Below are 141114 nucleotides of genomic sequence, written 5' to 3'. Positions count from 1 at the left end.
CGCCATCACAGGAATAGTTGGAGAATGTCATGGGATGCTCGTTCACACACTCATTTCTAACAGGCTACATGCACAGGTTGCACTCACAGAGATAAGTGTGAAGCCACAGAGCTGATGCTGATCTGCTACGTGTCTTAATGTGAGAGGATGTGCAGAGCAATGTCACTTTACTAATGCCTCTTTGCTCACTTATAATTTGCATGGCTGCGAGAGGGTCTTGTTGGGGAAATATAAACTTAGAACCTGTGAAAATAATCGCCGATCTTATCATTTCTCTGGGTAGGATAGTTTTGCCATGCTGTAGAAACACAACAAATGGTCACACCACGCTGCCTATGTGATGCTACGGTTACACTTCCATTACTGTCAGTGCCGGTCCGTTCTCTGCCCCTCTCAGCGCATACGCTCTCTGACCTGTGAGATTGCAGGTCAGGTTAAGCCCTTTCCACCGCCACTTACTTGGCTTGTATTAGTGTCTCACTGTTGAAACACCTCCACCTTGAATGAGCCTGTTAATACCATGGTAACCTTTCTGATCACATGCTGGCTGCCTGCTCATACCTCGATTGGTTTTACTGGTTGTTCTAAACAACAACAACTTTCCTGCTGCTAGAACACATCTGTCCAGCTTATCTAACTTATCACCCGACTAGAAAACTAGAGTGCATCAGTTGGAGTCATCGCAACGTCTAGAATCTGTGTTTAATGACCATAAATCAAAAATAACACAGTAGCCTGTTGGCCTGCAGGGACACGAGTACTGCTACACAACAGTTATTATCATAATAATAATAACGATATGTTGTGTATTTAATCTATCTCCATCTGCTGAGGAAGGTCATGAGAGGCAGCTGAAGCACAAATCTCTGTAAAATCACACATTTAAATCACCTCTGGAAAGCTCACATAGAAGCAACTAGCATGTGAATCAGCTTTTCTTTGGACTTCTCATGATGCTGTTGGAATAGACGAGCATTGTCTTAACGAACAACAGCCATGTCCCACTTCAGACTTGTCACCCTGTCACCCTCTGGGCTTCAGTCCATCCAGTCTAAGGCTGCTTCAAAGCTTTCATATTAATCATCAGTCCACAGTTCAGAGACCTGAAGGTCAGAAAAAAGAACAACAGAAGCCAGAGACAGGAAAAGTAAGAAGATGGAACACATGGGTTAAAAACTAATTATGAAATCATATTTTGTCAAATAAAACTTTGAATGGGTACATTGAAAAGGAAGGATCAGGGATTTTCTTCCTATAAAGCCAAGCTTTAATTGAACACAGGAGATTACAATATAGTGCAGACAAGAACACAACATCATATTTCAGGAAGGAAAAGAGTCAGAGACAGATATTATCGCTTAACAACTTATATATTCATCAGCTTAGTTAATATTTCATTGGGCTCAAAAAAAAAACCCTTCTCTTTAAATTGTCCTCCCTTCTTGGCAATAATAATTTAAATGCATGGAGCCCCTGAGTGTTTCACCACTGTGTCAGAGCCCACATGTAAATTATATGTGTGCGCACACATATGTATGCATGCAAGCATTCACACATGCCATAAAGGTTCATAAAAAAAGCGCATCCAAGGATGCACAGATGACACTTAGGCACACTGAAGTGAATACAAGCAGACTGTATACTGAAAAAGCACAGATTCACAAACACTGGAAATCTTCTAGTCGCTATAGTTTGATTTTCCAATTCTGAGAAGAAGGAAAAAAAAAAAAAAACTAACGTAGAGACCACACCATTTCCCACTCTCTGACATGCAGTAGTTATTTTCTATCTCCAAATGCAAATGTAACTAGAGGCTTGGCATCTGCCTCAGGGCTTAGTCGGCTGACAGTATGCATCCTGGGGAGTGATCTATTGATCCATATTCAATATCTGCTACACTCTCCTGCCCAGTAAAGTTGGGAGATGAATAAATAAGAAGCAGAACTGACAGTACATACAAGTACACTTGTGCCTTAGAGGACTGGCTGCTGCCCAAACGGTTCACTCACCTGTTTCTTGTGTAAATGCCCCCAAACCAACATTTCCAGATAGAATGTGAGAAACATCAGAGAATGAAGCCAGGATTCATTTCAGATGTTTTTTACAGATGTATTTTACCGACTTTGTGTGGAGCGTATTTCAAATGCAGACAAAAGAAACATCTGAGAAGGATCTGTTATTTTGAGTAACCTTGGCCCTAAAACACACACACACACACACACACACATAAGGAAATAAAACAAGAGAAAAACAATGTCCAATTTAGGAATCCATTAATTTAGGAGCTTTATAAATAAATTCAGGGTGAGGGAAAGTAAGAGAAAGAGACCAGTAGTTGGAGGAGGAGGTGTGGAGTTGTCAGCAGCTATACATCCTTCATCTCTAACGAGGTCTGAAAGCTACAGAAATACAGACATTGACAACGAATCCTGAGAACACCACTCTCCTCTTCTCACCTCATACTTTTCACTTCGCTATTCAGCATGATGTGTGTCAGTCTCACATCCATTGCCCGCGTTTCGTGCTCACACCTCAGCGTCTTCACACCTGTTGTTCTCCAAAACACAGCTCCACAGGTAGCGCTGTTTCACTACAGTACTTGAAAACCTTGAAAAAGAAGCCATTGGATCTGCTCACAAACAAATGAGCTGCCATCATTGCAGATGGCCGAGGGAACCCCAAACCCCAAACCTCAAACGATACTTCGTTCACATTAGTTCAAAGGTAGAATGCAATTTCAAATATGGACACTGTACATCCACCAAACTGTCGCATAGCTGTCATGTTGTAAATGTTCCTTGGGTACATTTTTGGCTGTTTGGTCTGTGGCTGTGCTGCAAATAATTCTAAATATTTGAAAGCAAAGCGACATCCTTTGATTAAACTATTATACAGATGTAGTCATTTGATTTGTGAAAAGGTCACATGCAGGATTGGCTGGTGTATCTGCATGTGTGGGGGCGGGGGAGCAGTAGTAGGCAGACACCGAGGAGAGAGAAGCAGGCTGGAAAACACAACAAGTGAGTGAACTGTTGCTCTGCAAATAAAGTCTGTGCGGCGGGATGTCGGCACGTCGCAGCTCCGCGAAACTAATTCGTCAAAATATGTAATTTCACTTGCAGGAGCGTTACGAGACTTTGAATTGTGTTGTTGTTGTTGTTGCTGCTGCTGCTGCTGCTCTTTTTGTTTCTTTCTTTCTTTCTTTTTATTTATTTTTTGTCCAATCGTCCGATCTTCCGGGGCTGCTGTCAGCTCTGTGGACGGACCGTCCGGACAACACGCAGGACTTCATGAATGAACTCTGAGTTTTTTCCCACCGAGGCGGAACTTCTCTTGGCGGTGCGCCGGTCTGTGCAGGATTTCCATTCCGGTCCTGGAGCAGCTTTCCTGCGGCGTCTGCATCTGAACCGTCCGCTGAAAAAACACCCCGAAGAAGAGAGAGAGAAAGAAGGACAGCAGAGTAAAATATTCCAAAGTAAGTTGATGTGTTTTTCTCAGACATTTGTTATTTGGGTCATTATTTTCTCTTGCTCTTAATTATCAAATTTAAGTGAGCATTTAATTAAAGTGAAGTCACTTGAATTTATGTGTATATGTGTTTTTAAAAACTGACTTCCTCGACCAGAATGAGTTCAGGCCTGTAAAAATACCACCATGTAGCATTAACTTACTTCATTTGACACATAAATTGGTTTCCAATTTACTTACGTTTAAATACAACAAGCATTTTGACAATTACGATATAATGGTGATGCCTTCCACAGCTTTAGCTTTATTTGAACTCGCTAAAAATACATTTCTTTTTCTTTTTTTTTTTTTTTTTTAAAGTGACTTCTTTCTTAAATTCTTTCAACATTTAGTTGAAATTGATGAAGATATTTGTTTTTGGTTTATCCATGCCGGCTCATTTTATTTTATGTGTGTGTGTGTGTGTTGTGTTTTCTGTTCCTTCTAGATTACAGGAGATTCAGTGATTTTTCTCTGATCCTGTGATGAAATGTTTTTTGCTTTAACTGACCTGGCTTTAAATGAAGAGTTTCCAAATTCTACGCAGTTTGGTAATTTCTTCAGATTCGCCTTTTTATGACCTGCATCAGAACTGTACTCTGAATAGAGGAGTGGACTGCTGAGCTAAATCTGGTGTGATCCCTGATCCAAAAACACAAGCAGGGAGGACATAAAAAAAAAAGAAAAAAGGAGCTGAGGGTCGGCAGTTTCCTAATTTTTTCCCTTCTCATTGCCGGACAGACAAGCAAAGCGCCCTTCCCCGCATGTGGTGGGTGAGATGAACTCCAGTGGGAGTACTGTAGACCCCACCTGACAGCTCTCTGCCTCAGCAACTGAGAGCTTTTCACTGGAGCTTCACCAACCTCAGAGCTGGATTTAAGAAAACAGCGGTTGCCTAAAATCCACTTTTCAAACATTTCAGTGGTGATGCTCATTTTTGACAAAGACGTTTAAAATATTAGTCATTTTTGGCTCGCAGGGTGGCGTGTTGTCCTCAGATCAGTAAAACGCCCGCAGACACAGTGAGGCCGAAGGAACTAAATAAAAGGATACAAAACAAATGTTGTGAACATCAAGAAATGGGAAAATCAGATTCTTCCCCAGACTGCTGACTTCTTTTCCTTCTCCTGTCTGAGACCTGTCTGTCCTGCCCTGTGAATAGCCGTCATTTCTCTGCCCCACACAGTCCCACATTATTGCCCTCCACCTTCTCAACCCAGTAGTTCCTCTCTGCCCAGAGTTCAGCCTGGCTGGCACAACCATTCCAGCTAAGGGGGAGGAGGACTTCCTCACACTGGCCACCTCCCGACTCAGCCGGAAGAAACGTGTCATTGGGGCTGGAGTCGGTGTGGCCATGGTCCTGGTCCTGCTAGTGGCCATTCCTCTATTGGTCCACACCACCAAAGGGGGAGGGTCCGGAGGAGGGGGCACACATTACGAGATGCTTGGGAGCTGCAAAATGGTGTGTGACACTTTCACCCCCCCACAGCGAGAGCTGACAGCTGTCTCCCCTCAGCCCCCAGACTTCTCAAATCGAAGGGGAAAACAAGGGTTTAGGGGGACACCTGGACTTCCTGGTCCTCCAGGTCCTAAAGGGCCTCCTGGAGAGCCTGGCAAGCCTGGCCCACCTGGTCCACCAGGGCCTGGACCGGGTGGCTATGGCCCTTCTTTCTACAGCCCCAAAATTGCCTTCTACGCTGGCCTCCGGAAACAACATGAAGGAAGTGAAATACTAAAGTTTGATGATGTGGTGACCAACGTAGGGAACTACTACGAGCCTGGTACCGGCAAGTTCACCTGCCCGCTGCCAGGTATCTACTACTTCACCTACCATGTCCTGATGAGAGGCGGTGACGGGACGAGCATGTGGGCCGACCTGAAGAAGAACGGACAGGTGAGTGTGTGTCTGATTGTGTGACTTGTAATCCAAGTGTTTCACCTTTTGACTCAAAACACACTTTATTTCATAACAATTCTTATTAACTATTCAAACTCAAGACACATTGATCATTTCCCTTGGTAAGATTCATCAAAACATCTATGTAAACTAAACGTTTCCAAAGTTTCTAGATCTGTATTACTAAAAAAGATGGTGTATTGCCAACAACGTAAAGCTGAAATTATTTTAGACTGTTGTAATACATATGATGTGCAATGATACAGCCGATAATGTTGAAAATCTCCTAATGCAACAGCTGAAAATGATGGTTTGAAATTACTTTTAGTCTGAACCTAATGAGCTCAGTCTGACATCTCTCCAGCATGAGCAGATGATGATGATGATGGAGCTGCAGCACATTCACCCTCAGTGGCTCGTCCTCAAACTGAGGACAGAGTTCTGCTTCATTCATCAACAAGCTGCCTAATATAATATCAAACTAGTCTGACACACATGATAATTCTCCGACACTATTTTGTAGCGAACATTTACTTCTTTATTGACACAATCGCTTACCAGTTTTTCATTAGTATCAGCACATTAACAGCATTTAGAGACTAATAACAATTGTCCTGAGGTGGATTAAACGATTAGCACCTATTAGGAGGGAAGTAGTGCTGAGATAAAGGCTGAACATCAAGCAATGAACCGGTCTTGAGTTTTCATGTCGATGATGATGAATGATAGTCTGTCCACCATCTTTACAGTTCAAATGTGAAATTCTTAACTAATATGGGTAACATTTGTTTAAAATTCAAAATTCATCAAAATTTGATCTATAGCAATATCAATGTTTATTAATTTACTTTTTCTTTACTATTTATATTTTTTCATATGCTGACTGAGAGACATGACTTCTAGTTCCTACAGCCACTTGATCTTTTATTTATTTTAATGTAAACAAATGTAATTTCGGGGGTTAAAACAGTCAAATTGATACTGCTATTTTTTATTTTTATCTCTGTAAAAAAAAAAAAAAAAATCAGCACTGCCTCTCTTTCACTGGATGAGCAAAAACTGATTATTGAAAGCATCATAAATACATTGCAGGGCTTTTTGCCTGGATTTGTCAAAGTGTTGCTGGCGTGAAGCAGTTTGATTTTGACGAGCCCGATGGAAAAAGTAGGTTCCTAACAGTAGACCACCGAGAGCAACATGTTGTTTTTGTCCAAAGTAAAGGTTTTGTAAAATATAGCATAGAATTAAAATAGAAAAGTAACATGGCTCATGTTGAATCTTAACTCTTGTAGAGAGAAAAAACTGTTTAATCACAAAATTAAAGGCTATGGAAGAAGAAACAAACGCAGGATGGAATTTAAAAATATGTAATTAATAGTACAACTTGTAAACAAAGGGAGAGGAAGCAGATTGACAGCCAAGTGATCAAGAGGATAACAATCCTCCATGTCTCTGTGGAACAAAACCAAAATGCAACAGCTGGCTACTGTCCTCTGAGGAACTCTGGCTTCAACACTAATAAATAAACAAGTGTAAATGCCTGGAAGAAGCCTAGAACGCTTCCATCTGGAAATCCGTGACAAGCTTGAAGTACTACGCCCTCACTCTGTTGAGGAACTAGCTTCTGACGGGTGTGCTGCGGAACAGAAATGTGACATTCAGGGGATTACCAGAGAAGCAGAAAAATATGCTTTGCATTGTTACAAGCTAAGTCAAATTGAACTGAATGTTTGATGGTGGTTTCTCTACATATAGTTTGCACGGCACATGAACTGACAGCAATCTCCCACTGAGCCGACCATCATCATGCTGGGCTGCTGTTCACAGATGTACTTTGCTGAATCTCCATCTTAAAAGACTTTGAATGCAGATCCTGGAGCAGTAACAACATGGCACTGTAGCCTAGCACTTAGCATGGCAACCTTTTTTATCAATTCTATGAACAAAAAAAAAAAAAAAAAGGAAAAAAGATTTTTCCTTGTATGTGTTAGCCACCATGCTGCTCTTATCTCCTTTTTTAAAATTTTGTTTTTATTTCACGTGATTACTGATCACAATGTGTATTTTGTGCAAATTTCAAATTAGGGTTGCAACTAATGACCTTTCTTATGATTGATTAATCTACCAATTATTTTCCTGACGAATTGATTAACCTTTTGGTCTGTAAATATATGTATAAAAAAACGCTCCTTAGGGTTCACAACATCCGCAACATGTCCTAATTACTTGTTTCGTTTGACCCGTCAACACCCAACAATAATATAGTGTAGACAAAAATGCCATAAATCATAAATCCCAACTCTTCACGTTTAATATGTAAAACATGTTATGTTTAAAAAAAGTATATGATTGAAATAGTTAAATAGAACCATATAAAAAATAAAACAACTCACATCTCTATGAAAGCTGTGCAAACCATCAAATTAACGCTTAAATCTACATCCACGTACACCTAATTTAACTTTGGAAAATGTATCAAATGTAATGTATCATTTTGATTCATCATTAAATACCTATCTGCACCAGATCGGTAGGAGTCTCTTTTTCACTGATATCAGCAGTAAGTCCTCACAACTATGCTCCACATACATACATCATTATAGATCTTTTAAGTGACTGATCAAGTCCATAAAAATAGTTGTTCGTCCCTTCATTGATTTGACAGGAGGTGCATAAAGTAAAGCAGAGTAAAGAGGACAGACAGTTAAATGCCAGATTTAATTGGGGGACTTAGTTTGTTGCGTGTCTTCACAGACATTGTCATTCCTGTCTTCTCCTGCTGTTAAATCTTTCATAGCCCTGAGATGAGATCTTCTCCCCCCCACCTGTGTCCTTCCTTCTCTCCCGCACACACACACACACACACACACCTTTACTGTCCACAGTGGCTATTGACTTCTTCCTCATTAATTATCTTTTCCATCAACTAAATTATTTAACCCAATTCAGTGCTGAGCTTGCCCCCACAATTTCATTGCCCTCACTTTTTTTTTCTGTGCATAGACAAGTGCTCTGGGAGCAAAGTGAACCAGCTAGGTCAATGAGAAAAACCTTGAGAATATATTGCAAAACTTTGCCAATTGCAGAACTGAAGGAGAATCAACAGTAAATCACTCATTTTATTATTAATATTATTATTAGCATCAGTGTAAAAATCTTTCCAAAAAGTTTATTGACTCTTCAGCTTTGGGGAGATGATATTCACGCACTGTGAGAGTTGAATAATGAATTTATTATTTACAATATGTACTAAGTCATTAGTACAGGTCAGGCTATCAGGCTGCTGCTTTATATTTATGTTAAGATACAAAATAATGAAAGTTTTTTTTTTTTCTTCTTCTGTTTCCACAATGCCATTGTGGTCCTTCGAAGTCTGATATAGTGTATTTCACAGCGTGGTTAGATGTGTGTGTGTGTGTGTGTGTGTGTGTGTGTGTGTGTGTGTGTGTGTGTGTGTATTGTCAGACTTATATGCATGTTGCAGATCAACGTCTTGTCAAAGGGAGCTGAGAAAAAGACACATCCTGTGGAGAGATCACTTCAGAGACAGACAGGCTGCAGACAAGAGTGCCGAGAGAAAGAGAGAGACAGACAGAACGAGAAAAAGATGGATGGATATTCACGGAGCGAGGACAGAGGAGGTTGTCAAAAGAGGCAACATATAGCGTCCTGTGTCCTTGGAGGGAGGAGCTGAGGAGAGGGGATCAACCTAAGCAATCAGACATCTCAGGCTCCCTTATTCCCAATTCATTGTCTCAACATGTTGTGGATGTTCAAATGTAAACTAAGTTTGCAGACCTGAATCACACAAGACAAAGAATCCTCTTTACTTCTAGTGTCCAATAAATCATCAAAAGATTGGTGTTGAGGTAGGTGACCTTTTCAATAGATATATAATTCACCACCAATATGTACTTTGCCCTTTACAGTGATGAGCATGGAGTGGGAGTATGAATATTTAAAGCTGGCCCAATATAGGTGAATATGGTTTGGTCAGTTATTTGGTCTGAAGTACGCACACACCAGTGTCGCACTAACATTACCATCTTATCTACTGACACATGGGTAACCTCATTATGTGGCAGTGGCATTAGGGAGGACTGACCTATAGTGGAGGGTGAGACTGGTGGACAAAACGGTGCCTTATTAAGGCCCAACAAAATGCAGTGGCTCAGGTTGAACAACGGGAGTTGTGAAGGGTAGAAGGAAAGATGAATTAAAAAAAGGACAAAATGAATCTTTGAATAAAAGGTACACAGATTAGAGAATGAAAATATTATATTTTGTTGGTTCAACTATTAAAGACAAGCAGATAAGAAATACGGCAAAGGCAATACACTGATTAGTGTAAACAAATCAGTTTGACGATGATTATCATGAGAGCTCAACAAGTGATTGTTCTTCATGTCATTTCAACTGAAACCCACGATTTATAATAAGTAATAAGATCTTATAATTAGATAATTAAATATACCACTTAAAAGTTAAGGTGATGACAAGCGGGGACTGAGCTAGAAGGAAGAGATGGCTCGCTGTTGTCATGTGGCCACTGTGTGAGGCGGAAGCTGCTAATTACAGCATATCAGCCAAGGTGTCAGTGAGAGCTTAATGTGGCACTTCATTAGACGCTTTCAAGTTTATTTTATTTAGGCACTTTCAAATCATAAAAAAAAAAAAAAACAAATAATCTTAACAGTTGTGTGTGATGGTAGAATAATTCATGCTCAAGACAATTTTTTTGTGTGTGTGTTGCATTAGTTTAGTTTCAGACACAACAACCTAACATTATAATGTGGAACAATTTGTGATCAAGGATAAAAGTCCGTCCTTTCAAGTAGCATTTCATGTAGCGCAAATAGAAAGAATCCCCTTCCACACCCTGCAGCTTGTCCTTGTTTTGTATGCGTTTCTTTTTTCAAGAACACGCACATTTATTTGTATGGTCATGCACAAAGCCATTATTTTACTATATGTTTCTGTTATAATGGCCCCAGCCATTATTTTCTGCAGGCTAAAGGGTATTGGCTGGTTCTCTGTTTTGTTCATGCCTTTGTTGTGCTTTTCTTTGCCTCCCCATTATTATTTCTCCTTATCAAGAAAGCAGGGTTTTGTCTCTTTTATAAACAACAGCGTTTCACAGTGTTAATGGTTGGGCAAACATGAATTATTCTAAAATTTATTCTGGATTATCAAATATCATAAAATACCAGAAGTAGATATTAACATCCACCCCGTGACTAATTTTCTGTGATGAATGATCAATGTTAGGTAGTTAGTTAATACTGAGTATTGTTACATACTGTGTATCCACAGCAGGTAGACACACGCACCAATTTATTCGGAGACGAGACAGTCAACAATGTGTCATATAAAGGAAAAGCATAACATAACTACCGAGTTGAAGCTTAGCTCCAGCTGATGCTCTGCAGGTAGACTTATATCCAATTAAGGCCTCTCCTTTATTCTCAAAGGTTTCAGGGTAAAGCTAATTAGAGACTTTCTAATCAACATCCTGACACTTTGGGTCTGAGTGTCATGGCAAAATATTAGAATTTAATATGCCAATTAGAGTGGACGTCTGCAGTGCAGGAGGAGGGTTGCACGTCTACCAGGATATAGGATCGGGATGGGGTAGGGAAAACACGGCAGCTTTCATAAGAAGGGCCATTTCAATTGCCCTTCCGCTCTCTCTCAGTTCACCCTTAAAGGTCCCTCAGGTAAGTTTAAGACGCCCTGTCTCAATCGTCTCGCTTCGCTCTGAGAGCTCTGTACATCACAGAGAATGAATCCTGTCAGTTTTATTACCAGAGGATCAAGGCGCCACTGTGAAACAAAACAAAACAGAAAAAACAACACACTGCATGGACAGCCCACATCCCAAACCTCATTCATACTCCTCCCCTCTCCTCTGAAACAGGCATGCTTGATCAGTTTGTTATCCAACACGCTCCGTCCCCATTACTCAAAGCTCCTCTAAACTTTGGCTTCCTTTACTCACATCCTGTGCTTGGACTGTTAAAGTGAATGCAGTTGCTCACCCTTCTGGAGCCTTATCGCAATTTCTGCCTTATTTTCACTAATTATCCTTCCATCCTTTCTACACCGAGCCCTGCTTCCTTCAGTTTTCTCTGAAATGGAAATTGATATTGTATCCATATACATAAAAATGATCATGAAACATCTTTGGCAAGATAATTTTGATATGCATCATATCAGCCCTTAAATATGTCACACAAATCAGTGACACACAACTGATAATGTAGTTTTTATTGCCGATTTAACACTCTCAGTGAATTATTTCTTTCAGCTCCCCCCCACTCTCCATCTTCCCTCCCACCTTTCTCAGTCTCTCTCTCCCCATTTAATGTTTCCCCCCTAATGAAAAGTGGAGGCAGTGTAATCTTCTCTATTGTCCCGTGGGTCTCTCTTCTCCCCAGCAGCAGCAGATCAAGTCAGAACAGCATCAGGCCAACAGACAGAAATTCACTCCCTTGTCGCTATCAATCTCCGCTACAGTTGACAATAATCCTGATTTGCCTTTCCCGCTTGTTTTCACTCCCAAAGCCCCAGTGCCTCCTGCCCACTTTAAGAAAACAAGGTTTCCCAGTGATTGTTACTGACAGCAGCTGAAAATGCAGATTCCTCTATGCTGGTTTCAGTGTCACAGCGCTATGCAACAGCTCAGGCCAGTTCAAGAAATTACAATGTTTTCCATAGACCTGGAGGAAGTATTCGGGTCCTGATATTCAGTAAAAGCAACAATAAACACGAATAAAGCAAAAGCCTTATTCGTGTGATAGCGTCAATGTGTTCGCAGCACACAGAACCACACCCCCCACAAAAAAAAAAAAAAAGTTCATTTGCCATTTTTCTGTACTACTTACTTTGAAAATTAAGTTAATTTGCTCACCTCATAATTTGTTTTAGCATGGATTACTTCAAGAATCACAATAAAACAAAAGAATTGGGTTAAAATTATACATTTTTAACCGGAGAAGTTACTTGGAGTAAAACTTCAGAATCAGGAAATCCCCCTAAAATCCGAAGATTTAATAAATTATCAAGAAAAAGAATTAAATAACTAATTGAGGTGGAACTATTCATTTTATCAAATATGGCTGATATCATGAAAAATTTTATTATTGTGAACTAATACTTTGAGATTTATATTCACCCTTAATTGTGTTCGGGCTATGTGTTGTTGTTCATAGCTGCAGATGACTTGGATGACATTTAATCAATTATTCTTCATAATATTGTTGATGAGTGATAATATTTAAAATGTCACACTCACAAAATTATGTGATTAAGATGTAAACAAGAGCAAACCTGTCTTCTGGGTTTTTGTATCTGTAGGATGAGAATGTAACTAAGAATAAATCATAAATATAAGACATTAAATGTCAGCATCTGACTGTCAGAGTCCAGGCAAAGTAAACCTAAGTGTCTTATAAAGAAGTCAGCCATAAAAAGCCATAAATAACATCATGTCCTTTTGGCTGGCTCAGATAAAAATGCTGCTGTTTAAAAGGCCATTTGAGTGACATGGTGTGAATATTACTGATGCAACTCTTTTTATGACCCTTCCATGTTGACGATTCAGGTGGGAAGAACCCAGCAGCATCTTGAGCTCGACTTGTGATTATGCTGTCCGTGTACATCTAGAGATGTAAACCAGTTTTAATTATAATCCTCTATTGCACTAGCAGCAAGTTATGGAAGTCTGTCAGCTCCTATCTCAGCTGAAAATATTGTCAGGGGAATCATGCCATTCAACCATGTAGACAGTTGTTGGATGTACAAGATGTCAGAATCTCTTTGCTGTTATATTTCTCAGAAAACCTATTAGGTCTCCTCTGGGGAGCTGTTCAGTCCCTTCAGTGCAAAGCAGTCGAACAGTATCAAATAAATTCTCAGGTGTTCACTAGACATATGTAAAAAAAAAAAAAAACAACGAGGAAAGACGGCTGCTTTTATCGAAGTGTGGAGAGTGTCTGTGTGTGTGTGTGTGTGTGTGTGTGTGTGTGTGTGTGTGTAAGATCTTGTCCTGACCTCCTGCCAGTAATTCATGGGCCTATTTGACCACTGTAGCCTATCTTGTGCCCCTATTTATTGTGATTTTACGGAGTTATTGAGGAGTTGGGCCTATTAGGTAGGGAGCTGCCATGGCTGTCCGACTACCAATTATCGTAGCCTGCAGCCATGTATGGCCTGTATAGCTTGTCCTGACGCATTTGGAGGCAGGGAGGGGCGAGGGATGCTGAGAGGAGGGGATGGGGAAAAAGGCAAGAGGGGTTGAGTTGTCGGGGGGTGTGGAGGGTGGGGGAGAGTGGAGGTTGAGGGGGTCCTCAGGAGACCTGCCACAGCAGCACGCCGTTAATCAATCCGATTTAGGCCGGACAGGGACACACTTAGTTGCTGCTCCCGCCAACACTGCCATGGTGGGGGAAGAGAAAATGTGTGCGTGACCTGCATCTCATTGGTGTGCAAGGACACAAAAAGATGGATAGATGGGTGCAGAATGAAGAGATAGAGATGGTGTGGCAAATGGGGGGAGGGATGATAGAGGGGGCCTGAGGTGTGGAGGGAGAGACAACAATTAATGGAGTGATGTGAGTGGAATTAAAACAAAGGAAATCTATCGATTAATTTCTGTCTCAAAGAGGGGAATAAAAATGTTCACTTTTTCTAGATGGAAGAAATGCTTGTGTAGAAAAATGTAGAGAGTAAAATTGATAATTAAAACATCCAAAGATGAGAAAAAGAGGGGGGAAAAAAACTCATTACTGGATTGAGGAAGAGGAGAAATGGGTAGTGTAGTCTTATTTTATTCGTGTTAGTGATCACAAGGCAGCCGGGAGACTTGATGGCTGCTGGAGATGATGGACCATATCCTTAGTCAGACCCAGACTAAGCACAGACAAGGATGGAGTGAGGATATCATATTTGCATTCATTAATATGTATGTTCTTGTGTACTTTATTTTCCACTATTAAATGGATCGTCTACTTGAATAGTCGGTTACTTACCCAATGATGGTGCAATTCATTATGAGGAGATTTGCTTACTGGCTGCAAAAACAACTTAGGTCTTATATCTTAGGATGACAATGGGCAGCATAACAGAAGTATGTATCAATATAATGAATACTGATGCCCTAGTCACCATCCAATCAGCTGTTTTCTCACCTTGAAATGTGTTCAGTTAAATCCGGGGATGCTTGACTGTTGATCTTACAACGGCATTCCAATTAAAAGAGGAGGGAGGCAACATGACAGTAATTGTGGTACTTGTGTAGATGTCCTAATTTCAAGTAATCATGGGATGGAAGGAGTTGGCTGGTCACACCAACCGTCTTGTGTAATCAGAGTATGTTTCTCCCAACATAAAGCTGTCTGTGTGCAGATAAAAGTGTGACAAATTACTCCTCAGATCACATCACTGTTAAAAATTGTGCAAAGCTCCAGCAGATAATGCATCCTGCTGCGTCGGCCGTGAATACCAGCAGTCGCTATTAATACCAATTTTATGAAGCTGATAATGTCAAAGCCTTGCTCTAACAGTGTTGCAGTGGTGTTGATTACATTGTTTGGTAATTCTGAGGTAACAGTTTATTGTATTTCATCTTTAGCCATGTTTAACATGGAATATATATTTGAACTCTTCCATTTTAAAAAGACGATTGCTTTCTCTGTTTCTTTTGCCATGTTTATTCAAATCATATATAAAGATGATATTTATGAGATTTGTGCAAAGTGCTGAGCTTGACAGGAGCCACTGACTCATAACCTGTGAATACCATTGATTTTTCTGCAAATTAATAACCTCTATCATACATTTCTTCTACTTCTTTGTCTTCTAATTATTATTATTATTATTATTGTTGTTGTTGTTGTTGTTGTCATTGTTGTAATTTTTGTTTCTGTTATCACTGGCATTATCAGCTGACTCTTTTGGTCAGCTTTATTTAATCTAGTGATCAGTTGTTGAATATATTGGAGGTTACAATTACCAAACTGTAGTATGGACCAAAGGCACAACCAACAGAATAGAAAATATTAGAGGTGTATTCATTTGGGTTACAAAAAAATATCTTGTGAATTAATTAGGTGTAGCTACATGGAAACTGGATCATACCAATTGTCATGTCAACCTAAAAGATGATGAGCTTAGCTTCATGTTTATCGATTGCTGACTGACCTGATGGCTGTCGTCTATTGTACACAAATGTATAATTGTAACATGACCCACTAATGCTGCTTTGCAAACCTGAAAATTGGTAAAACTATAAGCTCAGGAGCTTTATCAGCAGCTGTGAGTAAGATGTGGACAAACAAACGAATATCCGTACATCAGTAATAATGTGTTCATGTGTGCATTCACTGTAATTGTTAAAATGAATTCATATCCTCCCTGTACCATTACAACCCCAACCAGACTCTTTTCTGCAACAGGTGGATCAGTTGTGAGAGTTGCAATCCTGTGGAAAAATTGATAGCGACTAATAAGGGTTGTGCCTGGAGATGGAGGTTTAAGGCCAAAGATCACTGCACATCCCATCTATCTACCCGGTGGCCTGGATGACATTGGGCCGAGATCACAGAGTGAAGCAGGAAAGAAAATGGCACAGGTCACATCGAGATAAAGTGAAAAAATGAAAACGATAATGCTATTAAAATCATTTGCCTTTACATATAAGCCCTGTTGGATTGCCAATAATTAATAGGATTATGTTGGTGAATTCTACTTGTAAAATTTGGGATTATAATATTTCTGTTCATTAAATGTCCCTGGATTGTTTTATTTTACCGTGGTCAAACATGCCTCAGATGGACAGATGAACAATTTTTCCTCGAATAAAATATAAGAAACTGGTGAAAATAGTTCATGTCCAGTATAGAGTAACGGATGCATTTCTCTACGAAAAGCAGCTTTTTAAAGTCAGATTCATTTAAATGTAATTATTCTTAATGCTAAATTGAAAACAACATGAAAAAAATGAACATTTACTTTAGTTCTAATAATTTTAAGGCTAGGCATAAATGTAGCATCGCATTGTCCAGCTACAGCAATTTTTGTGACATATTATTTTGTAAAGTCCATTCACCGCAAGAAATTGAAACAGGTTTGATCCCCCTCTCTCCAATTGCCAAGGTTGTGCTACCCCTTTTGATCTCAGTATTTCTATGAATCATTTTCTCATCAAATTCTGCTCTGCTATACTCAGTATAGATTAAATCAGTAGAATATATGAGATGCAGCTGTGGCTTTTAAAACCAGAAGCCACAGGACTCCAGCAGCTTTAAAACAAACCTCAGAAACTGAAAACTTGTACCATCATTTGTCTGCTTCTCCTGGGGCTTCTATTTAAATGCTTCTATCCATTATACCCATATAAACGCGTTTTGTGTTTTTCTCAGGTGAGGGCCAGTGCAATCGCTCAAGATGCCGATCAGAACTACGACTATGCCTCCAACAGCGTGATACTGCACCTGGATGTGGGGGACGAAGTGTGTGTGCAGCTGGACGGTGGCAAAGTTCACGGGGGAAACACCAACAAATACAGCACCTTTTCTGGCTTCCTTATCTACCCTGATTAACAGCACACTCATGTTTTTATTCTCTCTCTCTCTCTCTCTCTCTGTCTGTAATTTAAAAAAAAAAAAAGTCTCCCCTCCATTCAGCACCTAACACACCATGCTTCGGTTTTGTAATTTATCATTTCAGTACTGTTTAGCACATGAAACATAAAATAACATGATCACAGTCGACTAATAAAGTTTGAACAGAATTTGTTTGAAAATAAAAATAGTATTGTATATACTCCCAGTTAGCATTTACTTCTGATACATACACCTATAATCTGTGCCACGTACAGTATGTGTAAGCATGGCTAAAACACAAAATCGACATCTGTTCCGCATGCACACATTTACTTGTGCGTGTGCACAAACAGGCGAGCACAGATTAACTGAACTTCTCCTGTCAGTTGTTACACTGAGACAAGCTGACCATCTCAGCCACAGGTCTGAGATTGATCTCTGAATGTCGACTAAATCGAAGTGTGTGTATTTGGCTGCAGCCTCTCGCCTTCACTGTGAGATGGATTTTCAATATGGCCGCAGACACCAAACGAGAAAAGTCATGAATATATTGATCTCAGCTGATGATACAGCCTACACCACAATCATAATCCAGTATGATCCTCCTGTATGTCTGTGTTCATGCCTGTGTGCAAGCATATTTGTATGTGTGTGTGGGTTTATTCTTAACTTTGTGTTGAGGCTTTAAAAGACATCGTGTCACTGCTACTTTGACTTGCACAATCTCTGATTTCTGCTAAGGGGAGGGAGGGGTGCATCAAGCTGTTGGTAAGTTCTAAACACACACAGTGTATTAATATTGAGGTCTAGCATTGAGATTTTCCCTGAGCCAGAACTTATGACAGTCTCATCATGTCCTGCTAATGAGCTGAGGCCTCCTCTGCAGCCTCACCTGCTCAGGGACACACAAAGCTGACATCTGTAGTGGACAGTGTGGTGAGTATAACTTTAGAAAACAGTTAGACATTTTGGGAAATCATTTCGCGTTTTGGTGTCATGTTTCGTTGTTCTCCTGCATTCCCTCTGTTTCCAGTCTTTATGCTGAACTAAGCTAACTGACTGCTGGTTCCAGCTCCATATTTACTGTGCAGGCAAAAGTGGTCTCATCTGCTTACATAGTTCACTGCAAGAAAACGACTACGGCGCTTTCCCAAAATGCCAAACTATTTCTTTGATTTCACTGTGAATGTAACCATGTGAAGAGGTTTTTTGAAAAGCAAGTGACTGTTGTTGATGTTTTACTGCCATATGCCATATGTATCGATTTTTCTGTGCCTTACACTTTCTATTTTATTTTTTATTTGTTATGCATGAGACAGTACCCGTTGTTGAACCCTGTATGAACAAGCTGATCATTTTAATGCAAGCAGCAATCTGATGAAGATTTCTGGTCAAAATGCTGGAAGACCATGCAAATGTTCCTTAACCTGATGAAACTGCAGATGCTTATTGAGGACGCTGACTGTGAATCTCTGTATGTAGCTGAAGGTACCTCACTGCTGTAAATAAAAGACTGAGGTTCATTCTGTATAGTGGGAAACACAAGTGGAAAAGAACAACAGAAGCATGCTACTGTGTAATTCCAAAATTTACATTTCATTAAAATTATATGAACATTGATGTAACCAAATTATTATATTTTTTTCATGATATTATGCTTAGACGGGTAAAATGTAAAATCTCCTTTAAACACATCTATTGTAGTTTTAGAAGAGAGCTTCATGTTGGTCACATTGTACACTTGTTAAAATGTGTGGCAGCGATTTTGCTGTCCTGAGTGGCAGAGATTGGAGCCTAACACCTGATAGCATGACTGTACCCTGATGAGATTTGGATGTGAAGTTTATGTTTGACTTGTCATTCTTGTGCTCTGAAAAAAAAAAAAAAAACATCACGAAGTTGTGTAGCAAACACAGACATTCCTGCTGAGTGGCTTTACATAACTTCTGCCATGCTGCATCCTACTGTGTGCGCTCTTACCTTTGTTCACAAGCAGTGAGGATTCATTGTTGTCACTGTACTTTGCAAGTTGAGTTGTGTGTATTTGTTATGTATGAAATCAGCATAGCTTTTTCTCTTCCCTTAAAGACCATGAAACACAATAAAAGAAGATAATTCAGGATTATTCTGCTGTCACTGAGTCAGAGTAAAACCAGTGCTTTCTTTATCCTCTTTTCCTGTTGTTCTTTATTCTCTCTTCATACATTCAAGTGTTGAAATCTGTTGTGTTAAGTTTTCACTGCTGCTGCTGGTGTTTTTTGGCTCTAGTCATCTCAATATTTTAGTATCATTTATTTTAGCAGAATGCAAAAATCCCAAAATTTTGCACAGAAGTGTGTTGAAATACAAGTGGAAAAATGTGTGATCCACATGTTACAAACGAGCCGACAAAACCCACATTGATGCTACACTGATAAAGAAAAATATTCTCACTGTCCACACCGTTACATTCCTTTAGCTTCTAATGCATCCATCCATCCATCTTCTACCGCTCTTCCGTTTCCAGGTCGTGGGGGTTGCTGGAGCCAATCTCAGCTCACTGTGGGTGAGGAATATTAAGTAAGGTTTTTGACAGTTATAAAGCTGTGAATTCAATGACATGTTTCCTCACTGAAGTTAGTGTTGGTGTTACATTGAACTGCATTATGTCCAAAGGTATTTATTTATAGTAACCCCGAGTGCATACCTTTAAACAAAACCTTAGTTAGAAAACAATGTAGCTAAAATCTTTTTTTCCTGTCAATCTATATTCAACATTTGAATGAATTCACCCCATTTCACCTCACAGGAAAAAACTGAACCATCACACTGACAAAAAGTATTCCAACCCTCTGCTCAGTACTTTTTTGCCGCTGATCTTTGAGTCTTCTTGGAGATTATGCATTAAGCTTTGCACATCTGCATTTGAAGATTTTCTACCATTCTTCTATGCAGATCCTCTCAAGATCTGTCAGGAAGTTGGGAGGAGACCATCCTTAGAAAGCTATTTTCAGGGCTCTTCTGCTCTGACATGCAATGTCAGCTGTGAAGCCTTATATGGCCAGTTGTGTGTCTTTCCAAATCATTTCTGTGCCATTGAATTTAGCACAGGATGTATATAATGAATACGCAACACTTGATATTTTAGTATGTCCTTTGTAATAAATTTGCAAACATTTGTAAAGTTGTGTTTTCTTGTTGTCATTATGGACTATAGAGTGTAGCGGTTGTAACTTGAGCTGTCAAAATTAATGCGTTAATCCAGATTAATTCATTAGCATGACAAGTTTGATTTAAAATTTTCACGCAATTAACGCGTCTCAAACCACCCCCCCCAAAAAACCCATCTCTGGAGATGCATATCAGGCAGCGTGCTAATGAAGTTTGTCCACGCTGAGTTGCAGGAAATCATTGTCCAAGATGGTGGCCGGCAGTACAGAGCAAAGCCGAGCCAAGCCGAGTATGCAGAACTGTTTCTTTGAGAGGGCACAAAACTCTGAGGTGAGTTACAATAAAAGATTGGGAAGTGACACACATGCTTTTATTTCACATGTATTAATTAGTATCAATACTTTACTAGAATAATCGATACTGAAATGAGTTGCGTGTGAGTATCGATATATCGATACCTCTATCACTAGTGGTCAGCTCATTCAGGATGAAACAGAAAAGCTGACAGTGCTGGCTCGCAAATATCTCACACTCCAGTTAACATTGTACGTAAGAAGCGGTCAGCTCTCCTCTCTGAACAAGTAAACTAGGGAGTCTGTCTCATCAGCTCGCTAAAAGATGAATAAGATGTTTACAAAATAAAGAGAAAGAAAAAGAGTGGTTTCTAAATATGATGATGTTGGTATGTTTTTTTATTCATATACTGCAATCTTGGCACCACGTCTGCTCTTTAGTTTAAATTAACACGTGAAGTACTCATCCATTGCCTTCTTTCATGAGCTTATTGCCCCCACAAAATGAAATTCAGTTAATAATGAGTGAATATTAATCATGATTAATCTAAATGAATCCACAGCAGCCATGAGATTAATCTGATCAAATATTTTTATAGTTTGACAGCACTATTTGTAATAAAAAATTTGGAAAAATGTGGGGTAAAAATCATATTACGGTAAGTAAGTAAGTATTGGGTAGTACCATGTTCTTACCTTAGTTTATGAGATACTATGATAACATGGATCAGGACTAAACACAAACACATCCTTTAGTTGTTTTGTTGGTATTTAACCAACACTGCAAATTAAATTTCAGGATTGATTGCAACACATTCCCTAGTAGTCAGAATATTCAAATCTGTACCACAGCAGTCAAAGATCAGCGGATCAATATTGCCACTGACAGCCGCACTGTTAGTGTGGATAACAATTAGCAAAGATCTGCTGGGGTTGTTACTCTATAAAATTCCTGAAATACAAAAATTATTTTAATTTCATGTAGCTGATCTTCAGAAATGTAATGTCATGTAATGACATGTCACATGACATGTTTTGGCATGTCAAAATAAATGTTATGTTAATTTCCAATCAACCTTCATTTTGTGGACAGCATCTCTATGCTGCAGCATTGTTATCAGTTTGGGCTAAGTTGAACAACCAAGTCTGACTCGAAAATACATATTGAAACATTTGTGATCAAGGAGAACAGCAGCGACAACAACCTTTTTGAAAGTAGGGTCGCCATGATAAGATAAGTTTCTGCACCTGACACTGTTTCTACTCTCCGCAGAATCAGACTGTGAAAATGACACACTGGTTGAAGGAAGTTCGCACCTCACCAGAATAAAACCACAGAGATGGATCTTTAATTAACGGCGAGCGATAATGATATTCTGGATGAGGATGTTCTTTTTGAATGCGGTACAAAAGGGAGATTTTGAGACTGAACAGTCAGTGGCGTTGTAGCTAAGCAATGCCCCCAACCCCCCCCACCCAGGTCCCAGTGCACCCTCCTCACAGATTCCAGCATAAAGTTAATTGGACAGGGAGAGAGGGCTGAGGAGGGAAGCGTTCAGCCCCATTAGCAATCCCCATGTGGAAGACTGAGCTGAGAGGATCACAGACTCACAAATAGGAGGATTAAAATAATCAATAGGCTTCTCTCCTTCAGCACAGACGGGTGCACGACACACACAGTTACTCAGATATGCACACACATGCTCATGAGCAAACACAAACACACAGACAGTCTGAGGAATACTAGCTGGAGGACCACTGGACTATTCAGTGCTCACACTGGACTTTCTCAAATTAGCCTAAGTCATGTTAGCTTCACACACACACACACCTAAACCAACACCCATTATCTCTTAATGAAGGTTAATTTGAGCCAGTAACTAAATGAGGGCCAGTAAAAAGGTCACACACATGAAAACTATCAGACGTGTTTGTATTTTGCGTCTTTGTTATTTCCATGCTTTCATGTCTGCTGAATATTACATTTTTATATAAATATCTTTGCTCACTATTAAGGGGCATGGATAACAAAACATGCTGTGGCCTTGGCATGTTTTAATTTAAGGAACATATGCCCACAGACAGGAACAGGGAGTTTGTAAGTAGTTCAGTTGTATGCGTAACTTTGTTTTGAGTAATTTTGTCACATTTATTTATTCCATGGTTGCTCAGATTTTACTGTGATATTTATATTATAGTATAGGAGACATTACATTAACCTTTCTTTTGGCATATTAATAAACTAAACCTGTCATGGAGCATGTTCTAATCACTTAGAGCTGTTACTTTCTTTATCTGTTGAAGAAACAAGAAATTGAGCGTAATATCCATATGTTATTATATGATATATGTCATGTTTTTATGTTAAATATCATGATATATTTTATATTTTTACTGCCTAACAAGAACGACTCAAATTCTGTCTGCAGGATAACATTCATCATAAATGAAACTCTTTCCTTTTTTCTATGGAGCCCTTTTACTGTAAATAAGACACCTCATACTTACATCTTTAAGATGTGTTTCAGAAAACAGTAAACTATCAATGTCAAAAATGTTTTTTCTGTAAAGTTCTTCAAGAAGGTTCTGTTAATTTTCCTTATCAGGAGTCGTTGAAGATGGATCATTCTGTTGTACTTCTGGTCGACCAAAATAAGACATTGCAATATCCCTGCTTCAACAGCTATTATTATTACCACTGTTTAAAAATCCATAGACTTAAACAATGATTTCATTCATCAGTTCATTGCATTACTGAAAATGTTTTGGGTGACTTGTGGCCTGATACTTCACCAAAACAAACAAACAAACAAAAAATTAATAAAAATCAATGAATAAATGAATGGATAAATAAATAAATTACATTAAAATAACTAACAATTATTTTCTTGGGCTGTCTTTTGTTTCTTTTCCTACTGATTATTCAATGACACCTAATATTTTCTATTACCAAGATTGCTAACAACCCCATTAAACAGTGACAAGAACATGACACTCTCATCCCTCACCCCTTCTGATAAATCTATGCTTTTAAAACACCTTTTTCCTCCCTCTCTCTTGCTGTTGCACGTAGACTCTCTTGAGTGAACAGCACACGATTCTGAACAAAACATTTCAGCGTGAAATTAACTTTACATGTTTTAACAAGAAGCATCTTCATAGGCCAGGTCTTTAGCAATTTTTGCAATTTGGCCCAGTAGGCTCTAGATACCTGATTTAAATGAATGGACACAGACTGCAGAATTCAAATTTTAATAAAATACAGTATGGGCACTCACTGAAACTGAAAGTCTTTTGAATTCCTTTGCGATTGTATAAGTCTTATTAAATTTTTCATGTCCAAAAATCCATCCTGCATTCCTTTCCTTTTGTTGGAGGGGGTCATACTCCCAGTTCCCTCAGCGATAACTTTTGCCGGTAAAAAAATGTCACTTCTTTTTTTCTCTCTCTTACTTTCCCATTGACATTTAAAGGCAAATACTTTATTTGAGTTTTTGAGTAACATGCCCTTGCATGTCACCTGTGAGAGACTTTATCAATTAAATAAATCAGTCTTCATCATTTGTTAACGCTATGCCATTCATAATTTTCAAGCTGACACACTTCCAACAACAACCAGCTGTCTCGAGATGCTCGACTAATGATGTACATTAAACTGTGTGTGTGTGTGTGTGTGTGTGTGTGTGTGTCTTTCTATGTTGTACACATTAAATTACAACATTAAGGCAAATCGTTATCTTCATTGCTCATTAGATTTACATGGCTAATTTCCTATTAAAACACAGTTCATATAATATGACGCATTGTTACTGACTGAACCAGCTCAAGTTAATGGAAACATTAAAAAAACTGCATGCCTCCATATTAACAACAATAATGTGCCATAACATGACACTGACAGCTGCAGTTATTGGATGTTTACAAATTGAAATATGAATTGAGTTATTTTCTACTTTCTGATAAGATTACATTTCAATTGCTAAATAATCTGGCAGTGTAGTAACAATAGTAGCCTGAAATGCAGGGTGCATTTGATAATGCGGCACATATGTATTATGTATTAGGATTCATGATACCTTAGTGTTTTTACCTCCAGAAAATTCTAAATGCGAGACTCTTCCTTCTAGATGAGTATACTTACGCTGTGGTATTACTTAGGAAAAACACATGAGTACAGATCACATGACTGGACAGAGCCATTCTGCATTATGATTTGTATTTATTTATATGTATTTTTTTTTTTTACTTGTGATTAAAAGTGTGCTTAAAAAGTAGCACTTTGAATGTGTGGACTTTCAGGCTCACGTTGTATTATTAATTGTTACCTTTTTGTTACATTATTGTTATTATTATTATTTGACCAAACAGCTTCCTCCGACCTTGACCTGTAATAACATGTTACCCTGTTGTATTACTGCTTTTACTGACGTGAAGATCCCAGGACAGGAGCCATCTGCATTATTATCATTATTATTAGTGTCTATAACTGAAGTTATAGCTACATTATTACACAAGACAGTTGTCCAGACATAATCCTCGGTCCCTGGCCTGTAGTGGAGCATGTTTTAGATAATCTGTATGTATCCGTAGACCTTCAGTCAGTCAGCGGTCTGCAGGATGCCCTCTCCCCGCCTGCCCCCTGCTGCGGGCCGGGCCTCACTGCAGCAGCGCCGGCTCCAGATGTGTCAGTGGCGGGCTGCGGCCGCTGGGGGGCGGGAGACTCCGACTGGTTGTCTGCAAGCAAAGATGGCGGTGCGGAAGAAAGACGGCGGGCCGAATGTAAAATATTTCGAAGCGTCTGATACCGTCTCTCAGTTTGATAATGTCCGAGTGTGGCTGGGAAAGAATTACAAAAAGGTATTGAGCGCATGTTTTGTAGCCTTACACCCGGAGCGTAGTGTTTTCTCCCCCGGCTGAATGTGGACTGTTATCCGGCGGGCAGCGGCAGTGACAAAGAGAGGAGGGAGGGAGTCCAGCTGTTTGACTCACACAGCCAGCCGGATACAAAAGGATGCTGAGCCGACAGCTGGGCCAGATGCAGCCGCCGACGGCCGCATCCGCTTATCTTATTGTAGCTAAACGGAGGCTGGAGCAGCGCTCAGACCTCTGTGGGCGGGGGGCTGGGGGCTGGGGGCTGCGGGGTGGAGGTGGTGGGGGTGGTGGGGTGACTTTAGCCGGACAGCCAGCTAGCGGGGAGCTAACGGGCTAACTGACGGGATCCGGATCCAGGTCTTTGGCTGAGCGGCCTGTCTGGAGGATCTCTGAGCCCCGGACACTTCCATGTGTTAGAGTACAGCATTTCCTTCAGAGAGAAAAAAAAACACGACCCATCATCATCATCATCATCATTATCATTATTAACAATAATAATGTTGGTCAAATGTACCACCCCCCTCACCACATATTGCATTAGGACACTGTGTCACATTCAGAAGTCAAACTGAGTTGCTCCCACAGACCCATTGTTTATTTGTGTGTGTTGACCCCAGTGTGGACAAGCTCTGACCCCCCCTATGCTGATTGTTGTCCTCAGTACATCCAGGCCGAGCCCCCCACCAACAAGTCCCTGTCCAGCCTGGTTGTCCAGCTGCTCCAGTTCCAGGAGGAGGTGTTTGGCAGACATGTCAGCAACCCCCCCCTCACCAAACTGCCGGTACATGTCCTTTATCGCCTCCTTTGTGTCTCATTTGTACATCACATTCTCGGTAAAACACCCTGTGACTGCTGTGTGTTTTTCTGCGCACAGATGAAGTGTTTCCTGGATTTCAAGTCAGGGGGGGCTCTCTGCCACATCCTGGCTGCTGCCTACAAGTTCAAGAGTGATCAAGGATGGTAAGACTTTTCTTTCCAGCCGGTTTAAATAGTAGAGAGGGAACAATGTTAGTGTAGTTTGGCAGAAGTGCAGTGATCCGTTGGATTTTGGCTATGTTCCCGTTTCGAGTGTAACTCCAGTCTAATTTCCTGGTAGGCGCAGGTTTGACTTCCAGAATCCATCGAGGATGGACCGAAATGTGGAGATGTTCATGACCATCGAGAAGTCGTTAGTTCAGGTGAGTTTGCCTGTCCTTTTATTTATTTAAAAATGAATCATGTAGCCACAGAGGATGTCTTCAGTTCTGAATTTTGAAATGAAATGGAAATTATAGCTTTTTATATTGACTCACGTATATCCATGTCCCATTTCAGCCTGCAAACGATAACAATATTTCCAACAATATATTTTCCAACCAACATGGTTTATGAGACTAATATTGAACTCTAGCAGGAGTTGGTTTTGTCCTTTTCTAAACGTCAGAGTCATGACATGCTTCTTGCAGAGGTCATGTTTCCTCTTGTTACATCATACTTGTGAAGGGTCTGACAATCAGGCTGCTTAAGCTCTGAAGATAAAAATAATGAAAGGGAGCTTATCATGTGACATGACCAGTAATCCTACTTAATCAGTCTTGCAGTTAAGCTTAAAGATTCTCAAGCTCTCCTGATCTGATGAGTTCAACCTCACTGACACAGCTCTTATTTTAATAGAGATGATATTAAACATGCATTTTTATATCATGTCGTGTATGTGATAGTTTAGTTTAGTAGTTTAATTGACTCATTAACATCTGCTTCATTTCTTGTTTTCAGAACAACTGCCTATCTAGACCTGTCATCTACCTGAGCTCAGACATAGAACCAAAACTACTTGGGAAACTGAAAGACATCATCAAAAGACATCAGGTATGTTTTTTTTTTTTTTTTTTTTGGTCTGCTTGGTTATGTTTCCTCTTATTTTGTGATGACATGTCAGAGTTACAGAAAAAAGTTTTGCATTCCAGTCTCTTATTTAAAAGTTTAAATCTATGCAGGCATGTATAATGTGTCTCAAATGAAACAAAACTGGGGAGTTTTCTTTTTCAGATCATATATTGATTGTCCAAACCTCTCTTGCAGGGCTCAGTGACTGAAGACAAGGCTTCCAGTTCCCATGTTGTTGTGCCAATTCCTACTAGTCTGGAAGAAGGTGAGGCTTGAAATGCTAAAGCACAGCTTGTTGTGTTTGTGATGTTGTGCTAATGTTGCTTTCTCTTTCACGTCTAGAGGAGTGGGTGCGCCCTGTAATGAAGAGAGAGAAACAAGTGCTGCTTCACTGGGGATATTTTCCTGACAGGTTTGTTTTGAGTTGTTCGTAGATACACAGCAATGGTAGAGCATGATGAACATTGTTTGACACATTTAACCGAGAGCTGCTCTTACTGTTGAAGCCTAATAAATTCCACACACAGTAGAGTGTGTCTATTTTTCTTTGAGCTTTCTCCTGCCTTGAATGCTCATATTGCTCTACTTCAACGGTTTTTTCAGGTCCAAACTTGAAATGTTTACCACGGCTTAACCTTTGACCTTTCCTCTCTCACTGCATAGTTACGACACCTGGATCCCAGCGAGTGAGATTGAGGCTGCTGTGGAGGATCCTCCCAGCCCAGAGAAGCCCAGGAAGGTACTCACCGTGTCTTTAGCCTTTGTTCTTGCTGAACTTTCACAAGGCAAACATTTTTTTTATACACTACTGACATATCTCTGCGGTGCCTGATGCATTGTTGCATCAGAAGGAAAATTGCAGATGACTTGTGCATCATATACCTGAAACATTCAACATAGACACTATTGGGTTTGCTTGTTTTTTCTTTTAAAATGTACAGTAGTTATTTCACTTTGTCTCTGAAAAAATGCAACTCTGGTGGATAAATTGAATGAACTGGTGATATTTCACTCAAGTGGTTGTCCCAGCTGAAAAATGTTTCTATATGTGGCGTACAGTATGTGTTTTTTATTCTCAGGTCCATGCCAAGTGGATTTTAGACCTGGACCAGTATAATGAGTGGATGAATGAGGAGGACTATGAAGTAGGGGAGGGCTGCCCTAAGAGGAAGAGGATCTCCGCCAAAACCCTGACAGATGAGGTTACCACACCTGATGAGCGGAGGGACAAGAAGCCTGGCAGTGCAAAGAAGCGGAAGCGCTCACCCTCGCCCTCTCCTACCCCTCCACCTCAGGAGAGCAAGAAGAAGAACACCAAGAAAGGGTTTGTGATGAACCATGTCTTGATGCACAGAAATTTTACAACACTGCAATGTTTGCGGTGGTTGTTGTAGAATCTGTGGTCTCAGAAACATTATTCAACTTTGTAAAATCTTTTGTCTTGTGATTGTGTGTTTGTATACTCACAGGCCAACCACCCCATATACAAAGTCTAAACGGGGCCAGAGGGAGGAGGAACAAGAGGATCTTAGTAAGGACTTAGATGAATCATCACCGGTTCCAGCATCTGAAGAGGGAAACCCAGCAAAGACAAGTAAACAAATTCACGTGTTCAAAATAGAAAGTAAAATGATCACATAGCCATCTCCCATTTGGAGTTCTTATCCTTTAGGATTTTAAAATATCATCATCATATTTTATTGTTCCTTATTTTGTAGATAATACTAAAAAGGACTCTGATTCAACTCCAGTCAAGGGAGGAATGGATATGGGTGAGCTGACTGTTTTGTTTCACCACTAATATGGTGACCAGTAACTGCTTTTAATAAAAAATACTCCCATTCTGTAAAAAAAAAAAGAAAAGTGGCGACAGGTTTTTAATTACACATTATACGACACCATTTTATTGCATTTTTCATATAAGAGCAGAATATTTTTCACTGTTATCCCTCTTAACATTGAGGGAAGAAAAAAATACTAGGACTCTGATGAACAGTTAATCAGCCTTGGCTTTCTTTTGTGATTTGTGATTTTAACAGATGAACAAGAAGACGAGTCAATGGAAACAACAGGCAAGGTAAGGCAACACTGTAAAACTGAAAGATAACGTTATGTGAAGATAAAGCATCCATATATCATCTTGACTGTGTGTACGTGTGTGGACAGGAAGAGGAGGAAGGCTCTCCAAGCGTGAAGGGTGAACCAGTGAAAGGCTCAGACCTTCATGAAGACAATGTGACCGAGCAAACCCACCACATCATCATCCCGAGCTATGCTGCCTGGTTCGACTACAACAGGTATGATGTTTAATTGTTATTTCAGTGATGTCAGAGTTGACAGAAGTGCCTTTGTAAAATTCAAACATTTCAAAATGAAGTGACTGAAGTCACTCCAAAAGTCCAAATCAGCCATCCAGATGTAGATCAAGTCTAATATTGTTATAAATAATTTTCCCTTCAGTGTTCATGCCATCGAGCGTAGAGCCTTGCCAGAGTTTTTCAATGGAAAGAACAAATCCAAAACCCCTGAGATGTAAGTATAGGATCAGCACACAACCTGATATTTAAAATGTTTATAACAGGTTTTTATCTAAAAAATGTATCATACATTTTAAAAGCAACAAAATTATAATCACTGATTGTTCTGTCTACGTCTTTTGGCAGTTACCTGGCGTACAGAAACTTTATGATCGACACCTATAGGCTGAACCCTCAGGAGTACCTGACCTCCACTGCCTGCCGCAGGAACCTGGCAGGAGATGTGTGTGCGATCATGAGGTTGGTGGAGGCTGAATGTGAAGAACTTCCTAAGTTTAAATCAGTGTATATGTTTTAGTCAAAAAAGGTTTCTTCGGGACATGATGCTCCTTCTGCAGAGTACATGCCTTCCTGGAGCAATGGGGACTGATCAACTACCAGGTGGACTCTGAGAGCCGACCCACACCCATGGGCCCCCCACCCACCTCTCACTTCCATGTCCTGGCAGACACTCCATCCAGCCTGGTTCCCCTGCAGCCCAAGACACCCCAGGTCTGTAAGCGCTCATATGCACAGACTGGAATAGACACATGCACTCAGATTACAGGATTTTACATTTGTCATTCTATCACTGTGTACCTGTAGACCCCTGCCACCCAGCAGATGATGTCATTCCCTGATAAAGTGAAGGATAAACCTGCAGATCTGCAAAACTTTGGGCTGCGGACTGACATGTACAGCAAGAAGACTGGCTCTACAAAGGTAAGGTCAAATGAATGGATGCCATCAAGAGTCTTTATCCGTAGTCTACGAGGTGCCTTATTTTCTCAGATTTTTGATACTGATTAAGTGCTGATTGCATTTTTTGTCTGTAGAGCAAGAGCACAGCAAGCTCCATGAGGGAATGGACAGAGCAAGAAACACTACTACTACTCGAGGTATAAACAATGACATAAAAAAAACAAAACACTGTGAACATAAACACAAGATATTTAAAACTAGTGTAGTAATGCCTCATAAAAAAAACAACAGCTTGAAAACATGTAGCCAAATGTAGACATCTCTTTCTTCAGGGGTTGGAGATGTATAAAGATGACTGGAACAAAGTGTCAGAACACGTGGGCAGCCGTACTCAGGATGAGTGTATCTTGCATTTCCTGCGGCTTCCTATTGAAGACCCCTACTTGGAGGACAGCTCTTCATCCCTAGGCCCACTGGCCTACCAGCCAATACCTTTCAGCCAAGCAGGAAACCCTGTTATGAGCACCGTGGCCTTCCTCGCCTCTGTAGTTGACCCGCGTGTGGCCTCAGCTGCAGCCAAATCTGCTCTGGGTGAGAAGTGTCTTATTTTGAAATTTTGCTGCTGTACAAACAGTGCAATTCTAACAATTTACAGCTCACAACCTCGTTCTGAAGACACAGCATGATAATGAACTCATAGCCTGTGTCTTCTTGTAGATAAATGTGAAGTTGCCTCAATATTTTTATAACTTTTACTTCTGGGCATGTTAATTGAGAAAGCTGGTACAAAATGCATTTTTTTTAATTACTTGAGACAAGTATTTTTGTTATCTGCTGAATGTTGCTGCTGAGCAGATAAATTCCTAAAGTTGATTAATAAATCATCAATTTACCACTAAAACTTTTAACTGACAAGTTTACAATCTGTCTTTGCTTCTCAGAGGAGTTTTCTCGTATGAAAGAAGAGGTTCCTGCCGCTCTGGTCGAGGCTCATGTGCGGAGAGTGGAAGAGGCAGCAAGGGTCAGCGGCCGCCAGGACCCCCTGTACGGCCTTGAGGGCAGTGGTATCGCAGGCACTGGGCTAGAGGAGGGTGAAAGGCCTGGTAGGATGGACACACACGTACAATATACATACATCATGCAAAATGTCAAGGGACAGCTATTGATGTGTCTTCTTCACTGGTTTCTAGACGAAAGCACGGATGAAAGCAAGAATGACAGCCAATCCAGTGAAGAGAAGAGAGAGGCCAAGGTATGTTGCCTGTTTGTTGTAATACATGATGTTTATTATGTGATAAGTGTGCTCATTACTCTGGTTACTGCCCCACACAGGACAGCAAAGATGGAGCAATTGAGGAAGAGGAGAATAAGACAGAAAATGGGAAGAAGGAAGAGGAGAGAGGAAGAGAACCTGAAGGAGAGAGGGAGGCAGACAAAACTGAGTCTGACACAGGTGGGAAGTTAAATGTGTCTCAGACGCAGAAAATACAATTTTCTTGTCAAAACGGAAAAAACATATTTAACTTATAACTGAAACAATTTTTTTCCTAGGCGATGGGGAGAAAGAAAAGGATGGAAAGGAGGGAACAGAGGAAGGACAGCGAGAAGCAGACAGTGAGGGAGAAAGGAAGGCCAAGGTGGAGCGTGATGTTGGTGAGGGGAACCTGGCCACTGCTGCCGCTTCTGCTCTCGCTGCTGCCGCTGTCAAAGCCAAGGTATACTATTTGTAATAAGTGCTCCATCGACTGACTGTTGCTTAGCATTTACTCCATTGCTGGTTTCACCTTTCTTTGACAGCACCTGGCTGCAGTGGAAGAGAGGAAGATCAAGTCCCTTGTGGCTCTGCTGGTGGAAACGCAAATGAAGAAACTTGAGATTAAACTGCGACACTTTGAAGAGCTGGAAACCATCATGGACAGAGAGAGAGAGGCTGTGAGTTAAATTTTCTGTATACATAGCATCAATTGACCATAGTCTATTTACAGTATAAAATCCTTAAACAGATCTCTGTGTGCATGTCCAGTTGGAGTACCAGCGCCAGCAGCTGCTGGCTGACCGTCAGTCTTTTCACATGGAGCAGTTGAAATACGCTGAGATGAGGGCTCGCCAGCAGCACTTCCAGCAGATCCAGCACCAGCAGCACAGCCAGGCTGGAGGTCCTCATTCCAACCAGGCGGCCTCAGGCCCACCGGCCCAGGGCCTGGCAGCAGGTCAGCAAGCCCCCAGCACACCAGCACCACAGCCAGCTGCCAGCCCTGCACCTCCAGCCTCATCTGCTCCAGCTCCAGAGTCCCAACCACCTCAGGCTGCTCACACCTCGCCGCCCTGCCCTCCGACCCAGGCCCCAGCTACCCACTCCAGTTCCAGCACTACACCTGTCCTCCATGGTGAGTGCAGCCTCCCTGTGTTAACTGTCAGTGCAAACTTTAATGTGTGTTGTTGCAATGATTAAGACAGCATTGGGCTTTTACTTCACTTTGCCACAGTCATGTTATAATGTAGCATGTCACGTCAAACTTTTTTTCTTCTGCTAGTAGAAGCAAATACACAGAGCACAAGCCTGCTCGACTGCACAGTGAATTTTGCGACAGAAAATTGTCTAATTAGATCACAAACTGAGACTGGAATATGTCATATAGTGCATTCAAAGAATTCAGTAACAGATGGTGAACACAAAAAGTATCACAATTTAACTATTAGCTGTGACATATTATAGTTAAATATGTGCACAATATAAATGAAATGTGAGAAATAATGTACTGTGAAGGCAGAACATTGGGCTCAGTTTAAAAAACTAAACAGTAAATTTAATTAGCTGGTTTCTTTATTCGGTATCTATACAGGCCCTTTTAATTTACTTTTCGACAACACAGACTATAAGCTTATTGGGATTCCTCATCTTGTTAACTAAATTTAATCAGAGATTTACCAACGGAAACTCAGGCTTGTATTGTAAAGTAAGCCCAACTAGTTAACATTTTTCTCCTTCTCCTCCTTCACCTCTTCATAGAGTCCAATGCTGCCCTCCCTGGGGAACCGCTCCACCCTGCAGCTCCAGTCCCACCATCACAGTGAGACATCATTAAAATACCCAAGAATTCAAAAGACTCTGACCACTTTGAATCCTGCCTGTATCATCTGAAATGAAGGAAGTCATTAACTGAAGGAATAGAACACATTTGACATTTTCAGCATTGTTTTTTCAAACAAGACAATTGAAACCAGTAACATCTTAATCAAACCACCTCCATTTTGACGGATCAGGTGAAAAAAAAATCCTTTTCAAATTGAATAGACTAGTGAAGAAAATTGGTTTTCATACAGAAGCTGTTCATCCCATGTGGTTGATTGGACAGCCATATTTTTGTTGTTCGTTATTTTAAGCTTAACACCGGAGATCTGGTGAACTAAGGGTCTCACCAACATGCTGGCACTCAAGGAGAAGAAGAGAAAAGACTCATCTTGTGTTTTCAGTGTTTTGGAAATTGTTGCATTTATTTTTCTGCAACAGTTTATCGCAGCCTGTGAAGTCTCCTGCTTCATAAGCACTCCAGAGTTTCAACCCAAGTACTGTAGGTACTGATTAAAATACACAGTATGGAAGAATAAAATGCACTTTTAATATGTTTCCCGAGGTCTCAGTGTAAGACTTAAGTATCTATGAAATTGAACTTTAGCACTTATATCATTTTTTTGTTGTCTTAAATACCTTTTCATACTGAAGGTTTTAGAAACTTGATTGGGAATATTACTTTTTCCTCTATTTTTTATTCACATTACTTGGACAATGGTCACGGAACTAGGTCTGGCCTGGTCGCAAGGTCGCATGTCTAAAATCCAATGTTTCTCTTGAGATAAATGCAATGAATGATTAGGGTTCAAATCAGAAGCCAGTGTGAAATTAATTTGTTTAGATGCAGTTTAAGAATACGCATTGTAAACTGGATTTTTGTGTTACAACTCACCTTTTGTTGCCCTGTAATGACAAATACAGCAACTATTTTGAAAGTACTGACAGTGTGAGGTCCTGTTAAGACCTTGTTTAACTATTATAACTAAATTATGTCGTTTTACCACAGCACTTACCAAAGTGTCGGTCAGGCACTTTTTGCAAATCAAGATGACATCCATGTTGTAGTTTTGTGGGGAATGTAATTTTGTTTGGGAGAAATGATTGAAGAAGGCAGTCCATGAATGATAATTCTTTCAGTGACCACAAATGTTTGTTCTTTATTTGACTTTTGTGTTATTTGCTAAACCAAAATGTTTTTATATTCATCTTTATCTTTATTATTCAGTGAGTTTTATTGTGGTTGCTTGGGAAATGAAGAGGTTTTTTTTTTTGTGTTTGTTTTTTTTTTACGATGGTGCATTTCAAGTTACAGATGGAAGAAATGCTAATGCTGTCAAATAATACAAGGGAGCGCCTCACATTTTAAATAGCTGACAATGGATAATTGTGTCCTTAATATCTGCAACAATATCCTCACTTTTTATCCTCTCAATTTTTATATTTTTTACTGTCCATTTTTTCATCTTCTTTCTTTGATATGTCAACATTGTAACTGTATATTATTACCTTTGTAGCCTATATTTACCCTCTCCACTGTTGTGTATGATTCAGACAGGCCTGTTGTATCTGTCTGAGATGTGACTGTGAGCATGTGTGTATGTGAACGCATGCCATGACGATCTGTAAACCATATTACCGTTCAGTTTTACTTTCAGTGCCATTTGTTGTGTATCACCAGGTTTGAAGGATTTAAAAAAAAAAAAAAAAGAAAAAGGATTCATTCTGCACACGGCACATCACATAGGTGTCATGAATTATAATCCAGTCAGATGGTGAAACTTTACAGTTATTGTCCGTCAAGCCAGTATTGCAGTCCTCACCACAGCCGTGAGCATAAATGGACTTATTTTATCTGTGCTATTACTACATTGTGTGGATTTTGTGATATGAAATACGTGTCTGTTCAGATTCTGTATGTTTTTCACTATGCTGAAGGTAGCAGCAATTGCATTGATTATTATACAGTAGAAATCAAGTTTTCCTCAGTAAATCGTCACATCATGTCATGCTGACAGTTACTCTGGCAGTTTGTATTTAAAAAAAAAAAAGGCAAAATAAAAGCGGTTCAGGTTTTAAGTACAAAACGTTGGGGAAAAAAATAAAGACGTGAAGAGGAGTCTTTGTGAAGAGTGGTTTGTTGATCTCTGTCAGCTGCTTCATGTTGCATGGCTTCAGATATTTTTCCATTTTTTTTTATTTATATCATTAATATAGTTCTAATAGAATATTTTCTTTGTGAATAAATTGGTGTTACTTCTATGAGGAGAGAATGCAGCCTGACACGCTTACAGACCATGATTTTATTTAATACTGTGACATCTATCCAAAAGACAAAGAAACAAAACAAAAAATAATAATAATAATTTAACAAGACTAACAAAGATTGACTGACAAAATTACAAAGGTGAAATCTTTAGGGGATTACTACTGTTGATGTATGGAAAATAAGATGAAACGGTTTTCACATTAGACAGAAAAGGCACTTTTGAAATTAAATACAGAAGTCTAAATAAACAAAACGCAGACTTGATGGAGGTAGGATGACGTGGATGGAAGGGCAAGGTCAGATAAACAATAAAAAATAATGATGGATGTGCTTCTGGAATCCTCAACCACTCATCACCATCCGGACAAGTTCTGTCAGGAAACAAAACAATATCAGAGCCTGAAGCATGTCAGAAAACTGGACGGAAACAATATCTTGCTGTTGTTTACCTTCATAGTTAATGCAGCCATTGGCATCTTCGTGTCCTGCTAAAAGAGTCTCCACCTCCTCCTCTGTCATTTTTTCACCTGGCACACATGCAAGAATTAACTATTTGATGCACAATAAAAAGTGCCAGAAAAGAAAAGAGTCAGCTGTGATCACTTAAGGAGGAATCACAGTCTTAAAGATATCAGGTCTTACCTAGTGTGGTGAGAACATGGCGTAGCTCTGCTCCCATCACTGTACCGTTTCCCTCCTTGTCAAAGACTCGCAGGCCCTCAACAATGTCCTCAAAGGAGCCCTGGTCCTTGTTCTTAGCTATGGCCTGAAGCATGGGCAGGAACTGCTCAAAGTCCAGCATCTTTTGGTTCATCTCTGCAGGTAAATTAATAACAAACTGATTTGATTTGAACTGATAACAAACAATTTTGTTAGTGTTTTTATTTTGCTGCAAGACATTAGATTTGTATGGATGTCAGGAAGCTTGTCTCTTCACTGGCTTTATAAGAAATAAATTCAGTTTTCAAAATTCGCAAAATGTTTAAGTTCGGCTGTGAACCAGAGCAATGCCAGAGTAATTGCTCAAATTGGTTAAATTATGCAAACAGTAGGTGAAAGACCTTTACCTTCTAATTTGGGGTTTCCCAGGACTTTAAGTACTTCAGCGTTGACAGGATTCTGCCCAAGGGCCCGCATAACATCACCACACTGGCTGTAGGTTATCTTCCCCTCACCCGTCCGGTCAAACAAAAGAAAGGCCTCTTTGAACTCTGTTGAACGGACACAAAACAGGAGCTCAGTACATGCACTGGCTTAGTCAACATTACAGGCAACACAAACAAAAGCATACAGATTATGCATTTAGTGAGGTAAAGTAGCTTGCACAGAACAACCACTTTTGACTGCAAACACTGATTGGAGAGTGCACACACGCAGTTACATATCTGCATTTCCAAAGTCGGGCCTATCAGCTCACATTATAGAGGATGCTTTAACAAAACTAAATCTGTGCAATGCTTGGGTGAACTTTCTCTGAGAGCTATTTGGAGCCCTAATTGCATCTGCAATGTTAAATCCAAAGTGAAAGAATATATAGATGAAGGTGTTACTTCAGTTATCACTGGAACAAGGAACAAGGAAACACTGGAGTTTTGTTTTAACACATGATCAACCCCATCGCCTCAGACCACTCCTGTCAGATGGGGACTGCTGGAGCAAATGCTTTCCTCAAAAACACAAATTGCTCCCACTCCTCCAATAAAACTTTTTTTTTTTTTTTGTTGAGCAGTGACATAAAAAGCAGATGTTTGGCATCAGTGTTTGTTGTCTGTTCCAACTATCTGCTACTGGTTTAGGGAGGGCTGCAAAAGAAAAGTTAATTTAATTCAATTTCATTTTTAACTGCTTATCCCTCAGGGCTGGGAGAGGGATTCGGACTGCTGTCACAACCTATGTGCTCTTCCATTGACAGTGCGCCCGTAATGTTTTCACACTGGCTTTGTAAAGTGGAAATAAGAGTCAGGCCCTGACCGCATTCACAATTAAACTGCATACAGTTGATCCACAAAATGTGTAGTGAACTCTTTTTTGATCGAGATACATGCAGTCCACAACAGTCGAGCTACAGGGTCAGAAGTCATGACGACATTTCAAATGAAATGATTATCATTAGATTTCTATGTCATCAAAAATTACTACTTGAACCTTCTTGTGGATGAGATGTGGACTCACCCATGATCTGGTCCTCGGTGAAGTCAGACTGGTTGAGGCAGAGAGGGAAAGAAGAGGTTGACATGAGTTTGATGAGAAAAGCTCTGAGTTAATCCTTCATGAGCTCCAATGTAGATTTAAAGAGGCTCAGCGCTGCAGCAGGCCAGGACAGACAGCAGCTAGCTCAACGTTATCTGAGCGCTGGCCTTTAAGCTGAACGAATAAAGCATGATTTTCGATTAAAAAAAACACCTATGGAAAAACAGACTGTAGGATATATCAGCCTTTACTCACCATGTTGGTGTTTCTGTGGCGGAGGATCCGGACGGTCCGTGATGAGACACCAGCACTTAGAGCCGCATCCCTGATGACGTCACCGCACAGCATGAGGCGACAGCCAATCACGGGCCGTCGCTCAGCCCGTTCAGGTGGGCGGGGCTGTCGATCAATGGTTTAAAAAATTACGATTATGTAAAAAGCTATTTATTTTATTTAAATTATTTTATAAATGAAGATATTTCATAGAATATACTGTATATATAATATACTGTCTATAATGGACTATAATGGAAATGCATCGTGAACCAGAACCTAAACATCTAAAATTTGAAGTGTCCAACACTATAGACTCTGGCAGACCATCTTGTTGATCAAATTGTGTCCAAAATATACAGTAACAGGGCGGCACAGTGATGGTCATTTACTGACTGTTCAGGGAATCAAACAAGCTGAACGCAGTAACTTGGTGTCACCTGTCACCTAAATTCCAACAGGCAGTATTTCTCCTGCATTATGGAGTTTTGGTTTTTTGACAGAAAATGCATAATAGGTTTGACAAAAGTCATACCCCAAGTAAAATTTGGATTTTCTTTTTAGCCCCATACATGAATACATTGGAGGGTTCCAGGAACCCCACAATAAATGAAAGAAATCTGGAAGTTATGACACGACACTGGGTTAGCAAATTATATGGGTCTCTCATTTAGAAGATGGTTATGCAGATGAGAAACTATTTAAAAATAATTGCAGCATATGTTGATTTAGCACCAATTTCATCTCTCCAAATTAGAACATTCTTGAAATTATAAATATTGTGAATAGTAAAACATTTACTTGGACTGAGATATCTGGCTGCCAGTTTGTGCAGTGGTTCGCACTGTTAGCGTCATCTCACTGTGCCCAAGGGGGCTCCATGCAGATTCATAGATTCACAGTAGGTTAACTGCTGAACAGTCTCTATATGCCGGCCCTGTGATAGACTGGTGACTGGCCCGAACAAGCAGTGTACGTGATGGATAGATGGAAAAGCTTTCCAGGGAAAAAAAAAAAAAAAAAACACTTTTTATTTCAACAGATACCAGTGTTGATAGTTTTACATATTCTGCTTTTAAATTCATAGTGTCAATGTGTGACTGATCAATATTACATCATATAAAATTAATACACACAAACAACTCCAACTGGTAAAATTATTTTCTTCCTCTCATTCTGCTTCTTCTCTGGACAGCTCTCCACATTGAAATCGGACAAAATCCAGCACACGAGCCTGTTGACCCCTGAGGAACTGTGCTACAGTCCTGCTAGGGTCGCCCAAGAAGGTCTGAGGCAGGAGACGTGTCTCGCTTTCACCGCAGGGTAGGTCATCCATGTTGCCCAGGGACACAGGGGCCTCTCCCACTATGTGCTGTCCCAGCTTACGTCCCAAAGTTTCCCGTTCTGCCTCCTTTCCGCCCTGGAAAACAACCAGCGCACCGTACCGCCCCATTGCCACCTCACTCTGACAGCTCAGGCCACCGTGCACATATGAGCCAATGTGCCAGTCACCGGGGACACTGACTGTCACCGCCCGTTTCACTGACATGTTCTCACCAAGGCGACCTAAGAGGAAAGAGGGAAGTGTGTTTTAACAGCAAATGATGCAATGAGCTGATCGTAGCAAAACATGCTTATAAACTACATTTAAATATTATGGTCTGACTGATTAGTTTTAACCCTCGAACTACATTAAGGCAACAAAGTTTTTGCTAGGTTCAGATGAGTTGTGTGTCTACATTTCCCAGTAAGTTTTAAATACAACAACAATGCCTTGCTGACCTATTGTGAGAGCCACCAGGTCAGCCAATGAGGCTCCTTCCCCAACACTGAGTTTGCTTAGCTCTTCACCTGTCAGGACACTCTGAAAACAAATACAAATTGTTCACAATCAGTTAGTTAATACTGCATACTGCAGTTGCAGCAATATGAAATGAATCTAAGTGGGGAAAATATTTTATTTTGACAACCACCAATTAAATTTGCATTGATCTGGTTTACAATACACACTTAACATTTCAAACAGTATGCAATCATTTAAATGTATTTGTCATACGTTTTACACCCATTTTTACGATTTGACAGTAGCCAAAAAGGCATGCACATACACAAGAAAGATATGATGCAAAGTGAAATGTTAAAAAGGATAAGTTTAAAGGTTATTGACCTTGCATGCTTTCAAAACTAAGGGAAACAATCAGTCTGAAATGTAAAGAAGGCTTATTAACTGGACAGAAATATTGTCACAGATGTTAAAATTGTGTAATTTTGTTGAATTGCTGGAATATTCAAAAGAAATGAACATTCCTCATGCTTGTTTTGGTTGCCACTTTGTGTACATGCATTTTTGTTTGGGGAAAAATAATCATTAAAGTGAGGAATGTTGTGTGGCTTTACCTTGACATAGCTTGTCTGGCTCTGGGCTTTGTTATGATACTGAGCCATGGTGGCAAATGCTACATCCATTACCAGCTGTTGGAACTTCTCATTGCGGGCAACAAAGTCTGTCTCACAGTTCACCTGCACCAAACAAACATGAAGTTAAACAGAAGATACACACGGCGGCAAAATGGAGGCTGAGCAACCGCAACAACTGAGTCAGTTATGGCTACAGCTGATCTTACCTCCACCATAACTGCAGCACTGTCCCCTACAAAGAGTCCAATCAAACCCTCTTTGGCTTTGCGGCCCTCCAGTTTGTTAGCTTTACTCCAGCCCTCCTTCTGGGCCTGCTGATGTAGCCAGGTCTCTGCCTGACAGAGGAAACAATCACACAGATATTAGTTTCAGCGTGTGCTGTTTATTTATTTATTTATTTTAATCACATTTGATCTGTGAGTGAAGAGGAAGACCAGAAGAGACAAAGAGACGATACCTGTGCAATGTCATTATCAAACTTCTCCAGTGCTTTCTTGCAGTTCAGGAAAGTGTAGCCGGTGGCCTTCCTCAGTTTCATCAGCTGGGCTTTGTCTGCTGCCAGGAGCTGACAGCCTGTGTGTACTGACTGCACATGCTGGCAGAGGCCGACCTGAGGAAGGCAAGGAGACAAGGGGACAAGGTTTACTGTGGCTTTCCACAGGAGACAGATACCAAACCTCTACATGAACTTATAAATATATTTACAACCCCAAACCTCTACGACAAGACAAGCCATTTACATAAAAAAGACATAACCTGTCACAAATATATATATTTAACCACAGCTATGAATGAATGTGGATCTGTTTGGGAGGATGGCTGGTGCCGGACATCAGAGACAAACCGGATCCTGACGACTCAAACTTCAGGTCAGATAGAAAGAAAACGTGAGTGAAGCTCCATCTGCTCACCTTCCCAATGTCTCTGCTCACCGCTCTGAAGAAAGAGGATAAGGACATTGCTACAGCAGAAGTGAGCTGTCTTACGAAAACTCAGAATGTCATTGAAATAGCACGCTGTGTACGGAAGCCGAGCGGGGTCATATTAGCGTTTTTAATCACCGCGCAGCGCCCTCTACAGAGCAGGAGTACTCTTACATTTCTGAGGCTTCATCCAGTGACTGCAACACTGAAAATGATACATGTTCCCAGTCTGTCACTGTACAGAGTGATCTGATTAGAAGAAAGAAGAAGAAAAGGAAAGACAGAGTGCGACCTGTGCAAAGCGAATGTCCCGAAGGGCAGCAGCAGCAGCAGCAGCAGCACTGGAGGCTTTGACACAAACTTCAGTATGAAGACTTTTTACAGTCAACCAGTTCTAAGAACAAAAGTAAGCAAAGTAAATGTATTATTAACATTCTAAAAAGCCTCCAAAAGAAGGAGTGAGATCGGTAGTGGCAGATGTTCAGGTCATAGTATCGGTATGAAAAAGTGCTATCGAGCCACCCCTACTTAAAAATGCACAGACAGCAAATACCAAAAAAACAAGAATGTCTTCTTTTCCTATTTAGATAAGAAATAAAAACCATGAAACCAAAGGGTGTGGTCCTGTTAAGTAAAATGTAAAACTACCAAGGAGACTACAGATGGAAATTAGCTTGTGGGTATAATCTGACATATTTACATTTGAATGTCCATTTATCCACTGTCCCTTCTTTTAAATAAATAAATGATCTGATTTCAACCATGCCTTTCTATGTTTTAAAATCCATTGAACATTTGTTTTGTGTTGTGTTGTATAAACTGTTGTATTAATTAAACTTTTTTACTGGGTATAATTTGCCCCCATGGGGAGAGATTACCTTAACATTGCCACAGGTGAGCTATTCTGGGCAATCTGAGCTAATTTGCACAGACCCTGTGAAAACCAGCACCTGGGAATTTTGGCAGGAGAAATAAAAACGGGGCCTTGAACACTTTATTACTTGAAATTATTTTATTCTAGATCACATTGTTTCTTTGTATTGCAATGTAAAACAAACATTTTACTTTTAATTTTATAGAAATTACCAACAAAAATAAATTCAAAAAGTCCCAAATTGCAATTTTTAGCACACCCCAGGCCTTAATATGGTTTTATTTTTATTAATTAATGTCCGGCCTGTGTGTCAAGCAGGTGTGCAGTTTCACAGACGTGAGTCGGGCTGAGAGTTTATTTATGCTTTAACATGCATTTTTAAAAGCATTTTGAGAAAGTTTCACTTCGTTAAGGTGTTTTGTGGCCCTTCAGTGCCTGACCCGTTTTGTTGATCCATACCTGTGATAAATAACCTTTGTCTTCAACCAAGAAACACCACAGAGATCACACCGAAGTGACTAACACCTGACAAATGGGATGGGTTAGTAAGACCATTGTGTTTGGATTGGTCAGGTCAAACTTGCTATAAAAGGGAGACCATGATAACAGACAGTTTACCTTGTTTTCAGGTTGCTGCTGGGCCAAGATGAAGGTCATTGCTCTCCTTGCACTCTGTGTGACCCTGTTTTGCCAGGGATACAGCAGTAAGATACCTATTTTTTGTTTCTTTGCTCTGTTGTCACACTTGCCTATGTGTGACAACATTTATCTGACATTTAATTATAATATGTCATTAAAAATGTGAATCTTTCCTGTTTCTTCCCAGACTCCCTGGACTCCTGTCAGGGTCGGTGTGGTTATGGAACAGACAGTAATTTTTCCTGTCAGTGCAACACGCACTGCGAGCGCTACTCAGACTGTTGTTCAGACTACGCTGAAGTATGCAAAGGTGAGAGTCAAGTGATTGTTATTATTATCACATAGTCAGACTCGATAAAAATCCAATAACCTGCATCTTGGCTGTCTATTCTAGCTGGAGCCTCATCTTGTGAAGGGAGATGTGATGAGAAATACAACTCTCAGAACAAGTGCCACTGCAACTCCAAGTGCACCCAGTACCAGAACTGCTGCAGCGACTACGCCAACCTCTGTGGCAGTAAGACCAACCACGTGTTGCCTGTAGCTGCAGTCATCTCATGTTCTATACTGTAGCTCACACCTCTTATTCACACAGCACCTGCTAACTTTCACATGGAGCACTCTAAATGTAAACAGTCAGCAGCCAGACAATGAGCCCTGAATCTGCACTTTCAAAAATACTGTATTACTGTGATATATACTGCAACCTGTTGTTTTTAATCTTGTGGCCCCTTGAGGAAGCACCACCCCCGGGTTGAGGAAAACTTGACTGTATATGACAGTAGTAGAACTAGCCAAACTAGTAGAACCCTCCATGCAACAGTACTAATATATTAGTGTATGTTTGACACATTTTCGAGAAAATGTTCCTTTTTTTTTCATTAATACTTTGATAGTTTATTGATAATTAGACCTAGTTACTTTGACTTTTGCTTCAGGACATTTTATTTAATATTTTACTAAAATTTTACATTGCGGTATTGATACTTTGACTTAAGAGTCAGTCAGTCTCTTCGCTTGACTGCAATACACTAAAGTGTAGGTCAGATCTTCGTATCCGACCAGCAAGTGTCACTGTTGAGCTACATAACATAAAAAAATATACATAAAACCTAAAAATTTAAGCAAAGAAGTTATTTCCTCAACTTCACTTATGTCCTTTGTGTAATGAATGAATAAATAAATGTTCCATATCTTTAGCTGATAATTAACCTTCATTCAGAAGTGTTATAAACGAAGTACTCAACACGAAGAATGGTCCTCTCAGCGTGTCTTACCTTATTTTAGTAAAATTCATTATTGCTGTTTTCTAAGGAGTAGTAATGTTGTAGGCAGTCAAGTTGCAGCTTAGATGAACTATTTACTATGCTAACGTTTAATGTTACACAAGAATCTCTGATATTGTCTACAAGTAACTTATATTGTACTTATATGGTGATTATAGTCTGTTATAAAAAGGAGTTTGGACATGTGAGATGCAAAGTAATTAAAGCTGTAAGACAGCTGTGGTGAGGTGCTGTTTCAGTAAATCTGCATTTGTATTTTCCTGACTGATTACTGAGCAGCAGTACATTTGTAGAGAAAAGCGTAAACTGTGACAGGATTCCAGTGAATGTTTTTCCACAGGTGATGGGGGCAGCAGTGGCAGTGTGATCACTAATGCTGAGATCAAGGCCGTGTCTGAGACACTTTATGCTCTGGACTCAAACAAGGCTTCAGCCTCAGAGTTGATCATTAATGCTCAGACTCTGGTGTCCGACTCTCAAACCAGCTTGCAGACGGATCTTTCATCTCAGCCGTGAGCAGACCTTCTCAGTAGCAAAGCATCCTCTTCGCGATCATGAGATATTTACTTCTCTTACTCGTGTTACCTATGTATGTGTTTACACTTCCAGCTTGTTCCGCTACGTGGATGAGGAGGCTCTCTTCACCAGGCCCACGTATGCTGCTCTTCTGGCTGTGCTGGACAACTACCAGAGGATGACTGGACAGGCAGAGGACTTCACCCCTCAGCAGTTGGCTGAGCAGGAGGCTTTTGTCAAGGAGACGATGTCCAACACTGAGCTCGGAAGAGAGCTTTTTGCTTTCCTCTACACAAAGGGTAACTAGGTCCAGGTGCATGTGTGGTACATCCTGACACTGCTCAGACAGCACGAGCCATCTAATCTCTGACAAAACTAAAAGTCAGAACTTAATTGTATAACTTGAGGTGTTTTTATTTGGCTTTTATTTTTGTTTAATTTTTGTCAATTTGGCTCAAGGACTTTTGTGTTGGATTTAGTGTCATCAAGTTTCAGACTGCAGCCAACTGAATACCCTCTTCTTCCATCCATTTGTAACTGAGTTGGAGCAACTACAATGGCACTCATAAAAACACAAAAAGCCCCCCTGGGAAACAATGTTTTCATTGTCCTTTCTGTACAAATGCAGAAACGTGGCAGTGCAACGCGGTCAATGATTCTTATTTTGGGGTGTTTGTGATGCATTTGTGAATATGTTCTTATGCATATTATAGTCCATTTCTGCCAATACATTCCCTTGATTCTACCAGCTGGTCCCTACTGAATTAGAAATGAAAAGTCTGTAGTGTACTCAAGGATGTGCGGACAACCATCACTGGATCACTTTTCACAAGTTTCACGAGAGTTTCACGTCTCCCCCTCTAGCATCCACCATTTTGAAACTTTTGTTGAAGTAATGAAAATAAATCTTAGTTTTCATTTTAAGGTGTCTATGCATCAGAGGAAGAGTTCTTTCAGGACCTGAAGATGATGTGGTTTGGTCTGTACTCCCGCAACAATAACAAAATGGACTCCAGTGGTTTTGAGCACATCTTTGCAGGTTCGGACAAAGCAAACGTTTTGAAACACTACAGCTGTTTTAGAAATAATCTCCCATGTGTTTATTAAGAACTGTATCCTGTGTGGTAGGAGAGATCAAGGGCGGAAAGGTGTCTGGCTTCCATAACTGGATCCAGTTTTATCTTCTTGAAAAAAGGGGAGAGCTGAACTACTACAGCCACAGCTTCAATGGGCCTGTAAGGATCCACAGTAAAGATCACAGTTCTGTTTGTGTTGTGATATGAACCCCTCCTTTAAATATCTTTCTTTTTGTCTTTCTCAGTGGACTTCCTACCCCGATGTGATGGGGATGCAGTTCATGTGGGATGGCTACTTCAAACAGGTTGGCTCTGCAGTCATTGGCTGCAGCCCAGAGTTTGACTTTGCCATTTACAGCCTCTGTTACATCACCCGCCCTGGGAAACAGTGAGTTAATCTACATGTCCTGTGATGTCCTCTGGTTTGTGAGTTTTTTCTGGTTTCATTTTTACTCTCTTTTGTCCTCAGGTGTCAACTGAGCCTGGGAGGGAAGGAGCTCATAATCCAAACGTACACTTGGGAAAATTCGTTCTATGGCGATGGGAAGAAGTTCATCGGCTCTGCCTTCCCTGCATCACCCAGGAGCTAACATAGCCCCATAACAAATCAAAATAATCAGATAAATGCATCTATCTTCAAACGTTGATTCTTTGGTTTGCAGTTGATGGATGCAGAACAACTTGCATGAATAAATTGTCAATCAGACGGTTGACGGAATAATCTGTGGTGAAACATTTCTGAACAGCCTTACTGAGTATGAGAATGCGGTGCTCTCCCAGGAGCATGAACCAACTGTGCCTAATGGGACAAAAAATGGTCGTTTACACACCCTGAGCAGACACAATACTGACACCGACCCCTCAGTAGTAAGAGCATGTGAGCATTTCACACAATTTGGTATTGTCTTTTATAACAGAAAAAAAAAAAAAAAACCCAAAAACAACAACAACAAAATGCAGGCTTTTGCCGAATGAACTACAGAAACAAAAAAACATTAACAGATCCTGTTCTGCTTGACCTGCTCTGAACAGTAGCCACCAGCTAAACCTGTTCTTATCAGCTGTCCATGGAGCTGTGTTTGTAACTCCCCAGTGTGGGGTTAACTGGGTGTGTGTGTGTGTGTCTTTGTGAATGGGTGAATCCTAGGGTGTGTGCGTGTGCGTCCAGCTGGGATGGGGGTTGATTTTCCTCTTTCACTCATCTAGGGTGACTAACAGGATAAAATTTGGTCTGCTGACAGAACAGGGGGACACACTTGCAGCCTTGTTTAAAGAAAGTATTACAGGAGATGGATCTGCCACTGATTCCATTGTCCACCATTTTGTGTGCATTCATGCAAAAAAAGAGCACAAGACCAGTCAGTTGCAGGGAAACTCTGGCCCTTAAAGATTCATTTGGTTTTGGCATCACATGCAGTCAAAGTGCTAAGTCTAAATAACAGCATGACAATAAAGTGAGCCCCAGTTAGAATTTCTCTTTCTACCTTGTCAGACAATATCACATTTTCTGAGCTGGTGACTCTAAAATTAGAAGAGTAAATCTTCTCCCTTCTCTCTCTCTCTTTTCATGCTACCCTCCTTTTAAAGCCCCAATAGAATCAAATTAAATCACAGTGGGGCAAATAAAAGAAAAAAAGATTCAATTGTTTCTTTTGTCACTCACACAACTTCATAATCGAATTATAGCTGGCCACCCGCCAGCATGTCCCTGCATCTCCCCCAGATGGGCTTCTCCTGGCAGATCTTGTGAGCCACCTGACTTTTGTTTTGTAATTATATTATCCCGCTCTCCCTTCAGCGTGTTGCGGCTAATGGCTGTGCGGGCTAGCCCAGCTGCACATGCAGAAACAAAGCTGCTTATGGGGCCAGACAATGGACCCGTGGAAAAGGGACGCCTGAAGGCGGTCAGCCAATGAGCACGCACAACGGGGGGCCAACAGAGGGTTTCGGGTAGGGTTAAAGGGGTTTAGGGGTTCAGTCAGAGAGGGGGTGTCTATTTTACCCAGTAGTGGGGTCCATCAATGAGCTGGTTAGTAGAAGGGCACATGGTCAACATCACCCCTGTCTCCCCAGGCTTGTTGCTGGGCTGTAGGGAGGTTCAAGTTTGGCTTAGATGCCGGCCATTTCTAAAGTTGATGGGAAACCATGAAACACATGGTAACATTCATTCTCCTGAGCTTTTGTATGCTTTCTGGGCAATTTGATGACTGAATCGTCATTGGTGTTTCCAACAACACACATTATGAAATGAATACAGACACATGTTGAGTGAGAGACAATCTTGGTCCGTTGAAGTAACCTGGTTGCTCTTGCTGCAGTAAAAGTATATTTGAGGTACGCACACACACACACACACACACACTAACACACACACACACACACAAACTCACACATGCACACGCACGCACACACACACACACACACACACACACACACACACACACAAACACAAACAAAAACAAGCACACTGACATACACATACTCTTCATGCTGTGGTGTTGACATCCCTCTGAGGGCTTCCAGTATGACAGATGGACAAAGCCCACTGTCCCCCACTATCACACACAGAAACACTGGGGATTAAGAGGAAGGTCATGTTTGTGTGTGTACTGGAGTGAAATTTTATCCGCCCTTGGGTTTGTTTGTTTTGTTTTTTTTTAACCATAATCAACAAAATTCCCATTCCTCAAATGTACCTAGAAAAGGTGCAGGAAGGTCTGGCTTCGGAGAAACCTTGACATGGTGAGTGAGCTGAACTTCCAGTGGAGAATAGATGAGCATCTGAGGCACATTAAGAGAAAACCATCTGCAGGATGTTTTCATCACGTGTGGCCAGCACTGAGGGACCTGGGGACATTATGGCATACATACAGTATTGCTCTTGAGCAACACCACTTGTGGAACATGAAGGATGGATAACGTGAAGTAAATGGGTCAAACTGGTTGTGTGGTAATGAAGACAAAGTTTTGTCGAGACTCATTATTTATCAAACTAAGATGCAACTCATACTTACAGAAGAAAAAAAGCAGATCTTAATCTGTACGAGTAGGTATAATACTTAAGTATTAAACATCATAAACAGTTTTGTGGGAGTGCGTGTGTGTTTGTGTATCGGGACACAAGGCCTCAGCTATCATATTCCCCTGCCACTTCCACTCTGGGGATGCCAGAGGCTCGACTTTGTTATTCCCATTTGAGGCTGCAGGTGTGGAATATGACTGAGAGACCCGTGGGGGGGTGGGGGGTGGTCAGCCTGGGAAAGAGCAGGGAATCAGAAGCACATATTTTAGATGACCAGATGATATGGTAAAGTATTTAGACATAAATCCAAAGCACAGAAATTAGTTTTATGTGCCAGATAGTAGTGAACATTTTTGCAAAAATTAAAAAGATGACTCATTCTACTGCTCTGACATAACATACGCAGAACTTTAAGATCATGCAACAGCATCAACGCAAGATTATGACAGTAATTTAAGTGAAAACAGTTGATTTCAAGTTTTTAATAAACTTCATATTGTGATGAGAATGAAGCAAATTGTTATGCTTCCACTCTACAGCGTCAAACTGTTATTGTTCCCTGCACCATTTACACCTACAAGTGGCACAAAAAATAGTGGAAAACTTGAACTATTCATGAGATGATTTCTGTAATCTTTCTTTCACTCTTAAAGCTAAAACATGAAAACCTTCTTTACATATGACGTGACCAACTTTTAGACTGCCACCAATGAATAAATTCCTTTTTCCACTGCCTCAAGACACTGACACCTAAAAGATCAAATATATACTGATAACTTAAAATATTATTGGCTTTCTAATGAGGTCATCAATCAGAAGTCTTGCACTCATATCCTTCAAAGGTCCTGAGTCCTCAAGTCAGATTAGACACTAATTGCACACCTCGTGTGACCAAACATACTCCGTCTGGACAGAGTGAGATGAAATTGTTCTGCAGTTTATCTGCACAGGGAGGGATGGATGGCTGGAGGAGGGAATGGAGGAAACACCTGCTCACACGCAACTTCAAGCTGTCACATACAGTTAGGCTCAGCCGCCTGAGTGCGTCTCCTCTCCGCTCAGCGCCAACATGCTGCCGCCCTCCCACAGCAACAAAGAGCCGGGCCTCTTCTGTTTGTGTTTCACTGAGCTTATGCACATCTCCCTGACCCTCCACATAGGCAGGCTGCACGCACACGCACACACACACAGGCGGTGAGCCACGGGCCAGCCACGCGCGAGCTCAGGCACATCATAAGCAGGAGATGGATGGAGAGGGAGGAGGAGGAGCTTCGGTGTGGAGGTTAAAACCCAGAGCCCCCGCAGAGTGACCCACACTCAGACTCACTCTGTGGGACAGCAACAAACTCCAACGCTGGCTCAAGGGCAGAGAGACAAACCTGTGAGAGGGAAGAAGCATCACCATAATATCAACCGTCCTGAGAAAGTTCTGGAGGACATCAATACTGGTAAAGTTCACTCAAATTATCTATGTGATGTATGCAGCCCCAGAGATGGATGGTTTTAGTTCAGATGATTGTTCTCTATTTGTCATTAATGTGGTGAACCTCAGTTTTAGACCTGCAGCAGTTGATTCCAACAACAAAGTCAACAGGCAGTGAATATATCGAAAATAAAAAATTTAAATTAAAATTAAAAATCTTAATATATTCAGTTGAGATTTAGCTAAAAGCAAATAGACGAGACATTAATATTTCTGGCTTTTGAAAAGTCTGTTTCAATTCAATCTGAGTCCTCTGTCACTGATCTGGGGGATGATGATCTTTCATTTAATCCCACAGTCGTGGCCTCATCCACGGAGCAAATCCTGCAATGCCCCAGATTGAAGTCCTGTCAGTGACTTGATCTCGCCGAGACTCGGGGCATTACCAGTTCATGAGTTGACCGGGATTACCCGAAAAGAGGAGGGAAGGGGGGAGAGGAGGAGTCAGTGGGTAAAACTAGTGATTGCATGAAAAAAAGGACAGCCATCACTGACAATAATGTCATTTTATATTTGTTTGGACCAATCACAAATCTGCTCAGGAGGGAACTGTCCGGTGCTGAAACACAGAATGAGAATAACTTAATCTTGTTATTATTTTATTGATAATTTTAATAATGAAATAAATCACCACTGCATGGAAATATTTAATGTAGCTCTGAAACATCCTCCAGATATATTGACAGACATCTAAAAGACACCCGATATTCATACTTTTTTGATTTGATTTGATTTGATTTGATTTGATTCAGTTCACATTTTAAAAAATATTTAATTGTAACTTTTTTTTTTGCTTACATGGAGGTCTAAGACAAGTAAGATGTTGGTTGTTTAATTTCTAACAAATATAATAGCTAGTCTGTGACAGACAATATTAAATATTATTATAATAGTAATATTTAAATGTATAGGTTGAAGGGGCAACATTTATAAACTACCTTTCTAATCTATTGATAGCTCAAAGTGCTTTACTATGTGCTTCTCATCTCCACCCCTTCAGATGCTTACATTCATACACTGATGGTGCTGCATCAGCTAGGTTTTGTCTTCAGCAAGGACACTTTGACAATCCTATAGGTACACAATATGAGGGTATACAAAAACTTTTATAAAACTATTATAAAATTAAGAGGATTCAAATAGAACAAAATTAAAATACTCAGTACCTCAATTTTATACTTCTGTGGCAGCAGACCCACTTTTGCAAAGGTGGTCAATGAACGGATCACACTGGAAACTGGATTTCATTTGTCTAAATAAATGCAATTTTTCATATGCAATTACTACACGTTGACAAACATTTTTAGGTGTGTGCGCCAAGGAATATATGTTTGACCAAGAATTTTCCTTTTTCCTACAGTACTATGATGATAAAGCCATATCTGAGACAAGGCGAAGGAGAGGAGGTCGTCAGCCCTCTGCAGTGGATGGACGAAAATATGAGCTCACCTGATGGAGACACATCAGTCTCATCACATAACTACAGAGCAAGTGGAACAACCCAACAGGTCAGGGAGATGGGGAGTGAGGATATGGAGGAAGATGAGGAGGATGAAGAAGAAGGACAGGAGGATGAAAACAAATCCAAACGACGAGGGCCGAAGAAAAAGCGAATGACCAAAGCCCGGCAGGAGCGTTTTCGTGCAAGGCGCATAAAGGCCAATGCCAGGGAACGCTCACGAATGCATGGTCTGAATGATGCACTGGAGAACCTGCGCAGCATCATGCCCTGTCACTCCAAAACGCAGAAACTGTCCAAGATCGAGACGTTACGGCTGGCCCGCAACTACATCTGCGCTCTGTCTGAGGCCCTGGAGGGGGGGCTGTCCACAGAGAGCAGGGCTTTCATGGAGACGCTGTGTAAGGGACTTTCACAGCCCACCACCAACCTTGTTGCTGGCTGCTTGCATCTGGGACCAGCTCCCTGTGTGGTCATGAGACCTGAGGACAGGCACGGTGTTCGGGCACCACCTCCCCCTCTCGGTGGCATGGTGAGCTATTCCTCTCCAGGTCTGCCTAGTCCACCATATGGTACGTTTGACTCTGCTCACCTGCTTCAGCTCAGGGCGATGAAAGGAGGAGTATATGAGAATCACCCACCACATGACTATAATGCCGGCGGTGTGGGCACCCCTCCATACGATGGCCCTCCCACACCCCCCTTGAGCATCAGCAGTAACCTCGTACCCAAACAGGAGCCTTCACCCCATTACCCACCCCCACAACACTACTCCCCTTCTGCTGTGGACCAGGGCCTGTATCAGACTCAGAGAGCCTATGATGTGCACTTAGAGGGCCCATATGACTCCTACCATCCACCGCACATGCCCTCACGACACATAACCTCTATCTAGAGGACCAGTGGATTCTGCTTCACCTCCAGTACACCCTGACTGGTAGAGTCTAGTCCTTCATGAACATTGACTGATGGACATGTGTCAGACTTTAAGACAGAGCGATTGATGTTTCTCAGAATAGAAAAGTGCTAGTAGAAGAACAGTAGGATAAAACTTGTTTGAAGTGAGCACTTGCACAGTAGACTAGCACTGCATTCAGATAATATTAGAAAATACTTGACTTATACTGATACACTTTCTTGAGAGATATGTACCAAATAAGACTCCTAGCAGGAAATCTTGCTCCAGCCATTTTTACCAGGTCACCTGTTTTCTAATATTGGCACTTGTTATTTAGCTTGGGTAACATCAGATCTTCTACTTAAATTAAAGTATTGTTATTTATTCTCTAACTTAATACAGTGTATATAGACTTTAATCTGATGTGCAGATATCTGGTTTTTGTATATATTTGTGACCAGGTTTTTTTTTCTTTGTTACTTAGATAGTTTGTCTTTGACAGTATTTCTTTTGTGTCCATTTTCTTTGTTGGGTATTATTTCATGTTTTGCACTCAAAGCACAATAAGATGTAGATTTGCTTAGCGCCATGTAGCCATGTTTTGGAGAGTGTCTCCAGGTTTATGGACAGGGAAAAATAATCAGAAAGAAAGTACAAAGGGAGGGATGGGATGAATGAGCAAGGTGAACAAGCAAAAAAACTAAATAAAACTGTGGTCTCAGGTTAAAACTGTGAAAATGGAAAATCTGTTTTCCATCAGGTTTTGCATTGGGTGTTATTTGGTCTTTCTCATTCTGTTTCTATTGGAAAAGTTTATGTTATTAAAATATTAAAAACAAAGTAATTCTATGAGCCCTTTGCTTACTTTCTGTCAAACCGATGTACGGATAGATTGAGGGACCAGCACACTGACGGGCAGACACATCCTTTTGCGTTGCCATTGCCAGCACGAGATCCCTTTTACTTTGTTTCTCATTTTCTCCTCAGACCTCGGTGGTTTAGCTGCACTAATCCTTTAGCCATCCTTTAATGAAAGGGCGGATGTGTGAGCCAGGACTGTAAGTTAAAGATTTATGATGGACATGGTTGCCCAGCCACAAAGACTTTCTACTGACACTAAAGTGGAATAATCCTGCTCTGACCTCCTCTCAGACAACATCTTAACACTCACAGATCAACACATATTTGCGCATCTACACTATTAAATACACACAGAGACAAATCCTAAATGAAGATTTAGGTTGGAGAAGACTGACGTCCTCTTTTAGAGGGGAAAAAGCCAATGAAAGAACATCATTTCAAAAATGTACTTTAAATATAGAGAATACAATTAAAAAAAAAAAAAAAATCAAAGATTTGATCTAAGAGCAGCCACTTTTGGTCCACACTCTATGTTGGTCAGTGCGAAGGCCACCCACTGAGAGGTCACTACAAAGAGGTCACAAGGTCACACTGGGTCATGACGGACTGGTGGGAATGGCCTGAAAGAGCCATGGTCACCAGATGCGTAATCATTTTTCTGGTAGATGTACTTTTCAATGCATCGCCTCATGTGAAAGAATAAATGTTGGATAAGAATGATGATAGAGGTTGTGTAATGGATGAAATACTCATAATCCTGATAAACATGCTGATGAACAGCCCACGCTTGACCTGCGCTGGGAGAAATATATAGTTTTTTTCCCCCATGGATTAGTATAAGCCTATGTGTATGTTTGCAGTGCTTTTGAACCCCTAACCAGGGAGAGCAGACAATAACGCTAAAGCAGCAGGATGAATAGCAAAAATAGGGCAAGGCCCGGTTCTTTAGAGACCAAAAATCAGCCTATTGCCACAGGACATGTAGGATATTCTTTACTTTGCCACATGATAGATAGTGGACCAATGGGTTAGGCAAAAAAAACAAAAAACAAAAAACGATTTGTCTTTTGAAAGGGGGACTTTTGCACCTAATACAAAGAAAAGGCTGCATTCTCCTTCACCCTTTTTGACCTTTGACCTCTCTGATTGTGAGTCTGGATGAGTATCTGATGGCAACAGACCTGATAGATGTCTCATGAGCTACTCATCCCATGAGCCATACTCAGGACACGGTGAAATAGATTTTAATCTCAGTGACACATACTGGAAATACTTATACATATACATACCTGTCTTAGTTTATATATATATGTGTGTATATTAGTGCTGTCAAAATTAACATTAATCCTGATTACTTAATTTGCATGATTCATTTAATTAAAACACAATCCCCAAAAAACCCATCTCTGGAGATGCATATCAGGCAGTGTGCTAAAGTTTGTCCAAGCGGAGTTGCAGTGAAACGCTGTCCAAGATGGTGGCCAGCGGTACAGCAAAGCTGAGTATTAGTATGCAGAACTGTTTCTTTGAGAGGGCACAAAACTCTAAGGTGAGTTACAATAAAAAATTGGGAAGTGACACACATGCTTTTATTTCACATGTATTAATTAGTATCAATACTTTACTAGAATAATCAATACTGAAATGAGTTGCGTGTGAGTATCGATATATCGATACCTCTATCACTAGTGGTCAGCTCATTCAGGATGAAACAGAAAAGCTGACACTGCTGGCTCGCAAATATCTCACACTCCAGTTTACATTGTACATAAGAAGCGGTCAGCTCTCCTCTCCAAAAACGAAATACAATTAATAATGAATGAATATTAATCATGATTAACCTAAATGAATCCACAAAGGCCACAAAAACAATATTACAGTATTATCAATATACAATTTTATTTGCATCTGTGCTACAATATGCCATACAGACTCCGTGTGTGTGTGTGTGTGCGTGTTAGCTTAGACCGGGATATGGTGGTTTGCTTGTTTGAAATTCTTTATGAGGGATAACCTCCTGCGATGCACCATCTCTTCTGTGGATTGAATGTGTGGTGTTGCTGCGTGTCATTTGGGACTAAACATCATTAAGCAGCTGATCAGAGCACAGCGTCTGAATGGGAGCATTAAGTCACTAATCCTGAGGGGAGAGGGGCATCAGTACTTTATCTCCTCTGATACACAAAGGCATGGCACTATTGTGAACTTACTCAACAAAGGAAATCAGTGGGCAGTGCTGTACCCTCACTCAGGCACCCTTGCGGTACTTACCACCGAGTTCAAAATAATAATAATAAAAAAAAAAAAAATCATAATCACTCTTTTATAAAGTTGTAAAGAGTTTTGAAGCTGTGCATTTTTTCAGAAAAAAGGTCTCTAACTGAGTAGAGCAGAATTGCACTGCCACCAAGTGGTGAAAGTTTTGCTGAAATAAAATCACTTGTTGGATAAAAGATGAACATCTGGCCACAAGGTGTCATCATCTCACAGATATTTTCCTGTATTCCTTCGCCTTTCCAAAACCAATAATAGATTGAGATTCAGCCGTCTATTGAACACAGTCTGTTGGAAAAACCTGACGGTCTTTGTACTGTAATGGTGATGTTGCTCAAATTTCCAACATGATGTTTGTAGGGAGTGAGCCAAACAAAAAAGATTTTGTGGTGCTCTCACGGCGGAGTGAGTGAAGAGTGGGAATAGAATTAACCTATTTACAAGTAAACTGGTTGATGGGGAGTGTTTGAATCTTAATAATCAGGCTAATGAAGGTACCTGGGGACTCTGCTCTATCAGAAGCCTGCTTCCTGTCTTCCCTATCCTGAGAGCAATTGTATCAAACTCGGTAATTATTTACCATGAAAGGACATAAAAAAAGGATTAATCAAGTAAATCTGACTGATTAAATCTTCAAAGGCAATACTGAAGTGCAAGGACTAATAGGGAAGAGGTGCTTTTATCCTTGAGGTGGAAAGATGAAGAACAAAGACAGACGGTGCTCTTCCTCACTGCTGGTCCACTGAAGTTAAAAGCAGCCACACACACGAACAATATTCTGTAGTATTTTAATAAAAGTTATACTGCCATCCATTCAGCATCAAAATACATTTTTTACTTTTATTGAATGTTGTATATATTATTTGAAGCCAATAAGGAGATGATAATAATAGATCATTATTATATTGCATTATTTCAATACCTCCAACTGTATATAACAATAATTCCTCATGTTATATTAATCATTCAAAACCTGCCGGTTCTGGATTCCTTTAAAGGCCTTAACAAAAAAAGACATATTATATTCTTAGATTAGAGAGTTAATGATACTTTAAATATCCCCTGGTTAAATATTCATTTTCCGTATTGTTAATATAAAAAAACCAAATGAATGTCGAATGCCAATACACACTAAAGCAGTTCTTCTTATCATCTTCAGCTGTACAATTATAAATGTAGTTTCAGGCTGTTTGACCTTGTGTGACCTTCCCCTGCAGAGAAAATATTCCTGCTTCAATGAAAGAAATGTCTCATTACTTTTGTGCTCCCATGTCCCAGAGACCAGTGCCAATTTAGGCAGAAATTAGGTGAACAGAGACTAGAGCTGATCCTCTCTTTACGTTTGTGGACAGCAGCAGTTTCGGTTACTGGCTCAGTGAGTTGATATGTTAGCCCAAACTACTCCACATGTCCGGGGGAACGGAAACATACATAAACACTGATGAGCCATATAAAGATCAGAGAAGAGACCCTGCCAGATGTAATGGAAAGTGTACTTGTAAAAATTTTATTGCGATGAGTGTGAGAGAGTGATTTGGAGAGATGACAGCGACCCTGAGAGGGAGAGGGAGGAATCTGTGTGTGTGTGTAACTGTATGCCCCTGGTGAAATGTGCTTACTGCTCCAGTTTGCTGTCCTTCCCCACTGTCCCTTAACCTAACCCCTACGCATGTTGCCAGAAGGTGTTAGTGTGTCTGTTTGTGCGTCCTTATTGAAATGAAAGCACAGGCCCCTGCCCGCCATGTTAAGCTGGGATAAGAGCTTTGCAGACGTTTCCTCCACAGGAGTGTCAAAGAGGGAGGAGGCTGCACTGGACAGAACGTTTACTGCGTTTACTGTTTGCATTAAACACTTTTTAACCAGCTTGTGCCATTCAGAGAAGAGAAATCCACACACTAGATGTTCGGAAATGTGTTCATTTACCAACTCCCACGTATGCTTCGTATAATCCTTAGGTGAGGCAGACCTGAAAGCGTCTTTGCATATCAGAATTAGACTGACATTTACTCAACATTGCGCCATGCCTCAATTTCGCTTTTCCTGCAAATACTTTCACACCTCTCTGAAACAACTGCAGCAAGCACATTTAGGATATCCAATCTGAATTTACACATGAACTGATACACATTAATGGAAAAATATACTGGTGCACAGTATCCCACATTATCATATTTGTTGATTTGGTTCCCATTCTTATTTCCATCCCATCCCAGCTCCACCACAACTTCACTTGGGGTGTTGGATGCAAAATGAAGCTAATAAAGGGAAAGTGAGCAGTAGAGAGTAGGTTGGACTTGCAGGGGATCAATATTTCAAAGACTACCTACTGTCAGTAACACATGTTGGATGCTTTGTGCTGTGAGCCGTGACTGTGAAGCACTAGGAGGCTGCCATCCTCACAGAGCTGCTGAGAACTAGATAAAAAAGTTCTACATTGGATGCCTGACCCAGTTACTGCGACCAGACGAAACCACCTTTATGTAATGATCTGTTTGATCACCTGATTAATGAGGATAGTTCTGATTGCCTTAATCTTATTTGCCTGAAAGAATAGTTAAAAATCAAAGGACTTCATGGATTTCTCCTGAGAGTGGGCCATTTGCATTCAGTCTTTTATAATAATGCAAAAAAGCATTGATCGGTTATTGTTACTGTTACCATTGATTGCAGCAGTTGGGATCTGTTGCAGTAAAGCTCCACACTCAATGTTCGTAACGGATCATTTTGGATTGTTTTATCAAATTTATTTGCAGCTCAAAACTTTTGTGACACAAACCTTACCTGCATGCTCACCACTGAGCTGCTGTCACTGGTCAGTCTGTCAAAATGCAGCATGAATTGTCACAACATGGATCTGTTGTGTGCACATGTGCAGCTACAGTACCTTTTTGCTTGTTTTCTTTGTCCCTTTTCATGTCTCCCAAATTTCTTCAAGTTATCCCCCTCCTCTTCCTCAGTAACATCAAACCATCCAATCTTCTGATTTACTGGCCATCCATGCCCCCTGTCCCTGTCCAGCCCCTCCCTTTCCTTACATGCTCTCCCTCCTTTCACAGTTGTCCTCACATATTAGGTTCCCTCCTCCTAAGAAGCAGAATTAGCCTCTGGAATCTTGTGCACTTGTTTCCTTTGCTCCCAGGAAAGCAGCGGCAGCATGGAGGCAAAACAGAGGAATTGCAGAGGAGCACAGTGAGAAATTAAAAGGAATCTGAAAACAACAGGATAAAGAGATTGAGAGAGAAAGCGAAGATGATGAAAACGCTGAACATCAAGACGTCTGCAGTTTGATGCAGCTGCACTGTGAGCATGTGGGTGCCTGTGCCGAGTATTTCTTTCTCAACTCTCCAGCCGACTGCTCTGAGGTCTGCACTCATGTTGCCCAGTGATCCTTTATTCATCTCCCCACTTTAACGTGAACTTACTTTGATTTATTCCACTCAAAGAGGACCCCGGGCTGTGCTACTTTATGTAGGATGACACACTGACCTCTGGAGTTACTACCGGGCTGAGGATCTGGATCAGCTCAAGCCTCTGGAAGAACAGAGGTGACCGATGTGGAGCTCAGGTAAGACCATAACCGACTACTGAGCTTTGCACCACCACCCGTCACCCTGAACATTCCTCCTTTGATCACCCTAAAATGAACTGAGTTGGATAACCCAGGATGCCCTCATTACTGCAATATTTGGAGCAGAAATAAAAAGCGACTGACGGTCTTATACAAGGCTTTGAAAGCTTTTCTCGTCTACAAAAGTCAAGGTAGTCTCCTCTAAATATCAGCACTCAGCTAGCCAAAGCGCTGCTCTTAACGCTGGTGAAGGTGGTCCTTGTTTTGCAATTTTCATATGGTTGTTCAGTGCCAGCAGAGATTCTCATAATAAAAAAGTAGATAAATGCATTTGTTTTTTGTATCCTAACGAAGGTGATTTTCCCAAAACATTTGTCAAGGCATAAAAAATTAAGCCATTTAAGCAATTAAATAACTAAAGGACATGACATGAAATTCATCAGATGTCATCGGTATCAGTATTGGTATTATGTTTTCATAAAATATTAATAGTGTTGAGTTTCCCATTGTAAAGAACAATTTTAACAAACAAACCAAAATAAATCTTAATTCACCTTTCATCTGTTTTCAGATTTAGGTTATTGAACATGTTTTTTTATTAGGTCTTTCAGTCCAGTTAATTTTTATAGCCCCTGTCTCTGATGTGGTTGAAATGCAACACTGAACTTTTTCAAGCAATTTTTATGTGACTAAACTTGCGGTTTTAATTTAATTGTGCTTTTGTCGTTGCATTTTGGAGGATTTGCATTAGGAATTTCATTTTACAACATATGTGAAAATATAGAACTTGTGCATTAGAGTTTTAGCACACTAAAACAAAACTAAAGTAGAGCTGCTTCTCCAACAAAGCACATTTTATGTGCATGTGCCTGGACAACTTTCTGCCTCTCCGCTGCAGGCATGTTTGGACCAGTGTGTATATTTATGTCCAGAGCAAGCCAATCATTCCCTACCTCCGTCCTAGCAACTCCTATTTTAATCTCTGAGGCCTTAGTTTTACAACTAAACATAGCTGGCTGCTTCTCAGGCAGTGTGTCTGCACCTAAAGTCTCTGACCACAAGCACAACCAGTAACACTAGCAAAATAAGACACACTACATTGAATTTTAGTACTGGTTTCAGTCATCGGTTTACAGGTTTCTCAATGACCTTCTGAAACTATCTAACTGTGTAATAACTTTGTCCGCTTGGTGGAGGTTTACTTAAGAGACTTGGGGTTATTCTGCTGTTACATATCAAATAAAGGCTTCATCAAACATAGGCAGCACTCCTGAGGACTTACCGCTAAGTATCACAGCTAAAATTAGAGTTTAACAAGCCTGTCGACACAGTTTTGGCCTCCTGGGGCAGTATGAAAGAGTGATAGGATGGTTGAGTTTCATGATGCACATAATCACACACACATGGACACGGGCACTCCATGATAGGAGATTAATAACCAGAATGATTCATTTCTTCTGGTGCTTCAGCAAAACAAATATTCTGTGTTTCTGAAAGAGTCCCGCTAACCACATATGATGTATGAAATGAAATGTCTCTGTCAAGCAGCCAGCAGCGTTGAATTGTGGCAGGAAGTGCTTTTGTAGAACATTATGATGTCACAGTGGAGAAGACATTAAACCTATTGGATCTACAATCCAATTGTCTACAATCATAATTGTGTCCTGTTACACATTTGAGCTAATTTATTTAATTATTAGTGCGTGAATGTGTGAGCTTCAAAATGTGTTTTGTGAGGTCACAGTCACCTTGAGCTTTAACCACCAATTTTGGGTCAGTTCATGTTTCAAGTAAATGTTTGCACGGTAGAAGACATTCTCTCAAGGTGTTTCTGAGATATCAACGTTACTAGAAAGGTACATGCGTACGTTTTAAAACGAATGTGTAGCTGTGTAAACAATGACACAGTGCTTAGTGGAGTAAAGGCTTGTTTGAGCGTACAATTAAGAATAGCATCTTTAAACTCTCTGAGAAGGGTTTTAACAAATAAACTGCAAAAAGCATTATCAGACTCTACAAATGACACACACAACACACACACACACACACACACACACACACACACACACACACACACACACAGACACACACACAGACACACATGCAGGAGGACGTGTCACCTGAGTCCAGTAGTCTCGTTTCAGTGTCTCATGGTGACATCCATTAAAGTCATGCTGTGTCTGCCCCTCCACCTTCAGACAGCCGTATTAGCACCTGGCCCATTGACCACAACAATACACGGCCCTGCATTATTCAGCCAAAGTCCACTAATGAGGAAATCTTATCTCTGTCTTCCTCTCTCTCTCTCTATCGCTCCTTCACACACACACCCACACACACACAACATTGTGGGTGACCTGAAACACAGAAACACACACAGTTTAATTTACTTTAGCCTTAACCATAGTTCATACCTGAGTCCTCCTAAATTATGTACAGTCAAGGTACTTTATATTATCTGAAACCAGAGATTAAATGGCGTTGCCACCTGATCTTGTGGGAAAGTCTTGCCTGCGTGTTGGCACGATGTTCAACCTTGAGTTATCCTGGCAAATATTGTTACAGATGTGTGTGCAGTATGCTCAGCTTTTCAGCTCATTCAGCACTCTCTGCCCATAAACAGCTGTCAGCATTCTCCTTCATCCCGCCGTTTCGCCACATCTTCCACATTTCCTCACCTTCCACTTTCATCCCCGAGTCAGTCTTCATTAACCTCAATCCCTCCTCCCCTCCCTCCAATGCTTCATCAAGTCTCGCAGGCTGTCAGTCTCCGTCGCATTTTTTGTTCTTTCACACAGTCGTCTGGGATGGAAAATACTGAATTAGCTCAGCATTTTTCAAAGCACGCCGTTGTTCTTAATGAAAAAAACAAAAAACAAAAACAGATAGTTATATAGAAAGGAAGACCAGAGGGGATATTCAGCCTAATTGAAATGAGGGATGTTGTGAGGACAGACATTATTGTACCACAGTTGTATTTCAGATGCCCTGGACATGAAGTATGAGGCAGGGAATAAAGTCAGACAAGGAGAGAAACAACGAGAGAGAAAAAAAAAATAAAAAAGGGCTGCCAATAGTCAACAGTAGAGCCAGGATGACAGAGAGGAGGAGAGAACAGAATCGACAGCAGCATTATCACTCTGCCTTCTGATTCAAACACCCCGAGAAAATGCTCGGTACCGTCTGCTCTCATTGGCAGAGCCTCCAGCCAATCATGGCTCAGGAATGCAAGGTGCCTTTAGGTTATACCCAACCCCAAAATGTGAGGAGACATAGAGAGAGAGAGAGAGAGAGAGAGAGAGAGGGAGAGGGAGGGAGAGAGGCATGCTGTGCTGCAGAGGTTCCTTCACTGAGTCAACCCTCCATCTCAGCTGTATTCTCTGGTGTTCCTCCTGCTAGAGTGAATATACAACAGTGAATAAATTACAGGCTTCCTTGCAATATATTGAGTGCAGTTTGTGTTGCAGCCGGGGCTGCTGCTGTAGTACTGCTCTGCTTCTGCAGCTGGCTGAACAGGAGCCGCGTGTCAAGATCTGAGGCAGAAGAAACATCTCATGTGGACAAGGGGGACGGAGACAGACAAGAAGAAGCACAGCTCGCAGGGATACTCCAGCGAAGGCTGGCTTGGTGGATGTCATTTCAGCGTTTGAGCTGAGTTTTCAGAGGCAGAAAGACTTCAGGGTTTGAGTCACCTCAGTAGCTGATCAAGGAAGATAAGAGTTGAGCAGGAAGATAACGTGGGGAGGAGGAGTTGAAAGTGGAAGGATACAGGATGATCTTGGGTAAGACAGTGCTGGAAATCTTTTTCTGCCTCTTAACTCTCATTGATCTGATTGATTTGTGTTTTACACTTACGTTCCTCCTCTGTCAAGGTGATCACTCATGCGTGGCACAAACTTTTGGCTGCATGTTCTGCTGTCTCTCACTTAGATGTCTCTTACCTCAGTTTACTTACACATATAAAATAAATGGGCTGCCCGATTTAGAGAGCATATGTAGGCTGGCAAAAAAAATTGGTTTTCACAGAATTTTTATTTAATTTGGGAGTCCATGAATCCAAAAGGCATCTGATAAAAGAGAGAGAGAGAGAGAGAGAGAGAAAGCAGAAATCCAAGTGCCATTTGTTGTCATTCTGGCATCCTATCGTTCAAAGCAGCTTTATCATATAATTTCAATTAAAATATGGCCAGAGCAGATAACGCTTCATTTTGAGTGTTGCAACTTCAACGGGCATTTGTTCATTTTGTTTTAGATCTGCAACACAGAACATAAACATGCTTAGTGGAGTAAAAAAAATCCACATACGCCACATACACAAAACAGCATTAAACATAATACAAAGACGGTTGAGGAGCCATAATCTTAAACAGCAAAACAAGATAACAAGCCTTGATGGGATTAAAAAAATAAACTTTGACATGAGTTGAGAAAATGAAGAGATTAAAATTCATAAGTAGTAAGTAAGGTGCAATTACATTACATCGTAGCTGTAGCTGTTTAATGTATGATATTTGTCCAGTCTTGAAGTCTGAAATAAAATAGAAAAGGAGCTATTGCTGCTGAATTAGCAGAATAAGAGTCACAGCCTGTGCTGGAGTTTTATTAAAAGACTAAAATGCTGACCCCAACCTTTTGGATTAGTCCATTATATCATTTCAACATTTTATCCTCTAAGTTAAGACGTTACAATTCCTGCTGCTAGTCTTACAGTAAATTGGGGAAACTACAATGACCTTGTCCCATGTTTATGTGTGTGCTGACTAAATATGTTCCTACTTTATTTTTGTTTGCCTGCTCTTAGCCTTCTTGAGGCTTCCTGTGATATGAGTGTAAGCTTGAGCTTGTGGTAATCCCTTTCCTGGTGCAGAAGCTTTAACTCTGCGCATCAGATACTCAACACGCTGACACATGATCATAAGTTTGGATGATATGGTTTTTTATACTGTAGTCATTTAGAGATAGAGCTGCAGCTCCAGAGACTGAAATAGTGTCCATAAAAGGTGATGACAGTGACAGTGTTGACAGGCAAAGATGGTGGGTGGGCTGAATGCTTACCATCTCGACTCCTCTCTTTTCCTGCTGTGCATCACCAACAAAATCTTTTATCTGCATCTGCCACCGTCAAGAACCGCATTTTGTCTTTTAGCGATGAAATAAAAATATGAGAGAAATGTGCTGCAGCTGGCAGAGCTCCCCTGATGCGAAGCGATGTGGAACACAGTTTAGTAACTCTTTAATGATGAATATTTCAAACCCAGAGGTTTGAAGTCTTCATTTATTTAAAAATGGGCAATGGCTTCCTCTAGTCTGACGCAAAGACCTCACTCAGCACTATAAGAAAAAGTTCAAGGCTTGCGTCTCTGCTTACTGAACCAGTATTAAGTATCTGTGTTTATGTGTGTGTCTGTGCCAGGAAACACGTACACATTTCCCCACTCATCATTGTCCTCCAAAGGAATCACAGGAATCACAGGTGCATGTTGTCACAGATAAACAACATGACCTTCACATCAGGGCAATGCATTGAGGGATGAAAAGTATTGACATTTACAATGGAGAAATGTGGCTGTCACTCTGTATATTTGACAAACCGACACACATTTCATATGCCTGGGAAGCTTGAAACTATTGCACACAACAAACCAGGGCTGGTAAGTGACGGTCGGATAACTATGAAGATTACAGCATGTACACTATATCTCATAGAGCCTGTTGTTAAGAAAAAAATAGTGCTGACCATTTATTCAAGTAACAAAAACAACTTGACGGGGACCTCAGGTGGCCATGTGTATAACTCTCATCACTTTGTAGAGTGAATACAGTCTGATTCTGTTGGCAGCAGACCCAAAACGTCCTAAGCAGGACATTGGGGAGATGTTTTGGACAGAGAGAAGTGGTGACTGTCAACATTAACTGTTTCCCTAGCCTTTAATTACAGTCTGTCACAAACCTTCTTCAAAGATCAACCTGAATTACATCAGCAGGATACCCAGTCTGACAGAGTCTGGTCACCAGGAACAGAACTGAGTGTTGACCAAGACAGTTTTCTACGTCAAAGTTCAAGGTTGCCGACGCCAACTTTAACAGTAATAGCAAAAGATCAGCATACATGTCAACGCAATGCATCATAATCAGTATTCATGGTTTTAGGAGGCAATATGCTGCCCTGATAAAGACAGGGAAATTTCATGTATTGCTCTGGAAGAAATGCCAAAAGAAATTCATCTTTCACTCTGAAGGGCTTGAAAAATATACAATCCAAAACACTTCACATCTGTGATTTACTGGTTTCAGTGATGAAAAAAAGTGGCCAGAAGTCGCATATGCTGGGCCCAAAATCTTTTTGCTGTTTCGGATTTACTGTCCACAAGCTGTGCAGACCACAGCCAAGGCACCAGTATGATTCTAACCCTGAACAACTCTTGTGTGTTGCTTCACAATCACGCTATAGAATAACTCACCCTGCCCTTCAGTCTCTAATCACCCCCAAAGATATAGCCTGTAATTTGTGCTTCAGTGGAAGCGAACAATATGTAAAGCTCTACGAACTACAGCAGCATATTTCCTCCTTTTGTTACATTATTTGTATTGTTTCTACTTTATCAAATAGGAGAAGCACCTGGCTCTTGTATGTCTGATGCGATTGTTGTGTGTGCGTGTGTGCCTTTGTGCCTCTGCATGTTTGCTTGTGTACTCTACATGCTCAGGTTTCTGTAGGTCTGTGTCTGGAAATTGTCCGTACAACTCCAAGCAGGTGTTCAAATGATTTGACAAACAGAGTAATAATGCTGGGCAGCGCTGGCGGTCCTGTTGACATGGTGGATATCACCATGTTCGCCCACTTTGCCCTGCGTGGTTTCATACGGTACAGCTCACTGTGTCCAGCTGTGCTGCAGCACGGCCACGGTTTTGATGAAAGAGGAAGTTGGCGGTCGGTTTCAGGGTGTTCCAACAAGTCTCTAAAGAGCTGAAGTTTGAGAGGAAACACAGAACAGGCAAATGTTCGCAATGAGGGGAAAGCCTTCAGCATCCAGCGTATTAACAGTGTCACCACATATTAACAACATAACCATCTTTTTCTGTGACTTAGAGGCAGATTCCAGAATTCATCAATCTAGTTCTCGCTCATCCTGATTGTTTAGATATCATTATCATCATGATTATAAATATTTGATATGATTACATTTTACTCTGCCTATAGAATAGAGAATAGAGAGCAACTATGAACATGGAACAATTTACACTTTCTCCTTAATCCACTTTTTGAAAATACAGTGAAAGAAAATATGAGACACAAACAAAAAACACATTGTCACACTACACACTAGAACATATTTCTATGTGAGAGCAGGTAACATCTCATTTCAACTCAACTCAAAGTAAGCACAGCAAGGAGCTGGACATCCACCTCACCCATAAATATCTCTGCTTGCTTAAATGCGTAGTGTGGACAATCCAGCACCACAACAAAAGGCCGTGGTGCAGGTGTTGAAGTCACAAAGAAGCTGACAGCAAAACACTGTGACAAGCACGCATCAAAAATGTGGCAAACATTACCCAGATACCAAATGCCATGTGTCAGGATTTGTGTAGATGCTAAAAACATGACATGACATGCAGATAGCCCACGAGGAGAGCAGGAAAAATATTCCAAAATTATTCATGCGTGCATGACATTTCGCATCTGACAGCCAAAGGTTAACCCTCCCGAGCTGCTGTAGGCCTACTGACTGGTTTCACTGCTTTGACAACGTTGCCAAGAGATTTTGAGCAGATGTACAGTTGTGTCACACGGTGCAGTTGCAGCAGTGAGTAATGTAACTGCGCTCTGCTGTAAGTTAACCTGCAGGTTAACGTGGCTCTTTACCTCCTCTGGTCACCTTGGACTCACCTCAAAACATGCGGCTCCCTCCCCCTCCTCCAATGCATTCCTTCTCCCTCCACCTCAGCCAGACCTCTTTTCCTTGCTCAATCAACTCGATCCACTCAGTGCCGCTGCCATTATTTCTCCTCTTCAATCGTCCTTTCCCGTCCCCTGATAATCAGGTTTTTATCTCTTCATAATGTTTCATAATCAGACACCAGAATAAAGACAGACAGAATTTTTCACGAGAAATGGGGAAGGAACACTCCAAACAAAGCAATGTACTATCATCGTTACATAACGATTTTAATTTTAATGAGCGCTGCAAAGTCTCCACGGAAAAACAAGTCTTCATTAATTACAAATACTGCACAAACTCAGAGCTTCAGAAGGACTGGCTGATCTCAAGAGCACTACATAAACGACGCCAACACACACACACACACACACACGCACACTCTTCCAGTGAAAGAGGACTTGTGAGACTTCTTGGGGAGGTGGCATTTAAGTGTGACCACTGGGGCGCAGAGCATCTATCATTAAAACAAAGTGCAGACAGAAATCAACTGTGTTCTCTTTTACCACCTCTCAGCTTTGCTCTTCACTGTGTCCTTTCCTCGCTGGCCAGGTCTCCCACTGTCCAACACAATATTCATCAGCATTGATACTATAAGTTCCTCCTTTTGGAGCATTATTCATTCAGACTACAAAGGTTTGTGTCCAAGTGTGTGTGTGTGTTGTCGTCTGTCCCCCGGCTTAGGCTGAAATAGCTGCCTTTGACTTGAGGGTAAGCTGAGCTGCAGTAAATTGGATTTCATGCTCAGTCCTTCACAGTAGCAGTATGCGACACTAAGACAGAGCTATCTTCCCTCTGCAATTACGACAAAGTTGCTTCTGTGGTTCTTTTAAAGGCTAGACCCTTAAATGTGGTTGCAGCGCATTTATGCTAGCTGGGATTGAACTATAAGAAGAAACCTTAAGCCTTCATTTTACAGTGATATGATAATTTCATCCCTAACAGTTCAGCGTTTTCTGTCACAAAACAAAAATGAGGCATAAAACATTTTGCCTAATTATGGTCTTCAGCATACTAAACATGTAATCTGTCGCCAAATGTTGGATCAGATTTTCTTTTTCAAATTGCCCACCGGAGAAAACTTGAAAAACAAACAGGAGACGGTGGATCCAGTGGTTTCTGCTGCCACCACACAGTGGGCCCTCTCTGCTGCAGTGACAGCGAGGGAGTTTTTGTCAGGGGAGGCTGACTAATCTGCCATAGAAGCTCATTTCAGAGTCATCTGTGCACAGCTGCCCATTTAAATGCAGATGTCAGGTGGCTGATATTTTGTATGGAAGGGGGTCTGGAACTAAAGGTGGCTGCATTTCTTTAAAAAAAAAAAAAAAAAAGTTCTTTATTTGTGGTGGCTCCCTGCAGCGTTTCACCTCCTCATCAGACTTCATTCTGGCAGACTCCATGTCACCCAGCCTCCTGGTCCCATCATGGAGCACAAAGATGGAGGCTGGCAGAGAATGCTGAGAGGATCCAGTGACGCTCACTGACATTGGCATTACCTCTGTGATCATTAAGCCTAAATTGGCTAAATGAATTGCCAATTTGAGAGGCCTTAGTCACAGCATATTGGTGTGTGCGCGCCTGTGAGCGCACATATCAGGGTTTGTGAAATCAGCTGTGACGATACGATTCTGTGTTTGGTTGTCTGTATTTCTTTTCTATTTTTTTTTCCACATCTCTCTTCATTTTTGTTCACCTACCTCTCTCACACAATGTACACAAAAATTCAATAAGCTATTACACAGCCATTGATCTTTTTCTCGCCCAAACATTTGCATTAGAAAAAAAAAAAAAGGCAGCAAAATGAGGGGGTTGGGTGCGACAGCGCTGTCTGTTCATTTTAGAGAGAAGGAGCAATAGATGGTGAGTCCTGGATTTATGGAGTTTGGCAGCACTTTAACACTTTAACGCTCCTCAGAATGTGTCCAATCAATGCTCTCCCTCCCTGCGTGGATGGCGTTGAAGAGCCGTGGCGTCCGCTTATCTGATGTCATTGTAAATCACTCAGAGGGAGGGTAGGTCAGGGGAAGCTGATGCTAAGCTCACACTGCATCGAGCTGCTGTGGGATGGTGCAGAGTCTGACACTGAAAACATTGTGTGCCAACCTGAAACACATCACTCTATTGTGACTCTCTGTTCCGCAAATGCAGATTTATAAGTAATGGCAGACATTATTTGACCTTTGAATTGTAATGTAGCGTAAAATGAGGTGCGGATTTAACAGAAGCGTGAGGGGAATACGCTTCACTAACCACAGAGGTCTCAGTCCATACTGCTGAGACATTATTTCCCTGCGATTTGCGCTGTTAACTTCATGTTTAATTGCAGCTGAGGCACATTACCTTTTTTAACTCTTTGATAACTAACCTCAAGAAAACATCCATTTCATTGGTGATCTCAAATGACGATTGTCAACACATCCCATTACAGAAGCACAACTTGGCTGTGTCTGATCTCCATTTTTGATGAAAAGCTGTTGCACTTGGTGGCACAATTTTCTTATAACAGCAAACAAGTCCCAATGGACAAAATTGAACTTGAATGTCATGCATACATGTCAAACGACATTCACCGGACTTTAAAGAAAAACTAATAATAGTTTATAATAAGTCATCCAAATCTGGATTTTTTACACACTCATGATAAATTTTTGTTGTGTTGCAGAGCGTTAAACATTTACAAGGAATTTGATTAAAGCAGAAAAACACAGCCGAGTTGCGATGTAAAAACACGTCATTAGCTTGAGCTTTTGTTGTTAGATCTGTTTTCCTAATAGCCTGTACATAAAAATATATTAAATATTATCCTTTATATAACCCATGAATGAAATGGTGCTAAGCCCTCACTCATTCCTCCATGTCCACATGTTGGTGTGAACCAAGGGGTGCTATTACGACTGTTTCTTGCATGCTGTGCAAACGCTTGCTGCGGTCGGCTGAGAGGGGTGATTATGGCAGCCATATGAGCTGGGAGTCTAAAAGCGTGTGTGAGGGACATTTGTATGGTGACCTCCACTTTTTACGTTTTATTTCCCCTCCTACCCTTTGAACACTTTCATCCTCATGCAGCCCACGCACAACCAAACCACAACAGTTGCAGCTGAGCTTCAGCTGCCACAGGCTCCCAATAACCGAGACAGTGAGGAGGAATACCACAAGGCGAGACTTTCCCCTTCATCCATTTCTGATCCTGACAGCACATTCTTCACATCTCCCTGCTGTCAGTGAAAGGAGCCTCCTCTGCTGTTACCAAAATAGTCTTTTCTTTCTCTTTGTGTTGACAAGTGACCAGTTTTTCTTTTCAAATGTAACAAAATTGTTAAGCAGCCATCACAAAGAAGAGGCACAGAAGGATGACAATTCCATATAATCTCTGGGGAAAAGATTATACAAATTCTCTCTGCGTCGCCAGATTGCGCCTGAAGCACCCTGCTGGTTTTACGCTAAAAAAGAAGAATAACGATGGGAAGCTGAAGAGGAACGGTGGGAGCGTAACAGAAAGAGGAGATGAGGAGAGGGAGAGGGACACGGGAGAACAAAGCAGCGAGAGGAACTAGTGCTGGAGAGAGGAGTACAGATGAGCAATACAGAGGCAGGCAAACAGAAAAAGGCACCATGAAATGGGGATAGAAAGAAGAGCTTGGTGAGACAGAGACACAGGCAGAACTGGAGAAAAGACAGATATCTGCAGCATCCCAGCTGTGAGGCTTAAGGAGCTTTGCTCTCCTGCTCATCACAGAGGACTCCTCAAGTGCAGGCATTCACTGCTGCTGAGCTACTGAAGGGAGGAAAATCAGCCAGAGAAGCAGAGAGAGAACATGGGAAAAAAAAAACCTAACCAGTGGCACGCTTACGTCACATAATGTATTCAAAAAGATCAAAAAGATGACCACCCCCAGGGCACCTCGGTGGTTCACCTGGAGGGCCTTACACCACAAAAGCTCAGACTGAACTGCAGCTGTCCAGATTTGATTCTGACCTCTAAACCTTCTTCTTTTCTCACTAAACTGGCTCACAAAAAAACGCTCTGTGTGGCAGTGGACAAATAATCTTTCAGCACCATTCCGGCTCACTCAGGAAAGGTTTACATCTTGTCTGTTTATCCATACAAAAACTAAACAGCAAAAGTGACAGGATGTGGTTTTATGATGGATTATGTGTCTGAAGAAGTCAATGTAAACTGCCAAGAAAATAACATATTATATTACGGATGAATTTCTGTTTCTACTCACAAGTTAGACTGATTAAGCAAAAAAGAAGTGATCATTGACTTTTAGCAATGCTGATGAACTTACAGCTGGACAGAGACTGTAGATATAAGGTGGTCCCTCATCTTATATCTACAGTCTTGGCAAGAAGGAAAATAAGCTCACGTCCCAAACTATGAGTTTCTCAGTTCTTTTCTCAACAAGCCGTCATGATTAATTTTGTCTATTTTAAACTCTAATTTCACTGTCGATGCACCCTCCACAGGAAGTGTAAACCGACCGGGGCCGGTCCCTGCCTTCCTCAGGAGCCCACCTGTCATCCCAACCCCGCTTGACATGAAGCCCTTCCTCCAGTTCCCCATGGAGTCACCTCACCCAGCCAGCATCGGCCTCTTTCACAATTTCAACACAGTGAGTGCTCCCAGTCATACCCATACACCAACATATACACCAGGACACACCAGCACACACCACTCTGGGGTTTGTTGTTGTCTTGCTTCCCTCAACATAAGACAGAGTGAGTATGCAGCTGTTTGCAGCGTTGCCTCCCAAGTAAAGTTGTGTGATGCTGTGCTGAGGACGTATTCCCTATAATCCAAAATGATAAGGTGACAGCTGTTTACTTTTTATTCAGCAGACTGAGTTTCAGCATAATTGAGAAAATACCCTGGTGAGTGTTTTACTGCAATAAAATGAGTTACAGCTAATCAATTGCATAAAAGGCGCAGGCTGCATTCCCTACAGTCAGCATTTTCTCTGGCTCCCTCTCATTTCCAGATTCAGTTTCACATGAAGGTCAGTGTGGCGACAAAAAGGGACGCACACACACACACACACACACACAGCACACTTACATCATCATTCAGCTCTTCTGCATGCACACGGACAAAATTACCCTTCCCGGACTTTATGATGCATCACGCTTTCATGAGGACATCAAGTATGGCCACTAATGCCAGAGCACCTCACTTCAAATCATTGTGTCTGCACAGTAAAATATACACAAGACTACAGCGCTGCTTTCAGCCAGTGATAGAAGACCGTGCCCAGGACACTCGCTGAAAGGACACAGAGAAGGGTAGTCACACAGAAACACTCAATTTCTGTGCCCATTGTGTCAAACATAACTATGTTTCCGGTTCTGTGAGTTATCCAAAGAGCTCATACGACATCCGTCTCTGCTGGTTTACAGGTAATTACCAGACACCAAACAGACTCAGGGGTATAATCCAGGATACACTTTCTTTTATTTAGATGAGCAATAAAATGTCTTTTGTTCAGTGTTTTTAAGGATTTGTTAGCCTGTGGCCTTTTGTTCCATTGACAGCAGCTTCTGCTGACTCTGACTCTTTGGCTGTTACCTGAGAAAATGTGCCAGTTAAAGGAATGTGATGTAGCTGGCTCACAAAGACCAAATACATCTGCACTGATGGGTCTTTTCATCATTCTCACCACCAACGTGTCACCATTTCTGTTTTTATGGCATTGGGAAAGAAAGACATTCCATTGATAATCCTGCCTATAAAAGTCAGATCAACTTGGTAAGGTTTCCAAACTGGAAAAACAGCCACCAGCATGACTCATGATCTATTTGGATTAAAGTCATTTAGAAACTGAACTGGCGTTTCTTCTTCAGTTGTCTTCAGGAACACAACACAAGACACGAACAATGCCGCTACACTATTGCAATAATGGCATGACTTGAAGTGTTGTTGAAGTCTTTTTGAACAGAACTGTGGGGTCATTTGGAGTCAAAAACAAAAAGGTATATTGAACCTGAAGTGTACACTGGGAAATGTGCTATCGGCTGTGACGGGGCTGAAGAAGAGCTCGACATATGGAAAGCACGCATGTACAGTCTAACACAATGTATGAATTACAGGGATAACAAAAGCTCCACTGTTTGAGGGGAGGAGGGCCTGAAAGAGGAGACAAAAAGCGGACAAATAAGTTAATTGGTTAATGAGTTCCTGTCGAGTACAGGTGGTCAAAGAAAGGAAAAGAAATGCACACCAACACACACACAGATGAGCCACCAGTAAGATAGAAAGGACAGTGTGAGATGTTGGTTCTTGTTTTTTTGTCACTGAGAAGAAAACTGAAGCCGTTAAAGATAAGAGCCCAGGACAAAAATGGGCCTAATTTAGCTCCAACAATAGATTCAGACAGGGTTTATGTTTTCAGAGCAATGATACTATTTTCCCTCGGTACTTGGAGCTTGAGAGTGTAAACAGTCTCTCATTTGGCAGCATACATTCACAGTTTGAGCGAGGGATGAGAGGCTGAGTAAAACCGCAGTGTGCTTCTGGCTGCGTAATGAGGGCAACACCCAATGCTGTGGTTGCTGAACTTCGCCAGTGGGTCACTGAGCTCACACAACTCCATTCAAACCATCTAAAAACAGGGTAGTAAACAAGGGGGGGGGGGGGGGGGGTGACGTGGCATATGTCTGCTGAACTGAGAATGACTAGCATAAACCAGGGTTTCCTTTAATATCTGCCCAATTTTACAATTTAAGTTTGATTTTCAAAATGCATCTTTTCTCATCTGTTTGACTGTCTGTTTTCAACTTATCCTATTGTGTTCTCCACCCAGTAGGGGCTTCGTATTAAATTTTTTTAAACAGTAATTAAATCTCTGTTATGACAAAATTAAAATAAAACATTTATAACGAGTGTGTCAACCATCTGTTTATTATATGTACTCAAACTTCATTGTGTTTAATCTGTGCTCCATAATTCATATCGTCACTTTTTGGTTGAATCTCTAAACCAAGACTTTAACTGTATGTGTTTTTACTATATAATAAATTACTACATGCTACTAATGTGATTTTTCTGTTACAAAGACCTAATTTCTCTGCAGTTGTTTGAGGGCTGAAAATCTAAAATAAAATTGTATCACTGGTCAAGATACTACACAGACAATATCTGTATTGTTATTGTTGCGTAACAATTTAGCACGATGTTTCAAAAAGAGGAGGTTTTGTGGGACACAAACGAAGTTTGGTGAGAGAGTCTGTAATTAGGCTCTTCTAACCCCAGCATGAAAAAAAGTGTTTGAACGGCACCCAAGAACTCCGGCACAGACAGCAGCACCAGCTGCTGCTGAGAAAACACACACCCTCCTGTCCACATCAATCACTGCTCACTGCTGCCTCTTTAATTCACTCTCCCTCGCTCTTTTTTATCTCCCACTTCATCCCCCTTCAGCAGCTCCCCCTGTCATTCACCTGCACTTTTTCTCCAACACCTTTCTCTCTCATCTACATGCAGCTCATTTAACTTTCCAGTGCACTGCAGGTAGGAGAAACACAGAAGTGCTGCCCCCCGAGTTTCTCCTGTGATGCTGAATATTCGATGTGACCTCTGGGTTGTCTCTCTTCAGATGGACCCTGTCCAGAAGGCTGTGATGACGCACACCTTTGGGCCACCAATGGTGAAGACAAAACGGCCAATCATCTCCTGCAATGTTTGTCAAATCCGTTTCAACTCAGAGGTAGGAAAGATTAAATAACTGGATTAAGAGGTTGTCTATCATAGACAGTCTGCAAGTACAGACAGCAGTTACTCTAAAGCAGCTGAGTTTATGTGTCTACATACTTATACATATAAAAGCTGTTTACCCTTTACTTTTGTGACAGGCATTTGTGTCATGCACAATTCTGCACCGAACAAATTGGTGCGTGAGATACATTAAGAACACTTTAAAAAGCTTCTTTCACAACTACCACATTCACTGATTAGTACTATTTCCTCACTGCGTGGGAGCCAGTACTGTACGCCAATATATCAGGGTCAGGCCATATAGTTGCCTCTATTTTACACTTTACTTGATGCCATAACACATCGGGTACCTAATTTCTGCATTCTTGTAACATTAAAATTGAAAATGACAAATTTTTGATAGCGTTGAATACCTTTATACATGATGATGATTATGTTAATAATAATAATAATAATAATTCTGACGCATTGACACATATAACATATAACATTTTGACACATATAACAATGTTATTTTTATCCCGATGTCCAATATATGGTCATCACAGGTGTAGATGACATGCAGCTTCACCCTCCCTGTTTATTTTATTGTATCATGCATGTAGACATCAGGGGCCTACTTAAAACAAGACTGTAGTTTTAAAGCAGCCACGAGAAAAAACTAAAGGTGTGATGCAGCAGCACTTTCAATGTTAATGTTTGGCTAACATTAACCCAATTAGGTAGCTGATGAATTCTACGAGCAATCATGTTCATTTGTCTGAAATCATCATATCATTTGCCAGGCATTCATCCAAATGTAATGTCAGTTCTTTCCAAATTTTCAAGAAATTTTTGCAAAAATAACTAAGAATGAATAAATGTCTTCTATCCTAAAAACAACAAACTAAAACACAGGGAGTTAAAACACTGCAGTTCTTTGTATGGCCACTTGAGGCTGATTCTAAAAACAAGTCTGTCCGTTCAGACTCATATTAAAATTGCCCAAATTTACAGCGGTAATAAAGATATTTACAGCCTGGTAGCAGAATGGTTTTGGTTGAGAAATAATTCTTCTGTTTGAGGTGACTGGACTAACATAACCAGCCCCTTTAAATTGTATAAAGGCTTAACGTTGTGCATAATTGAGGATGTGCCACTTAGGGTGACGTTTGGGTGGGTGTATGTGCCCAGCGCTTTGGTCACTTTGATGAGTCAGTGAGTTTGGTGATGACTGTGGAGCAGCCCACTGTGATCTTCAACAAGTCAAATCCATCTTTATTTAAAGCCTATGATGCCAACTGACAACTTTGTCTCTTACAACCATGATAAAAATGGAAATGTGAAGCTTTTTGCAGATACCATTTTACATGTATGGTATGTGCAAACACAATTTCCACCATAGTCAAGTGTTAACACTTCACGCAGATAAAGACAGGTGAATATAAACAATGTTTAGGACCACTATCATTTAATAAGCATTATGTGTCCTAACAAAACTAATGATAAACAGGCTTAGAAACAAGCGAGTACAGAGCGAAGTGAACACTCACACTGATTAAATACACACTGGAAGGAAATGAATGTAATATAAGAAGTCCAGAGCATCATACGTACACACTACACATCTAAAAATTAGTAGGTGATTGACTGTACAGCTGGAGCAGGTGAAAACATGTTTCATCGCTTCTCACCTACAATTTTAGCCCCTCGAGAAAGAAGAGTAAGGCGTGTAAACTGAGTAAAATCCTGTTTGTGTCCGCACAGTGTTACTGTGGCGATGCTGTGTCAGGGTTCTGCTCTGAGTGTCGGGTGCAAAACATGTTTCAGGTAGACTTTTGGGTCCCTCTGATGAGGTTTTAATGTAGGGTGAGAAATGTGCGGGTGAAGCAGCAGGATGAACTCCAATGAACACGTCTGACCTTAAAGCTGATGGAGCACATTTTCTGCATTTCACTGGTGACAGATGGCACAATGCCAGTGTGAGGCACGGAGGCTGAAATAGAGGAGGGCAGAAGTGGTGAAACTTGAGAGGAATCATTTGAGTGTTCCTATTAAAGAGGCAGTAGTGTTATCTGATGTTGAAAAACAAATAATAAATCAACTTGACTTGATTATTTTATGGGTTCAGTACTGCGTATTTTAAAGTGTTTATGTGAGCAGTAAACAGAAAAACAACATTTCTGATCGACCTGCCAGTGGAAAATGCTTGTGCTTGTGTGGAAAGCGTCCCACAGGAAAAGTGCTTGGAATGAGTTTGATGATAAAAAGGCAAATTTAGCGAGCTGAATTTGTTATGCTGTGTAGCTGTATAACAAATCTGGGCTGAATGTGATTGACGGGTATTCAGAAATATCACAAGGGATATTATAATAAGGCTGCACAATGGAATGAAAAACAATCAAAGTTGCAGTAGAGCTAATTGCAAAATCTAGATCACAGGAATGGTGAAATACTACAGGTGAAATACGACCTAAAATAATGTTTCATGAAGGTAAAATGTTTCACAATATTCTTCATCACTGACACAATAAGTGCAGACATACTCTGCAGACATGAGTGGTACAAGACCCAACAACCATGCTAATTTTTCTATTTTTCAGTGAATTAAAAAAAAAAAAAAAACATTCCAGCTGAAATCATTGCAATCATTTTGGCTTACCATTGTCCTGCCTTATAGCTGTTGTGATCTCGGTGTTATGTCTGACCACTCCAAACTTTGGCCTAAACATGGAGAGAAATCAAACAAACCCCTGGTATATGGGTCTGCCTAAACGTAAATGCATCCCAGTGATGAAGTGCTAAATACTGGTACAAAATGCAGTGGTGTATAAAGGAGTCACCTGAAACGTGTTTAACACTGCCCTGTTCAGCCTGCAATGGGCTGCTTAATTATATCTCTGCTGCTACCTGCATTTTCTCCCGCCGTGCGATGATTTATTCACTTCGGCCGGTTCCTATTTACACGTATGCTTTCGAGTTCTGTGGGTGTACATGGACGTGTCTGAAAAGGTTTCGGGCGTTGAGATGGTTAGCACTGAGCCACCTGTTCGTCCAGCTTGCCGTTTGACTCGTGTGCATCTGTTCTGCTGCAGCTCCACAGCACTTTCCACAGTAACCTGAGAGACTACGAGCTCCAAGCTCAGTGAACATTCTTTAATAATGAAGGAACACTCTGCTTACAGTACAGGACTTGGCTTACTCACGCTGTCTTGGCTGAGCCGTAGTGCAAACACAGACAAACACTCATAATTTTTCTTCAAGTTTCTCCTGGTCATCAAAAGTGTAAGATTTATTAATAATAACAACGTTTCCTTTCAAATTTATGTCTGTAGGAGGCCGATGTCTAATGGGAATCCTCAAGTATTTAAACAAAAGAGTCACAGTGATTAATGGAGGCCATTCAGAAGCAAGTGCCTCTCACTGATTCCGCACTATAGACCCACATATGTCGTAATTACGACATTGCAATTCATTTCGGGCCACAGAGGACAGATTAGCCTGCCAGTGTTCAGCTCAGCTCTGCTGCAAGGCTGACGTCACACCATGCTGCATTAGCCACCGTCACCACTGCAGTACCATACTGGAGACCTCTCTCTGTCTCTCTGTTCAATCCCCCTCTTCTTGTACCTCTCAGGCCCACACCGAATCATGGTTCATTCTTATCTCCTGTTTACTAGGGCAGCTTAGTTTGCGCACCATTTTCCTCATCACTTTTCATGTTTCTGTCTCCCCCTCTGTGGGGTATAGTGCATCATCTGTCCGCTCACCTTCTCTCCACTTCTCCAGCATCTTGCCACCCCCTCTTCCTGTCACTGCTGCCTATACCCCGTACAGTAGATTTGGCTGCAAGACCAGCTCTCTCTGCTTTCTGTGCCTTTGTCACTTTATAGATAAAACATCAAAGCACATCCTGCTTAGAGAGAAAAGGGATTTCAGGGACATTCATTTGCTCTCATTTTCTCCGTCTTACATCCCATCTCTGCTTCTTCATGCATCTTAATCACCCTTTCCACAGGCTCTTTCTTGCCACTCACTTCATTTGGCCAACTATGCCAAACATTGTTTGTATTTTATCATTATTCACATTTTCTCTTAAGGCCATTGATCACAGTGTTGACATTGTTTACATCCTATTGTCCCTGCTGCACCCCACCCCCACCTCTGAGGCTGTCAAGCTCTTTATGCTTGAATTGATGGCAATCCTTCATTGATTTCTTGAGAACTGACACTGAAGGTCGCACAGAGTTAAAGTATCAAAGCTCAACTAAAAACGGCAGGGAGAGGAAAAGAGAAAGGGCAGCTGCACAACGTGGGGACAGCGAGGGGAAAAGGGAGCGTTGAGCATTCCTCACTTTCAAGCTCTCTGCCGTCAATTCCACTTGTAGGGCTGCATCTCCTTGTCTAATTGCAGGGCTTTGGGAAGCAGCAGCCAAAGGGGTTGGGTTACACAGGCAGAGCTATATCTGACTTTCTGTCATCACCAATCAGGATGAGATCTATATGGGTAACTATCGTTGGCAGTTAATACTAGAGGCTTACAGAGGCATCCTGAACATGTCCCTGTGGGCCTGAAGGGCCCCATGGCCTTGTTGTTTACATAATGAAACCCATATAATCTCAGCAGGTCTCCATGTGCATGAACGTGCAAACACAGTCCACCACACAGTCTTGTATTATTGTATTAGCAAACAACTCAGAGAAACTATATTTAAGCCCTACCAGCTCATCCCTTGTTTTGTTTTCACCTGAGACTGAGATGCACTCATATCTGGACTCGGAGGGTAACCCCGGTTTCCTGGCCTTATATCTTGAGGAAGTATTTAAGATTGGACCATTCAATGACAACGTTTAGTAACAGTACAGGGAAAAGTAAGACTTTTGTGCAGGCAGGTGGAAAATGAATTAATCCAGATGGGTTAGTATATTGTGTGTAGTTTGAGGGAGCTACATCACAGCACACACCTTAACCTCACGGTACAATGAATGAATGACTCAGATGCACAAACATGCTTTGTTTGGCAATGGAGCTGTGCTTCCAGTGTTTTCAGTGGCATAATAATGATCACAGATCCAGGTTTAATCCTAGTATGTAACTTGCCTCCTATTGATTTTGACTTTATTCTGATAAACTGCAAAACAGTTTACCACACAACTGATAACAACTCCTCATATTTCTCATTTCCTGATCCTCTTAAGTGCTATCATACAAGGACAAGGAGGCACACACTCGTTGATACAATCTGTTCTTGATTTGATTCATGTTTTTTTTTTTCCTCAGTAGCTGTTAACTGTCACTGGCCACCACCAGCCCTCCAGCTCATTTTAGATAATCCCACCACTCAATAATCATCATCCGCTCTGCAGGGCAGTTCAGTGATTACACCAGTGCTGAAGAAAGATGAGAATTTTTTGGAGGCTACTCTTCCCTGACAGCATCATCAGCACATTGGGTCCCACGGATCAGCAGACATTCACTGTAATGCACCAAAAATAGGCGATGCCAAAATTCATTTCAGAATTTATGAATATTTCATGGATTAAACTTGGGGGGCAAAATAGAAGTTTGCTCAGTGTAACTGTTATAAATGCCAGCATGTCTACTCATTTAGAAACACTGTAATGTCAGTAGGTCATTCAGATGTACAACTTAAAGCGAGGAGACGTAATGCAAATATGCGAAAATGCTTCTGCTCATGCATAATGATTATATGGGAATGAATTTTATGTCGACCACTGATGTGTCTTATTTTTATGCCAGAGCCAGGCAGAGGCCCACTATAAGGGGAACCGCCATGCTCGGAGGGTGAAGGGGATCGAGACATCTAAGACAGCTCGCCTTCAAGATGGTGACAAGCTGCACCCTCCCCCTACTGCTTCGCCCTCCCCACCAGGCCCCTCGCCATCAAGCCCTGAGCCTGATCCTAATAAGCAGGGTGAGCTTCACCTGAGACATATGACATTACAGATGCACACACACACACACACACACACACAGGAATCTGTCAGGTGCTCCAGACAGCTGCTGTGTGAAACTAAGCAGAGGAGTGTTGCTTCCTTGGCGATTATTTAAAAGTAACTACACCAAATTACCCCTAATACTATTCATTTAAACTTGCATAAAGCTTTCTCATCATTGCAGTCTCTAAAGATTTAAGTGATTGCCACTGCTCCTGCTGAATTTATCTAAAGCAATGGAAAAAATGAAAGTTTTCATGCTATCATACCATGATCATCAAGTAAAAAAGAATGCTGGAAGATGTTTGACAAAATGTGTGTTTTTCTTTGTTTCCAGATGTCCCCCGTCCCTGTTCCAACTCTACTGAGTCACCTTTGACCCCAAACCACTTCCCAACTCCCACACTCGGCTCAGCTGATGCAGAGTGTCCCCTCTTGCCTTCTGTCAGCTTAGCTATGCCATCTTCCCCCACAGCAGCCCTAAGTACACCCTCTGCAGATCCAGCAGTGGCTGGTCCTCCTGACACCCCTTCACCAGTACCCAGTCTGTCTTCAGGAGAGTCAGAGGAAGAGAAAGCCAAGAAGCTTCTTTACTGCTCCCTGTGCAAAGTAGCTGTTAATTCCCTCTCACAACTGGAGGCACATAACAAAGGTAACGCTGAAACAGCTTTGTCAGAGCACATTTGCATAATCACATTAAACCACAATCTTTAAAGAATTAACCCCTACAAACAACATCATTTTCCTGAATACAACTTCACAAACCCTGTTTAGTGTGGCTCTTTAGGGGGAAGTGTGAACTTTTGTATTTGCAGTTTGAAAAACTAAATCAGGTACGTTACTGCCACTTAGTGGTGATACTGCCAGGTTAAAAACTGAATGATTCGGGGCAACCCCTTTGGCTTGCTAACTCAAGTGCTTATGATGCACCTTAGATGATGATGCATCAGGTCCCTGGTTCTGCTGTTCACAAGTAAATGTAAAAAAAAAAAAAAATCACCCAGTCTTTCATCTTTAGTATTCAGCTCATGCACTAAACTGATCACCTCCATAGATTAGACTTTTCTTTTTATTGCTTCCAGGTACAAAGCACAAAACCATTCTGGAGGCTCGGAGTGGACTGGGACCTATTAAAGCTTACCCCCGCTTGGGACTCAAACCCAGCACAGAGCAGGGAGGGGAGCTGTCCTCTGACCCCAATACTCAGGAACGCACCTTCCACTGTGAGATCTGCAATGTCAGAGTCAATTCTGAGCTGCAGCTTAAACAGGTGAGAAACCTAACGAAAGATCCAAGGACTGACAGAATATATTGATTACATTATTTATTTATTTGAACTTATTTATTTTTGCTGTAGCATATATCTAGTCGGAGGCATCGTGATGGAGTTGCAGGAAAACCCAATCCTCTTCTCAGTCGGCACAAGAAGCGCACAGACTTTATGGTAAGGACGGGGTTTGCCTTTCTCACAGTGAATATTTTTTACATTGTGTCACCCTAACAACTAATGTCCCTCAACTTTCTCAAAGGAACTTCCAAAAACTCTGGGGGCTGGACTTTTACCAAATCCTCTGGCTGTTGCTGCAGCGATGGCAGCCGCTGCTTCCTCGAATCAGTTGACACTCCGTCCGCCAGGTCCAACCTCCCACCCTCACCCTCATCACCACATCCTACAGGGGACACCCCTCAGCCTGCTGAGGCCCGCTCCAGGGCCCATCCGCACCACGCACGGGCCAATCCTCTTCACTCCTTACTGATTGACGAGGGAATTGGCGAGGACGAATCAGGAAGAAGCACACTGTGATGTAGAGGCCTGCAACCATGCGACACCAAGAGCCAAATCAGCTGCTGTGGCTGAAGGAAGAAAAAGAGTGAACACGAATACGGCTCTTCGTGGTCCACCATGTAGTTGCAGACCACTGCTGTTATATCAACAGAGAAAGATATCTGACAAATGTCAAACATTTCAAAGAGACTCAATGTTTCCATCTTCCCCATTTTCCCATTGTTGCTTAACTATCTGCCGATCATCGATCATTAGACTGCCTGCAGATAGTTTGAAGAGGAACTTATAGACAAGTTTCCATCAAGCATGGACTTCCCTGAGCATCCTCCGGTCTACAGAACAATTTCAATTTGTCTACCGTATGATCCACTGTATCCGATTGAAAACCCTACCTCTTTTACGTTTTTAATGTTCATTTCTGCAAGGATTCATTAAATGTACGAAGCATTAATGTTATCTAAAACCTGTCTGCTGGGTTAGCTATAGTAGTTGCCTCGGATGTTAGCTGGTATCATACTGTAGCTGTCATGGTATAGTGGATTGTACCACTGTGTTTTGTGTGGTATAAAGAGAAAAAGGCACTAACAATTTCTGTATTGTTTCTGCAATTACTTGCAGCATTTCTCTGTACTGTACGTCCACAATTTAACAGCTGACCTGTATGGTCTGTATTAACCTCTGTGGGATAGAAACAGGAAGTCAAAGAGGAACAGTAAAATGGACAAAAAAATTACATGATGTCTTAAAATTGTGCTGACATGTATACCTACCAACATTCATGCTTTGGCAAAGTTGGAGCTACTATAAAGGAATAATTGCTACAGGAGCACTATGCAGCTATCAGTGTTTATTGTCACAGTTCATCTGTGTAAAATGCAGTAAGGTAGACAAAAAGAATAGCGCAAGAGAGAAAAGCCACGCTCAAGTAGTTTCGTTAGAGAAGTTCCAGATGTAGCTGTTTCGCTGCAGATTCTCCCTGAATGATCCTTACCAACAGCCATGTGGGTGAAAGTCTCACAAAGCACATTAGTAAAAGTCCATGGTGAAATCTGTCATTTTTTTCATCTATGACTTTGGTATGACTTTGGTTACAGGTATCTGCATTTCAGTACATTTCAACACACACTACATTTTTAATCACAAGCTCATACAAGGACTGTGCGATGAAAGACACCAGCAATACAGAAAGAACAAAGGACCATATACACAGATGAGCACTTGTATGCAAAAGAGAAAAAACTAAACAAAACAAAAACAACAACAACAAAAAAAAAAACAAAACACAATTTTTGGTAGTATTATAGGCCTGTAGTGGGATAAAGATGTTAGTTTGTCTGCTCTGCCTTGTGTACTCCAACCCTTCATGATGCTGAATTATCCCGGTGAACTTTCATGACACATTAGAGGGAAGCTTTAGGAAATGGAAACTGTAGCAATACTTTAAGCACTCCTGCTAACTTTTCTTGTTAATGGCAATAAAAACAAATGTCTAAAATGTATTAATTGTTATTTAGGAGACCTGTATTGAAGCATTACTGTAAATGTAGATTATTAAAAAATGAGAATAGGTACATGTTGGGGCTTCCTAATTGTTGAATTAAAACAAAATCCTACAAGGAATCATCAAAATGAGTTTGTTGGCTGGTGAATAATTAATCACTTTTTGATTTTTTTCAAATATATATATATATATACAGTACAGGCCAAAAGTTGGACACACCTTCTCATACAAATGAAAAGGAAAGTGTGTACTGTATATATATGTATACATACATACATACACAGACATCCACAAAATATAGCTGTTCTTTGACCAATTATTTGTGAAACCAACTTTGATAATGAAAATAACACTATAAGAATAAATAATCATTAGTTGCAGCCCATGTGTTTATAGTATCATATTATTTGTTTCCAAATGAGAAGAACAGTGTGAGCGACAGTACAAGATAAAGTCAGCGCCTATAGTTGATCTAGTTTGGATATCTGGACTCTTCAGTGATTTGATATCTCCATTAGAAGTCTGGACCAGCTGATGTTACCGCCAAAACCATTTCTGAGTGTCATTTGGTTTCAGTCTAGCCATTTTCATCCACCCATCTTCAAATCAGACAGCAGAGTCAAACAGCAGCTGTTGTCATATTACACTGAAAATAAATGCCTGAGGCAACTATTGGCTTCCTAAAAATACCCTCAGAAATGAATTAACCCATGTTCCTGTCAGCCGACAGAATGCTGATGAGCCACAAAAAAGCCAAACAGAGGACGACCTCACAGGGTGATAAAAACAGCATCGCCGTCTGCTACCTCTCCTGAGCACAAACCATCATAAAGGGCCATCCCCATCTAGCTCACCACATTTCTGACCTCCTGCCCTCAGGAAGACAGCACAGGACAATGAGAGCACGTACAAACAGACTCCTGAACTGCAATAACATGTTTTTAGTTTCCTCAAAGCCACCTCGACACCCAGAAGCTCTAAGATCCTCATCAAGTCCTCATCCCACTATGTGTGCAAAACCTTTGCATCTGTACACTCTTACTTTTCATTTTATCATCCTGCAATAATCTCATCAGTGAGACATTCATCTTTGTGTATTACCTGTGCAATATTAATATCACTTTATTACTAGTGCATTTGTATTTAATGTATACATTGCCTTGTGAGTATGAATGAGATTATGCACACATGTAAACTCTAAATGTATTCCTTTCTTTTTATATATATATATATGAATCATTTGACAGGCACGTTTTTAACGCGTTTTGCTTTTTTCCTCTTTCACTTCCTGCTTTGTTCCGTTGCTTTTGCTGAACATAGCTGGCAAACAAAATTACATTCCACGTGTCCTGCTCATGTTCTGTGTGAACATGACCTGGTTCGACAGCTGGATCAGTCCTCTGCTCCACCCAGTCATGAACAGACAGGTTCCACAGGCCCACTATCTGCTGCACCTCTTTTTGTTTTTTCATTTTTTGTGTGTGTGTGTGTGTGTGTGTGATTCATTAGCTGAATATTTAACACCAGTGCCAAGATCTGAGATTAGGAAGCTTGTAAGAGGTTTCTCCTACTACAAACTCTAATGTTTATTCTGTTAATACAGTAGTGGCAGATGGGATTGCCATGCCAAAAGCCTGCTTTTGTATTTTAATGTGTGAACTTGGTTATTGAGCATGAAGGTTCAAAGTAGTTTCAAAAAGTATAATGTGACTTCAATGTGACAAACTAAATGTAATGGAGTCTAACATTGTTTAAAAAGTACTTTGACTTCTTTTTCCCTCTGGTGAAACTTCAGATTCAACAGTTTATTCATTTTTTTCTAATACTTGTCTTGACTTGCCATTACTGCATCATTCAATAATCATCTCTTATCATGTCCCCTTTCCAAAGCAAAATAAAAATTGTGCAGCTCTTCTCAGGCTGAGAGAGTCAGTTTAACGGGCTCAATTAGGATCACGCCCCCCCGTAACTGTCAGCAACGGCTTCATGATGGAATCAGTAATTAATCAGATTAACTGTCACACCTTTTATTTTGAGGCCATTATTCCCATTACTGACTGTTATTATGATTTCCACACTTTTTAATTAGAGAAATTAAAGTGAATTACTGCCTCTTAATTAAAATATAAATTAATTATGTTTCTGAGCTATCATACTGTACCATCTATCATCCATCTGCTGGCTCGGGACCAGCACAGCACTGGTTTGCGTTGTGGCTGGGGTTTGAACCCAGGCTACCAATGACAACTCAGCTAAGCTCCAAAAAACTATTCTGGCAGATTCATGTACCACAAAGAAAAAGGTCCCTCCGTGAAAATGCACTTTTTAAGCTGTCCTCATGGCTGATACAGAGTAACAGAGTTTAGCTTTCTGTTTTTTCAGGAGTGCTGCATTTTCAGACAGCAGGGAGGGCTTGTCATATTGCCAGTCCCAATCGAGGTAGGTTGCTAGTGTATCTTGCAATGAAGATTACTTCTCGTCTATCTAAATCCAAACCATTGTCATATTGGCTAAATTTGATCAGCTTTAACCACAATTTCCTCATTTTTGGCCTTTCATGTTCCAGTCTTGCAGGTCTGTTGTGGAAGCCTGACAGAGTGACTGTACAGACGAAAGACCTCAATGTAGAAGAAATACACTTTTGAGAAATTACTCATTTGATGAACTTCATTCAACATCATTGTTGTTTGCTTTGTTTTGTTTTGTTTTTTTTGCATGATGATTATAAAAATTATTTTATCAGCCTCATCAACCATTTGGAGGCTCAGAGTGGGAGAGAACAAGCAAACACAGTTTCACTCGTGAGCAATGCTTTGTAAGAGTCAAGTTACAAAGAGTGAATTCATTTCCAGGCAATCTAAATATGAAAGGGCTAAGGTTAGGGGTTTTTCTCGCTCGCAGCATAACCTGTGATTAACCGCAAACATCAAAGCGAAGGGGCACAGGATGAGAAGTGCACACCAAACGATCAAACAGTTGTGAACTGCTCCCACAAACTGAGACAAACTGATACATTTTTATGTTTTAGATTTTTTAAAGAGACATATATATATATATATATAGATAGATTTTTGCACTCTGCCATGCCCCCCTTATCATTTTATCAACAGATGATTTGATCTAAGGCAACTGCTTCTATGAAGAAACGCTTTTGTTCCTCTGATAAAATAATGGTCAATACATCACTTATCTGAATGATGATGAAAATTTTCATCTACTGAATTGTTTATTTTGAATATACAGTAAACATTGTAAAAAAAAAAATCCACTGGGTCAGTTCTAGTTGCATTTCAACAACCCTATAGTTCTATTCTTGTGCCTTAAAGAGAGCACATCATTTTCAGTTTCAATGTTTGTTCTGCATTTTCAACTTGTGGACATGGCATGCAAGCCGTGGTCTGGGTTTACCTATGTAGCACAGAAACAGGAAGTCAGCATGAAGCGGCAAAAAGTCAAACTTGTACTCAAATGCTTTTATTGTGATTATTGCAACCACAAATGTGTTCATGGTGTTTCAGCAATAGTGTATATCAGGTTGCAGTGTTACCCTTCACTGTCCAGTATACGAGATGGGCAAAAATTAGGAATAAAGCCACTGTTTAATTGGTCAATGTGGAAGTTGGCTAATTCTTAATGATGTCTGAGCACAGTAACAGGTATAAGGTATATACAAAAATGGTAATAAGTGAAATATGCAAAATCACTGTGATGACAAAAGCATTCAGATGTGTACAGGCCACTTAAGCAACACCGGGGATATATATAAACTGTAACACTAACAGGAAGCTGGAAATTCAGATCACTGTGGTGAACAAAGACACGGTACAACAACTGAACAGAGTGGCAGATCAAGTCAGCTTAAAGGGTGAGAAATCATGAGCTACTTGTCTAAAAAAGAGCGGCTTTTGTTTGCTAGAATTTTAAACACAAAAAGATAAATACGCAAATTAAAAAGATATTTAAAATTTCTCAAACTTGACTCATCATATATGTTTTTATTTAACAGAGCTCAAATGAAGACAGTTATAAACTATACAGAAACTGCCTAATTTTTGAGGAAAAAACAAATCATTTGAGCTCATATTGTACAAAAACCGGTTTTTATTGTTTTTACGTTCATTCATTCATGTATAGGGGCTCATGTTTGAACATTACTCTAGTTAAATAATGTATTATAACAATCATAATGGGATACACAACTAAAGCTATCAACCAAGACCATTCAGTCAGCAAATGATCTTTGTTCAAAAGGAAGTGGTGAACTAGACCATCAGACTGCTTTCATATACAGGTGCTTTGGTGTTTGAGTTCCTGTTTAAAGGAATATTTCCTTTTGCTCATTACAGAGAAATCCACCTATTTTTCTGATTCCACTCAGTCGACAGAATGCTGGTGAACTACACAAACCAAACAGAGGTCGACCCCTTCTCCTGCTACGACCGTTCAGTCGTAAGCTACAGGTACTTTGCTGTGCTGTGGGGGTGTGCTGTGACCATCACAGGAACGGTGGGCAACCTGATGACCATTCTAGCCTTCGCTTTCGACCAACGTCTGAGGACTCGCTTCAACGTGCTCATCATCAACCTGGCTGTGGCTGATCTCCTGTACTGCACCATACTGCAGCCCATCTCCGCTGACTCCTATCTGCACCTCAGATGGCGCAGTGGCCAGCTCTGGTGCAGCATCTTCGGCCTGCTCCTCTTCCTCTCCAACTCTGTTTCCATTATCACCCTGTGCCTGGTAGCGGTGAGCAGATACCTCCTGGTTGCAAAGCGGACTGTGTTTGATCGTGTCTTTTCTGACCGTGGTTTGATTTTGCTCCTGGTCTCAGCCTGGGGAATCGGTCTGGCCAGTTTTGCCCCTCTCTGGTCTGTTTATGTGTTTGTGCCAAATGTGTGCACATGCAGCTTCCATCGTACCAGGGGTCGGCCCTACACCACCATCCTGCTCTTTTTCTACTTCATCTTTGGCCTAGGCTGCGTTGGTGCTTTCTACATGCTCATTTACAGACGTGTCCAGATCGCCTCACAGGCTCTGCTTCGCTACAGACTCAGCCGTCGGTCGTCCAAGAAGAAACCAGCTTTTTCAGCGCAAGATACCAATGACAGTGGCGTAGAGAGCGGGTTGGCCAACACCTGTAGCTGTGAGGTGAGCAGCCAGGCAGAAGCAGGGCAAAATAAGGATGAGACCATCCCATCCACCCAGAGCGCTGCTTCATCCCTAGATTCTTCAGCAGTCAACAAACATCCACATCATGCTGTCCCTGCGCCGATCCCTGCAGGATCGTCATCCCACTCAGCATCTTCAGGAGATGACAGTGAATTCAAGCGCGTGACTCGAATGTGCTTCACCGTTTTTTTGTGTTTTGTCTTCTGCTTTGTTCCCTTCTTGTTGCTCAACATCGCTGACAAACAGAACCAGGCCCCGCAGGTCCTGCACATGATCTGTGCCAACCTCACCTGGCTCAACAGCTGTATCAATCCTGTGCTCTACGCCGTCATGAACAGACAGTTTCTACAAGCCTACCATCTGCTGCTAACCAGGACTGCTGCACCCTTCATCAGACTGTGGACCTGGTGCAAGGCCCCAAAGTCCTCCTGATTTTAGCCAGAACTTCATCCGATTTCATTCTTCTTTCTTTTTTTTGGATGTGTGAGCCATTTTTCTATAGGCCAATGCCTTTCCAGAATGAATTGGGACAGAGAAGTAGAACAGGAGTCTGTTACGTTCAGAGGCTGCACTGTGTGAGGAAAGACTTTAGCAAGAAAGACATTGTGTCACTTCTAAATTTCATTCTGATTTTGTATTTTATAGTAAAAATAACATAACAGCAGAGTATATATCCATATTTTAAACTTAAGAAAAAAAAAAATCAAATTACAAAATGAAATAAAATATAACCGAATTTCCCTAAAAGGAGCTCACATTTAGTAAAACAAAAAAACAAAAAAAACACCACTATTTCATACATATGGGTCTCAAGCTAGTCTCTGTTTTACTCCATTTTGCTTTCACAATAAGTATTATGAATGTATAAAATATGTTGTATGTCTATGTTATGTATGAAATAAATGGCATTTCACAATAAATACTTCACCATGTCCGCCAGATTTTTAAGAAAAAGTCATCCTCATAATCATAGTTTGATGTCTATTTTCAACATGTCACAATCATGTTACAAAATCAGGACATTCCTGTCAAACACAAGATTCTGTATTTCTTCATACACTAACATGTGAAACATTGGCTTGTCACATGGCCTGTGGGGGTTGAGAGTGCATGTCATCACCGTGGATGCTGGGAAGTAACGTTCGTTCACCAGTAGCTGTTAGTGGTGACGAATGAGTGAAATTGTTGCTTTTATTTCACTAGTAAGTATGTAAAGTTAGAAACAAAACGTATTCAAACTAATATCGCCATAAACCGCAAAATATTGTTAATTTCGACTTCTGAAAGCCATTTCCCAAATTTATTTATTTAGGTAATCAGATGTTAATGAATGGAACAAACATTTGGCCATTTCCCACTGCTGATAGAAATATTTTGAAACAGATATAAAAGCAAGTAATAAGGATCAAATACCATCAGGACAGTGCCAAATTTATCTCACCCATTAAACATTAAACATTAAAACAGCAGCAAATGGAGACAAAAACCCAAAATATAATAAATTATGTGCAGTTCACGAACGCATGTTTTCCACAATAAACCTTCCATTTCGTGCACATTTTTAATCCATTTATCGTTTACCTATTTATCCTACATGCAACATTTACCAATAAAATGGTTTCTGATGCATTAAAGTTACATTTGAACAGTAACGGTGTAGACGTGACTCCAGCTCACTGAATTGTCGCCCTTTTGTGTCTTAAAAATGTCTCACATAATCAGGATCCAACAAGAATTAACATGAAGTTACATTAAAAGTGCATATAGAGACCGAATGCTGACTGGAAAAAAAATCTTCTAATACTAACTACAAAGACCAGGGTGGCTATCCTTATCTAATATCAAAGAAAGGACTCAGAGCAAAGTTTTGTGAGATTTGAAATATAGACATTGTAAAGATTCTAATCCTAGCACTAACGGTGAATGAACATTTTGTTAAAGATGCATTATAGATGCTTATGGTAAAATGCTTCCACATGATTGTGGGGTCAGGCAGCTTAACAGCCCTGAGTCATCATCAAAAAAGCTATTGCCAGCAAACTGGTTAATATTGTACATCAGGAAATCCTCTTGGGGAGCTTCAACCAGGCCAGAAAACATGACATCAGGGTGACAGATTTCCACAGGCGAGTCAAGAGGATCGGGATTCCCGTTTTGTTCTGAGAGCAGAGAAAAGGACAAGGGAAAAAAAAAATGCTTACTCTGCTGTCAAGGCTGTGCTGATTATCTCTGGTGTTAGTTTAATTGGAAAATGAGAGGGACAAAATGTGTTGGATCAGCTGAAGTACAGATTTCCTATAAAAATGTTGTGGCCAGTATGATTTGATTTTAAGCAACAAAGTCAAGCTGTGTATAAGCTGTATAAACTGTGTTAATACACTTGATCATTATTAATGTTTGTACTTTCCTTTCACTTTGTCAAGCTAATTTCATAGCTTATTGGAAAGTTCACAATGTGGCATAAACTGAAAGACAGTGTTCACCTTTGGGAAAATATATAAATCCACTTTTTCGGTCTGTTAGAGTGTTTGATCGATGTTGCTGTCATATCTGCTCATTAAACATAAGGCTACAGAAAGCAAGCTAGCTTAGTTTATCATAAAGACTGAATAGTTAAGCAGCAAGCATGGCTCTATGAAATGGTAACAAATCCCACCAACAAGTACTGAGGAGCAGTAATGAACATGTACATGAACTTTTCTTGGTTCAGAATAGTTGGAGACCAGATAATTTTCCAGGATGGTGCAGGTCATGGTCGGCAAACAGTAAACTGTCGTTTTCATGCTTCAGTTTTTTGTTTTTGTTTAATTCATTTAACAAAATAATAATAATAATAATAAAATAAATTCCCCAAAGTCTTTCAAACAGCCTTCCAAGATATGAAAACTGTATTTCCAGGGAAGTGGACGTGTGAATTTCGATGTAACGACATACTGAAATTTATTATGAGTGAAATGAAATAAGGGAGGGATTGGCTTCAGCCAGGATCATGATCTATAATCAAAGCATCAAAGACAAGTTGCTATAAGAGTTCTGCTACCCAAGTCAGCTCAACACTTGCTTCATTTTGTGATTAGTAGAGCAGACAACAGTGCATATGCATGCAGAAGAGGAAGCCAACAGCCCCATGAGATACAAGATAGAACATTTCCTTGTTCTCGAAAGACTTTCACATGGGTGCTGATTTTATATTCCAAGAGGCCAAAACATAAACGGAAACCTGAAGCTCTGTGATGAAAGGAGAGCTTGGAGTTTGACAAGGCTTTTAACTGGACAGGATGGTGAGGAGAGCCAGACTCACCAGCTGCCTCTCCATACAGGCCATTCACTGGCTCCAGGCCTTCACCCTCTACCATGTCACAGGACATTGGTGACTTAGCCTCCAGTGTGTTCCTACATGACCAATGACAAACAGTCATTACAACCACTTGCTCCTGACATAGAAAAGCCATGGTTACCTCTTTGATGAAGTGAGTTTGTTGTTTCTGTATAAATAGCACATTCGGCACTCCTGTTTTGATACAGTAAAAACGAAATAGTAGACTTACTCTTTTGAGACAAACACCAGCTTGGTTTTGATGTATTTGATGTATGGATTGTCATCTGAAAGAGAGTGAGTTTAGATATGATTTAATGTCCAACACAGAAAATGACAGGTAAATTGTAAGTGAGCAGGAAAAAGGTATCTGCATTTAGTGGATTTACCTCCACTCTTGGTTGAGTAGTATTTCCCAAACGCCTCATCTTTTGGGGTGTTGGGATAGAGATAGAGCAGAGGACTTTCTGGGATATTATCAGCTTCTAAGATCTGGAAGTTTCTGATAATTTCCTGGAATGGAATCTGCATAAGGTCAACTTTGGTGAAGGGCTGGACTGTCTTTACATCAGGCTCACCTGAAATAGACAGAGTGTGATCATTATGGATAAATAAATTGTAGTCTAACTAACCTAAAAGGGGGTTTCTTCTTTTCAAAATACAATCAACAAAGGTAATGGAAGTATCTCACCAGTCGCAGTGATCTCCACCCAGGAGAAAGTGATTCCCCCGATAATACTTTCACTGAAACGTAACAAGAATGTGCCTCTCTGTTTCCTCTTCAGGAGAGACTTCTCTTTGCCTTTGCTCACAAAACCCATGATGAGGCTAGAGAACAAAGAAAAGTTTTACTCAAACATAATGTTTCCTACGTGGCCTGGGAATGACATGCACAATCTGCCTCCTTTGTATAAAACTTAGATTTAACTACAACCTACCCGTCCCGCCACAGGTCCTCAAGGTAAGTTTTCACCATCACCAAGATGCCATCAAACCACACCCAGAAAGTGTCAGGAGTATTCTCCTATTACAAAATAAGGTTATCGATACGCACAAACAGCGTATTCATTAACAAAGGGCTAAGAACATACAGACATACTTGTGGTCCAGTGCTGCTCTGTGTCTAATGCTAAGAAAAACAATCGAGGAGGTTTCTTTTGTTTGTTTGTTTGTTTGTTTGTTTTTTTTATCAGTTAAAAAGGCTGTGGCTCATATCTAAGTTCTGTTTGCTAACATAGTCCCAATGGCTGCTTGTCTTTAGATGGCGATATTTATGAAATTGACTAATCAAATATCCATGCCTTAATAAAGTATATGGGTATCTTTAAATTGATCTGTAAATCATATCTATTCTCAGAGCCAATTTTTTACAAATGGATTTGACTTCATATGCCAATAGAGGAAAGTACATGGATCCAAACAATTATTCTTCTTGAGCCGGAGGATGTGATAAATTTGTAACTCAACCAAACTGAATCTGTCAATCCTATTGTGAAGTTAGAGTGAAAAATCAGGTGATACTTTAGGTCGAGTGGGTTAGGGTTCAGGTTAATCATGAACGATGCTGAGTAATGCTTTTGAGGATAAAGTATGCTTACCTTGCAAAATTTTGACCAAGCCACTTTGCAGGTGTCGTAGTTCTCGTGCTTTCCTGGTCGGATAAAAAATAATACGCTACAGTTTAGTCATTTACAAAATGTTATACTAAAACATTCTTACAACCCACGGTGGATGATAAATTATATTGTGCTATCCTTTTGAAGAGCACACAATTCCTGCTTGGCACAATATGTACAGTCAGCTCTATTCTTAGGAGACATTGGGTAACGAAAACAGTGGCCACTCACCAACTAATGCAGGTTTAGCCTAGTCAGTCAGTGAGAGAATATATCCTTTCCAGGTTGTATCAAAAAGGCCCAATACAGATTTCATTATCAAGATTTGTGACCGTGCTACTAGTTATTACAACTACTTTCAAGAAAGGAGCTTGATTTAACTTTAAATGTGAAGACAATCAGTCATGAAATACAAGATTAAAATACAAGAGCGGCTCAAGGATGAGTGACTTTTGTCTAATTTATAGTAAATATCAGCAAAGAAAAAAGAAGGATTTACCAAAGAGTCTGTGTGCAATCATTTCCAGCTGATCGTTATTTAGACCACGTTTAGTGGCAGCGAGAAACTGCCAGCTCAACATCTCAGCAAACTGCGGCCAAGCAGCAGCAGGAGAATTGGCAAAAAACTTGACGTCCTGAAGAAACAGATGCACATCGGCAAACGTATAGAATTTTTTTTTTTTAATGCCATCACACAGTGGAAACGTACAACTTAAAGGTAAAATGTGAAATGCTGCTCAGTGTGTGTTAGTGGTGATGATTTCTCACCTTAGTGTCCTGACTGAGCATGTTGAACCAGAGGATAGACGCCCAGGCACTCTGTTGCTGGCTAGAGTTGGAGATGATGACAACTGGGAGGGAGGATGCCTAGTTTGGGTGTAAACATGGATACAATATCCAATGTTTCTACTTCTGCAGGTTATAGATTTTTTTGTAAAAACAAGTCATAAAACATGGAAAAAAAAAAAAAAAACTACACCTGCAACTCAACTGACAAGCCTTTTAGCTCAAATACAGTGTCGAAGAAGATGATATGGAGCTCCTCTGTAACAGTAAGAGGAATCTGCACCAAGACAAACAAACACACACACAGGTCATTATTCGGTTTTCACAACTGAAACTATAAGCACAGATGGTATCTTTAGGGCCGATAGGGTCAACTCACATCACTGGCTCCTTTGTTACCACCTCCAGACTTCTGCTCCTTCAGAGTCTACCAAAAAAACAGCAGTACACAGAATCTGTCAAACACAGTCTCCAATTAAAAGATGACTATAGTTAATTGAAATTAATTTATATACATACTAATTAAAGAAATATATTTTTCAAATCATTATCACTCACCAGATGTCTGAAGTCAGCTACCATGCCTCCGTTCTGACTCTCTGCCATGTTCAGCGCCTTGGTTTTCGTCCCGAGGACATTAAAACGCCGATATCTGCAGCAACATTGGGTTTGGTCAGAGGAGATTCAGGTGAAATACTAAAGTTCAATACTACTTGATATGAAAGCTGAATTCTTTTCGCCCCCCCCCGCCAAACTTACCCTTTGATCTGAGGAGCTTCCCTAATTTCAAGGTAAAACAGAGCAGTCAGTCCAGGGGAGCAGGGAAAATTTAAAACAATACATTATTGTTTTTGTGTGGTGAAACACAGGCTGACCACAGGATGAATCTCACCTTTCCATGGATACATTCACTTTCATGGAATGGTTCAGCTCAGGAAACTTGACAAGAAGTCTGTAAATGTTTCACAAGGATTAATCTTATATAGCTCAATAAAAAGTGGCATGATCAAATATACAATACACAGCAATGGTCTTCTTGTCTGCTGTAAAAGCACTTTCCAATGCCTTGTCTGGCATTGCACTATCATGCAAAAATGCCCATAATTAATTGTGCAAAGTGATATTGATTACTATATCAGCCCAGGGATGTAGCTCAGTGGTAGAGAAATGTTTTACATACATAGGCAAACCAGTAGTAGGCTTGTCCCAGTCCCAAGCCCAAATAAATGGGAAGAGTTGAAACAGGGTATATGTTGTAAAAACTGTAGCCAAATCAGCCATGCAAATTTTAAGAGCTGATTTGCTGTGGAAACCCAAAGTTGGTAAGAAGCCAAAAGATATATATATATATATATATATATATATATATATATTTATTTTTTTTATTTTTTTTACTATAGCAAAAGTAATGCACTCATAAAAAATGATATGTTACACATAAAGATTGCCTAGCACACTGACCGGGTCTTGACAGAGAACTGGACATTTGTGCGGAGAACCATTGGTCCCTTTCCCTGAGGCATTGATGGCTGAGTCTCAACAACAAAGGAACTACAACAAATAGGAGAAAAAAATGTCAGTGATTTTTCTGAAAATATCTAGAAAGAGCAAGAGAACATGGCAAACTCTGCCTTTAACGACAGACCTCTGGAGCAGGTCCTTCAGGAGAGTATCTGCTCTCTTCTGCAGTGCAGGTTTATGAGCCTTCACGGGGTCATTGTCATAAGACACTTTCCCCACCAGTTCATCCAGTTTACTAAGAAATTCTCGCACCTGGAACAGACACACTGCCACACATGTGAACCTGCAATATAAGAGTAGAAAAGGAGAGCACAGTAGAAGAGGGTGCCATTACTACAGGTCTTATAAAAATGAGAATCTTGGTCGTGACATCAGTGCTAGAGGAATTAAAAGTCTTACATGTTGGCTTTAAGACAATTTTTTCCCTTCACAATGAATTTGGAGGGCAGTTTAACAATACTGTAGCAATTGCAGTAAATCCTGAAGAATGAAGCATGTTGAGGAAAGGAACATACCACTTCTCTAGCTGATTCAGGCAGACATCATCTGGAGCGCCTATGGAGGCTTTCTGCTGCCTCCTCTGCCAATCCACCAGCTCTTTCCTCACCAAGATGTCAATCAAGTGTTCAGTCCTGTCCAGGAGTTTATTCAGGTCTGACAGTGTGCTCTGTCCAAGCAATTGCATGAGAGAAAATACAATGTAGGAGACAAAAATGGACCGAAGAGGTGAAGGTTTTATTTAGAATATTAATAACTCCATACCTTTCTAGACTCATTCAGTTTGTTGACAAGATTCTGAAGAACTCTGATTTGATTCTTCTTCACAGCCTCATCTACCACAACTGTAAAACAGTTTCCACAGCAGGTTCAGTTTCCATACAAACAGCTCAAAAAAAAAGAAAAAATTGCAACTACTTTATTACAAATCCCCAGAGAATATGTAAATATGACCACAAATGTTTAATCTGCTCACCTTCCATCTTGTGGGTTTGATATTTAAAATCAAACTCGTCTTGCTGCTCCTCGAGACATTTTATTGTATGTTCCATGCACTATATCACAAATGAGCAGACTAAATCAATGAATTGTATTATTGTTTCGTCACATTTTACAAAAACATAAGCACAGTACTTATCAGCAATAACAATGCAGAACAATGTTGTGACGTATTTTACCTTAATACAAAAAATTTACAAAAATCCCACACAGAAAGGCCCCAGGCTGGGAACCAAACCAACGACCTTCTTGTTGTGGGGAAACAGCACTAACCACTATGCCGCCGTGCACGGAAAATAATATTAAAATGTATAGGGTGAAGGGGCAACATTTGTAAAATACTTTTCTAATCTATTCATAGCTCTATGCCGCCATACTGCAATTTTGAATTAGATTTATAATTTTTTATAGTAACATAAATCAATCTGCACCTGAACTTCATTCCTCAGTCCTGCCATTTTGCGTTCAAGGTCCTGCTGGCTGCTTATCTCCATGGCTTCTTGCTCAACTTGCAAATACTGAACCTAAGGCGTAAAAGAGTGGTAGGAGGAGGAGGAAAAGAGATTTGGAAAATGCCAAACAGGATACTGAGCAGTATTGCTGTAGAATAGATAATGTGTAGGGACAGTGGCAGTTAAAATAATTTTTCACTCTTTGGCTCACACACTCACTTTTATTGTCTGTATTCATTACATGTAACCCTTTTACTGGTTCAGTTCAATCATCTATGAATATAGACACACTGAAAACAAGACAAAAAAGTATGTAGTGAAATAATGGGAATTGATGACTAATTGATGTCCTTTCTGGTTTCACTTAGAACTGGGGCCAAACAGTTGAATCTTGTTTAATATTTCAAATAATCTGCTTTGCTCTTTGTGAACTCTAATGTGTCATTTGCCATTATATTCCTGAGAAGAACACAAGCCTCTCCATGTACTCTGCATATGTGTGTTTTCAAGTCATGTCTAATCGGTTTTATTTACCACACACTCCAATTAAAGTTGTCTAAACATCTTAAAGATAATAAAAAACATCACACAAGCATAACAATGAACTCGATTGAAAGAACTGTATATATGGAAATATTTGTTTATGTCAGGTGATCCATTCAAATTCCATGTCCATTCGATATTGAAATACACAAGTACATGTGCACACACAGCATATCCATTATTTGTAGCTGACCACTAAATAAAATGGACAAATACATACTTAGCTGTCCATGAATTAAATGATATATTATCAATAAAATACTTCACTACAAATACTACAAATTGAAAATTTGTATCAAAATATTTCAAAATGTCCAATTTGATTTACTACTTGCTTTTGCAAAGACTGCACAGATGTTATCAGAAGCAGGGTGTGTCCTATATAAATCATATCTCAATAACTTTATGAAATTTTGCTCAAACCTTTTCAGTCAGATCAGCGCTCTGCAGGATCTCCCTCTCCTTCTCTAGAAACCACAGGATTGTGCTTGCTAAGGCACATGGATCCTCCAGGTACCTCTGTCAGGAAAATAAATCACATGAAATTTTGGGTCAGTTGTTTGAGATTATTACCACAACCACAAACTATGACGTTGGTAGAGCCATCAAAATATGCTGGATACAACAAACAAACATTTGGCCTAATGGTAATGTCTCGGGAAAAAAAATGGGATTAAATGTTACCTGAAAGTTTTGCTTATAGCGTCTAATGTTATGCTGCATCAAGAATGACTCTTCTTGGACAAAGCGGCTGTGCTGGATGTCCAGATTCTCCAGCAGGACCTGCAACAGCACCACAGCCAAGTCATGATCCCGAGCTGCTCGGGGCCTGCAAATCCAAATGACACACAAGTGAGTCTTTACTGGAAACACAAGATGAGAGTTCAAGACCAGAACGTATAAATTTTTTTATTTTATTTTTTTTTAAAGGACAGAGCTGCTTTACCATTCCTGCTTCTCTATCCAGACAGACAGGTAATGCCGTATGTCCATGGGCAAAGCGTCTCTGTCATAGAGCTCATGCAGCTGCTGTCTGTAGACAGCAGGCAGCTGCCTCAGTCTGTCCCACTGGGCCATCCTGGGGTCGAATGAGAACACACCACAGTGTACACAAAAACAAGGCACGATCGTTACGTCACTAAAACTGTTATTACACGTGTATGTAGTCGATCCACACTTGAGGCAGCAAAGTGAAAACAATCACGGTCGATCAAAGACTATTGGTGATTCAAAGGGGTGATTTTACGAAGCGGTGCTGAAGGTTGAGACCGAAGATTCACTCGTAAATGTACTCACCTCACTGTGTGCTGTCAGTCCTCTCTGAAGTGCTTTGCTAGCCGACTACTGAAGTTGACGCATAGCTGGCCCTGCTTAGCCAAACTCTAGCTGGCCTTTTCCGCTTACTGATGAGATTGTAGCCAAACAACGAATTCAGGAACTCACTGTGCACAATTTCCTTCTGTTATGTTTTTAGTCAAGTGTCATCTTCATTGGATATCTTCTTTATCCCTCCCGCGTCGTTCATCACTTGCTGGGCTAGGCGCCATTTTGGCTCCAGCCCACATCCTTTAAAGCAGGAATGGAGCCCAAATGTCCTTCACACGCGCACATTGTTTCCTGGGAAGCCCGGAGTTGATCACTGATTGGTCGCGGCAGGCACAACACGGCGCACGCTATTGGTCCATTTTCACGCCAGTCACCAGCGGAGGGCGTGGTTATAGAAAATCGAAACTTACAGAGATGTCCGCCTGTAAATTTCCAAGAAATGACGATGTGTAAGAGATGAAAACTCCTTGTGACGCACAAATACCAACATTTCCTCCCCATTAAAACAGTTGCCATTCCTATGTGTTGTTGACAATATTTAAAAACAACCAAGTTTTAATTGGAAATACCAAAATAGAATCAACATTTTCAGGTTGATGTTAAGGAATGACAGCCAAGTCCCGTCAGATCAAGTTTTAACAGGTAATTTTTTTCTCCACATAAATTAGTTAAATCTATCCAAGATTTGCACAACTTAAAAGTAATAGCGAATTGTCTCAGTGTTCAGTTATAGGCTATTATTTCAACACGTGTTGGACATCTGAAATTAATAATTTAATAATCACCACTATACCTGACAATTATTTTCGTCATTAATCTGTTTGTTTGCAGTTTGAAATACCAAAATGTCAGTAGAAACTGATTCATTCAACCTCAACTAACCTACTATCATAAGGAGGAGGCAGCAATGGAAATTATTGACATTTTGACAATGCGGCACCAGTGAATTTTGGGGGTTTTACATTAAATGAGTCAAAGGATTAATGATGTATAATTTGTTGGCAATCACTGATGAACAACCTCGTTGTTTTTCCAGCAATGGTTAGTTTCAATATACCAGACTCTTTTATTCTCCCTATCCTTTATTATTATTATTTTTTTTATCTCTGTTGAATGATGTTTGCCAAAATTTGTTTCAAAAAGGCTTGAAATGTTGCTGAGCTAAAGCTAAAGATGCTCTTGTCTTTGCGTTTTGTTAGTGGATGTGACCCAATTGAAGGTCTTGTGAAAAAAGCATTCAAAGAAATTATTGTTACAGTTGATAAGTTCACTGCAATCTTTTTTCATTGAGAAAAAGAAAATGAAGAACCAAATTTATAATTCAAAAATATTGTGCGCTTAAATGCATCTGTATTCACTTAGTTAGTGTGCATGTGACATTAAAGTTAAAAAAAATATTGCTTGTCTTTGTGTATGCTGTGAATGTTCACCTGACCTTCACTTCACCTGGTACTGTATCTTGCATTTGGGATACTCCTTATAATTCCCTCCCTTATCTCAGAGCATGCTCCTTTTTCTCCTATGATATACTGTATATGCAAAGGTTTGGGACTCATATGACGTTTGTTTTAATAACACGACTGTGGAGAGAGGCATCGTATGGCTAAATGCACCTGAGATTTCTTGTTACCTTATTACATGGGGTTTGCCTTCGTTTTTTACCGTCCAGACACAGAGCTACCCAACTGCATCTCTACTGAAGGCAGTGCAAATTATTCTGCAGTTAGCTGATTTGTTCCCCCTTTAATAATGACTTCAAAGACGAAACACTGGCAGGAATAGATAACTAACAAAGTGCTCAGTGAGTGCAAGTTTCAGATCCAGTAAACTAATCAACTTTTTGTGTGTAAGTGGTTTTTATGTGTATTTACAATGGATCACCACAGAAAAAAAAACTTATGAAGCACAGTTATTGGCCCAAACCTGGCTGAAAATGATGAAGTTGTAATATACAACCTTTTTTACATTCCGACCAGTAGATGTCACCCTGTCAACAACGTGTGATGAAGTTTCCTGAGACCATATTTTGGATTAACTAGAGGACAGAGATAGCAGCCAGTAATTATTAACCATGAGGATCTAAAACTATGTATATTTTAAAGAGAATTATACGGGAAGAATTATCATGGGACTGTCAGAACACCCACTCACTCAGATCATCCTCCAAAAATTCTGTACAGGGTGTGAATTGTGCACTGTTTTCAAATCATTTTAAAATTTCCCAGATTTATTTAACTTTGTAAAAATGTTCTGTGTAAAATTTGTCCCTTCATTGTTGAACTGCAAGCAATTAAAATGATATTGAATTTGCGAAATAATGTAATTCAAACACATGGAAATGTTTTTTGGTGGAAATTTCTTGTCAGTTTGTTGATTTGATAAATGTTTAGTATTTAGTATTTTTAGTATTATTTATTTAGTTTGGTATTAGGAAACAGCTCCTGCCCTGTCTGGTCATTTTAGCTGCTTTCTCTATGTTTTGTGCAGCTGGTAACACTTCCTATTGTTTCAAACATAAAGAACTAATGTAGTGTGTGAATTAAAGATCTATGACTTTAGTTAACAGGTGAGAGCAAAGTTTACACTCCGTGTGTGTGTGTGTTTAGTGGAGGTGGTTAGTGGGGTCATCTCCACTGAATGATCACCTGTCCCTGTCACACAAATCTCGTTATCACAGTAGCAAATGATTAATATGGATTCACATGGTTCTTTTTCATTGTTTAATTTAAGCCATTATAAACCCCACCCACAGTTTATTGTTCACAGTGCTGGCCAATCACACTTTGCACAGTATGAACTTGGTCAGAAGCAGGCAACAGTGTTGCCAGAGACAACCCAACTCACCCAAATCACACAACTAAATGAAACATTTACATTGGTCCCATTAAGACCTGGTAAAGTAACAATAAGCTAGCAAGTAGTGGCAAAGGTATGCACAGCTGTTTTTCAAGTACATCAGATATTTCCTTCAGGCTGATGCGTTGAGTACACGTAGTGGTGAATGTGTAGCGTTGTTTGAAAAATGAGGCAAAAGTAAAGAGCCAGGCAATGTCCTTTTAACTTTCATCCATTGATCTTTATCCCTACAGCAGAACAGTTAAATCTCAAAATCAATTTGAAAGCAGTAAACAACCAGTAGGCTCCGGGTTTCTGGTGTCCGTCTGGGGGCTCCAGTGGGTATGGCTAACAGATGCACCATTTTCCATTGTTCCGTTTCACCATAAAAAACCTGGTCCCAGTCCCAAACATTTAAGATATAGTTTATTAACATATACAGAAAAACAGAAATAATAAGAATACATTAGAACATATGAAACAATAAAATTTAGATACCAGTCTGCTGTCCCTGCATTTACACCAGAGCTGAGAATGTGACTCTGACCTGACAAAAGTTGTTTATGGGAGGAAGAAAACAACTTCAAAGAAGATGGACAGAAAATAGATGAAAAGATACTGGATGGAAGGCAAAGTCACAGTTCTGGAGAGTTTAAAGGCTTAGGTTCCTGAGGCCAGTTCTTTAAAATATTGCTGCTTAATGTGAATGTTCATTTATTATTATCTAATGCACACAGACATTTTTCAACAGGCAAAGGTTCAAAACAAACTTTTCAAGATCGAAAATGTTATAAAATACTGAGATTGTTTGCAATTATAGGTTATGCTAATTCCCTCTATAAAAAAATCCAAAATGCATTGACATTTACAGACTAAAAGAAAGTCACCAGAATATACATCAATAAAGAATGATTATTGTGTTAGATGAGTTTGTACATACACAGTCACACAAAGAAACCAAAGCTTTCCCCTTTTGAGATGTGATTCTGATAATCCACTGAGCAAAACAATAAGGTGTTTTCCATACGATCTACATCATATTGAGTCTGGTAAACCAGTTTGTTACTGATCCTGTGTCATTGTTTGTAAAACAACACACACACACACAACACACACACACACACACACACACACACACACACACACACACAAACATACAAACATACATATACCAATTAACACTTCCGCCCTAACTTATTTATCCTTCGGCTTACTGGATAGTCATGACCCCTTCCTCCCAGCTGAATTGGTTCACCAGCACATCGTCCTCCTGCTTCATGGAGCTGAGCAGATACTTGACTCCAGCTTTCACCCCAGTCTTCACCCCTGCACCCAGAGCATAACCTGCCACCCCGGCAGTGCCCCCTGTGGCCACCATGAGAGCATCTGTTCCCAGGTCAACAGCGCTGAGAATGGCTCGCTCCTTGGCTGTTTCGGAGCAGTTGACTGAGGCGTAGTACACGGCTGTGCCGAGGTTGTAGAAGGTGCTGACTCCAGGGATCCACTCCACCACATTGTACACACGTTCCTCACTTTTGTTGATGCAGCTCCTCTGGGGGCTGCGCTTCATCCGTGGGCGACCTGAAGCTGTCGCCACTGAATCATCCTTCTCGGTGCTACACTGACGAATCCAACATTCAGACCCTGAGGAGTCAGGCAGGATGCGGCTGCCTTTCTTCAGCACGGCCTGGTAAATGCCAGGAGAGTGCATCCCACTGCCTGTCACACCAGCGCACAGGACTCCCAGTCTCTCACAGCTCTTCACAGCTTCCTCCAGAACAGCTGTGGCTTCCTCCAGAGCCGTTCCCACCAGCGCAGTTCCATTGACCCTTGTCCAACTGTCACAGTGTCCCTCCTGCTTGGAAGTGTCTTCTCCCACCATGCCGAGCTGCTGGATGTTAAACATCACAGCCTCTATGTGGGGCTGGGATTGATCCATCTTTGAAGATGATGCTGGTGTTGGTCTAGACCCAGACTTGCTCATCCTACTCTCTATTAGACTTTGAACGTCCATCAGGAGCTCCTCTGTGTCCATCACTCCAAGTAGGTCGTACAGTTTCAGCACCAGAGTCTGGGCCTCTTTTTGGCATCCTGCCACCACTAACACAGGCACCAGAGAGAGACCCAGCAGCTCCTGGGAGAACATGGAGGTCAGCGGGTCATCCATGGTACTGGCAGACAGGAGCTCCTCACAGCTGACATTCCCCTGAATGTGGAGATGCTCATGAATCTGTCCCTGAAACTTTTCCCAGAGGATTGATATCATATGTTTGGCCGACTGGAATCTCTCCTCCTCTTGCATAGCTGCAGCCGCAGGGCCAGTATTTTCAGAGGTCGAGAGGTCAATCTGCAGCTTAGATCCCGGGAAGGACAGATTATCTTGTTTGGCCGTTTCCACCTCTGCTCCATGGATGTCAGTAATGACAGCCAGAGGAGGGGGGGCCCTGCATAGGGCCTGTTCATTCAGCAGGAGCTGGATCACAAACAGCCACTTCAACTTGAAAGACATCATTCAGATGTTGTTGGGGCTCTTTTCCAAATTCACGACACTAAACACTGAAGCACAAAGACAGCACAGGCTTACGTTAAAAAAACAAGGCCTTATTTTAATCACTTAACCAAAAGTGACTTTGAAGACATTTGGCTCAATTTGCCTCATACGTTGTCATTATGTTGATATCCGCTTTTTATGTTACTCATTCAGAGAGCAATTGCTTGTTTTCAAGCTGCATGTGCAATGAAATCTATCAATAAATTGTTTGGTATAGTATTTAGCATTAAAATATACATATATTGCACAATTTAACAATTTTAAAATAATTCGTTTGAAAGTGTGTAAATGTGCAATGCAAATAAGTTCATTGGTACACATAAACATCTCTTGGCCATGTAAGAAAAAGAAATGTTTCCTGATATCCTAGTCTGTATGCCTTCTTTTTCCTGCACTGATTCCAACTAAAGGTAGAAAGCATACACAACTTTAGCACATAATGGCTATTTGTGCTGCACTTACCTTAATAATAATCAGATTTGGCGTGCTGGAGTCCAGAATGTAGCAGCGGAACCAAGATGGCTTCAGCATGTGGCTATCCCACAAAGCTTTGCTTTTCCCCTTTTCCCCTTTCTCTTAAAACATTCATAGCAATCTTTTTTCTCTTTACCTCCAATGAGAATCTCTTTCTTCACACACAGCCCTCCCTCCCTCTGTCTCATCTTTCAGCTTGCTCTTCTCTTTGGCCTCGTTACTCAACAGGGGGATCGGGCCTTGAATATTGATTCACGTAGCGAAAGTCCATGTGCTCTAAAGGAGTTTTGTTTGTCTGCCCTGCTATCCTCTTGTCCCCCTGCAGTCCCTTTCTCCTGCTCCCTCTCTCACAGTTGGTAGTTGTTGTTTTTGACCCAAATACTTGAAAGAGATGTCCCTCATGCCGTGAGCAATTTCTTCCCTTACACAGCCAAGAAATGAAGTGAATAAAGAGAGGAGGTTGTTTGAGGTGAAGACCTCAGCCATTCACAAAATGAAATCAAACTGACACATAACTGTATGTTATAAATTGTGTATTTTTATTGCAGATCTCATCATATTTTCAGTGGTCTCAAACTCATTTAGGATTAGACACCTTTTTCCCCTCAGGCCCTGTCAGTCAGAGCACCAACAACAGCTTGCCTTTGCCTTACGGGTTAGGGCTATTCATCTATTTTTCTAGTTGTATCTGCTCTATTAGTTTAAAAGACCAGCCTCATTTCGTGAAGATTCAAATGACTTGGCCTCCCCCATCTTCTACTCTATCTCTTTTGCTTCCTTGCACTGCGTTTCTTTCTTTTCCAAGCGCACTCTCTCTGTCCTCTCACCAACAACAGATTTATTCAGTGAGAGTACTCCAGGGTTTTTTCTTTCCTCTTTAAAACTAGAAGGCCTGGGCTCAGTCATGAACAAATGCCCCCCATCGGTATAAAGACATTAGATTCGTCGCAGTGGCACAAAACCTACGTTTTCAGTCTTAGACTTGGCTGTTTTATATCCCTGTATAATGTAGGTGCTATGTAAAACAGTAGCTCTGGCATGTGTATTATCTGAGCCTTCCCATTCAGTTCAGTACGTATCTATGACCATTTTATCAAACCAGATTAATGTATTAGGAGATTAAATATATAAAAGAAACCTAACAAAACAAGGACATTTTAAGCCTTTATCTAAAACTCTCAGGTCTCATGACTCCAAGTTATTTGCAATATGAAAGTAACCAAATTTCCTCTATGTAATATCTGACAAATTTTATGAATGCTGCAACATTTGAGTTCTGTCCTGTTTGATAAAAATATAAATGCTAATATATAAAGTTAGTTGTTCCTAGCCTTTTTTTTTTTTTCAGTTGCCAGGTCCACTGTTATTGTGAGACACCTTCAGTCGATGCATATCAGAAGATAACACAGTCAACATCAGTCTTAACACACAAGAGGAGAAAAATGGCAACGTGATTTTCTCAGCTGCCGCCACTGTGATGTTTATGTTGTCAACGCATTGTCACATTTTCTGCCACTTTATTCTGTTGTTAAAACACCTTCCACGGCAACTTAAAAAAAAAAAAAAAAAAAAAAAAACGTAAACTCTCAATTATTATCATTTACAATTAAACAAAGCTGCTAATTGCATGAGCAAATGAAGAATTGGTCAGATTTCAAAGGGTAAATTGGATGTGTGTGTCTGTGACCGGGCAAGATGTACAGACGACAACCTTTTTCAAAACAGCACTTCATGCCAGGTATTTCTGGACCTCCAGCAAACATGATAGGCGTGGAAATTTGTCCCATTTAATTGTTCAAACAAAAACCTGTGGGTCGGGTACTTAAAGATGAGTAATGGTTTGAGACTAACAATGAGGTTGCGTGTTGGTATCTGCGTTGTGCTCGGTGGCAGATGGCAACTACATCAACAGACATCCAAGAAAGTTTGTGCGGTTTTCTTTTGTTAGTTTTTTTTTGTTTGTTTGTTTGTTTGTTTGTTTTTAGATAAATCAATCCATTTGAACACTGGCAATAAAAAAAGTTATCATTCATCCGCAAAATTCTTGCGACTAGAACACTCCCACAGTTCTGTAATATTGACACTATGAGGGTGCAGTACAGGATATACACATTTGTCATCGTGCCTTATCTTTGAACGTTACACAACATTGTGTGCACTGTTTTTCACAAAACAAATGATGGAGGTAAAGATGCCAACTAGTTCACTTTTCACGTAACTGACATAACTGGCATATTTGTATATGTCACATTCTTTAAAACATACAATTGGCCCAAAGGAAGTCTTTGTTTTTCATACTTACCTATCTAATAAAATAAATATTTGTACCACAACACCCATGAGGGCATACTTGGAGAAATAACTCAAAGGCTGTTGTTAAGACCGCTGCATTTGAAGAGAAGATGCCAGACAAAGCTTTAATGATTAATCCTGTCTCTATCTGTTGGCCCAGCGATAGACTGGCAACGAAAACTTTCTATCTTTTCTTGTATTTTGCAGTTTGAGCAGGAATCAAAGTCAGCCCTTTTTAATATTAATGGCTGTGGAAGAATTAAAAGGACAGATGCAAGAGGGCGAAGTGTAGTGTCACTGAACTCATAGCATAAGACAAAAGTGTCCCACAACAATCAAGAGGCATGAATAGTTCAGGCAGACGGTCCACACAGTTCTGAGCGCAGGTTTAATATTGTCATGGGAAATACATTTCTGGGACTCTATCATTAGGCTGAAAAATCTATGGCAGTTCTCCAATCACTATTTCTGCCGCCACCTAACAGACAGCTAACATACCATGACATTTATCCGTTAGTGGAGGTCGCTGCAGATCGAAGGCCCTGCTTGTTGCCACTGAAAGTTATGATGCAAGGAGATAGTTTTACAGGTGAACGGCAGGGAGGTGTTCACTTACCAATATATCAGTGGACTTATTCACACTATGTTTGGAGTTCACTGTGACAATAAATAATTAGACAACTTATTTTGTGTCCAGTATTACCTTCTTTCTTTCTCTCTCTCTCTCTCTCCCACACACACACACACACACACACACACACACACACACACACACACACTGCAAATGCAGTACTGCCCTATTTGTAAAAGGGGATGCATAACTTTGTAACAATATTCTATTTTTTTGGTCTGATCAGGAACTGTAAAGTAAAAAACAGCAGCGTATGGTATGTGACTTTTGTATACTTCATAATCAGATTGGAAGCATCTTACTGTTGCATCAATTCCTTCAAGTTTATATTTACTCACTGTTACACCCTCTGTTACAACACAGTGACAGCTGTTAACGAAGTGTGACTGATTCAATCTCCTGAGCTCAGCAACTCTCTAACTCCAATTACCACCTCAGCACATTCAAGTGATTCAGGCTAAATGGCAGCGAATACCCCTGTTGATGCCTCAGAACATGAGGAACATTGCAATCATGGGAGTCAAAATACTGCTGAGCCTGAGCAGTAAATTAAATGAGCCCCCTTTTTAAGTTGAGTGTTATTTTAGCAAAATAACATGCTAGTTAGTGAGGCAATAAAGGTTATGGGCTTGTAATTTTTCCCAGGTAACACATAACTGCTGTTGCAGATCGATGTAATGGAGCACAAAGCACAACATTTTGCAGTCTATGGTAAAAACATGCCAAACAAGTCAATACACCAGGATGATCCTCTCCAGTAATAAAGTGTAATGAATGTGAAATTCTTCCAACAGTCAAACAAAAACGCTTCCGTCACAGCAGCCATTGCAGTAAGCCATTCAGGCGGGAGGAAATTAGCTGTCCACAGGCGTATGGGTCAAATATATACAACTAATAACTCTGATTTTTATAGATCTTATATGGCCTCGTAACTTCCAGCAGATTTTGATGAAGCCTCCCAGTTTTTGTGTATGCAGGAAAGGGGTCAGTCAGAAAACTTCCACTAATCATTTGTGAAAAAAAGTGACAAAGGTCAATGACCAAGTGAGTGTGGGAGTTATTTGGTTCTCTGGTTGGGCACACCAGCCAATCAGAGAGTAGATAGATAGCAATATCCGCTTGCAGGGCGTTTGCAGTCTCCAAGTCATGTTTGATGTCTATTACACTCCCAATTTTCTCCTGGGACACATGTGCACTTCCTCTGCTGACAATATGAGATCATGTAAATCCCTCAGAGCAGCTTTAATGTAGATCATTTCATGGTTCCATCACAGATTTCCGACCCTGAGTTCAGACCTCCCAGTGCCAGTCAGTACTCCAGCCTACACGCTTATAATGTCATTATGAAAAACATACAAGGTTACGATACCAATTAAATGTTCATCGGTTTACTTTGTTGCCTCTTTGCTACTGATTAAGTGCAGCTGTTCTTTTTATTTGCTTTTCCGTCAACAGTTATGATTTTTAGAACCTCTGTACACTCCGTAAAGGTTTTCATTGATTTGCTTCTCGACATACAGCGACTCATTAACACACACCATATCACTGCATAAACAGTCATGGACATTCATAGACTTGTATAAAGACTGGACAGATGTGACCTCTGTAACATAACAGGGAATGGCTGCTCAGTGTGAGCTGCTGCTCTATTGCCATCTTGGCAATGGCAGATAAATTCTGCTTAACAGAACAGATATGGATAAAGAATAGTTTCATTGATCAGGAAAACAATGGGCTACAGGCAAAAGATGTCCAATATTAACAAGTTTAATAACTTGTTAATATTGGACATCTTTTGCCTTTTGACTGGCATTCTCAGCACTCATCCTGAGATAAACTCTAATGCTAATTAGTGTAAACACTAAATGAAATATATAGCAATTACACACTTAAAAAACAGGAGCTGTCAGTCAGTAGGACACACAGCAAATTACATCATTTGTACGGCAAAATCAAATTGCACAAACACCACAAGTGAGTGAGACAGAAATTCAGCTCTGGTAAAGTCATGCAAATGTATTTTTGCTGTAAAGTTTGACATTTTAACTTGGGAGCAGGAGGGCGATGAGGGTTGGCTCACTTTTGGAGCCAGCCTGAGGGGGTCACCTGAAAAAGCTGTTAGTGTGTGTTTGCATATGTCTATGTCATGTATATTTGTCCATGCCACTTTTTGGACTCAAATTTGATAGAGCTACTTTACATTTTTGAGAGGAACAAGAAGATTAGGATATTTATATATATATATTTTTTTTTTTTTTCATTGATGATATTTGTATCCACGAAGTCTAAGTAGGAACTTTCAGCTTAGTGAAAAAGATGCTACAAACTTAGGTGTGTGGCTGTGTGTGTGTGAAGCAATGGGATGAGGTTTAGGATGGTGGGTGGAGCTCTAATTGGATTACAAATTAGCTCTGGAAGTATAATAACTGAGGGGCCGCTGAGGACAGGATCTTCTATTTATTTGGCACAGAGCTCCTGTAGTACATAGTCAATATTACTTGTTATTACTGAAGGACCAGTGTGACATTTTCACTGTCAACAGGTAAGTCTCTTGTGTTATTTTCACAAATTTACAGCAGTTTGGTGTGATAAATGAGCCCATGGCATTATGCCATGTTTATCATTCATTTCCTGCTTTTGGTTTCTTTACTGGATGGAGGAAGAAACATTTGGTTTTCACTTTTACAAAACACTGCTCTTCAAGAATATAGACTTTATGAATAATTCGGATGCCAGACATTAGAATGCCTTCTGCTCAGGATTAGATTGTTGTGCTTTATGTTGGACGATCTGCTGCTTAAACTATCAGATAAATGAGACTCCAACTATTTCCAAAGTAGTTTTTGTTTTTGTTCAGTGTCTTGTAGGTGTAATACATATTTAATTTAGTACTAATTGTGGGGTATAGAAACTAAAAGATTTGAAAGAACTACTGCATTGAAACCATGGTAAATATTTATTCATGACTCTAATTTCATGTATTGTTCACATCTGCAATTCATTTAAATGTATTTACAAGAAGAGCACCCAATACACACAGTCCCTATTTTACTTATATGTAGTTCATTGTAGTTCATTCCAAGGAAATTAGCAATACAAAGGATTAAAATGAACTGAGGAATTCTTCTTATTATTATTGAATTCATTTGTGGAAAATGTACAGTAGGGTGATCTTGCTCACCATTAATGATCAAGTCATATGAATTGATGTAATTATTTATCCGGCGACTACTGTTAAGTATTTACTTCATACATTAATTTATATGATACCAAACTGGTCGAAAGCCTCCCACAGAAAGAAGTCACACATTTGATTATGCTCTGTGAAAGCAGAGAGGACTTCCTGTTACAGAGTGCATCTTCATTGATATCATCTACTGTACATCACTCCCAGCACAGTGTTTCGAGCTGCTCAACACTGAAATTTACTTCAATAAAGAGAGATAACACAAGAGATAACCAGTGGCGGATCTGTGGCGGCAGACTGAATGGATGCCGTTCATTTTTATTGCACTAAATGTGTTTCTTCAGTTAGTCACTATGTTATTGCTTGTGCATTCATTAGTGTGGAGTGTTCAGCTGCCTCTTAAACACATTTTAAAGGTGACCATTTCGAAGTCAGAACTGGCAAGACTTAAAACTCCTGATGATGCAAAACCATCTAAGAACTCATAATTGACTTAAACGTGGATAAAGGAAAGAGCATCCCTCACATGAATGAGTGTGCAGCCATGACTATTTCTTTTCTATTTTTTGAGTTCCCCTTTGGGTTTTTTTTATGCCTTTATTTTAGTGACTAACTGGCAGGAAGGCCAACATATAACCTGCAGCATAGATCTCCAGTCAGATTTGAGCCAGGGACACTGCAATTACATGGCCCACGCTCAAAACCACTCGGCTGCCAGCGCTCCCCACCCATTACTACTCACAATTTCTCCTGGAGAGCCACTCCCTCAGCTTTAACATTAATAAGGTCATTTTTATGAGTTTAGGAGCTGAGCTGCACATCCATAAACTCTGGAAAGGTTGAAACAAAACAGCAAAAAACGAATCACTCATAAGAAAGTAGTGCAAAAGATTCAAGCACAGACGCACACAGGGTGTGTGTAGAATAAGTTATCAGCCTGGTGTTGGGCAGTTTATGTTTCTTTTGTGTTTTCTGTTTGAAATCTCACTGGTTCATGTTTCAGATCATGGAGAAAACTCCAAACTGCTGCGGTTTTGTTTCACTGGTTGTTATGGTCGTTCTTATCTTATATCCCCTGAGTTCTTGGTGTGAAGAAGAAACCTACAAGTCACTGGCAGAGGTAATATACAACCAACATGGCTACCATTATATTATGTTATGAAAACCTCAATGGTAATCTTCTACATAAAGATGGATTTTCTCATTTCATTTCCTTTTTCTGGATAAGCCTGCTTGTTGTGTTGGTGAAGATGCTGAAATGAAGCGATTTGATGACATTGACTACGACAGCTTTGTGAGTCTCATGGGAAGGAGGGCTGCTCAACCAAGTGGTGAGTTAATGCTTGCAGTAAGTGCTGGTGAAACACCCAAGACTCTTACCAGTCATTGAACACAACTCTCTTTTTACAGGTCATAGAAAAATCCCGATGTCAAGAAAAAGTAGGAACCTGAAGCTAAATTAAACAATGAAATCACCTCAAACTAATAATTTTATAATAATTGTATCAAATGATGTGCTTATCTCACACAGGAAACGTGGACCACACGCTCAGGAACCTGCTGGGGAGGACCATAAGTGAGTGGAGCTGTATTTTGTTCTTTTCCCAATTAAGTAATTCTTTTGTCAGATCTTGTTATTTCAGTTTTAGAATGTGTCATAAACTCGAGTCGAGTGATTTTATGTGATTTTATGTGATTTTAACACATCATGCAATCCCAGCGCTCTCTCAATGATCTCATACATGTAGGTACCGTACACCTTTTTCTTAATACCTACTAGTGGGATTCTGCAGCCTTTATTATGAAAGGAGCCATTTTGCTCCGTTCCACCAAATCAAATTTTCAAGGAGCTGCAAAGCATAACACGTCTTATAAAGTTTTAGATACAATTAAACTGAATATACAAAAAATATAGTTTTGTGCATTTTTGAAAATACAGAACTGGAATAAAGAAAACTGCTGATATTTAACTTTCTATTGCTATCTGTTATGAGAGGAAAACACCAAACTCTTACGAAAAGGAGAAAAACAATGAGTTGGCTTAAAAAATGAAACATAGAACTACACAGTCCTATTTCAGTCCTGGCCTTATTCATTTTTTAAATTAAAGTCATTTTAAAATGATTAAAACATAAAGCTCCAATTTCAAATCTGAAAAACACAAATGTAGGCCAGTTTGCGTTGCAAACATTGCTGCTGGGTTTCACTGATCGCGTTTCTTGAACTTATTTCTGCCGAGCTTTTCGTGAGCGGGGTCAGAAACTCAGCAGTCACCTGCAGGTAAAGGCGCTGCCCATAGGAGGAAGTGACACATTATATAAATGACAAGTCAATACAACTTTTTTTTAGCATTTCAATTTCAAGTATCACCTTGAACTTCAAGGTAACAAAATGAATAAATAGAATTATAATAAACATAGCGGTTGTTTATTTCCACGTAAAGCCATAGAGAGCTGCTGTAGAGGGCCCAAAGAGCCGAATGACTATTGGCTGGCCTTATCGGGCTGCACACATTATCAGCATCAACACGCTGTTTTCAGTATTTATGCAGTGAACAGGAGGATATAAGGTGGCAGGCCAGGTTCTTTGTGCTGATACAACTTGTCTTGGCATCAGTTATGTGCAGCCCTTCTGTTTTGACTGCCATCATGTAGGACAGTTCCAACTATTTGTTTTCCTTTAAGTACACGCCAGGACTTATTCTTCCTTGTTCCCTGAAGGCTCACTCAACTGCCACCTTTATTAGCTTTGCAGTTATTAGTCCTCACTGTCATGTTTTTTTTCTCCCCAGTGCTCAACAATTTCCTTAATGGAGATGTTCCACCTCTTCCTGTTACTGACACAGACTAACTGCTTCAGTGCTTCAAGAGAGAGCATCTATTAATGTTGTTTAAACACAGTCAGATTAACCATGCATGAAAAATTGCACGAATGCTTTTAAATATTCTGGCATATCAGTGTCATATCAAGTCAAATCAGATTTATTTATATAGCGCCAAATCATGACAAAGTTACATCAAGGCCCTTACATGAACAAATGTAAAACAAAACAAGATGTACAATAAAATATGCATTTATTTATTGTGATTAAAGCACTGTTCACAGAAAACAATCCTGCACATTGATAACATCATGCACTCACACAAATGAATTCGTGTGTGTGCAGTATTGACTGAATTCAACATAAATACAGTAATATACACCTTTCTCTTTAATAAAATTTGAATGTTGGAGATTAATTCTGAAGACCAAGTGTTTTGTGTCACTGCCACAAGAAACGTGCATGGAAGTTAAAATCAACAAAAGGATTTGTCAGGAATTTGATCTGTTGTAAAACATACTCATTTGGTTTAAACTGGACTTTTCCACTTGAAACAGAAAAACTGAACATGCTCTGTGTTCATGTACAAAGGGAAACAAAGTGTAAACATTTGCAAAAAGGCAATTTTATGGGCATTAGTAACCCCAAATATCTTTAGACAATAAAAGGACAGTAGAAGGTTCAAGTGGTTAAAAAAAAAATAGCAATTATAACACTAAAAAAGTGCATTAAATTTTCATATAAATGAATTTCTTTTTCATTTTGATTCCTGAAACAATTTTCTGTATTTGGTAATCCCTCTCACTCTCATAACATAAAATCTCCAAACCCTTATATTATACATACATATTTTTTTAATATGCACAATGTGCTAACTACAAAAGAAAAGATGTGGCCTGTTGAAAATAAAGAATTATACAATATACAAATTGTATAAATAAAAAAACTTGCCAATTAAAAATATTATTATTAATAATAATTTTAATAATAATAATAATAATAGTGAACAAGTCATTAGCTGACATGCCCAAAGGCCACACTCATTACATTGGAGGGATTAACTGAAATTATACCCCATCTGAAAGTCTCACCCTCATCATGGTAATGTCACAGTGCAAAGTCATGTGTGCAGCTGTTGGCTCATACAATCTCAATGTACAAGGCACAAGCTAGATTCCACTGGAGGGTGTGTGTATCCAGGGACAGTTTCAAGAAGAACAAATAGGCATCGATCAAGATTTTCTTGTTCAACTGACACTTAAAACAATCATCCCCAAAACAAATTCATAAACAGTCTGCCTTCAATCTGATCTAAGCCAACAGGGAAAACTTTGGCTGGATTGAATAGATTAAGTCAACTGCAACATCTATGTACTTTAGTTAAGTTTATTAGGGGGTAGTTATATATTTATACTCAATTGAACTAACTAACTAGATTAGGGTTGGAGGATCTCAGCTGTATATGTGGCATCCATTAAACTGAAATTATTATGATTATTATTAATCTGAACCTCAAGATTAAATAAAATTATTTGACTATCCATTAACTTCATATTTTAACTCAAGATAAGTTTAGATTAATTAAGATCAATAACAAATTCATTGAAATATATATATATATAATTTTCATTTATTTTTGTTAGTTGTGGCAACCCCCCCAAAAAAAGCACCACTAGTTGAAATAATGTTTCAGTCGGTTTTCACATGAATACAATCCAGAGTAAGAACTTTTAAGAGAACCCTAAAATGTAAAAGTTAAAAAAAAAAAAAAAAAAACTAGGGTAAATGTCATGAATCATTGTCCTGATTGTCCTGAGAATCAGTCTCTCAGTTGCAGATTCCATTGCCAAGTCAAGAATGTTGAGGCAATGGACTGGTATGCAGAGAAATCTCAGATCAGCCTGTTCCTCTTCTGTTTTACAGAAATATGAGCCTAGATTATCAGCATGAGCAAACATTAAACGCGCCCACCACAATCCAACTGTTATTTGTGTACTGCCTCACCAGGAGGATCTTTACCAGCGGCAGGAGGAAGCTCTGAATCCTGCTTCTTGTCACCCCTAGGCAGATCATGACCCTCTCCTCCCACTTTCGCCTGAGAACCCTTTTCTTGTCGTTCAGCAGCAAGCCAGGAACCAGACTGCTCAGAATTGTAACTTAAGGGAGGAGGTGGGTGATAGCGGTATTCATAGCCAAAGGCACGCAGGTGATAGGTATAATATTCCAATAAATACATATGTAAAGCATCTACATAGTGGAAAGACACTGAAACATCTGAGCAGCAGTTTGGACCCTGAGAAGAACAAAAAACGGATTACAGAAGATTCAAGTGTGTGTGTAATAAATTAATAAAATACATATACATGCATGCATATACACACACACACATATATACACATACATGCACACGCACACATGCGCACGCACTCCCACACACACACACAAATCTTAAGGTGCAAAAAAATTCAAATACTGACACTGTTGTAGTTGCTTCCCTTACCTCTGAGATGGGGTAGTAGCAGTAACTCCAATACCAGAAGCTCTTGGGGAACTTGGAAGTGAGGTGTTGCTCAGGAACAAAGGGGTGAAATGTCTCCCTAAGTGCAGTGTCTCTGGAGTCTCCAGCCAGTACCCCTACTTTCTCCATGCACTGCCCCATCGCCAGGTCCTCCACAGAGGTAGTGTGAGTGCACTGTTTGTTTTTAAAACCTTCTACAAATCGCCTCAATGCCTCTTTGCTCAGTACATACCCTGCTCCACCACTCATATAGCCCTGCTTGGTGTAGGGCTTGAATCTCCTGCCAAAGTAAATTGGCTCCTCTGGAGTGTGGTTTGCAAGAATCCATCGCAAATTATCAACGATCACGTAGGTATCGTCATCTGCCTTGAGGAACCAATCTGCCTCGTGGCCATGGTGTTCGTAGGCATAATGGAAGGCTCGGATTGTTTTCCAGTAAAGCTGGTCCCGACCTTCTTTTGTACCTAATCCTATAGTGGGGAAGTCGGGGTCTTCCACAGAGCTCATAAAGACCACTACATTGCAGTGACGACTCCATGTTGACTTGACGTGCCGAGTCTTCTTCTCCAGATTGCTGGGTCCAGTCATCACCCAGCAAAGAATGCGTACCTTTTTGTACAATTCATCAGCCATGCGGCTATCCTCACCTGGCAAAGACATAAATATTAACATCACGTTCACGTCAATGAATTAGAATGAATAGATTTCTATTGAGCAATGCAAGCATGTGACAAACAGGGTGTGGAATGACATGAAACTGCTCCAGCAAATTGAGATGACGATGTGGCAGTATAACAATAGGTTCTGGTTCTGAAAAATATGGCATGTATAAAGGCAGTGGAAAACTATTCAAACCAAATTGTGGCAGCTCGTGAAAATATTATTAAAAAAAAAAAAGTAATATGATCGATTAAGTGTTTCTTCTTTTCTTCTACCTTTTGCAGGTAGTTTAAAAACCTTGTCAAACTGGCAACAGCTTGCAGTTGCCTCAATGGCAGCAAATTATCCAGAACTAGGAAGCTGCAGTCACTGTTACCTGGCACAGGGCACTGGACACACTGTACTTTCAAACTTGCTCCTATGTTTACAAGAAGTGACTTGTACCAAACCAGAGTGAAAGTGATATTGATTTGTTTTTAACTTCCTCAAAGGCAAACAGTAAAGGAACATTTTAAAAGCTAAAACTTTGGATGGGTATCAGATTAGTGACCAAAGGATTGGCTTTGTTATCAGAGGCATTAGCACAGTCACAGGTTATGTACACGAAGACGGTGCAGCCAGGTGACACAGAAACAAACACGGGGTTGAAGCACCTCTCCTGGACTGATGGCTTCAGTGTGAACCCACCTCGGTGATGAGGGTGCTTCAGGTTGAAAAGGGCCGATCTCTCCTTCTTCCATACCTCCTCCTCAAGCTGGTGGTCATGCAGTCTGTTCAAGCTGCTGAGCTGCTGGCCTGACACGGTCTTCTCAAACCATACCTGCCTCAGAAACACGTACAGTGTGAAGGTCCCCACCGCAAAACCAGCATAGAAGGAGACTTTGGATCCGATGGCCTTCATGCTGGATCAAGTGTCCCAGTGCCGGCCGTTCAACTTGGCAGAGGCTGAATAAGAAAGGAGGGGGTTAACGAAGACATGGACACAAGTTCAGGACGATGTCTCCCGCAGCGCAGCTCTCAACTTCGGAGCGCCATCGACGGTGTGGAACAAAATGGAAACTGCAAGGTGTCACTCTCCGGTGAAGGTGTGGTTTACTCACCAGACGTGGCGTGGACACCATAGCAGCTGTGCAATCCACCAGCTCAGACAGGGAAACGAAGAGTTTCCAGACCAAAGGCTGAGTCCTGTTCACCGCGACCAGGCGATCTCTGCTAACTTAGCTGTTAGCCCCGCCGTGATGAGGTTAGCGGTCTCTGCGGATAAACAGCCAGCTAGCGGACCGAAACGCCGACTGAAATATGTCGCCGGACGACAAAAACCCAATCGCAGAGCCAGTGTCTGGTGTTTTACCTCCTGCCTGGCCGTTAGCTGGCCGGATATTAGGATATTTAATCGACGCAACGAGCGTTAACTTCAGCGCTAAGTCAGCAGCGGTCTTCCTGTCTGATGGAGCTAACGAAGACCCGACACCCAGCGGCGGATAACACCCGGAGGCCGCCGGGGGGCAGATGGGGCAGATGGGGCAGACACAGCACACAGAGCCGGCTGAAGCATCGACGTTACATTATTCCTCGCTGCTGCAGAAATGTCACACAAATTCATCATCTGGCCGCTGCCTGCCCCCACAAAACATCTACTTCCGGTCAAGTATTTCAAAAGAAGAGCGCCGCGTCTTCAGAACAGGCCAATGTCCTTCCGGAGAGACTGTCCAGATGTCGTGGAGTCAGATTCCTGTCCGAAAACAAAAGGATCACTGATGTCAGCAGTTTAACTTGTCTGAGAAGTTATACTTGGTGATTCAGACCTTATTACTACAAAATGCACAAAACATCCAAAGATATGCAAATAAAGCGTCCCTAAACCAAACGTGCTGTGTTCGTGTGATGGGTGTAATGGCATTTATATATCTAATCTAATTTTACACACCGAACAACTAATCCTCTTATATACTACAGTACTTATGATGGAGGAGGACTTTCCCTTGATTTTAATCTGTCACCCGTTTCACCCCAAAAAGGCAAAATGAATCACAAAGTTGAGTAAAAAATGAAATTGAGCCAATGAGCGAAATCCCTGGTCTGAATCTGATATCAGAACTGTGGTTTCTCTCAAGCTGATACTTAACATTGCTCGTATTAAAATGAAAACTAAAATCAAACATAAGCTCAAGGCAAAAAAGAGATTGATTATGTGACTATGATTTTATAGTGGTTGCAAATGTCACTGCTGGCACGACCTGCACAACAGCGCCAACCAGTATGCTGCCTCCACCTAAAGTTTATTATTATTATGACATATATTTTTTACCTCTTTTTAAGCACAAAGCAGGTCAAAGCTTGTATAGACAACAAAAAATAGGTTTAAAAAAAAAAGGATGAAGGGGGTGTTTTTTTTTTAAGCAGAACTTTAACTCAGGAATTATAAAAGGTTAAGGGCCTCCACTAACAACACGATTCATGAACTCTCTGAGAAAACAGTAACAAGATTTTTAAAAACGTATATTTACTCAGGCAACTTAATTTGTGCTATTGTACAACAATCAATTGAAAAACATAATCGTGCAATAATTATGTACAGGTTATGTTCCAAATACCCACAATTATACACAAACTATACAAATTCAGCCCTTTTAATTACAACTCTTAAGAATCCTTTGAGTTTGGTGCTTCATTATTTAGGTAGACTGAACATAACTGACAGCTTTATTGTTTTTCCTCTCACAAGTCAAATTAAATTCACAAATGAAGCATGGGTGAGTTTTGTCAGCAAATAAAAGTACAAAGAAAACAGTTTTTTTTCTCCTACATTCCTGTGAGTGTTTTTCTTATTAATCCCTTTAGTAGCACATTACAACCTGAGGGAAACGCAAAATATTTGTGAAACAATGCCAAAATTAATGTTTCAAAATATGACCTGTCATGCAAAAACATCTCTCTACAACTGCGCTTTCTGATAATATTGTCACCACATACAGTGTCAGACAAGACGGAAATGTGGAAACACTCATCCAGTGTGGCGTCACTTTGACAAACAATTGCAAGTAGTAATTTAGCTGTGAACATACTGCGGACTGTGCAGCAGACTTTAGAACAGAACTGCAAATATTCAGTAAAACTCACTGAAATATTTCTAAAAACGCACATATATCACTTGGCTATTCAAGTCATCTATCAAAACTGAATCCCATTAAAAAGGGGAAAATGCATAACTCCATTTAGCTGCACAAATACAGCTGTCACGTTGCAGTTCTGTCTTGCAACATATAAACGGTGCCTACTAAAGACACATATTGCCTAGTCAAAAATACACGGACAGATTTTCTGAATGTGCCAACAAATGAGCTGATATTATCTGCCAGGTTTCATAGCAATAATCCAACAAAGTGGGGTCTTTTTCAAATTTGCTGCTGCACTTCAGAGTCCCCTTCCTTGCTGGTCTCACAGGAGTCCAGAATCACAAAAGGTGCACTCAATGTACTGCTCATATGTCCACATCATCTGAGTCAGAGGTGCTGGATGACTGGGAGTCCTCCTGGGACTCTTCCCACACAAACCTATAGTTGTTCTCCAGTTCCTGTTGCCTCTTTTGCTCCTTGTAAACTTCTTCGGTGCCTCCAGTCTAGGGGATTAAATGTCTGATGTTATAAAACAACCACAAACTTTGTGATGAAATGATTATTTTGCTTGGGAGGCTATTTATGGGTTTGTGAAAATATTGAGTGGAATACAGATTCTTACACATCTCGCTGATTTTTTAGAAGACACTTGCAAAAGCTACAGCCATACTGCTTGCACAGCGGGTGCTCCCAGTGTCAGACGTGCTCATGAAATTGGGTTCCCATCTTTGTGATTTTTTTTTTTAATTCCCAATGTTTGCCCCCACTTCAAATTGTGAGCTCACACAAAATGTTACAATATACTAGAAATGATGGATCCCTACACAAGAGATAATGTTACGCAACAACTGTTTGTTATACAGGTAGGCAGACACACACACAACCTCGGAGTCAGTCTCATGTGGGCTGAAATCATTTACACAGCAAACATTTCAGCATATGGTAGACAGTATTACAGCTCACCCACATAGACCCCAAAAACAGATAAAAACCTATAATTGAAATTACCAGGAGATTTATGAGGAGTTCTCTGAAGGACTTTGTATCTTCTTCAGTCAGCCACTGATCACCTGCCTCTTCTGCATTCTTCCTTGTCAAGATCTTTACCTCGATTTTACCTGGGAGAAAAAAAAAAAAAAGAAAAATGAAAGAAAAAGGGGCTTTCAAGTGAAGTGTATGTACTTATACGTTGCTCTGAATAAGAAAACTGTACCACATGTTGAAGAAAACATCATAATGAGTAATGGCAGAGACAAAACAGTGGATGGGAAAAAAAAAAAAAACCCAGCAAAAAAAACCCCACACACAAATGACTCCTTTCATTTCTGTCTCTCTGTTAAACAGGCGTTAGTGAAAATACCTAATTTAATGGATTCTTGATTATATGTCATGTTACTACTTTTGGTGTTCAGTACACACATGCAGTCGAATGATTCCAGCATGAAAATTTTGAGCAATGCTTCACGGTACAAGCATAATTCTAATTTTTCAAATCACTGATCATGAAAAAATGTGATCCTTTAGGCAAAGATTAGACTGTAAATATAGAGCAGTGCATTTAAGATACCAAATGGAAAGCGAGAAAAGGCCGTGAGTGTTTTGTAACTCCTCATTCATACCTTCGGCCTTCAGTCCTGCTTTCTCTAGCTGTTCTTTAACCACGTCCTTTATGTGCTGCCACTGTGGATCTCCTTCGCCCATCTCCTGAACTTTGACCTCCCCATCAGGGCTGCTGCCCGTCTTATACTTAGTAATTTTGATCTTAACATGGTCGTCAGCCGCTTGGTCTGGGGTGACGAGACAAAAGAGGGACAAACAAAACAGTTCACCTCAAAATCCATGAAGCAGGGCCACAGGATGGAGGAGGTAAGAGCCAAGAAAATGGAATTCAAAAACTGTCTTATATGTTTTATGTGTTAGAGCCTTGATTTTTTAAGAGGGATCTTAATTGCCTACATTTTGATTAAATTACTTAAAATTACCCAGAAATACATTATAGCAGCAGAGGAAATCCCACTAACTCACCAGAGAAATGTATGAGTATTTGTTTCTACATTAAAATAAGTCCATGTGTGCATCTACTCTGGGATGAGAATGTCATAAAAAGCATTTACTGTAAACATGGATGAAATATGATCATGATGGAGGCAGACGCATTTTAACCACTATAAGGCATGTTACCTGGCTGTTTTGGTGCCAGGCTGTGGCTGCCCCTGGTTGGATCTCTGGCTCTTTGAATTCCTGCTGTTTGCTGTTCTTCGTCCTGGACATCTTTCTCCTCCAAATGGTCGAGTAGCTTGTCAAGCGTTGTCTCCAGTGTCTGTGTTGCTTGAGTGCGATCAAACTCTCCTTTCAGGCCCTCAGTCTCCAATTCTTGCTGGGCCTACAAGACACAGAAAAGCAAATGACATCATAAATCATAATATTTTGTTATGTATAACAGCCACATAAAATTATTTGCATATACATAATTATTCCATATTCTTGTGATAAAATGTTAAAAATCTCATATTATTTGCAGTCTGAAACCTCATTTATGATGTTGTCAAACTCCTTCTGCATTTCTTCCTTTATTTCCTCAATCTTATCAGATGGCACAGAGAGGTCAGCCATCTCATCTTCAAATTCCTGTAATAGGTGTTCATCTTCATCTTTTTCTTCTTCACCACGCTTCCCTGTTTGCCTATCTCTTGCTGTTTCCTCTTCTTCCTGTTTGGCTTGGTTTTGTGCTTTCTAAAAACAAAACAAATCATCAGTAATCTCTTACACTGCAAGGACAAACAATAATAATCCATGTGATTAACAAAACAGGATCACAGCTTTCTTGTTACCTTCCTGTTACTTTCTTTGAGGTGCTGGACAAATTTCATGAGGTCTGCTGGGTCAGTGATGATTTTAAAGTTGAATTTTTCCACTAAAAGAGATTATTTCAAACACTGAGATCATTCATTCACACTGGGCGATGGCACATAACAAAAACAAAACTATCCATAAAGAACTGCCATGAAGTAATAACATGATGCATAGAGTACTTGAAGTACTCTATTTAGACAGCCATTAACTTTAGATTAGACAGTTGACTACTCCAAAATAAAAGACTCTGTGGACCTTGTAATTTTGTTTGGTGCCTGTTTAAAGCAGCAACCAGAAGACATTAAATGAGCTGTTCTGTAAATGGTCAAAATAACCACCAATAGCATCGCCTTCCTTGAGTGTATGTCTGGGCTAGAGAAGCCAAGACTGGCAAATTACATTACCTTCATCACCATGATCAATGATTTCATTGTCTGTAAGTGAGTTGTCATCATCCTCTGCTGCCTGTGAAAAACACCAGTTTAGCGTTGCAAAATGAAAAGACACTGACCGGCGCCCTCTCGTGGACCAATTGGCTATGACTGGAGGGGAATCTTCACTATTTTATTCTACATATTTACATGTGGACAGTTATTATTAAAAGCAGTGAACAGAACATCAATTTAATCAACCTAAAGCACATAAGACTGATAATTTAAGACATTGTAGTGTTGCTAGAATTTGTTAAAACTCAGATCAAATGCATTAGCGTTGGCAGCACAGGTGGTTGAGTGGCTCGCATGCAGGGCACGCATATCGCTGTCTCCTGGGTTAAATTCTGGCCTCGGCCCTGTGCTGCTGGACACGCCCCTCTCTCTCTCTATCCTTTTTTCCTGTTGACCTTTGTTGACTATCCATTTACTAAATAAAATAAAGACATAAAAAGCCCCAAAATTAAAAATAATAAAGTATTAGTGCTTTGATTTTATGGACACAGACATTCTTATTTTAAAACTTGAACACTGCAGTAAACTTGTTTGAATGAAGCAACTCACTTAGTCAGCCTTTTAATTTTAGGTATTTGTACATACAGACGGTCGGTTCATTCATTCGGAGGGTGAGTTAATTCTGAAACATTCAGCGCTTCTATACCTGACTCTCTTGCTGTGACGCAGTTGTTTTTGAACTCCCTGGTTTTGTTACTCCCTCCCAGAAATCCAAATCTTCTGATTCTTCTGTCCCACCATCCTCAGATATATCAGCTGTGTCTGTTTCAAAATAAATGCAGTTGCATCACCCAAGAAAAGCTTTGTGAAATCTACAAGACGTCCAATATTGCACTGACAAGTTTCTATAGTATTTTAAGAGACACATTTCCCTGAAGTTTAAAAATGAAGCGAAAAACCTTTTCTGTCTGAAAGGGCTGAGTCATCGCTGGATGCAGGAGACATATCTTCTGCTGTTACTTCCACTGCTGCTGCATCCGCCCCTTCATTACCAGCCAACATCTCATCAAGGCTCCTCAGCTCCTCGGAGATCTGTTCTACTTTACGCTTTGTGTCCGCTGAGAACAGACATTAAAAACACAGAAGCATGAAAAGAAAGAATGAAAGAAGTGAAATAAGAGTCGTGGCTCTGTATTTCTTATGTTTTTATAATTGGACAAATCAAAATGATATTTTTCAGCTTATATATCATAATTCAAGACCTTCTGTCATGACAATTAGAAAATGCCGCATCTGATCGCCTTCATTTTTATCTACTCACAGACTTGGGCCTTGACATAATCCATGTACTGTTGAGCACTTAGTGCTGGCTGGCACACGATACCCTGGGGCTTGGCAGTGGATGGTGGTCGCAGGAATGGATGCTGGCAGGTGCGACTGGTATGAATTGTCAGCACATACCGGCACGACTGAGGCTCATCCACTCGGGCAATATAGTCACCTGAGCCTTCCTCACACACAAACTAGAAATAATTGAGTTACATTGTCAGGGTGTGTCTAGAACTCATCATTTCAAACAATATATAACCATGCTTCCTTCTAACACCGTCGTACATATTTCTGATTGGAAGAGCAAAAGAGAGACCAAAAGTCAAAAAAGAGGGAGAGGGAGGGGAAAAAAGCTGCCGAAACAATGACCACAGTGTGTGATTCAAATGCCTCCTTTGTTCAAATTCCTCACCCGGACTTCAGTCTCTCTGGGATTTCCATTTATGTCACATTTAGAGCCATTCACATACGTCTGACTGTGGTAGCGCTTCAGTCGGTGCTGTTTGGACGCCTGAAAAATAACCAAAAAAAGATGTTTTACTGCAATTGATTTATAATATTCTTGAACGTAATATTTTTTCTCTATGCGTCTGATGTTTGTGCATGTCTGATTTTGATTTGTTCATTGGAAGTCTATAAATTACCAAAGACCAGGATCAGGCAGTTTGCAAATCCAAGTTTGTATTTAGTCTACAAGCACCAACTAAAATAATACTCTTGTGAAGCTGAACAATATGTTACCTTTATGTTGATACTTTACAAAGGTAGAAATTACAGCAAATATGTGTTGTAGACAGTATTAATGTGATTCAAGATCAGAAATTTGATCACCCCTCTACCAAAGAACTAGGTGTCCCAGTTCCTTTGGTGTTACTGTTTTGTTTTTTTGTTTGTTTCTGTCTTTCTTTCTCTTTCTTTTTTTGGTTTTATTTTGGAGAAGCTGAATGCAGGTATCTGTTTATTGAAACACATTTGGGCCCAGCCTGCAGTTTAAGACCATTCCCATTCAGTCCAGGACCCATATCTGCTCCCGGTCAGCATCAACTGCTTCCTCACTCCTGGCAGACCAGATAGCAGAAGTCATTTAGCTACAATCACCCTCAACCTTTTGTCGTCCAGTCATTGAGCTGGGTTGTGGAAGGAGATATCCCACTGTTTCACCACTTGACAGACTGACACATAATTTTGCCACGATTTTTGGTTAAATATATTGAGTTATCGTGATAAAACGATATCTTCCCTGGCTTCACCACTGTATCTGGTTGAATCAAGTTAGATGTGAAAAACATATTTCACCTTACCTCTGACAGTGTTTATAGTTCACACCCACTGTTCTCAGTTGGTGGAGGTCGTTGTAGGCAGTTGGTATAAATATTTTCTTACAGCTAATATCTTGGTAACAATTGGTTTGTCTGGTTAAACCCACTCTAATCTAATCATAGATCACAACTCACAGGAAAAAAAAGAAAAAAAAAGAAAAACAGCAACCAGTGACTATGAGCAAAAGCCATGTGCCTTTTTTGAGAAACTTGACATTGTGGTTAATTGTGTCTTATTTGCATAAGATATCACTGCCAGAGGATAAATGGAAAAAAGCCAACAGAAATAATTATTCATCCTATGATTGAGTACATTACTATCTCTGGCTGAGACGGTCTTGTGCATTCTGAAATAGATATACAATCGCTGGCCGCTTTATTAGCTAAATTTTGCTAGTAAAAGGTTGCCTTCGGAACTGCCTTAATTCTTCGTGGCAAACTTTCAACAGTGTGTTGGAAACATTCCTCAGAGATTTCGGTCTATATTGACATGATAGTATCATGCAGTTGCTGCAGATTTGTCGGCTGCACATCTATGATGCAAATCTCCCATTCCACCACATCCCAAAGGCGTTCTATTGGATTGCGATCTGGTGACTGTGGAGGTCATTGGAGTACAGTGAACTCATTGTCATGTTCCAGAACCCAGTTTGAGATGATATGAGCTTTGTAACATGGTGCATTATCCTGCTGGAAGTATCCATCAGAAGACGGGTACACTGTGGTCATAAAGGGATGAACATGGTCAGCAACAGCACTCAGGTAGGCTGCGGTGTTTAAACAATGCTCAATTGGTGCTAAGGGGCCCAAAGTGTGCCAAGAAAATCTCCCCCACACCATTACACCACCACCACCACCACCAGCCTGAGCCATTGATATGAGGCAGGATGGATCCATGCTAATGATGATCCATGATGGTTGTGTGTGAAAATTCCAGTAGATCAGAAGCTTCTAAATACTAAATACTAAATTACATGTTCAAAGTCCCTTAAATCCCCTTTCTTCCCCATTATGATGCTTGGTTTGAACTTCAGCAAGTTGTCTTGACCACGTCTACATGCCTAAATGCAATGAGTTGCAAGCATGCAATTAGCTATTTGTGTTAACAAGCAATTTAACAGGTGTAACTAATAAAGTGGCCGGTGAGTTTGCATCGTTCTGTATTTTTTTTTTTTTTACTAAAACTGTATTCTTACCTTATTCTTTTTAAAAGCAAAGCATACGAAGATGCACGGCAAAACTTTTGTGTTTTATTTTATCTTTATCTCTTTGCACCGAGACTAACTGTTGTTGTTATTCCTATGGATGACATAACTAAATCTCAGCAAATAGTGGGGACAAGTAGAAATGGAAACATATTTCTTTAGAGAGGGTAATTCAAATTATAGTTATCTCATATGTTGAGCTATGCTGGGGTTGATTGGACTTTAAATTGCCCACTGCCACTTGCAACTACACAATTTAATTTTACAAAATTAGATTTTCTGACATTTTAATGCATATAATTCTGATATTTAAGAAAAAGCAGCCACAAAATTGAGTGAACTTTACCTTTGCTGTTTCATTGCTCCAATCAAACTCAGACGCATAGTAACCAAGAAACAGAACGTCTCCTTTGATTTCTGTGTCTGAAGAGGGAAAAAACAATATTAATCAAATTTAAATGATCTCTTACAGAATTTCTGATAAACCACATAGATTGAAATTACACTCACCTTCTAAGTGGTACTGTCTGATATGCTGACCATGACAGAACTCATATGTCCACCAGTCCTTTGTCTGCATGGACAGAAAACAAAGATTTACTTTAATGCTCATTTTCTTATCTACATCTGATACCTCATCACCTGGTAAAATTCTACTCTTTCAAGCAATACATACAGGGATAATATAATCATACTGATATTATATATTGTGGCTTGGGGGATTAGGAATCATTTACGCTTTTTGTGTAGGTGTGTGCATACCATATTTGCCTTTACACAATTTAGTGACAGATAAGAATCCTTTCTTAGTCTTTGCTGCTGTAATGTAATATTCCCCTACTGAGGGACTAATAAATGATTATCTTATCTCTGATTGGGTAAATTTGCATGTTACAACAGCATCAGACATGTAAAAAATAGGTACCACAAGATGTGTCCAGTGTGATGCAGTTTTAAGTTCCAAAAACTTGTCAAAAAAGTGTCTTAAGGTGCAAATTTAAGTTTTGTCAGTTCCTGTATTTGACTTAAACACCTTGCTGGCATACAAACAAGTAACAACCTTCACTAGACACGGGGCATCATGCATTGGAGTGAGCAGGTCTGGGATGTCTGGTCCATTATACCCCTCTGTGTCTGGCTCGGAGGCAGGATCCTGATGAAACCGGACAGCCAGGGCTGGAAGTCTGCACTCATACAGTTGCTTGTACTTACTGGACACCATCATCACCTCCTCTGTTTTGGTCTACAGGAGAGAGACATACAGTCGTGTAAATTGCAGTATCTCGAAAAGTGAACACTGGCAGCAGCATGCTTTTTAAGTACTTGATCTTGATATTATAGTTGTGGTTAGCTACTTTTCATGTGAGGGCAGGTAAAGACGCTGTGGTTGTGTTGACAGCTGTCAGCAGGGACTGCTGCGTAACATCACATTTAAAGCTTCAACCTGTAACCTACAACCATGGCATCTTTAAACGTCAACAGCATCCGGATGTTACACCAAAGTTACTTTCTGTTTGAGTTTAAAGAGAGGCTGGTTATCTGCTTTTAACGGTATTTAGTGCTAGCTTACTTTCTTGCTAGCAGGCTAATGGTTTAGCTGACCCGAAGCCCTCCTCCCCGACTCACCTGGCCCAGGATAACGGGGTCCGACAGGATCTGGATTCCATATTTCATCTCGTTCAGCTCCTCCAAGTTCAAGAAGGCGGGAACACAGAGGGGGCATATGAACAGGAAAACGCAGAGTCTCCCCAGCCACCGTACCGAGGACACAGCCATGATGATCGACTCTCCTCTCAGCCCCGTTCGTCTGACAACAACGTTACACGGCGGCCTGACATGGTGGCCCCTGATTGGTCGAGAGGACCCGTCCTGTCCTGTCATTGGCCAGTCGTTGTGTCTGTCAACGCGTCTCCACCTCTGTAGGTTGGTTAGTTTATGACACCGGCGCACGGTGAAGGGGCGGCGCCTTAACCTCGGTAATATCGAGCATTATCGTAAAACCAGGTACATGTGCGCTTTCCAAGTTTGTGTATCAGCAAATGAAACACACCCTTCGGGTTGACCGAAGGATGGATGACACTCACCGGAGCCCTAATTGGTTAAATTATTATGATGCAGGTTATTTTAAGCTCATGTTGGTGGACAGAAAGTCGGAAACGAGAATGCAAAGTGCGTGATTTGTGATTAGGTTCAATACCTGAACATCCTGAAAATCACGCTTTCGCACATTCCCCAACACACAGTCAGACGTAGGACACACACACACACACACACACACACATACGCACGCACAGACGATAAGTGCGTACGTGCACAAGCTGCAGTCCACTTACACACACGCACACTTTTGCATGTGAACAGATTTGGGACATCGTTTAAATGACTTCTTTGCTCCGGCCCGCTGCGGTCCGCCTCTGAGCGCAGTGACTGACCGCACGGTGCGGGGCTGGGATGCGGTGCTCGGTCCGCTGAGCCGCCCGCAGCAGCTGCAGGGGCAGCGCCCCCTCCAACACTGCTGCGATGTGTGGCCGCCCTATTTGTTTCCCGGCCGAAGCGTTTGTCCACATCTAATCCCATTTCCAAGACCGCCGGGGAACACATTCATCAGGGAGGGCGACCTCCTGGCAGGCGGGAGGTGAGGCAGTTTACGGTGTGCGTCTTTGGACTAAGGTGAGCTTTCTTCTTATCATTTGACTGGCCCGTTATTGTAGCGGTCCTATGGCTGCTTCTTCCAAACGTTTTTAGCATGTGGAAACATTTAAAGATTTCGACATCAGGCAAAACGTCAGAAGAAAAGAAAGGCGTGGAATACATTTGAAGCCATCTGGTGATAAAAATGACGGGATGAGACGGTGAGGGTTAGGGTTTGTCTTTGGGTCAAACGCATTTCAACGCGTCAGGGATGTAATCGGAAGAAATCTGAAGATATGTGAGCTTTATCATTTTTTCCCCCAGCTTTCTTGTTCAGGTAGGGCAATAGGCCTGTTCATTGGAGCCAATTGTATATTCACCCAGGCCTCGGATGCTGCACACACGATCACGTTAATTTTCCTTTGGTTTGAGCATTTTGGCTCAAACAACGGGGAGGAGGATAGATTATGCCAATGCAACACAAACGACAACTTGGTCTTTTGAAAGGACCGATGTCTGTATCTACAGTATGTCCCCGGGTTGATTCAGCAAGCTCACAGCAACACAATCAGTGCTAATACATGGGAATTTACAAATGGGAAGAGGTAAAACAACATTGTAATGGCATTAATTATTATGATTATTGTGACTACGCGCAAGGAAGATTTTCTGTATTAGCGTTTTCACAAAACGTATGAATACAAATAGTTAGCTAGTAAGCAGTTAGTTAGTTAGAAAATGGTGTCGTTAAAACTAGTAGAATTAAGTCATTTTATTTTGTGTTCTCTTTCTGTATTTCTGTGTTCAATGTTTCTACACCCAAAGTATTAAAAGGTATTAGTCAACTATCATTACCTACAGGAAGATACAGGCCCACAATCGAAATAATTAGCTTATTAAAAGAAAAAACATATATGTTTTAAATATAGTCATACAAATAATCTTATCGTATTTTATCTCACTAAAGCAAAAGGAGAAAACATAACTCTACTTTCTGTCTATGCCATGGTAGATGTAACACCCTTTTAAGAGTTTGTTAACATTTTAGCTTCGCAATGAAAATCTTTTCTTTGGTTTCACAAAATCAACTAAAACCAACAAACAGATGTGCCATCTTATTAGTGGGGGTAACATCTACAGTAACACTTCTCACATCACATCAAATAGTAAAGTCTCTGAACAGGAGTCCTTACTATCGGTGATGTTAGGAACTCAACCCTAATGGAGATAGATTCAGCACATTCAGCTCATATATTCAGTAAATAACTGATATATCTTAACAGTCTCTGTATATAGCCTACGTTTCCCATAGAACAAAACGTTCAAGATTTTTTAATGGTAAAAGGGAAACTTTCTAAATGCTAACCAGCTGACTGACCACTCATTGCTGAGCCAACCCATCTTTCCTGCATTGATTGTTTGCAGTAAATGCTGTATTGGTGGCTTCCAAATCCGGTATGGTTTCCCCTGGTGGCTCTGAAACCACACAAGCAGCTGATGAAGCAGCATGTGGATGCTTGAAAGTGTTTTTATGGGATTATGCCATTGCATTGTACAGACTTTAAACTAACCTGTGATGTTGTGATATTTTTGTTTGTCTGTTTTTATTTATGTATGTTTTGGTTTGGTTTTTTGGGTTTTGTTGTTGTTGTTTTTTTTCTTATTTTTTCCAGATGGGGAAGCTGCTCTGTCATTTCTGTGGTTATGTACATAGTTTCTGGAGATGCAGCTGCCAAAAGACAATGAGTTCTCACTGACTGGATTGAGGTAGTTGGGTATGTTTACTTCTACATTTTTAAACATGCAGGCATTAAAAAACTAAAGAATTTGTCTGAGGGATTCTTGGCCATTCACATCAATTACAGAAAAAATTAAAATAAAAATGTAATGTATTTATATTTGACGTGATTATAAATTGTAGCAGAAAGAACTAATCCCAGAGGGAGAGCCAATGATAATCTACTGTATGTATATATACATACATGGCATCACAACATGAGCACTGAGAAATTTGGTCATGAATGAAAATATAATAACTTAGAATCTCTCAAATAACCAGAGACTTTATGTTTGTGTAACAACAAAACAAAAAGGAGTATTGTTTGACCAATGGCTCTTTTTATTTCTTTGTTTATTTTGGAATAAATATAATTGCATGAGCAAATTAAATTATAACTGTAGTGTTGGAATCCGCTTTGCTGAGGGAAACAAGACGGATGAATTCCACATGACATGAATTCCACATAACAAACTACAAACTGGCAGACCAAACAATTAGCATCTTTCAGGATGTAGATTGGATCTCACAAACACACCACACTCATTATTTATTTATTTATTTATTTTTTTAATCACAGCTGCAAGGAAACGGAAAGTTGTTAGATGTTTAACCATCTGCTGAGAGCATATCTAGCATAGATATAGAGGGGAAAGGTACTTCCTGCAGCTGAAACTCTTTTTTTTTTTTTTTTATCTGTAGATTTTATACTTTGACACTGGGATAGCAGATTTGAAACTTCATTTTGCTAAACCAGTCAAGCACCAACATGCTTTTGTTTTATTCCTGGTACCGTGATGATTACTCTGCCTGAGCCTGTGTAAAATCAGTTATGGCAATTTCTAGTTGTTGCCGTTCTGACCACAATCAATGCCAGACCAACATTTATGAGCCACATAATAAATGTTTCCATGCACATGCCTGTCGCACCACTATGTGGATCTGAAGTACACTCTAAAGCTGATGGTTTACAGATTGGGTTTTTACAAGTCAATTGTAAATACTATGCCCATATATGTGATGAGGGACAAAATCAACAGTCCTTGTTCAGTGTTGTTTGTCATTAGTCAAATCAAAGTGAAAGTCCATTAAGGGCACAGCCATTTTGGCATGAAATTTCTTGTTCAGTCACCCCTGACAGTGATTATGTGCCAGACGAGGAACAATAGTAATACAGAATTATGAGGCTAACATGTGTGCATGGTATTATGAGAAACTTACTGTGCTTGTCTGTGTCAGGTTCCAGGATGCGCTCCCTGAGGAAGACAGTGCTGCTTGCCATTCTGGTGTCTGTGGTGCTGGTGTTGGCTCTTCTCCATTCATGGCCCACGCGGGCCAACACAACAGTGGATGTGTGGCAAAGACCAGGGCCCATAGTGGAGAGACACCTGGAGGAGAGGCTGCCACAACCAGACCACCAATTAAGCAATATCCCCTTTCATGTGAGGGACAGTGTGGCAAGGTAAATGTTAACAAAGAACATTTCATTCAATTCAGCAGACCTGAGCTCAAAGCCTTGTATACGTGTGTCTCCTATGTAGTTTATTGGCACGTAATGGGTGCGTATGTGAGGGAGAGACTGGAGGAGTGAACCTTCCCTTCACCCAACTTTTATTCCCACGAGTGTCAGCACATCCGCTGCACACTGCTTTCAAGGCCTCTGAGCTGGAGGAAATGAAGAGGAGACGGTCCAAAGAGTACAAGAGTTTCCAAAAGAGGTAATCAGAAACATTGTCAGACATTGTCAGGATAATGAAGCTTCTAGACTGAGTGTCAGTCACCTCTGGATCATTTCAAAGATCAAGGCCACTCTGACACCATGTCTGAAATACCATGGCTTTTGGCATTTCCTTTGGTATCACTGGAAATTAAATATGCTGCCTTTATCACAACCACACATGACTGTGATGCTATCGCAAAGCTTTTCATTTCCTTCTACACAATCTTTTGTGTTTATCAAGAGCAAAATCCTAAAATGGCAAGCTCTATTATTATTAGCTAATATGCTGTTCATTCCCTCGTCTTTCCTGTCTGTTTATATTTTCATATGTGTGAATTACTGAGTTTAAGCACTTTTATCCATTTATTCTGTTATAGTTTATGCAAATGGCTGTAGGTAGCTACAGCATGCATCTTCCTGATGTGAACTCTTACCCTCAGGTCACAGACACCTGTAGATGTCCTCATTGTTGCTGAGGCCAACAGTCCCTTACAGTATCCAACACAGGGGGTGGAGGTCCGGCCCCTGAAAACAATCATCATTCCAGGTCAGATTTACAATAAAGAGCGCACAAAACATTTGTGAAACAGTTAGTACCACTGCTAAGGATGCATTATTAATGAGTTACTTTAAAATAACTTCATCAATCAATTTATGTGCCTTCAAACTGACTGATATTGAAAAACCTTTGTGGGCAAATGTTGTTTGATTATTTCCATGTGCTTTCAGGCTTGGCCTTACACGACCTTCCCAGAAAGCATTACTCAGTAAGTATCTCAGTATTTCTCAATGTTTTTTATATATTCTGTATATAATTAGCGTAATCCAGCGCCTTCCTCCTCACCGCAGATTAACATCACTGCCACACTGGGGACGCTGAACGTGGCAGCTGAGGTAGATGGGGTAAAACTCAAAGGGGACGGTGAGATGCACATTACTCTGTCCAGCCACCTGCTGCTGAACTTGAACCGACAGCTGCAGTTTGTCACATACACAAACACGCTGTTTCACCCCAGCACAGCTGATACAGGTGAGGACTCCAACAAAATTATCTTCTTTGAGCGAGTGGTACAGGTTCAATGACAGAAAAATGCTTGGAAATAAACCATCACAGATGAATAGGTGCTAAATTAATGTTTCTAATCTAACTTAACATAAGATCATCCTTATACCCACTTTTTCACCACTTTGCAAAATAATTTAATTCATACACCTCCTCTTATATTTCATGCTTTTTCACTAATAAGAAAATCAAATGTCAGCAGCAGAGACTCTTGATAGGCCTGAGAGATGGAATGCAGTTTGAAGATAAAACCTACATTAGTAGATACAGGCACTCTTAGCCCGCTCTCAGTCTCTTATCTTTAGAATTAGGATTGCTGTGTTTTCTACAAACATTTATAACTCATCTGTGTTGAAGATAAGCATTCATTGTTGTATGGATTCATTTCTGTATGTTTCAGTGAGAAATCTAATATGTCAGAAAAAATACCGCAGTGAGATAAGGTGGAACAGGAACAGTGGTTGCTAAGTAACAGACTTAACGTTTTGTGAGCGAAACTAAATTGGGAAAACCTGTTCATTTCTTTGTATCACTTATGACTAAAGTTCTCTGTAATAAGATTTCTGTAGTAAGACCTCAGGTCAAGAAACCATCAGATACATAAGCCCCCCGCCCAAAAAAAAAACAAAACAAAAAAAAAAAAAAAAAACCCTGCAGATAAAACAAACAAACAAACATAAAGTGTGATCGTGTATTTTGTTACTTTTGCACAGAACCAGGCAAGAATGTATCCTGGTTGGAGTATCATATTTACTCTGAGCCATGACAAAGAGATCAACTTTCTCAATCTCAGCAAGTAAATGAAGAAGCATTTCTCCAAAAATGTTAAACTAGTCTTTCTTTTTAACGAGCCGGGAAACTGAACAGGAGGCAGTTTGTTTTGCTTTAACAGAGAAATCACATTGTCTAATGGGGACAAAGCCTGCTGACTGGCAATAAACAAGGACCAAATTAGTTAATGTTTCTATGAATAATTTACCAGCCTCTTATCTGAATATGGTAAATATTCACTGTAGTATTACTCTTCTGTGGTAAGTACATAAATGATACAGGCTATGATTAGGTTTATGATGATATACACAATTTAGTCTGTCCTACTCCTAAAAGCATGTAGACCGAACAGGAGTTAATAAGTCTCACTAAGATACTGTGACATTAAACATATTTGTTGCTGTGTCCTTTAGTGCAGTTTGAGACACAGGGGCATCAAGCTGTCTTCACTATCAAGATCCGTCACGGTGTAACACCCAAACTGTACAACACAGGATCCAAAGGAGGTAGTTCAACACCGGTGTATTTATGAAGTCCATAAATGTCAAACATGCTACTTTTTAAGTTGCGCAATTTTTGAATGCATTATTATTATTATTATTTGTATTCTATTTATTCTGTCATAAGATTTCTAATGATTGCTAAAAAGTGAAATTTCCTGTTGTTCTTTCTCCACAGGCTATAATATTAGTGCCCTTGTTACCATAGCTACAAAGACTTTCTTGCGTTATGATAAACTTCAAGATCTTATCGACAGCATCAGAAAATACTATCCCACTGTCACCATAGTTATTGCTGATGACAGTGAAAATCCAAAAGCCATCTCTGGGCCTTATATTGAACACTATGTCATGCCTTTTGGTAAGGTAAGGAAGGTCAGAGGACACATACTGATAGATATCTTTTAATTTGACACTTGCGCTGTCACTGTTGATGTCTCTGGAGCTCAGGCCCAATGTCATGTGTTGTAGGGTTGGTTTGCTGGACGAAATCTGGCCATTTCCCAGGTGACCACAAAGTATGTGTTATGGGTGGATGATGACTTCATTTTCACAGCCAACACAAAACTGGAAAAGCTTGTGGATGTTTTAGAGAGGACCACTCTGGACCTGGTGAGGAAAAGACATCTCGGTCAGGTGTTGCGGACATGTCCTGCAGAGTGACTCATTCTGTGTGCTTGTGTCCAGGTGGGCGGCGCAGTGAGGGAGGCCACGGGATATACTGCCACCTACAGACAGACCATCTCCATAGAGCCCGGGGAAGAGGATGGTGACTGTTTACACATGCGGAGAGGATTTCATCACATCATCCAAGGCTTCCCTAACTGTGTTGTCACTGATGGGGTCATTAACTTCTTTCTGGCTCGTACTGACAAAGTCCAGCAGGTCGGTTTTGACCCACGCCTCGCCAGAGTAGCTCACCTGGGTGAGTACACTGAAAATAACACAGAAACATTTCTCGTCTCTCAAACTAACTTTGTCAACTATAACCATTAAGCATTCAGTGCCAAACCTCAAACAAACATTTCCAGTAGGAACTGTCGTCTTCACAGCAAATTATGTTTGTAACTGTGACCCAAATGAAGATCAAATCACATTTTATGGCGCATCAATGAAGAAAACAGGATATCGCACAGTTTGTTGCTGCTGTAGTTATATAAAATGGGATGAAATTAGGACACACATAATCTTTTCTTAGCACATAAAACTAGAGGTGAATAATGTTTGTTTCCATCAAAAGGTCTCCCTAATAGTAAACTAAGCATCAGAGAAACTTACACAGACTTGAAAGTACAACTTGATAATCATCAGTGCACACTTCACAGTGAAGTAGATTACAGTCATTCATTAATCCACAGTTACTGAGATAGTATCATATCACTATCATTTCACAGAATTATTTTGTGCCAGGAGCCCAGAGTCATTCAATGACACATCCATATTATTAGAATTCATTTAACTCAACTTTTAATCTGACATCTTTCTATATTAAGGTTGTTAAAATCATCTTATTTCACTATGTCTGTAACCTGTTTTTATGTCTGCACAGTCGCATCAAAGGGAAAAATCTCTGACATATTGTGCACAATATTTATTTGATATCTTACTGTATTTTTTGTGCATGACAAATCTGGCATTTTTTGAAAACCTTCCACAGAAGTTTAGAAGACAGTTTTGCAGGTTGGAATAAAGTTGAGTTCGGGTACTGTGACTTTTGTAATGCTTCTGACTGAATTGTGACCTTGTTTTTCAGAGTTTTTCATTGATGGTCTGGGATCTCTCCATGTGGGCTCTTGTGATGATGTCATTATCAATCACGCAACCAAAATCAGACTTCCCTGGGTCAGCCAATCAGAGAGCGACAAGACTTATGCCAAGTTTCGTTACCCATCAGCCTCCTCTGACGCCGCCCACACAAAAAATGGTCTCCTGTTCTTCAAGAACCGATTTCAGTGTTTGACTCACAATTAGTTCGTCCTCTCCTCTTCATCCTTTGGTTTCTCTGCTCTTTCTGACTTGTCAAAGACGTTCTCCTCTACTGTGCCCCATCAAACAAGATTTCAGACAAAGTCCTTTCTTTGGCTTCACCACCAAGAAGATGTGCTGTTACAGCAGTAGTATAGTCAGTGCCAGTGCCCAGCTCCGCAGTGAGCTAAGTTCTTTTACACAACTGTCATAACAAGCATATCATTTTGTTTACACAGTTAAACTACATCTTGATCTTAATGTAGTCAAGGTTATAATGGTATTCTGGTATGTGCTTGTCAAATCTTATCTGACTATTGTTCTTGCAAAGAGATCAAAGACAGCTTCAGGAAAAACCACCAGGTAGCATCTCTATCTGAGTCACTTCATCGCCAGCTTATTCTGATGTGAGCAGAGATAAATGTCCTCCATCAATTTGCACTATCCCAACCAAACAGAAAACCTGCTCACAAAAGCAATAGTGACCCAGTGAATCTGAAAAACAGTGAGGATGACAAAGACACATCTCAGAAAGTGACAATCCTGTAGACTGAGTCTACGGAGACCAATGCCACATGAAGAACGCATTCAAAACTTTTTATGTGTGGTACTCGTTACTGGCTGGTGGTGCTGGTTGTGACTGCCTTTGGATTATTTTTCTGTTGAAGTTATTGTTTTGCTACGTTTGCTACCTTAGCCAGAATCCTCTGAGTGATTTGTGAGCAATTAATTACGTGCAAGGAGAAGAAACCTTCAGTCCCACCTGGTCCTCACCTCATCTGGGAGCAGCTCTGATTCTGCCCTCTGCTGTCTGGGACTATGTTGAAGGAGACTCTGAAGGAAAGGCGCATTTCTGTCTTGTGCACGGCGATAACTACTAATGAAAGAGATTGCATCTTAACATGCTGCCTAAAAGAATGGATGAACCAAAGTGCATGTTTATTTTCTGTCATTATAAAACAAGAGAAGAGTTTGAAAAAACAAGTAATAATGAAAGTTTGATGATGATTTGACACATTGAAACACAGTTTGCGTTATCATAGCATGAGAGGAGACTGTGAGAAGTGACCCCTAGTTCAATGAAAGGTCAATAACTAGGTCAATGAAACCAGGTGAGACTGTGATGCGCCAAGGCTGAATAATCCTGCTTCTATACCAAGGCAGAGTTAGCGTGTCATAGACCGTGATGCACTCATGCCTGAAGTGATGATGCTGTTCTTTTATATAATGGCCTTTAGATGGTGCCCTTGTGTCATGATATTGTTTCTGAATAACTCAAATAAGTTTTTAACAGCCATTTGTTATTAGCAAAAGGGGTGCCAGAGATTTGTAAAGTAATTTTTTTTTTAAATCTCAAAAGTAATATTTTAAACCTTGTGCAACATTCTTTCCTGTTACATATTTTTTTTTCTTCAAATGTAATATGTCTGTTAACAGGAGCAAAAAAACTTCATCAGTGAAACTGTAAGACAAATTTTGTGTAATTGCGTGCTGAAAGATTTGTCTGTGTTAACAGATCTATATCTTAATTTCCTTTAACAGTGACTTTCATGTCAACACATACATTTAACTTGCCTGCATCACCCAAGTAACACTAATGTCTTCTCAACGTGGCATATTTTTATTTTATGTATTTCACATGTTGACATATTAAAATGTCTGTGAAAATAATTATGGAATTTCCAAAATATCATCTGCAGTTTTTCAAGGGCGGGAAGGTGAAAACTGAGGGTTCAAGTGTAAATTATGTTGAACTGTCCCACAAAATATGAGGCTTTTAATATAAAACACCATGTTGAAACGCCAGTTTTCATTTTTATTTTGCTAATCTGATGTTGACTTGGTTTTGGCTGTTTCTTCATTTCTGTCAGTAGCTTTTAAAATTACTCCTAAATGTCGGACTATGACTGCTTCACAAATGTTCAGTTCATATTTCACATTTACTATTTGAATTAAATATAATTTGGTATATGTTTTTATCCAGTTCAGTAGTTTGTGTCTACATCATAAAGTCTTGGATATGATTTGCTGTATTGGTTCATTATGTGACTATAGTCACACAATATCCTGTTGCTTACCAACAGTACGTGTTTCTTTCTGATGATTAGGAAAGCAAAGAAGCAAATTAAAGCAGATATAGTCTCATACTGCTGGATGATACAATACTAACAAAGGCAGAACTTCACTGTTAATTGAGACTAATGCACAACAGCATCAGTTTTATGGGACCTCATTTACTGATGAGGAATCAATTAACTACTATTAGTTTTCTCAGCTCATTGGGGTAGTGACAGGCGATGAGTGCAGATATATTGGATACTATCTAATTATGTAAAAATGCCAAACAGCCTACAAACACATTTCCTGCTGCAAGATTTTAAGAGTATGTGTGTCCACAACACAGC

At 40.4% G+C, this 141114-nt stretch overlaps 13 protein-coding genes across 19 annotated transcripts; 7 read left to right on the top strand and 6 right to left on the bottom strand.

The window, feature by feature from the left end:
- The first annotated feature begins 4840 nt into the window (after window positions 1–4840).
- Window positions 4841–17004, top strand: c1ql4b (complement component 1, q subcomponent-like 4b). Its single transcript, XM_029502774.1, has 2 exons — window positions 4841–5401; window positions 16825–17004. The coding sequence occupies exons 1-2, from the start codon at window positions 4862–4864 to the stop codon at window positions 17002–17004; spliced, it is 720 nt and encodes a 239-aa protein (XP_029358634.1). The 5' UTR covers window positions 4841–4861.
- Window positions 17005–25189: 8185 nt separating this feature from the next.
- Window positions 25190–35565, top strand: smarcc2 (SWI/SNF related BAF chromatin remodeling complex subunit C2). Of its 3 annotated transcripts, none has more exons than XM_029503243.1 (26): window positions 25190–25307; window positions 25984–26103; window positions 26197–26282; window positions 26425–26500; window positions 27078–27170; window positions 27384–27453; window positions 27531–27600; window positions 27852–27927; window positions 28268–28512; window positions 28658–28782; window positions 28907–28960; window positions 29228–29265; window positions 29355–29485; window positions 29649–29720; window positions 29852–29965; window positions 30064–30217; window positions 30311–30427; window positions 30541–30603; window positions 30739–30997; window positions 31348–31509; window positions 31597–31658; window positions 31739–31859; window positions 31958–32121; window positions 32204–32338; window positions 32430–32793; window positions 33417–35565. In XM_029503243.1, exons 1-26 carry the CDS (start codon window positions 25197–25199, stop codon window positions 33479–33481), a joined length of 3147 nt encoding a protein of 1048 aa, XP_029359103.1. In that variant the 5' UTR covers window positions 25190–25196; the 3' UTR covers window positions 33482–35565. The 3 variants fall into 3 exon arrangements, with proteins under 3 accessions (XP_029359103.1, XP_029359102.1, XP_029359101.1); XM_029503242.1 differs by having other exon boundaries at window positions 25197–25307; window positions 26419–26500; XM_029503241.1 differs by having other exon boundaries at window positions 25197–25307; window positions 26419–26500; window positions 31348–31658; window positions 33417–33481.
- A 338-nt stretch (window positions 35566–35903) lies between these two features.
- On the bottom strand, window positions 35904–38056 carry myl6 (myosin, light chain 6, alkali, smooth muscle and non-muscle). Its single transcript, XM_029503247.1, has 5 exons — window positions 37918–38056; window positions 36813–36956; window positions 36388–36561; window positions 36195–36272; window positions 35904–36116 (listed from the first exon to the last, which is right to left on the bottom strand). The coding sequence occupies exons 1-5, from the start codon at window positions 37979–37981 to the stop codon at window positions 36088–36090; spliced, it is 489 nt and encodes a 162-aa protein (XP_029359107.1). The 5' UTR covers window positions 37982–38056; the 3' UTR covers window positions 35904–36087.
- Window positions 38057–39221: 1165 nt separating this feature from the next.
- On the bottom strand, window positions 39222–41643 carry tsfm (Ts translation elongation factor, mitochondrial). Its single transcript, XM_029503246.1, has 6 exons — window positions 41538–41643; window positions 41084–41236; window positions 40833–40961; window positions 40606–40728; window positions 39991–40072; window positions 39222–39774 (listed from the first exon to the last, which is right to left on the bottom strand). Exons 1-6 carry the CDS (start codon window positions 41583–41585, stop codon window positions 39380–39382), a joined length of 930 nt encoding a protein of 309 aa, XP_029359106.1. The 5' UTR covers window positions 41586–41643; the 3' UTR covers window positions 39222–39379.
- Window positions 41644–41825: 182 nt separating this feature from the next.
- On the top strand, window positions 41826–46539 carry endou (endonuclease, polyU-specific). The gene is made up of 10 exons (XM_029503244.1): window positions 41826–41955; window positions 43053–43127; window positions 43250–43372; window positions 43457–43579; window positions 44689–44860; window positions 44958–45163; window positions 45790–45903; window positions 45993–46099; window positions 46186–46328; window positions 46410–46539. Exons 2-10 carry the CDS (start codon window positions 43070–43072, stop codon window positions 46528–46530), a joined length of 1167 nt encoding a protein of 388 aa, XP_029359104.1. The 5' UTR covers window positions 41826–41955; window positions 43053–43069; the 3' UTR covers window positions 46531–46539.
- Window positions 46540–51809: 5270 nt separating this feature from the next.
- On the top strand, window positions 51810–52799 carry LOC115044161 (neurogenic differentiation factor 4-like). The gene has a single exon (XM_029503032.1). The coding sequence runs from the start codon at window positions 51810–51812 to the stop codon at window positions 52797–52799; it is 990 nt and encodes a 329-aa protein (XP_029358892.1).
- Window positions 52800–59080: 6281 nt separating this feature from the next.
- Window positions 59081–84186, top strand: LOC115043531 (zinc finger protein 385A). Of its 3 annotated transcripts, none has more exons than XM_029502087.1 (8): window positions 59081–59502; window positions 71916–72061; window positions 75038–75148; window positions 80897–81071; window positions 81431–81745; window positions 82176–82363; window positions 82451–82537; window positions 82623–84186. In XM_029502087.1, the coding sequence occupies exons 1-8, from the start codon at window positions 59490–59492 to the stop codon at window positions 82848–82850; spliced, it is 1263 nt and encodes a 420-aa protein (XP_029357947.1). In that variant the 5' UTR covers window positions 59081–59489; the 3' UTR covers window positions 82851–84186. The 3 variants fall into 3 exon arrangements, with proteins under 3 accessions (XP_029357947.1, XP_029357948.1, XP_029357949.1); XM_029502088.1 differs by lacking the exon at window positions 59081–59502 and adding an exon at window positions 62921–63287; XM_029502089.1 differs by lacking the exons at window positions 59081–59502; window positions 81431–81745 and adding an exon at window positions 62921–63287 and having other exon boundaries at window positions 82451–82550; window positions 82606–84186.
- Window positions 84187–88185: 3999 nt separating this feature from the next.
- On the top strand, window positions 88186–90457 carry gpr84 (G protein-coupled receptor 84). The gene is made up of 2 exons (XM_029501275.1): window positions 88186–88245; window positions 88727–90457. The coding sequence occupies exon 2, from the start codon at window positions 88767–88769 to the stop codon at window positions 89979–89981; it is 1215 nt and encodes a 404-aa protein (XP_029357135.1). The 5' UTR covers window positions 88186–88245; window positions 88727–88766; the 3' UTR covers window positions 89982–90457.
- A 378-nt stretch (window positions 90458–90835) lies between these two features.
- On the bottom strand, window positions 90836–100331 carry stat2 (signal transducer and activator of transcription 2). Its single transcript, XM_029501272.1, has 24 exons — window positions 100076–100331; window positions 99726–99857; window positions 99464–99608; window positions 99203–99298; window positions 98216–98308; window positions 97762–97840; window positions 97551–97630; window positions 97304–97455; window positions 96913–97071; window positions 96729–96818; window positions 96160–96219; window positions 96027–96047; window positions 95826–95919; window positions 95647–95694; window positions 95461–95544; window positions 95250–95348; window positions 94981–95116; window positions 94464–94516; window positions 93804–93889; window positions 93557–93693; window positions 93255–93443; window positions 93098–93152; window positions 92851–92942; window positions 90836–91708 (listed from the first exon to the last, which is right to left on the bottom strand). The coding sequence occupies exons 2-24, from the start codon at window positions 99854–99856 to the stop codon at window positions 91506–91508; spliced, it is 2382 nt and encodes a 793-aa protein (XP_029357132.1). The 5' UTR covers window position 99857; window positions 100076–100331; the 3' UTR covers window positions 90836–91505.
- Window positions 100332–104150: 3819 nt separating this feature from the next.
- apof (apolipoprotein F) lies at window positions 104151–105452 on the bottom strand. The gene has a single exon (XM_029501273.1). It carries the CDS (start codon window positions 105450–105452, stop codon window positions 104151–104153), a length of 1302 nt encoding a protein of 433 aa, XP_029357133.1.
- A 9588-nt stretch (window positions 105453–115040) lies between these two features.
- c1galt1lb (core 1 synthase, glycoprotein-N-acetylgalactosamine 3-beta-galactosyltransferase 1, like b) lies at window positions 115041–119799 on the bottom strand. Its single transcript, XM_029502739.1, has 4 exons — window positions 119175–119799; window positions 118762–119019; window positions 117397–118061; window positions 115041–117189 (listed from the first exon to the last, which is right to left on the bottom strand). Exons 2-4 carry the CDS (start codon window positions 118973–118975, stop codon window positions 116881–116883), a joined length of 1188 nt encoding a protein of 395 aa, XP_029358599.1. The 5' UTR covers window positions 118976–119019; window positions 119175–119799; the 3' UTR covers window positions 115041–116880.
- Window positions 119800–120549: 750 nt separating this feature from the next.
- Window positions 120550–130085, bottom strand: os9 (OS9 endoplasmic reticulum lectin). Of its 2 annotated transcripts, XM_029503180.1 has the most exons (15): window positions 129909–130085; window positions 129343–129525; window positions 128793–128856; window positions 128629–128705; window positions 126171–126269; window positions 125751–125952; window positions 125389–125547; window positions 125136–125251; window positions 124448–124508; window positions 124022–124104; window positions 123720–123923; window positions 123372–123573; window positions 122810–122977; window positions 122199–122308; window positions 120550–121693 (listed from the first exon to the last, which is right to left on the bottom strand). In XM_029503180.1, the coding sequence occupies exons 1-15, from the start codon at window positions 130056–130058 to the stop codon at window positions 121556–121558; spliced, it is 2016 nt and encodes a 671-aa protein (XP_029359040.1). In that variant the 5' UTR covers window positions 130059–130085; the 3' UTR covers window positions 120550–121555. The 2 variants fall into 2 exon arrangements, with proteins under 2 accessions (XP_029359040.1, XP_029359041.1); XM_029503181.1 differs by lacking the exon at window positions 122810–122977.
- A 531-nt stretch (window positions 130086–130616) lies between these two features.
- b4galnt1b (beta-1,4-N-acetyl-galactosaminyl transferase 1b) lies at window positions 130617–140680 on the top strand. 2 transcript variants are annotated; one of them, XM_029501963.1, is made up of 12 exons: window positions 130617–130952; window positions 132587–132688; window positions 133930–134152; window positions 134232–134408; window positions 134851–134957; window positions 135140–135177; window positions 135260–135440; window positions 136658–136750; window positions 136923–137110; window positions 137216–137356; window positions 137432–137669; window positions 138498–140680. In XM_029501963.1, exons 3-12 carry the CDS (start codon window positions 133938–133940, stop codon window positions 138713–138715), a joined length of 1596 nt encoding a protein of 531 aa, XP_029357823.1. In that variant the 5' UTR covers window positions 130617–130952; window positions 132587–132688; window positions 133930–133937; the 3' UTR covers window positions 138716–140680. The 2 variants fall into 2 exon arrangements, with proteins under 2 accessions (XP_029357823.1, XP_029357824.1); XM_029501964.1 differs by lacking the exons at window positions 130617–130952; window positions 132587–132688 and having other exon boundaries at window positions 133927–134152.
- Window positions 140681–141114: the final 434 nt, after the last annotated feature.

Source organism: Echeneis naucrates, chromosome 5 (genome assembly GCF_900963305.1).
Source record: "Echeneis naucrates chromosome 5, fEcheNa1.1, whole genome shotgun sequence".
NCBI lineage: Eukaryota > Metazoa > Chordata > Actinopteri > Carangiformes > Echeneidae > Echeneis > Echeneis naucrates.
This window is presented reverse-complemented; position numbering and strand designations above follow the sequence as displayed.

Excerpts from the sequence above, each read along its gene's own strand:
- myl6 (XM_029503247.1), bottom strand. The coding sequence starts at position 37,981 with ATGTCAACCTCTTCTTTCCCTCTCTGCCTCAACCAGTCTGACTTCACC. Across the intron at positions 36,957-37,917 it reads CACCGAGGACCAGATCATGG|AGTTCAAAGAGGCCTTTCTT; the intron begins GTGAGTCCACAT and ends TCCGTTCAACAG. Across the intron at positions 36,117-36,194 it reads TGGCTGCATTAACTATGAAG|AACTTGTCCGGATGGTGATG; the intron begins GTAAACAACAGC and ends GTTTCCTGACAG.
- tsfm (XM_029503246.1), bottom strand. The coding sequence starts at position 41,585 with ATGTCCTTATCCTCTTTCTTCAGAGCGGTGAGCAGAGACATTGGGAAG. Across the intron at positions 40,962-41,083 it reads TTGATAATGACATTGCACAG|GCAGAGACCTGGCTACATCA; the intron begins GTATCGTCTCTT and ends TTCCTCTGTCAG. Across the intron at positions 39,775-39,990 it reads CCTGGTGGCTCTCACAATAG|GTCGCCTTGGTGAGAACATG; the intron begins GTCAGCAAGGCA and ends CTTTCCTCTTAG.
- LOC115044161 (XM_029503032.1), top strand. The coding sequence starts at position 51,810 with ATGATGATAAAGCCATATCTGAGACAAGGCGAAGGAGAGGAGGTCGTC.
- c1ql4b (XM_029502774.1), top strand. The coding sequence starts at position 4,862 with ATGGTCCTGGTCCTGCTAGTGGCCATTCCTCTATTGGTCCACACCACC. Across the intron at positions 5,402-16,824 it reads ACCTGAAGAAGAACGGACAG|GTGAGGGCCAGTGCAATCGC; the intron begins GTGAGTGTGTGT and ends TGTTTTTCTCAG.
- LOC115043531 (XM_029502087.1), top strand. Across the intron at positions 72,062-75,037 it reads TCTTTCACAATTTCAACACA|ATGGACCCTGTCCAGAAGGC; the intron begins GTGAGTGCTCCC and ends GTCTCTCTTCAG. Across the intron at positions 75,149-80,896 it reads AAATCCGTTTCAACTCAGAG|AGCCAGGCAGAGGCCCACTA; the intron begins GTAGGAAAGATT and ends TTTTTATGCCAG.
- apof (XM_029501273.1), bottom strand. The coding sequence starts at position 105,452 with ATGATGTCTTTCAAGTTGAAGTGGCTGTTTGTGATCCAGCTCCTGCTG.
- endou (XM_029503244.1), top strand. The coding sequence starts at position 43,070 with ATGAAGGTCATTGCTCTCCTTGCACTCTGTGTGACCCTGTTTTGCCAG. Across the intron at positions 43,128-43,249 it reads GTTTTGCCAGGGATACAGCA|ACTCCCTGGACTCCTGTCAG; the intron begins GTAAGATACCTA and ends GTTTCTTCCCAG. Across the intron at positions 44,861-44,957 it reads ACGGATCTTTCATCTCAGCC|CTTGTTCCGCTACGTGGATG; the intron begins GTGAGCAGACCT and ends TTACACTTCCAG.
- b4galnt1b (XM_029501963.1), top strand. The coding sequence starts at position 133,938 with ATGCGCTCCCTGAGGAAGACAGTGCTGCTTGCCATTCTGGTGTCTGTG. Across the intron at positions 136,751-136,922 it reads CAACACAGGATCCAAAGGAG|GCTATAATATTAGTGCCCTT; the intron begins GTAGTTCAACAC and ends CTTTCTCCACAG. Across the intron at positions 137,670-138,497 it reads CGCCAGAGTAGCTCACCTGG|AGTTTTTCATTGATGGTCTG; the intron begins GTGAGTACACTG and ends CTTGTTTTTCAG.
- gpr84 (XM_029501275.1), top strand. The coding sequence starts at position 88,767 with ATGCTGGTGAACTACACAAACCAAACAGAGGTCGACCCCTTCTCCTGC.
- stat2 (XM_029501272.1), bottom strand. The coding sequence starts at position 99,856 with ATGGCCCAGTGGGACAGACTGAGGCAGCTGCCTGCTGTCTACAGACAG. Across the intron at positions 93,153-93,254 it reads CTACTCAACCAAGAGTGGAG|ATGACAATCCATACATCAAA; the intron begins GTAAATCCACTA and ends ACTCTCTTTCAG. Across the intron at positions 91,709-92,850 it reads CCTGTATGGAGAGGCAGCTG|AACAAAACGGGAATCCCGAT; the intron begins GTGAGTCTGGCT and ends CTCTGCTCTCAG.
- os9 (XM_029503180.1), bottom strand. The coding sequence starts at position 130,058 with ATGGCTGTGTCCTCGGTACGGTGGCTGGGGAGACTCTGCGTTTTCCTG. Across the intron at positions 129,526-129,908 it reads ACCCCGTTATCCTGGGCCAG|ACCAAAACAGAGGAGGTGAT; the intron begins GTGAGTCGGGGA and ends TCTCTCCTGTAG. Across the intron at positions 126,270-128,628 it reads GGAGCAATGAAACAGCAAAG|GCGTCCAAACAGCACCGACT; the intron begins GTAAAGTTCACT and ends GTTATTTTTCAG.
- smarcc2 (XM_029503241.1), top strand. The coding sequence starts at position 25,197 with ATGGCGGTGCGGAAGAAAGACGGCGGGCCGAATGTAAAATATTTCGAA. Across the intron at positions 26,283-26,418 it reads TTCAAGAGTGATCAAGGATG|GCGCAGGTTTGACTTCCAGA; the intron begins GTAAGACTTTTC and ends ATTTCCTGGTAG. Across the intron at positions 30,218-30,310 it reads TGCAGCCCAAGACACCCCAG|ACCCCTGCCACCCAGCAGAT; the intron begins GTCTGTAAGCGC and ends GTGTACCTGTAG.
- c1galt1lb (XM_029502739.1), bottom strand. The coding sequence starts at position 118,975 with ATGAAGGCCATCGGATCCAAAGTCTCCTTCTATGCTGGTTTTGCGGTG. Across the intron at positions 118,062-118,761 it reads GAAGCACCCTCATCACCGAG|GTGAGGATAGCCGCATGGCT; the intron begins GTGGGTTCACAC and ends TGTCTTTGCCAG. Across the intron at positions 117,190-117,396 it reads GCTACTACCCCATCTCAGAG|GGTCCAAACTGCTGCTCAGA; the intron begins GTAAGGGAAGCA and ends TGTTCTTCTCAG.